A 144,179-nucleotide genomic window follows, 5' to 3' on the forward strand; every position below is an offset into this window, starting at 1 on the left:
CTCCGCATCAGCCTTATTACTGTACCATTGACCTTCTCCCGGGCACTACACCTCCTCGGGGGCGACTTTATTCCCTGTCGGGCGACTGTTGGAACATGACCTGTACGTCAAGGCGGAGAAATGTCTGTTCTTTCAAAAGTCCGTCTCCTTCCTAGGGCACCACCTGTCCGCGTCAGGGGTGGAGATGGAGATTGACCACATTTCGGCCTTGCGTAATTGGCCGACTCCAACCACGGTTAAGGAGGTGCAGCGATTCTTAGGGTTTGCCAACTACTACCGGAGGTTTATCCGGGGCTTTGGTCAGGTAGCGGCTCCCATTACCTCCTTGCTGAAGGGGGGACCGGTGCGACTGCAGTGGTCAGCTGAGGCGGACAGGGCTTTTGGTCAGCTGAAGGACCGGTTTACCTCGGCTCCAGTGCTGGCTCATCCGGATCCCTCCTTGGCATTCACAGTGGAGGTGGACGCGTCCGAGGCTGGGATAGGAGCTGTACTGTCTCAGCGCTCGGGTACGCCATCAAAACTCCGCTCCTGTGCTTTCTTTTCGAAGAAGCTCAGCCCGGCAGAGCGCAACTATGATGTGGGGGACCGGGAGCTGTTAGCTGTGGTTAAGGCTCTGAAAGCGTGGAGGCATTGGCTTGAGGGGGCTAAACACCCTTCCTCATTTTGACTGACCACCACAGTCTGGAGTACATCCAGGCGGCGAGGAGACTGAACCCTCGCCAGGCAAGGTGGGCCATGTTTTTCACCCGTTTTGTGTTCACCCTTTCTTACAGACAAATCTATAACCGTATGTCATGCTCTATAAAGGGTTCATAAATATGGCATAACTGTGTGACATAACCACCAATGTAAAATGTGACATTACCCACTATGTTAAATACAGTATGACATAAACCTGTGCTTTATAAAGGGTGGCATAAGCACCTCTTAATAAAGGCTTTATAAATCATGTTAAATTGAGGCTTCACAAAGCATTTATAACCTTGTATTGCATCTTGGTAGAGCATTGCAATGCCAGGAGAGTGGGTTCGATTCCCGGGACCACCTATACGCAAAAATGTATGCACACATGACTGTAAGTTGCTTTGCATAGAAGCGTCTGCTAAATTGTACATATTATATTACTCTAAAACATTTCTAGGATGGCCCAACCTCTTTCCATCTTGGGTGCATAGCCAATATTGGACTTGACCTCAACTTTCCCCAAAATGCTGTGCTGCAGGATGACACTCTAAATTTCAGTCATGCACAGCAAAAAACGTTGGTAGGACCTTTACAAATATTTTTCAATGTTTTGCCTAATTAAGTTGTTTTCCCAAATCCCTCTTTTTGATTTTCCAGATGTTGGAATCACAACATTAAAGACGATGATTTATCACAGAATTTCAACAAATTGTGCCAAACACAATACAACTTAAGAATTGAGGAAAGCATTTTGTTGACAGCATGGTGGTTTACACTATGTCTACTGTGTGGAATGATGGCTTTACTTGGCTCATCGACTCCTTGTGGTGGGCCAAGCGCCTGCAGGCTGACTTCGATTGTCAGTTGAACAGTATTTCCTCCGACACATTGGTGCAGCTGGCTTCCGGGTTAAGCGGGTGGGTGTTAAGAAGCGTGGTTTGGCGGGTCATGTTTCGGAGGACGCATGACTCGACCTTCGCCTCTCCCAAGCCCGTTGGGGAGTTGCAGCGATGAGACAAGATTGCAATTGGATATCACGAAATTGGGGAGAAAAAGGGGGTAAAAAACAACAACAAAAAAACAGTTATTTTGGTAAGATGAATAGTACACACAAAATGTCCTGAACAGCTATGATAACACACCATTAGATTATTCAATGTATCGTAAGGCCTTACGGCTATAACACACAAAATGACAATGTTTCATAAGGCCTGTAACGGTTGTCAAAAAAGGCAACACAGCATCCCCATACTGGGCACTCTACATGCAATTCGAAATCGTGAACTCGTGAGAAAAAAACGTATGGGTAGATGGGTAACAACAAATCAGATATTGAATATCTCTTTAACCATGGTCAAGTTAATAATTATGCTGTGGAATATGTATTAAACCACCCAGACAGTCATCCTTCTGAACTGAGCTGCAGGACAGGAATGAAATTGCTCAGGAATGTTACCATGAAGCCATTGGTGATTTTAAAACAGCTACAGAGTTCAATGGCTGTGATAGGAGAAAACTGAGGATGGATCAACAACATTGTAGTAACTCTACAATAATGAGCTAAATGACAGAGTGAAAATAATACAAATATTCAGAATAAAAATATTGTAAAACAAGCATCTTGTATGCAACAAGGCACTAAAGTAATACTGCAAAAGAAATACAGCAAAGGAATACACTTTTTGGCCTAAATGCTAAGCCTTATGTTTGGGGCAAATACAATACAACACTGAGTAACTGCCTCCTTATTTTCAAGCATGGTGGGGGCTGCATCATGGTATGGGTATGCTTGACATCGGGAAATAATGGGGAGTTTTTCAGGATAAAAAGAAACGGGATGGAGCTAAGCACAAAGTCCTGGAGGAAAACCTACTTCATTCTGCTTTACACCAGAGACTGGAAGAGGAATTCACCTTTCAGCAGAACAGTAACCTACAACACAAGGCCACATCTACACTGGAGTTGCTTACCAAGAAGACAGAGAATTATCCTGAGTGGCCAAGTTACAGTTTTGACTTATATCTTCTATCAAATTTATGGCAAGACTTAAACTGCTGTCTAGCCATGACCCTCAACATATTGACAGAGCTTGAAGAATTTTGAAAAGAATAATGGGAAATCATTGCACAATCCAGGTGTGCAAAGCTCTTATAGACTTACCCAAGAACACTCACAGCTGTAACCGATGCCAAAGGTGTTCCTAAGGTGTATTGAGTCAGGGAGCTGAATACTTATGCAACAACTATATTTTAGTTATTACATTTTTTATAAATAAATACAAAACATTCAAATTTTTCTACCACTTTGACAGAGTATTTTGTGTAGATTGTTGACAAAAAATGACATTTAAATCTATTTTAATCCGACTTTGTAACACAATAAAATGTGAAGAAATCCAAGAGGTCTGAATACTTTTGCAAGGCACTGTAGGTCAGCAACATTTAACATTAGCCATACTCCTACTGTAACATTAACTCCGACACCGGCTCTCCACTGGCCGCCTAAAGCAGTACTCACACTGGCTAACCCAGAAGTAGTAGTATCGACCATGTACATATAATAACTCAAACGCTGAAGCTAAGAGAAAAAAACTATGAAAAAAACACAGTACTATGAGCAAAGACACTGCTTTCATGCTCACCACGACCAAGGAAAGGCAGTCTCTTTGGACCACATCAACATTGGCTTTAATTAGCGTCTCTTTGGTCCTCTGACTTGAGCTCAACGAAGGTAAACAAAACTGGGTCCTTCCTTGTTCCTTCAGCGCTGTGGAACGATGACGTCAGGGCTGCGCTACAGCTAGGATATAAACACAAGAAACTATGATGAGCGTTTTAGCTAACAACAATTAGCGGCACATTATCACCGAATTGAGAGACATGGAAGCGACCATCCCTTTTTATGGAGATAGCGAGCGATGGTCTCTTTTTCTCCAGTGTCTCTGAGTCTGGAGGTCTGGGAAGTCCAGGTGGTCTGGAAGATCTAGTAGTCCAGCCATCAGCGTCGGCTCCAGCGGGTCTAGCCACCCAGCTCATGGCAGAAGCTCAGTGGGGCTAGGAGGGGAACAACGGGAGCAGAGGGACTCGGAATCAACCATTCCTTTTAAAAACGGTGAAGAGCGTGGAACTCCTCTGGGTCCGATGACGTCCTGGTTAGCCCCGGTGAGGTCTGCATGGTACCCCGACAAGATCAGTCTTCTACCTCGGTCGCAGAACCCCGTAAGAGTGAATTTGGATGCTTTTTATGCCAGCCATAGTCCAACCTCCGCCACCGGCGGGAACCACAGCAGCCTTGTCAGCTGGCTGCCTTGTCCATGGAGGCGGATAGGCGGGTGTGGCTCCTAATTGCCTGGGGAAGAAGCACAACAAAAACACCGCTACCCATGCTTAGGGCTGAGGTGGTCACGAAATTTCATCAGCCGGTGATTGTCAAGCAAATAACTGTCGGTCTCACGGTAATTGACCTTTAATTAACATAAACACATTCAGCATCTCCTGGCTTCCACACATAGCCTACAAGCCAATTTAAAAAGTCTAATAAATCCATGTAATATAGCCTACACCTTCACAATAAATCCATTATTTATTTTAGACAGGTCTAAAGAAACATGATATGAAGAAAATGTAATCTATTTCAGAAGAAAATAATAGCATACTCTTGAGCTGTACTTATGTTAGGTCCTGATGAGTCTATGCCAAATGGCTGTGGGCTACAATAGTTCACTTAGCAGACAAGATTTGCTTATAATTCTGTGGCATTATTTTATATTATGAAGAATACAATTGAACAAAGCTGAATAAAATATAAATATTTTCTCCAAACGATTTGAGGGAGTGCGCACATGCGGCTATTCTGTGTTGAGCGGTTAACAAATAAATAGGTACTCCTATATGCTTAATTTAGAGTTGTTCATGTAACTTTAGTTGTTCTACAAACGTTGGGCTATATGTTTTGATTTTTAATACATTGTAAGGCTGCATGATGACACTCTGATGATGATTTGAAAAAAGTCGCTTTAAAGGCATGAGCTCTGCTTTGTTTTTTGGCAGGCTGTACACACTCCAATAGTCTCTCATTCACAATTTGACAAGCACTTGATAATGCTTTGAATTTCAAGGCGGCATCCCCTTTGTGGCCGTAATGCACCCTAAAAACATCCATGCCTTTTGCAGCCCGGAGTGCTGCGTTGTGCCCTTCTCCATGAGTGTGATGCACAATCCGAAGTGTCTCTCACTCACACAGCTCTCCGTCATGTGATCGGGTCTTCTCACAGGCTACAAGTGAAGACAGACACATCGGGGACGCAACTGCGCGCTTCCTTATCCAATTCCGAGGCACATATGGAAGATATTGGAAGAACTGTCCACATTTACTTTTCATCAGCCAACCAGATGAGGTAGGCATAACGAACAGCAAAAGCACTAGCCTATGTCAATCTACTATCCCCCATACTACAAAAATCTACCTATTCTATTCTGTGCGAGAAATAAATATTCCAAACATAGTCTGGGACAGTTGTGGGATGCGATAGATCCCAAATTAATACAACCACTAGCATCCCCAAAAATGTTTTATGCAATGTGGCTACCGCAACAGATCAGAACATTTAGCTTAAAATGTTCATAAACTATTAGGCTATTTCTTCACATTATAAGCGCAGCAATGCGCACATGGTAGTAGGCTATAAGCGCAAATGTTCCATTAGAGGAAAACACCATTTTCCAAATTGACCGCAAATGAAATTATGCATATAATGCTTTTATTATAAAGGTACATTTTATGGTGAAAATGATCTTACCCAAACTTGAAACTCACTCGCTGCTTATATATGCCAGTTAAGCTCTACACCCCTTGTAAAGCAAATTAATTAGCTTAATTTTAAATAGTTATTTAGCCACTGTAGTTGTGATACAAACCTTATTAAAACATATAGGCCTATGGGCTAGGCTACATGAGGTGTGCGACTATGATTCGAACAAGTCGCAAAAAAAAGGCATTGTTTCTTATGTTGGGCTAATATTGTCACCCATCAGACTCTTCTTGATTTAATCTTGTCTTTACATATACTAAATAATATATGTGACATTTGTTTTGATTTAGAATGGACCATTATCATGCACCTGTATCTTAGAGACCACGAGGTGTGGTGAAGGCCGTCTTCTCTTGGTCTCTCGGATCCACCCCGACCTGCCAATACCCACTGGCCAAGTCCAGCGTCGAGTACCACAGGGATTCTTTCAGGCCGGTCAAGGACCTCTATCCTGGGGAAGGCAACCTTGTGAGTCAAAGCATTATTTTTGCGATAGTCTACCCAAAATCACCAAGATCCTTCTTTTTTTCTTACCAGGACTAATGGGGCTGCCCAAGGGCTGGCGCTTTCCTTCACCATCTCACTGTCCAGCATACCTTGGAGTAGGGTACGGAGCTCCGCGTAGAGGCTGGAAGGAATGGGTCTGTACTGTTCTCATACCGTGGGGAGGCATCGCCAGTGGGGATCTGGTGCAACACTGCGCTGGTGCAGCTGAAGTCTATGTCATGGGCTGCGAAGACGGAGGTCCATTCTTGGAGTAGAGATGTCAGCTGCCCTTGTTCCCCAGGTGACAGCCCTTCTCCCTGAAGAGACAGTGCTGGGTGTTCACCAGCGGGGCTCGCACTGACTGGCCGGACATCCACCTCCTCCACAGAGGGCTCTAGGTTCTTCAGGACCAACTCTGTGTGTCTCTGTATGTCCTAAGGGTCCAACTAAAACACAGGCCAGAGGACGCCTTTGTGTTAGTTCAATAGGGTATGGGTTAGGGTTACATACTCTCTCGGGGTACTCTACCTCCCTGTATCTGGTTTAAGGTCTTGGCCACCAGCCACTCATTGTCTGCATCCTCAATACTTTCCACTAGGACAAAGCAGTCTGGGGTACCAGCCCCCTGTCCACAGGAGAATCTCGGTCTCCTGGGGGATCCAAACTAGAGCCTGCTTCTGGAGTGTGATGACCCTTCTGAGCTTGATGGGGGCCTTTGCTATGCCCACTCTCTGGCAGACCACGAATGCCTTCTCCCAGGCTGCACCAGCCGTCGATGGAAAGGTTGACTTGAAGGCCGCCACCCCTGGATGACCATTCTGGAAGAGACTTTCCCAACAATCGGTAATCACGCTAATTCCAAGTATTGCATAGCTAGAATTCATACAATCGTCCTTCACAACCACTACACCCTTTTCTGTTACCTTCACTCCTCCAATCTTGAAATCCATGATGGTATAGCCAACATAAGGAATGTGTAGTCCCTTGGCGGCCTTCAGCATCAGCCAGGTAATGTCATCAGCTGCTTGGATTCGTCTCCCTGAAATGTTTCTGGAATAAAGAATAGCTGAACAAGGTGACTTGGGAACTGGTATCTATTATACACGGAATCTTCTTCACAGAGAATGGCCTGTTTTACCGCAGTCTCTGTATACAGGTTGGCCTTGGGGGTCCCATTCGAAAGCCTGTGCTCCGTGGGGCATGCTGGTGGCTGGCCTCCAAGAACTGGGCTGAAGCGGTGCTTCCCTTGGCTGGGGCAGGCTGGGTGCTGGCTTCCAGGACCTGGGGTTTGGAGGTGGTTCCTGTATCAGTTGGGGCTGTGGGGTAGGTGGCTGGGGGTTTGCGAGTGAGACGGTTGATAGTTGTCCTCGGATTTCGTCCACTAGTGACTTCCCTAGTGCTGACATCTGGTCTTTTAATGCTTGTTTGAGTTCTACACGCAGGGACTCGTACAGCTGGTACCAATCCTGTGTGGGTGGGGCCGTTGTGGGGGCTGGCCTAGGAGCTGGTGTTGAGGCTGGTGGCTGTGAAGGGGTGGCGGTGTAGGCATGGCAACAACACAATCACGCATGAAACATTCTGAGTATGCGGAAATAGTACACTGCTTTAAAAAATAAAGGGAACACTTAAACACATCCTAGATCTGAATGAATGAAATAATCTTATTAAATACTTTTTTCTTTACATAGTTGAATGTGCTGACAACAAAATCACAAGAATTATCAATGGAAATCAAATTTATCAACCCATGGAGGTCTGGATTTGGAGTCACCCTCAAAATTAAAGTGGAAAACCACACTACAGGCTGATCCAACTTTGATGTAATGTCCTTAAAACAAGTCAAAATGAGGCTTAGTAGTGTGTGTGGCCTCCATGTGCCTGTATGACCTCCCTACAACGCCTGGGCATGCTCCTGATGAGGTGGCGGATGGTCTCCTGAGGGATCTCCTCCCAGACCTGGACTAAAGCATCCGCCAACTCCTGGACAGTCTGTGGTGCAACGTGGCGTTGGTGGATGGAGCGAAACATGATGTCCCAGATGTGCTCAATTGGATTCAGGTCTGGGGAACGGGCGGGCCAGTCCATAGCATCAATGCCTTCCTCTTGCAGGAACTGCTGACACACTCCAGCCACATGAGGTCTAGCATTGTCTTGCATTAGGAGGAACCCAGGTCCAACCGCACCAGCATATGGTCTCACAAGGGGTCTGAGGATCTCATCTCGGTACCTAATGGCAGTCAGGCTACCTCTGGCGAGCACATGGAGGGCTGTGCGGCCCCCCAAAGAAATGCCACCCCACACCATGACTGACCCACCGCCAAACCGTTCATGCTGGAGGATGTTGCAGGCAGCAGAACGTTCTCCACGGCGTCTCCACGGCGTCTCCAGACTCTGTCACGTCTGTCACATGTGCTCAGTGTGAACCTGCTTTCATCTGTGAAGAGCACAGGGCGCCAGTGGCGAAATTGCCAATCTTGGTGTTCTCTGGCAAATGCCAAACGTCCTGCACGGTGTTGGGCTGTAAGCACAACCCCCACCTGTGGATGTCGGGCCCTCATACCACCCTCATGGAGTCTGTTTCTGACCGTTTGAGCAGACACATGCACATTTGTGGCCTGCTGGAGGTCATTTTGCAGGGCTCTGGCAGTGCTCCTCCTGCTCCTCCTTGCACAAAGGCGGAGGTAGCGGTCCTGCTGCTGGGTTGTTGCCCTCCTACGGCCTCCTCCACGTCTCCTGATGTACTGGCCTGTCTCCTGGTAGCGCCTCCATGCTCTGGACACTACGCTGACAGACACAGCAAACCTTCTTGCCACAGCTCGCATTGATGTGCCATCCTGGATGAGCTGCACTACCTGAGCCACTTGTGTGGGTTGTAGACTCCGTCTCATGCTACCACTAGAGTGAAAGCACCGCCAGCATTCAAAAGTGACCAAATCAGCCAGGAAGCATAGGAACTGAGAAGTGGTCTGTGGTCACCACCTGCAGAACCACTTCTTTATTGGGGGTGTCTTGCTAATTGCCTATAATTTCCACCTGTTGTCTATTCCATTTGCACAACAGCATGTGAAATGTATTGTCAATCAGTGTTGCTTCCTAAGTGGACAGTTTGATTTCACAGAAGTGTGATTGAGCAGTGGGTATGTTTAATAGTATTTAACATTTTGAAAATCAAGTATGGTTTAAATACCAGGATGTTATACTAATTTTGGCTCTTCATCTAGTAGATTTCGATGCACACTTTTCCACAATGCATTGGAAGAGGTGGACTGCGAGTCTTCAAGTAGCCAACAACAAAACTACGCTACTTAATTGGGAAGATGCCCAAAGCTTCTGCGGTGGTGTTCAAATGTAGGCTAAGTAGTTTTTGTTCTCCTTAAAATGATCACAAGTATTGCATTGTATGCTACATCTTTGAAAACTGAAGTATTTTTTTATTTTATTTTTACCCAGTGGATTTTTGTTTTCTCACTGAAAAGTGTTTCTTGTTCTCTTGGCCTTCGTCAGAGCTTTTAAACTAAACAGTCTTTTGATTTCTGAATGTGTCGGCACCGGGGACTGGGGATGTTGCTGTGTTATTGATGTCATGTTGAGCAGGCCTTTTATTTTAGTTTTGTAGGCTAGGCTACCTATTTAATTATTTAATTTATGGATCAAGCCTTAGCAGTCATTCTGATCTTGTTCCCAATGATTAGTGCTTTAGTTTATTATGTTGCTGTCCAGCGGTTCTGAATTTGCAATGCACCCGTCTGTCCACGTTTTTCTGTACAATAGCATTTTGATTTGAACATTTGAAAAAAGTTTGTGTGTACTAGGCTATTTGATTTACACACTATTTGATTTAATTGATATATGTTACAGCACTTTGGCTATACGCATGTCAAAAATGTTATAAATATATTTGCATTTTAATGAGGGAAATAAGTATTTGACCCCCTCTCAATCAGAAAGATTTCTGTCTCCCAGGTGTCTTTTATACAGGTAACGAGCTGAGATTAGGAGCACACTCTTAAAGGGAGTGCTCCTAATCTCAGTTTGTTACCTGTATAAAAGACACCTGTCCACAGAAGCAATCAATCAATCAGATTCCAAACTCTCCACCATGGCCAAGACCAAAGAGCTCTCCAAGGATGTCAGGGACAAGATTGTAGACCTACACAAGGCTGGAATGGGCTACAAGACCATCGCCAAGCAGCTTGGTGAGAAGGTGACAACAGTTGGTGCGATTATTCGCAAATGGAAGAAAGACAAAATAACTGTCAATCTCCCTCGGCCTGGGGCTCCATGCAAGATCTCACCTCGTGGAGTTGCAATGATCATGACAACGGTAAGGAATCAGCCCAGAACTACACGGGAGGATATTGTCAATGATCAAGGCAGCTGGGACCATAGTCACCAAGAAAACAATTGGTAACACACTACGCCGTGAAGGACTGAAATCCTGCAGCGCCCACAAGGTCCCCCTGCTCAAGAAAGCACATATACAGGCCCTTCTGAAGTTTGCCAATGAACATCTGAATGATTCAGAGGAGAACTGGGTGAAAGCGTTGTGGACAGATGAGACCAAAATTGAGCTCTTTGGCATCAACTTAACTCGCCGTGTTTAGAGGAGGAGGAATGCTGCCTATGACCCCAAGAACACCATCCCCACTGTCAAACATGGAGGCATTGAAAATGGGTCGTGGATGGGTATTCCAGCATGACAATGACCCAAAACACACGGCCAAGGCAACAAAGGAGTGGCTCAAGAAGAAGCACATTAAGGTCCTGGAGTGGCCTAGCCAGTCTCCAGACCTTAATCCCATAGATAATCTGTGGAGGGAGCTGAAGGTTCGAGTTGCCAAACGTCAGCCTCAAAACCTTAATGACTTGGAGAAGATCTGCAAAGAGGAGTGGGACAAAATCCCTCCTGAGATGTGTGCAAACCTGATGGCCAACTACAAGAAACGTCTGACCTCTGATTGCCAACAAGGGTTTTGCCACCAAGTACTAAGTCATGTTTTGCAGAGGGGTCAAATACTTATTTCCCTCATTAAAATGCAAACCAATTTATAACATTTTTGACATGCGTTTTTCTGGATTTTTTTGTTGTTATTCTGTCTCTCACTGTTCAAATAAACCTACCATTAAAATTATAGACTGATCATTTCTTTGTCAGTGGGCAAACGTACAAAATCAGCAGGGGATCAAATACTTTTTTCCCTCACTGTATGTATGTATGTATGTATGTATGTATGTATGTATGTATGTATGTATGTGTGTGTATATATATATATATATATATACACAGTTGAAGTCGGAAGTTTACATACACTTAGGTTGGAGTCATTAAAACTCATTTTTCAACCACTCCACACATTTCTTGTTAACAAACTATAGTTTTAGCAAGTCTGTTAGGACATCTACTCTGTGCATGACACAAGTAATTTTTCCAACAATTGTTTACATACAGATTTTTTCACTTATAATTCACTGTATCACAATTCCAGTGGGTCAGAAGTTTACATACACTAAGTTGACTGTGCCTTTAAACAGCTTGGAAAATTCCAGAACATGATGTCATGGCTTTAGAAGCTTCTGATAGGCTAATTGACATAATTTGAGTCAATTGGAGGTGTGCCTGTGGATGTATTTCAAGGCCTACCTTCAAACTCAGTGCCTCTTTGCTTGACATCATGGGAAAATCAAAAGAAATCAGCCAAGACCTCAGAAAAAAAATGGTAGACCTCCACAAGTCTGGTTCATCGAAATGCCTGAAGGTACCACGTTCATCTGTACAAACAATAGTACACAAGTATAAACACCATTGGACCACGCAGCCATCATACCGCTCAGGAAGGAGACGCGTTCTGTCTACTAGAGATGAACGTACTTTGGTGCGAAAAGTGCAAATCAAGATATATTTCACAGTGTAAATTCATTGGTTAGGCCTATAGGCTATTCACAGCGGTATTATTACTAATAATTCCTCTTTAGCTCTTGGAGTCCCAGGAAAAGCTAGACTAGGCATACAATTACTTGTTGTACACTTATTTCAAGCCTTTTATTTACTACTACAGCCTGCTCTTGCTTGCTGAATGTAAAATACAGAAACCAAAAAAACTGGGGCGTATTCATTGCGCCGATTCTGTTGCAAAACCTTTCTTAAATGGAAGCAAACAGAATGAAACTGGAGGGGACCTACCTGAATTTGTCCAGTAGAAACTCTTGTGTTGCTCTGTTTGCTCCGTTTGGGTTATAAACTGTAAACGGTTTTCGGTAATAAATACGTTCCTGGCTGGGAATTTGAAAGGACAGAGAGAAAGCATGCGATGGTGTGATCAAAATACACCATACGAGTAGCCTGCTAATGTACCTTTCTGGTTCTTGTAAACTGTCGAGAATAGACCCATAACTGATCCAAATGGTTGCATAATCAGGCCTAGGCTGTATGGTACTCCCTGTATATAGCTCCATTCTAGTGTATTGTATTTTATTCCTCGTCTTACTATTTTATTAATGGGACTTGCGAAGCAAATGTTTAAGCTAGAAATGTCATTCAAACTTGAAAACGTGCAGATGGGTCAGGAATAGTGTGCTTGTATACAACTTTTTGATATCTTTTATACTTTTGAAGTTATTCATTTATTTGTCGTTTTTGTCCTCCATCCACTTACATGGGATTTCCTCAACATTCTAAAATCTCCCTATTGTGACATTATCACTTCCAACATTCCATTCACTGTAAATGCAACAATACAACTTTTGACACAAATCGGCTACTTTGTCCACTTTGTTAACAACTTAGACAAAAAGTTAGAGCATATGAAATCTTCCTCTACTTCTCTGCTTTTCAAATCTGGCAACGGAACCAAAATATATTATACGGTTCTAACAATACAGCTGTTTTAGTAACTGCATTAACAAATTGTTTCCAAACTTTTTGGAAACAACTTCTGTTTTAACCACTCCTCCAACAAGTCAGACAGAAATGAAATCTTTGTTTACTTCTCTGCTTTTCAAATCTGAAAGAATATTAGGAAAAGCTTTTACAAATCAATAGATACTCGGAATACATATCCCAAAGGAAATAAATGATCTCACTTCAATACATTTTTATAGAAAGTTAGCAAAAATAGATAAGATCTTGCTACCATGGAAAGGTAAATACCTGTCAATAATCTCCCAAATATCACTATTTCTAAAACAAGCCATAGAAAGTTGGTTGCAATTTCAATTTAATCCTCCAGAAACGACAGAACAAATAATGCAACAAATATTGTGGTTAAACTCAAATATACTAATTGACAAAAATAAAAAAAATAAAAAAGTATAATCTTCGTAAATGATATCATCGGTAGGACTGGTGGAGTTATGTCGCACATGCAGCTAACAAAAACATATGGAAATGTCTGCTCTACCCAAAATTACAACCAAATAATTGCAGCCTTACTGCAAAAATGGAAGAGGAAAGTGGAAGAGGGAGAAAGTAAGGAACTTGTCTGTCGGCCTTGCATAAAAGAACATAATTGGTTAAGGAAAACTGTGAGAAATAAAAAATGTATATCAGTTTCATTTAAGGACCAAAGGATTGACAGCCGTCCCATATAGATTGCAAAATAGTTGGGAAGAGATTTTTGACGTACCGATCCCATGGCATAGTGTTTATGAACTGATACGCAAAACGACACCGGATTCAAAACGTAGAATCTTTCAATTTAAATTATTATATAAAATTCTTGCTACCAATAGAATGTTATTTATATGGGGGATACAATCTTCCCAGCTCTGCAGATTTTGCTGCGAAGAGACAGAATCATTAGATCATTTGTTTTGGTACTGTCCATTTTTAGCTTGTTTTTGGACACAGGTCCAGGAATGGCTAAAGGATTGCAATATTTACCTGGAGCTAACCTTGCAGATAACATTACTGGGTGATCTGAAAAGTCATAGTCAATCGATCATTAACATAATAATACTTTTAGCAAAAATGTTTATTTTCAATTTACAACCTGTAGAAACAATGAGAATAGAAAGGTTCAGAACTTTTGTAAGACATCACAGTACAGTTGAAATATAAATGGCAAATAGAAATCCTATATGGATGGTGTTAAGAGATAGATGGGAGGTGTTGAATGGAATTGAAGGATGGGACTAATAACAACTAACAACAAATAATAACAAGATAACTAATAATGTAAGCATACTGTGTCCATAATAAGTATATAGGTTGTAGGTTGGGAGCTTTTGTGAAAGAGCACAGTTAGAAAGATATGGCATATAGAAGCAAATCGGATGGACATCATGAAAATGATCGGAGAGGTTGAGAGTAGAAGAAGTTCAGGAGAAAAAACAAACAAAATATAATTATTGTAAAAGTGACTGTGTCCATAAAATGTAGATAGTAAGTATAAGCTGGAAGTAGAGGCCTAAGCATTGTTGTTCACTAGTTTACTCCAAGTAGGGAAAGGGTGGCGGGGTTGGAAAGTAATAAAGGGGAATATACTGTATATATATTTTTAAAGGATATGTATGTATGTATGTATGTATGTATGTATATAAACAAACAAACATGGGGGATTGGAAGTGATGCAGACAATTACATTGATGGAAATAACAATCTATCTGTAATATTAAGCTGATCTACCCCCCCCCTGTCACAAGCTGGGCTTGAACTCAGGTCTCAGATGTGGAGAGTTGGGTGTTCTACCCCTAAGCCACAGAGGAGGTATAGTAGGACCCAAACGAAACACTCAAGGCAATACTCCAGGCAAAGTAGATTTAATATAAAAAAAAAGGTATTTCTTAGCACTTCAAAAATAATCCAACAAAAGTTCTTCTCAGAAAGAGGTATACTAACAGAGGTACAGTAAACAAAACAGGAGGACAAAACAAAATAACTCCACGAGGGGAGAAAAACAAAATAAAGATAACTTAGAAAAGCTTACTCGGAAAGACTCTGTGGGACACAGCAGGAGACACATAGCCAGGACTCAAAGACCAAGTGAGGAACAAGGGGAAAAAACACAGCTAAAATACTCTAGGGGAAACAAGGCACAGGTGACCTGGATAAAGCTAATAAGGACACACGAGGAAGAACTAAGGCAGAGGGGAACACCGATGACCTCTAGAGGCCCGGAGACAAACAGGAGGCAGGAAGCTGACAGGACCCCCTCCTCTAGGAACGACTCCTGACGTTCCTTCCAGAACACCCTGGCCTCAGGGTGCGAAACTCTCGGATCAAACCTGGGTCCAGGATGTCCTTGGCTGGAACCCAGGAGCGCTCCTCTGGCCCGTAGCCCTCCCAGTCCACCAGATACTGCAGAGAGTTCTGGACCCTCCGGGAGTCCAGTATCCGGCGCACTGTGTAGGCTGGCTGGCCGTCAATGATCCTGGGAGGTGGCGGGGGTCTGCGTGGGGGGGCAAAGGGAGAAGACAAGACAGGTTTTAGTAGTGAAACATGGAAAGTGGGGTTAATTCTAAGGGAGCGAGGGAGAACCAAACGATAAGAAACAGGGTTAACTTTCCTTGCTATGCGGAAAGGGCCGATGTATTTCTGGGAAAGCTTCTTGGATTCGACCCGGAGGGGCAGGTTCTTGGTGGCCAACCAAACTCTCTGACCAGCTCGGAAACTAGGGGCCGTCCGGCGGCGGCGATTAGCCTGACTTTGGTATCTCTGGGAGGTCCGAAGGAGGGTACGCCTGGCCTTCTTCCAGGTCCGCCTACAGCGTTGGACAAAGCGCTGGGCCGAGGGAACACCAACTTGCGCCTCTTCCTCTGGAAATAATGGAGGGGTGTATCCGAACTGGCATTCGAAGGGGGACAATCCGGTGGCTGAGGACTGGAGGGTGTTGTGGGCATATTCCGCCCAAATGATATAGGTGGCCCAAGACGTGGGATTACTGGCCGCCATACACCGCAGGGTGGTCTCCAGATCCTGATTAATCCGTTCCGTTTGGCCATTAGACTCTGGATGGAACCCAGACGATAGGCTGGCTGTGGCCCCAATAAGCCTGCAGAAGGCCCCCCAAAACCGGGACGAGAATTGGGGACCTCGGTCGGAGACAACGTCCAGGGGAATTCCAAATATCCGGAAGACATGGTTCATGAGGAGCTCAGCAGTCTCCTTGGCCGAGGGCAGCTTGGGCAGGGGAATAAACCGGGCAGCCTTAGAGAACCGGTCTACAACCACTAGGACGACTGTGTTGCCCTGGGATGGAGGAAGTCCCGTAACAAAGTCCAGAGAAAGGTGTGACCATGGCCTGCGAGGAACAGGTAAGGGATGGAGCAGTCCCTGGGGTCGCTGACGTGTCGACTTTCCCTGGTTGCACACAGGGCAGGCCTCAACATAGACCTGCACGTCCTTCTTGATGGACGGCCACCAAAACCGCCGCTGGAGGAATTCCAGTGTGCGAGCCCTACCCGGATGGCATGTCAAGGGCGACTCATGACCCCACTGCAAGACGCGGGCCCGAACAGAGAGAGGAACGTACAGGCGTCCGGCAGGACCACCGCCTGGATCGGGCTCATGGACAAGGGCCTCTCGTACCCCTCTTTCTAGTTCCCACTGAAGAGGTGCGACGATCCTAGACCTCGGAATAATCGATGCCAAGGGCTTCTCTTGTATCTCGGGAGAATAGGCTCGAGACAGGGCATCCGGCTTGACGTTCTTGGTGCCAGGTCTGTAAGACAGGAGAAACTGGAATCGATTAAAGAAAAGGGACCATCGTGCTTGCCGAGGGTTCATCCGCTTTGCCTGTTGGAGATACTCCAGGTTCTTGTGGTCTGTGAGAACCTGGAAAGGATGCTGAGCCCCCTCAAGCCAATGGCGCCACTCTTCCAAGGCCAGTTTTACCGCAAGCAACTCTCGATCCCCCACGTGGTAGTTGCGCTCGGCCTCAGACAGGCGGCGAGACATGAAGGCACAAGGGTGTAATCTCCCATCCTCACCCCTCTGTGACAGGACGGCTCCCACTCCCACCTCTGAGGCGTCCACCTCCACCACGAAAGGTCTTTCTGGGTCAGGGATCACCAGAATCGGAGCAGAAGTGAAGCGGCGCTTGAGATCCTCGAAGGCCCCTGCTGCTTCCGGACCCCAGTGAATCTTGGTCCCTCCTCCCTTGGTAAGCGTCGTCAAGGGGGCTACCACAGAGCTGAAATTCTTAATGAACTTCCGATAGAAGTTAGAAAAGCCAATGAACCGTTGAACCTCCTTGACCGTGGCAGGTGTGGGCCAGCTGTGGACCGCTTTGACCTTCTTGGGATCCATCTCTAGGTGGCCGGGAGTGACAATAAACCCGAGAAACTGGGTCTGGGAAACATGAAATTCACACTTCTCAGGTTTAACGTAGAGGTGATTGTCAAGGAGCCTCTGGAGAACCCTGCTAACATGCCCCTCATGCTCCTTCAGTGACCTCGAGAAGATGAGGATATCGTCCAGGTACACGAAGACGAACAGATTAAGCATATCCCGGAGAACATCATTAATCAGGGCTTGGAATACTGCGGGGGCATTGGTGAGCCCGAACGGCATCACCCGATATTCATAGTGCCCCGTGGGCGTGTTGAATGCCGTCTTCCATTCGTCACCTGGCCGGATCCGCACGAGATGGTAAGCATTGCGGAGATCCAGTTTAGTAAAAATGGAAGCCCCTTGAAGCAGCTCAAAAGCAGTGGCCATGAGAGGAAGGGGGTATCGATTCCGAACCGTGATCTTGTTGAGTCCCCGGTAATCAATACAAGGCCTAAGACCCCCGTCTTTCTTTTCAACAAAAAAGAAACCCGCCCCAGCCGGGGAAGTAGAGGCACAGATGAGGCCGGCTGCCAAGGACTCCTTAATGTAGGTGTCCATAGCTGAGTGCTCGAGGGAGGATAAGGAAAAGATCCGACCTCTAGGAGGGCAGCAACCAGGGAGTAGATCAATGGCACAGTCATACGTGCGGTGAGGCGGTAAGGAAGTAGCCCGGGACTTGCTGAACACTGCCTTGAACCGATGGTAAACACTGGGGACTCGGGAGACGTCAACAGACTCTTGAAACTGGGTACTAGGGGCTGAGGGACTCTGAAGCATGCAGGTGAGTTGGCAAGTGGGACCCCAGCTTAGAATGGTGCCAGTAGGCCAGTCGATCTGGGGATTATGTCTGCATAGCCAAGGGTGACCCAGGATAATAGGATACTCGGGGGAGTCAATGAGATAGAAGGTCTCCTCCTGCTGGTGTTGAAAGATGGTAAGTCGCAGGGACTGAGTCGCCTCTGTAACCTTTCCTGGTTCCAGAGGTCTGCCATCTAAGGCTGTAACTGCCTGGGGTTGAGGAAGTAGTTGGGTAGGGATCTTAAGTTCCTTAGCCAAGGTTAAATCCAGGAAATCACCTGCGGCACCGGAATCGATCATAGCCTGGACCCGATGCTGGTGGCCCTTCCAGGACAGAGTGGCTGGAATAGCTAAGACAGAGTTAGTAGGAGGAGCTCTAATTTTCCCCATCACAGCCCTCCTGTAGCTAGGCGGGGACAGGCGTTTCCCGAAAGCTCGGGGCAAGTGGAGCGGAAGTGGCCGACAACCCCGCAGTAGAGGCACCGACGCTCCCTCATGCGACGTTCCCTTTCGTTGGGAGAAAGCCTGGAACGGCCTAACTGCATGTTCTCCGGGGAATCCTGGAGCAGTTCAGGAGCCGGGGAAGCTCTGAATGACGGAGCCCAAACAGGAGAAACAGAGCTGCTCAGAGGAACTTGGGACTGAGACACCTGGCGGCGAGCCGTTCTCCGCTCTCTTAGACGATTGTCCAGGCGGATGGCCACGGCTATGAGGGACTCGAGATCCCCAGCTGGTTCTCGGGTAGCTAACTCATCCTGAAGGGGCTCAGATAACCCTCCCTGAAAACAGACCCTCAGCGCTTCATCATTCCATCCGCTCCTTGCTGCTATGGTCCGGAATTCAATGGCAAAATCTGCCGTGCTTTGGGGACCCTGACGGAGAGACAGTAGGCGCTTGGAAGCTTCCCGCCCACTGACAGGATGATCGAACACCCGCTTGAACTCTTCTACAAATGCAGTGTAGGAGTCACAACAGGCCTCCTGGGACTGCCACACCGCAGAGGCCCAGGAGAGCGCCTTGTCTGAAAGAAGGGTAATGATGTAGGCAATCTTGGAACGGTCTGTGGGAAAACTTGAGGGTTGGAGCTCGAAGGTGAGGGAGCATTGGGTGAGGAAACCCTGGCAAGAGCTTGGATCCCCAGAAAAGGGCTTGGGAGGTGGTAGTCGGGGCTCCGCCAATGGAGAAGGCCTGTCGTCACTGGGGGGTGACCTGGAGTAAGGGGAAGGACCAGGGAGGCGTTCAAAGAGCTGGCGGAGGGAACTCATCATCTCGGCCAGGAGTTGAGAGTGACTAGCCATCAGCTCCTCCTGTCGGCTGAGAACGGCTTCATGGCGCTGGAAAGATGCCTCATGTCGAGCGATCACCGCCAACAGGTCCTTGGAACTGAGTGTTTCTGAGTCCATGATGGACTTGGTCTTTCTGTCACAAGCTGGGCTTGAACTCAGGTCTCAGATGTGGAGAGTTGGGTGTTCTACCCCTAAGCCACAGAGGAGGTATAGTAGGACCCAAACGAAACACTCAAGGCAATACTCCAGGCAAAGTAGATTTAATATAAAAAAAAGGTATTTCTTAGCACTTCAAAAATAATCCAACAAAAGTTCTTCTCAGAAAGAGGTATACTAACAGAGGTACAGTAAACAAAACAGGAGGACAAAACAAAATAACTCCACGAGGGGAGAAAAACAAAATAAAGATAACTTAGAAAAGCTTACTCGGAAAGACTCTGTGGGACACAGCAGGAGACACATAGCCAGGACTCAAAGACCAAGTGAGGAACAAGGGGAAAAAACACAGCTAAAATACTCTAGGGGAAACAAGGCACAGGTGACCTGGATAAAGCTAATAAGGACACACGAGGAAGAACTAAGGCAGAGGGGAACACAGATGACCTCTAGAGGCCCGGAGACAAACAGGAGGCAGGAAGCTGACACCCCCACTCCAAAAAAAGAAGAAAAAAAAGAAAATCAATAGATAGAGCTGTTTAAGTAACCCATCAACTGCTCTCTTTATAAATGGAGTAAGTCATGTCAGAAGCTAGCACATTATTTTTTTACCAACAAAAGCTGCAAATTCTAATAAATCTACATCACATTTTAAAGTTCATTTTTTTCCTTGCTTTGTCTAACAACCAGTGCTTTTTTTGAGCCGGCACCTCTTCGTTTTGGACTGTTTTGTTCCGGAACCTATTTGACCGGATCCGATACCTCTGGTGGCATGAAAAATAATTTTCACTTTTTGCAATGTAAAACTTTTAATGAAAGCGATCAAAGTTCATTTGAGTTGCTTCTTCGTTAATTCTCCTGCCCCCACAAAAAAACAATGTGAAAAGTAGATTTTTAGCCTCTGCCTAGTATTCTAAGAGCTGATTCGGATTGGGCTGGCCCAGGTTTATGGTTTGCACAACATTGTAACCTATGTTTGAGACCGTGGCTGTGTGAGAAGTGCACCAGTATATCTCACATAACTAGAATGAGATTCACTTTCTATGATCTCTCTCCCTCTCTTCTCTGATAAACATGAGCCCGCAACTCTCATCTGTCCAGCGTTGCACTTCATCATTTATTTCCTTAAAGAATCTTGCGAAAGTTTCTGAAGGAACTGCAGCACCCCTGATAAATTGAAATACATTTGCCAAAGTTATAGAATTACTGCTGTCTGTTCAGAAATAAAGGAAATCATTCCGAATAGCCTACTATATCATGAGAAGGCCTATAATTTACCACAGAGCATCAATAGCTTATTTGTGGATTGTAGCCCAATAACAAGAAATAGCCTACAGTCGGGAAAGCGCTATAAATCTGTCAGTGAAAAAACAGCATGCAGACAAAACAGGCCTTTCGCAATATTTAAAATACAAATCAAGGGAAAACACAGGTTGGAAAGCAAATGGCTCCTGCTGAAAAGAGAAGACTATGCTGTACACTACCAAGCGGGGTGGGCGGGAGACCTTTCAGCAGCAGGCGCATGGGCTAGGGTGCTGAACAGGGCGGGACTAGAGCTGAACTTTATTCAAATCCTCTGCGATATCGCTACACGAGTGACCAATCGAAGCTCACCATAGCTTCCAAACCCCTACTGGATTGGCTGAAAATGGCTGTTGATACGTAGCACTACCTAGCTTGCTCGATTTTTTTAGCACCCATATGAGGGCGAGGCTAGCGTGGGTAGACCAGTGCCGCTTGTATAGTGTAAACGCTCTGTGAATCATCTTTATGTTTGATGTAAACAACCATCTTATTTGTTGGCATAATTATAAAAGCATTTTTAGGCTACCTTATTGAGGTCCTTCCATTTCATAAATTGGCCCCTGGGTCTCTGCAATAGTAAATCATTTGAACACACAAATAGAAAACGATCATGTGAAAACTGTATATCATACTGTAGGTTGCATGGAAAAAGTCATTATTCATGAATAAACCTTACCATTCAGACTATAAAGTGTAGGTTATATGCAATAGCATTTGAATATAATATAACAAATAATAATATAATAGCTTTATAATAGATTAGAATAACTGTACAATAGAAAATAATAGAGTAGATTCACTTTATTTTTGGGAAACGGCTTTTCCCAGAGATTCTGTCAAGCTGCAAGAGAACATTACCTATGCAAGGTCAACCAGGGAGGAATGTTGCCCTCCTCTTCCTTTAGTGACAAGGCAGGCTAAATAAAGGATGTTGTCAAAATAATGTGCAGAGCAGTTCACCATCATGAACGAGGCGTGGTGAGTAGGCGTCCGCATGCTTTCCAACCGAAACAGTTTGTGCATACAGTGCCTTCGGAAAGTATTCAGACCCCTTGACCTTTTTCACATTTTGTTACATTACAGCCTTATTCTAAAATTGATTAAATAAAACAATTCCTCAGCAATCTTTACACAATACCCTATAATAAAGCGAAAACAGGTTTAGATTGTTTTGCTAATTAAAAAATGAATAGTAATAATTCCTTATTTACGTAAGTATTCAGACCCTTTGCTATGACACTTGAAATTGAGCTCAGTTACATCCTGTTTCCATTGATCATCCTTGAGATGTTTCTACAACTTGATTGGAGTCCACATGTGGTAAATCCAATTGATTGGACATGATTCGGAAAGGCACACACCTGTCTATATAAGGTCCCACAGTTGACAATGCATGTCAGAGCCAAAACCAAGCCATGAGGTCGAAGGAATTGTCCATAGAGCTCCGAGACAGGATTGTCTCTGGGAAAGGGTACCAAAACCTTTCTGCAGCATTGAAGGTCACCAAGAACACAGTGGCCTCCATCATTCTTAAATGGAAGAAGTTTGGAACCACCAAGACTCTTCCTAGAGCTGGCCGCCCGGCCAAACTGAGCAATCGGGGGAGAAGGGCCTTGGTCAGTGAGGTGACCAAGAACCCGATGGTCACTCTGACAGAGCTCCAGAGTTCCTCTGTGGAGATTGGAGAACCTTCCAGAAGGAAAACCATCTCTGCAGCACTCCACCAATCAGGCCTTTATGGTAGAGTGGCCAAAGGGAAGCCACTCCTCAGTAAAAACCACATGACAGCCCGCTTGGAGTTTGCCAAAAGGCACCTAAAGACTCTCAGACCATGAGAAATAAGATTCTCTGGTCTGATGAAACCAAGATTGAACTCTTTGGCCTGAATGCCAAGTGTCACGTCTGGAGGAAACCTGGCACCATCCCTACGGTGAAGCATAGTGGTGGCAGCATCATGCTGTGGGGATGTTTTTCAGCGGCAGGGACTAGGAGACTAGTCAGGATCGAGGCAAAGAGTACAGAGAGATCCTTGATGAAACCTGCTCCAGAGCGCTCAGGACCTCAGACTGGGGTGAAGGTTCACCTTCTAACAGGACAACGACCCTAAGCCCATAGCCAAGACAACGCAGGAGGTGCTTCGGCACAATGCAGGAGTGGCTTTGAATGTCCTTGAGTGGCCCAGCCAGAGCTCAGAAGCTGCCAAGGGTGCTTCAACAAAGTACTGAGTAAAGGGTCTGAATACTTAAAAATATACTGTAATATTTCCGTTTTTTATTTGTAATAAATTAGCACAATTTTTAAAAAAAACTGTTTTTGCTTTGTCATTATGGGTCATTGTGTGTAGATTGATGAGAAACAAAAAACAATTTAATCAATGTTAGAATAAGGCTGTAACGTAACAAAATGTGGAAAAAGTGAAGGGGTCTGAATACTTTCCGAAGGCACTGTATATTATGACATTTATTGAGTTAGATTAATTCTGACTACGGAGTCTCAAGAGGGACCAACAATACTACTGCCACTTTTTTCAAGTTTTTCAAGCGAAGGTCTTTTAAAGGGAGTATGCGAGGCATAAACGTTCAATTCGTCTAGCCTAGTTCTGCTAGGAGCAAACCGAACCTAGTATGCAGACGCCTACAACACAACCAAATATCAACATTTGAAGGAGATGTATCTTCTGCTTGGATAGTTCCATCTGTGCCACTGACTTACTCTGCCATTAATTCCAGTTTGTCTACAAATGTATAATTGATATGTTGGATTCACGTCTCCATCTCAACCAAAAATCGAAGTAAAAGAATAGGACTAAATCAAACTTTAAATGCACTTTCAATAAAGTTCAATTTTATTCCTATTCTTAACTTAGATTTTTGGTTAAGATTGAGACGTGAGTCCAACATATAAATTATTAATTTGTAGACCAATAAAACCAGTGGCACAGATGGAACTATCCAAGCAGAAGATAAATATCCTTCAAATGTTGATATTTGGTTGCGTTGACAACCAAACACGATTCAATATCACTAAATACAATATCATTACATTTGAAATCAACCAAAGCTTGAAACCCTAGGGCTATTGGATTGTCTATTTTCAGTAGAATTCTGGGTTGAATTGAAACAATAGCGGTTGATGACTTTGCAAATGCTATATAGGCCTAAATAGCATCATTGATAATATACAGTACAAGTGATAAAGTATGGTCATATTTAATTTGTTCTGTTAAACATACCTTTTCGAATGACTTCAATAGCAACAGTGAATCTGTTTAGTTTAGTGGAGGTCTCTCAACAATTATTATCATCACGAAAGTGACAAATATCATAGCTAAGCAGTGGCACTAGCATTCTCCAGTAGGAGGTGCTGTACAACCTATTGTTTTTATTTTGGATAGTGGATATAATGTTGAAGATCTGACGTTGTTTTAAAAGGTACAAATGTACCATATTGTATACAAGGTTTGTCTGTTGAAATTTGGTTACCATGATGACATTATCCTGTGGTTGAAGTTTCACCCTCAAAACAACCGTTTTTAAAATCCAATGCATTTTCCAAGTAGATTCCACGTCACAATACGTTGACAAATTATGTTGAAACAAGCTTGTGTCCAGTGGGTTGATGTTTGACATTGTTTTGAATAGGGTCAAATGGGAAGCTTGCAAGACCCCAGTGCTTTGACAGCCAGACTCCAGAAAACCCTAATCTCATAACACAGTCTGGATGAGGATGAGTAGAGGGCAGTCAAGAAATCGATGGGTGATAGTATTTTCACAATCTATTTATCACCTCATATTGGCTCAAAGTTAATTGATTGGAAAAGTTTGCAGTTAAAAGGAAGACAAACTATGAAAGGGATGTATACCACACAACATGTCTTAAACCACTTTTACTTTAATTTCCTCCTTAGCTTTTACTGTGTTTGCAAAACTGCACCTGCACCAGAATGTTTCTTCTGCTTCTATGGGTTTTCCACTATCTTGAGGTGTCTTATTGCAGACAGACGTCATGGTATGGAGAAAGTCATCTGAGGAGTTTCATGGCTATCTGTAAGTATGAGCCATCTTTCAGTAATGAGCCTTTACATTGGCATAAAAACACATTATGCCTATATTCTGTGTTTTAGCCATACCCTATTATTGATGAAAAAGAAAAAGCAAGGTTCATTGCCTGATATGATTTGTGATGGTTTTATATTGCAGGCACAAAGCCCAAGGTATGGTTGACGACAACCCCAACAGAATAGTGGATTACATACGCCCTTGGCCTTATCAATTAGACTGGGATAGTTTGATGACCTCAATGGACATAATAGAAACCCTTGATCAGGTAAACACAACTGCATTTGGTTCCTCATTGATAACTTGATCAAATGGCAAAAGTAGACTTCTCTCATAATGATAAATGTGGACTTCACTGTACGCGTTTTTGTTTGTTTAAGAACCCATTTTACCACACTAAAGTGGACCTGCTGCTCTACAATATTATTATATTCCATCTGTTTTATTAGGTTTTATGAGAGGGCTTTGTTGGCATGTTATCCAATGGGAATCAATGGCTTAGTTGATCTCTCTCTGTCTGCAGGGCTGTTGTGTGATGAAGTACATGACTGCTGGTCAGCTGTAGAACATCATCGCTCCCAGAGTTAATTGATTTATCCTACACTACATACTACCAGGATGGCATCTTGTCCTGTCGTGAGTAGCAATATGCAGTGATGGAACCGCAAGGGAAGGTAGCATAATGATTACAAACATGGGTGTCATGCAACCCCAAAATCTGAGGGGGCACAAAGTACTTGAGGGTGGCTGGGGGATGGGCAAGGCCCCTGTCTGGAAATTGGAGAATTTAGCAACAGCTTTTTCCTGCAATCTAGAGCCATAATCTATGTCAAAAATATGTTTATTTTTCTGCATATCTAAGCTTAACTCTTGAGCTGTCTGTATCCTCCTGACCAGTAGTTATTTTTTTAAAGATACTAAATATACTTCTCTGCATCTCTGCTAAAATCTGGGTAAAAGATTGAAAGGACTGTGAGTCTTACTCAGTTCATTTAGGGCGTTTGCACATATGAAATGCGATACCCTGGTTCAGTTTCCTGGAGAGTTCTACAGAATACGTTTTGCTTTCACAAGACCTGAAAATAACAGTTTCAGGGAACGATTTAGTAAGACACACATTCTACATGACGTTAGCGAGCTAGCTTGTTTACAATGGGCAAAAAAATGTCCACACAACTCGAGCTGCCGTGTCACAATACCTGCTACTCTGGTCCTGGATCTTTTTTACATTTAGCAGACGCTCTTATCCAGATCGACATCTTTGACCCGCTACTCAAACAAGTCCAGGATTCCTTTCAGCTAGGGCTCATTTGCATGATTTATATTGCATATCAGGGTACCGAACACTCCAGGATCCGGATCATAAGGGGATATGTGAAAGCGCCCTTAGTAATTGCTTGCTTTTCTAAAGTCTACCTACCTTGCCAGCAGGCAAGCCAGCTAAGATAGTTAGACAAGCTAGCTACTCTAACTTTATTGATAGCATAAAATGGCTTCTTGGTAGCTAGTTATGAGGTTGGGAACCTATCTGGGCTAGCTAAAACCAACTTCATAACATTGCTAGGTGGCTAGTTGTATTACTTTATCTATCTATCTATACATAAGTAATACACTATATATACAAAAGTATGTGGACACCCCTTAAAAATTAGTGGATTTGGCTATTTCAGCCACACCCGTTGCTGACAGGTGTACAAAATCGAGCACACAGCCATGCAATCTCCATAGACAAACATTGGCAGTAGAACGGCCTTACTGAAGAGCTCAGTGACTTTCAACGTGGAACTGGCAAGTCAGTTAGTCAAATTTCTGCCCTTCTAGAGCTGCCCCGGTCAACTGTTATTGTGAATTGGAAACGTCTTGGAGCAATAACGGCTCAGCCGTGACATGGTGGGCCACACAAGCTCATAGAACGGGACCGCAGAGTGCTGAATGGCGCCGGAGAAGATGGCTGCCATTTTACAGCCCTCTAACCAATTGTACTATTATGTGTGTTTTTCCGCGTTATTTGTAATTTATTCTGTACATAATGTTTCTGCCATCGTCTCTTATAACCAAAAAGAGCTTCTCGATATCAGGACAGCGATTACTCATCTCATATTGGACAAAGATTTTTTCTTCAACAAGTCGGACGCGAAGGATATCCTACAGACACCCGACAAGGCCCAAATCCCCGTCATTCGCATGAGAAAGAGACAGATATCGTGGACGTAGGTTGTGGTGACTTGTAAGGATCCGACGGCGAGCGAGTAAACTGCCTCTTCCATCAATCCTATTACCCAATGTTCAATCATTTGAGAATAAATTAGATGACCTAAGATTACGGTTATCCTACCAACCGGACATTAAAAACTCTAATATCTTATGTTTCACCGAGTCGTGGCTGAACGACGACATGGACAACATACAGCTAGCGGGCTATACGCTACATCGGCAGGATAGAACGGCTGACTCCGGTAAGACAGGGGGTGGCGGTCTGTGTATATTTGTAAACAACAGCTGGTGCACAAAATCAAATACTAAGAAAGTCTCAAGGTTTTGCTCGCCTGAGGTAGAGTATCTTATGATAAGCTGTAGACCACACAATTTACCAAGAGAGTTTTCATCTATATTTTTCATAGCTGTCTATTTACCACCACAAACCAATGCTGGTATTAAGATTGCACTGAATGAGCTGTATAAGGCCATAAGTGAACAGGAAAACGCTCATCCAGAGGCAGCGCTCCTAGTGGCCATGGACTTTAATGCAGGGAAACTTAAATCCATTTTACCTAATTTCTACCAGCATGTTAAATGTGCAACCAGAGGAAAAAAAAACTCTAGACCACCTTTACTCCACACACAGAGACGCATACAAAGCTCTCCCTCGCCCTCCATTTGGCAAATCTGACCATAACTCTATCCTCCTGATTCCTGCTTATAAGCAAAAACTAAAGCAGGAAGCACCAGTGACTCGGCTAAAAAAAAAAGTGGTCAGATGACGCAGATGCTAAGCTACAGGACTGTTTTGTATTGTATGGGAGACCTTTAAATGTGCCTTTAGAGGCCATGCAATTCAGTACTCATCTCGAAAACAAAAGCAATTTAGGTCAAAAGAGTTTATACTAACAAAGGAAATAGAAAGTCTAACAGAACAGATAGATGGCAATAAAAACTGTAACATAGAGGCTCAGAATAAATTAGAGGAAAAACAAAAAGAAATGGAGAAACTTATTCAAGAAAGATCAAGTGTAATATATTATAAAAATAAAGCGAACTGGATGGAATATGGGGAAAAATGCACAACATTATTTTTTAATCTTCAACATAGGAATGCTACCAAAAAGAATTTAATGAAATTGGTTACAATTGACGGAGTCACCCATGATTCACCAAATGATATTTTGAAGGAGGAAACCAGGTACTTTAAGCATATGTTTTATTTTCAGTCGCCTCCATCTCCTCTAACTGAAGCTAATTGTAGAGATTTTTTTTCTATTGATAATGTAAAATTAACAGCCATACAGAAAGAATCATGTGAAGGTGAAATTACAGAGGAGGAACTTCTGAATGCAATTAAAGACTCTAAGTCTGGGAGAACTCCAGGGTTGGATGGCATACCAGTCGAGGTATACCAAACCTTTTTTGATATACTAAGAGGACCGTTATTAGCATGTTTTAATCACTCCTATGTAAATGGTAGATTATCTGACACTCAAGAAGAAGGTCTGATCTCATTATTACTGAAACAGGATACAAGTGGAAAATATAAAGATCCAGTCCATTAAAAAAATTGGAGGCCCCTTACACTTCAGTGTTGTGATGCAAAGATTCTAGCAAAATGTATAGCGCATAGAATTAAAAAGGTATTGTCGGATATTATTCATTCTAATCAGACAGGTTTTTTACATGGAAGATACATTGGAGATAATATAAGGCAAGTATTGGAAACCATAGAACACTATGGAAAATATGGGAAACCAGGCCTGCTATTCATAGCAGACTTCGAAAAGGCATTTGATAAAGTACGACTGGGGTTTATATATAAATGCCTGGAGCATTTCAATTTTGGAGAATCTCTTATAAAATGGGTCAAAATCATATAGTATAGTAACCCTAGGTGTAAAATAGTCAATAATGGCTACTTCTCAGAAAGTTTTAAACTGTCAAGAGGCGTGAAACAAGGTTGTCCACTATCGGCATATCTATTTAATGTGGCCATCGAGATTTTAGCTATTAAAATCAGATCCAATAATAATATCAGAGGATTAGAAATCCAGGGCTTAAAAACAAAGCTAAGGAAAACTGTGATAAAAAAAAAATATATCAGTTTCATTTAAGGACCAAAGGATTGACAGCCGTCCCATATAGATTGCAAAATAGTTGGGAAGACGTATAATTTTTGACGTACCGATCCCATGGCATAGTGTTTATGAACTGACACACAAAACGACACCGGATTAAAAAATTTGAATCTTTCAATTTAAATTATTATATAACATTCTTGCTACCAATTTATATGGGGGATACAATCTTCCCAGCTCTGCAGATTTTGCTGTGATGAGACAGAATCATTAGATCATTTGTTTTGGTTCTGTCCATTTGTAGCTTGTTTTTGGACACAGGTCCATGAATGGCTAAAGGATTGCAATATTTACTTGGAGCTAACCTTGCAGATAGCATTATTTGGGTGATCTGAAAAGTCATAGTCAATCGATCAATAATATAATAATAATACTTTTAGCAAAAATGTTTATTTTTAATTCACAATCTGTAGAAGCAATGAGAATAGAAAGGTTCAGAACTTTTGTAAAACATCACAGTACAGTTGAAATATATATGGCAAATAGAAATCCTATATGGATGGTGTTAAGAGATAGATGGGAGGTGTTGAATGGAGTTGAAGGATGGGACTAATAACAAATAACAACAAATATTAACAAGATAACTAATAATGTAAGCATACTGTGTCCATAATAGTATATAGGTTGTATGTTGGGACCTTTTGGGAAAGAGCACAGTTGAAAAGATATGGCATATAGAAGCAAACCGGATGGACATCATGAAAATGATCGGAGAGGTTGATAGTAAAAGTTCAGGAGCAAAAACAAATAAAATAGAATTGTTGTAAAATTGACTGTGTCCATAAAATGTAGATAGTAAGTATAAGCTGGAAGTAGAGGCCTAAGCATTGTTGTTCACTAATTTACCCCAAGTAGGGAAAGGATGGCGGGGTTGAAAAGTAATAAAGGGGAGTATATATATATAAAAAACATGGGGGATTGGAAGTGATGCAGACAATTACATTGATGGAAGTTACAATCTGCAATATTAAGCTGATCTACCCCCCCCAAAAAATACAAAAAATAAAGCTACAGGACTGTTTTGCTATCACAGACTGGAACATGTTCCGGGATTCTTCAGATAGCATTGAGGAGGACACCACATCAGTCACTGGCTTCATCAATAAGTGCATCGATGATGTCGTCTCCACAGTGACTGTACGTACATACCCCAACCAGAAGCCATGGATTACAGGCAACATCCGCACTGAGCTAAAGGGTAGAGCTGCCGCTTTCAAGGAGTGGGACTCTAACCCGGACGCTTATAAGAAATCCCGCTATGCCCTCCGACGAACCATCAAACAGGCAAAGAGTCAATACAGGACTGAGATTGAATCGTACTACACCGGCTCTGATGCTCGTCGGATGTGGCAGGGCTTGAAAACTATTACAGACTACAAAGGGAAGCACAGCTGCGAGCTGCCCAGTGACACAAGACTTCCAGACGATCTAAACCACTTCTATGCTCGCGTCGAGGCAAGCAACACTGAAGCATGCATGAGAGCACCAGCTGTTCCGGATGACTATGTGATCACGCTCTCCGTAGCCAATGTGAGTAAGACTTTTAAGCATTCACAAGGTTGAGGGCCAGACGGATTACCAGGACGTGTACTCCAAGCATGTGCTGACCAACTGGCAAGTGTCTTCACTGACATTTTCAACATGTCCCTGACTGAGTCTGTAATACCAACATGTTTCAAGCAGACCACCATAGTCCCTGTGCCCAAGGACACTAAGATAACCTGCCTAAATGACTACCGACCCGTAGCACTGACGTCTGTAGCCATGAAGTGCTTTGAAAGGCTGGTCATGGCTCACATCAACACCATTATCCCAGAAACCCTAGACCCACTCCAATTTGCATACCGCCCCAACAGATCCACAGATGATGCAATCTCTATTGCACTCCACACTGCCCTTTCCCAACTGGACAAGAGGAACACCTACGTGAGAATGCTATTTATTGACTACAGCTCAGCATTCAACACCATAGTGCCCTCAAAGCTCATTACTAAGCTAAGGATCCTGGGACTAAACACCTCCCTCTGCAACTGGATCCTGGACTTCCTGACAGGCCGCCCCCAAGTGGTAAGGGTAGGTAACAACACATCTGCCACACTGATCCTCAACACGAGGGCCCCTCAGGGGTGCGTGCTCAGTCCCCTCCTGTACTCCCTGTTCACCCATGACTGCATGGCCAGGCACGACTCCAACACCATCATTAAGTTTGCAGACGACACAACAGTGGTAGGCCTGATCACCAACAACGATGAGACAGCCTATAGGGAGGAGGTCAAAGACCTGGCCATGTGGTGCCAGGAAAACAACCTCTCCCTCAACATGACCAAGAGAAAGGAGATGATTGTGGACTACAGGAAAAAAAGAAGAGGACTGAGCACGCCCACATTCTCATCGACGGGGCTGTAGTGGAACAGGTTGAGAGCTTCAAGTTCCTTGGTATCCACATCACCGACAAACTATCATGGTCCAAACACACCAAGAATGTTGTGAAAAGGGCACGACAACGCCTTTTCCCCATCAGGAGACTGAAAAGATTTGGCATGGGTCCCCAGATCCTCAAAAAGTTCTACAGCTACACCATTGAGAGCATCCTGACCGGTTGCATCACCGCCTGGTATGGCAACTGCTCGGCATCCGACCGTAAGGCGCTACAGAGGGTAGTGCGTACGGCCCAGTACATCACTGGGGCCAAGCTTCCTGCCATCCAGGAACTATATACTAGGTGTTGTCAGAAGAAGGCCCCAATAATTGTCAAAGACTCCTGTCACCCAAGTCATAGACTGTTCTCTCTGCTACCGCACGGCAAGCGGTACCGGAGAGCCAAATCTAAGTCCAAAAGGCTCCTTAACAGCTTCTAACCCCAAGCCATAAGATTGCTGAACAATTAATGAAATGGCCACCCGGACTATTTACATTGACTCCCGCCCCCCCCCCCCCTTTGTTTTTACACTGGTGCGATTATTCGCAAATGGAAGAAACACAATAACTGTCAATCTCCCTCGGCCTGGGGCTCCATGCAAGATCTCACCTCGTGGAGTTGCAATGATCATGAGAACGGTGAGGAATCAGCCCAGAACTACACGGGAGGATCTTGTCAATGATCTCAAGGCAGCTGGGACCATAGTCACCAAGAAAACAATTGGTAACACACCACACCGTGAAGGACTGAAATCCTGCAGCGCCCGCAAGGTCCCCCTGCTCAAGAAAGCACATATACAGGCCCGTCTGAAGTTTGCCAATGAACATCTGAATGATTCAGAGGAGAACTGGGTGAAAGTGTGGTCAGATGAGCCCAAAATCGAGCTCTTTGGCATCAACTCAACGTGTTTGGAGGAGGAGGAATGCTGCCTATGACCCCAAAAACACCATCCCCACCGTCAAACATGGAGGTGGAAACATTATGCTTTGGGGGTGTTTTTCTGCTAAGGGGACAGGACAACTTCACCGCATCAAAGGGAAGATGGACGGGGCCATGTACCTTCCCTCAGCCAGGGCATTGAAAATGGGTCGTGGATGGGTATTCCAGCATGACAATGACCCAAAACACACGGCCAAGGCAACAAAGGAGTGGCTCAAGAAGGAGCACATTAAGGTCCTGGAGTGGCCTAGCCAGTCTCCAGACCTTAATCCCATAGATAATCTGTGGAGGGAGCTGAAGGTTCGAGTTGCCAAACGTCAGGCTCGAAACCTTAATGACTTGGAGAAGATCTGCAAAGAGGAGTGGAACAAAATCCCTCCTGAGATGTGTGCAAACCTGGTGGCCAACTACAAGAAACGTCTGACCTCTGTGATTGTCAACAAGGGTTTTGCCACCAAGTACTAAGTCATGTTTTGCAGAGGGGTCAAATACTTATTTCCCTCATTAAAATGCAAATCAATTTATAACATTTTTGACATGCGTTTTTCTGGATTTTTTTGTTGTTATTCTGTCTCTCACTGTTCAAATAAACCTACCATTAAAATTATAGACTGATCATGTCTTTGTCAGTGGGCAAACGTACAAAATCAGCAGGGGATCAAATACTTTTTTCCCCTCACTGTATTGGGAGCATATTTTACATATCAGCTAACCACATAAGTCAAAGGTCACGTTCCCCTGCTCAGACGTGTGTTTACACTAGGAAGCGACATTGCACGGTGAAACATCGGATGCCATTCACTTTCAATGGAAGGAAAGAGAGAAGTTGAGTGGGCAAGGGGACCGTTGAATGATGTGAGCATGGGCGAGGGAGCTGAACAGTTGGGGAAAGCTGAACTTTATTCAAATCCTCTGCGATATCGTGACGTGAGTGACCAATCGGAGCTCACCATAGCTTCCAACCCCTACTGGATTGTCTGACAATGGCTGTTGATACGTAGCACTACCTAGCTTGCTTGGTAGCTTTTTTTAGCACCCATATGAGGGCGAGGCTAGTGTGACTAGGCAAGTGCCACTTGTAGTGTAAACGCTCTGTGAATCTCCTTTCTGTGTGATGTATACAACCGTCTTATTTGTTGGCATAATTCTCATTGAATTATAACATTATTTTTAGGCTACCTTATTGAGGTCCTTCCATTTCATAAATTGGCCCCTGGGTCTTTGATTACTGCAACAGTGAGTCAAAGTTTATTGGTCGTGTACACAGTTTAGCAGATGTTGTAGCGGATGGAGCAAAATGCTTGTTTTACTAGCTCCTAACAATGCAGTAAAATGTCAAACAAGTACACAAATAATAAAACAATTTAAAAATGTAAACATCCAAATAGAAAACAAATTTTGATCAATAAACCTTGCCATTCAAACTATAAAGTGTAGGCTATATGCGATAGCATTTCACTATAATATAATTGAATAACCTTATAATAGATTAGAATAGAATAACGGTACAATACAAAATAATAGAACAGATTAACTTCATTTTCCCCAGAGATTCTTTCAAACTGCAATAGAGCACCACCTATGAAAGGTCAACCAGGGAGGAATATTGCCCTCCTCTTCCTCTAGGCAGGCTACATATAAAGGATGTTGTCAAAATAATGTGCAGAACAGTTCACTATCACGAACGAGGTGGAGTGAGTAAGTCACGAATGCTTACATGATCCCTCCTGACTAGAATGCAATTTCTACTGGACTTTGCACTGACCTAAAAGAGGTTCTTCATTCTCGGGATAACAATAAAATCGTGCAGAAACATGGTAAGCTATTAATCCAACATTAATCAAAAAAATGAAAAGTTACATTGTTTTATGTGTCATTCCAACTTATTATCATTTTGAGTTTATCTTCAGATGCATGGGCTACTTACACTTTATTTGCCTTTGTTGACAGAATAATGTTCTATTAAATAAATGTGGAGGATGCATAGAGCCTAGTCTATATTTTGTGATAATATAGTTCTACACCATTTACAAGCGCTAAAATGTGTTTTAGGCTAAATTATATTTTGTTTGAGCATTCACCCTGGGGGTGCATCTCAATAGTCTAAAGTAGGTTCCTCTCCTCACCCCTGTCCCTTCGCTTGTAGCCTAGTGATTTCAAAGAACTCGACGGACAGGTAAGATGAAATTCCACATGCTATCTCTGGCTTTATCCTACATTTTAGTTTTCAGACATTGCGCAGATTATGGGGAGGAGACGGAGAGAGGAAGCCACTTTAGTTTATTGACACACACCCCAGCATATATCCTTGCCTACCTGGAGGTCGTTGATGACACATTACCACACCTGCAGGATAAAAATGTAATCATAAGATTTACTTACTGTTAATTAAACACAGACAACATATTGACGATAATATTAATTTGAGTTTTCAAAGCGAACACAGTGCAATCAAATGTGGAATTGATATGACAAATACATAGATACAATTTATTTGAAAGGGGATATTTTTTATCCTAATATTTTGTTAAATAAAAACATAAATAAATACCACCCCATGCATTATTTTACTGTAGCAAAATACATTCATAAAAAAATGACAGCTGACAGACAAACACACACACACACACTTTCACACTCATATGCTAATACTACTCTGTTCTTTATTTCTACCTATCCTGACGCCTAGCTACTTTACCCTGCATTTATCTACATATCTACCTCAAATCATTTGTACCCCTGCACATTGATCTGGTACTGGTACATAGCTTCATTCTTGTGCATTTTATTTCTTGTGTTACTGTTTTTGTTATATATATATTTTTAACTGCATCATTGGGAAGGGCTCGTAAACAAGCATTTCACGGTAAAGTCTATACCTGTTGTATTCGGCGCATGTGATAAATACAAATTTGATTTGCTTGGTTCACAGTTCTTCCTTTTTTAGAGTGCAATATTCCAACCTTGACCTCTGTAATCTTTTTTGTCAGAAACAAAAAAAGTAGGGTGAAGTTGCCCTTATAGATGCTGATCTGGGGTTAGTTTTTTGCATTTCACTCACTAATGGTAAAGGTTAGGATTGAGGGAGGGGAAGCTGATCCTAGATCTTTACCTATGAGAAACTTCACCCAGGAGCAAAACTCACATTCTACCACTTCTTCTGTCTGACAAAGGTTCTCTTAAAATCACAAGGCACGTTTAAACTATGTTAGAAATTCTATTCCAAGTGGTTACAGGTTGAGTGAGATGTTCAACATTTCTGAGGATGATATCAATGTCTTGATTCAATTATGAGATCGTCCTGAAAAGGGGCGACAGCTACAAGCAGGAGGCATCATTATGTTTACAACATGTTGTGGTGGTGCGGTAAATGCACTATCCGGTTCATATGTTTTTTAACCCAGTTCATATCAGTTTTCAACACAAAATACACAGGATTGTTATGATGTTGAAAACATCGCAAGCTCTTGTTTCATACAGTTCTGTTAAATCGCAGTGTTTTAAATATCATAACAATCCTGTGTATTTTGTGTTAAACTCATATGAACTTTGTTGAAAAACATTAACTGGATACTGCATGTATCGCGCCACAAAAGTGTTTTATAAATAATGTTGTATTTATTTCATGCTCCATCTCTCTCAGCCTGAGAAAAACAGTCAGCTGCACCAGGTTCAGGAGGAGGCAGAGGAGGTGAAGGTCATCATGATGGAGAACATGGAGAAGACTGAGGAACGCAAGGAGAAAGTGCAGGACCTTGACGAAAGGGCTGGGGAACTGAAGTTGAAGGTGAGACTGGGACTGCTATTTTGTTTATATATATATATATATATATATATATATATATATATATATATATATATATATATATATATACAGTTGAAGTCGGAAGTTTACATACACTTAGGCTGGAGTCATTCAAACTCGTTTTTCAACCACTCCACAAATGTCTTGATAACAAACTATAGTTTTGGCAAGTTGGTTAGGACATCTACTTTGTGCATGACACAAGTAATTTTTCCAACAATTGTTTACATACAGATTATTTCACATATAGTTCACTGTATCACAATTCCAGTGGTTCAGAAGTTTACATATACTAAGTTGACTGTGCCTTTAAACAGCTTGGAAAATTCCAGAAAATGATGTCATGGCTTTAGAAGCTTCTGATAGGCTAATTGACATCATTTGAGTCAATTGGAGGTGTACCTGTGGATGTATTTCAAGGCCTACCTTCAAACTCAGTGCCTCTTTGCTTGACATGAAAAGAAATCAGCCAAGATCTCAGATTTTTTTTTTTAGACCTCCACAAGTCTGGTTCATCCTTGGGAGTAATTTCCAAATGCCTGAAGGTACCACGTTCATCTGTACAAACAATAGTACACAAGTATAAACACCATGGGACCACCCAGCCATCATACCGCTCAGGTAGGAGACGCGTTCTGTCTCCTAGAGATCAACGTACTTTGGTGTGAAAAGTGCAAATCAATACCAGAACAACAGCAAAGGACCTTGTGAAGATGCTGGAGGAAACGGGTACAAAAGTATCTATATCCACAGTAAAACGAGTCCTATATCGACATAACCTGAAAGGCCACTCAGCAAGGAAGAAGCCACTGCTCCAAAACCGCCATAAAAAAAGCCAGACTACGGTTTGCAACTGCACATGGGGACAAAGATTGTACTTTTTGGAGAAATGTCCTCTGGTCTGATGAAACAAAAATAGAACTGTTTGGCCATAATGACCATCGTTATGTTTGGAGGAAAAAGGGGGTTTCTTGCAAGCCGAAGAGCATCATCCCAACCGTGAAGCACGGGGGTGGCAGCATCCTGCTGTTGGGGTGCTTTGCTGCAGGAGGGACTGGTGCACTTCACAAAATAGATGGCATCATGAGGAAGGAAAATGATGTGGATATATTGAAGCAACATCTCAAGACATCAGTCAGGAAGTTAAAGCTTGGTCGCAAATGGGTCTTCCAAATGGACAATGATCCCAAGCATACTTCCAAAGTTGTGGCAAAATGGCTTAAGAACAACAAAGTCAAGGTATTGGAGTGGCCATCACAAAGCCCTGACCTCAATCCTATAGAAAATGTGTGGGCAGAACTGAAAAAGCGTGTGCGAGCAAGGAGGCCTACAAACCTGACTCAGTTACACCAGCTCTGTCAGGAGGAAAGATCCAAAATTCACCCAACTTAATGTGGGAAGCTTGTGGAAGGCTACCCGAAATGTTTGACCCAAGTTAAACAATTTAAAGGCAATGCTACCAAATACTAATTGAGTGTATGTAAACTTCTGACCCACTGGGAATGTGATGAAAGAAATAAAAGCTGAAATAAATCATTCTCTCTACTATTATTCTGACATTTCACATTCTTAAAATAAAGTGGTGATCCTAACTGATCTAAAACAGGGAATTTTTACTAGGATTAAATGTCAGGAATTGTGAAAAACTGAGTTTAAATGTATTTGGCTAAGGTGTATGTTAACTTCCGACTTCAACTGTACACTTCCAATTCAGATAAAACATTTTTTACAGTGAACATCACTTTTTCACATAAAAGCTGTTCAGACCTCACTCTGGCCAAGCCTGCCACTGACCTGAGGTCCTTTTTGATGTTCAAGATACAGTGGTGTTATTACATTGTCATAATGGTATATTTTAACTTTGGGATGTGGTTGGTTTGTTTGTTTGTTTAGAGCAAGTCCTTCCACAAGACCTCAGTGAAGGCGCAGAAGCAGATGAAATGTGACAACGTCAAGGCTAACTGGAAGCTCATTGCTGTTGTTGCAGCCATGGCCCTGATTATCATTATTGTTGCCCTCATTATGTTGGTCGACAAAGAATCGAGCCCTGAAATCACACATGAAAGTGGCATTACCCCAATACACGAAAAAGGCATTACACCAACAACCATTGAGCCTGGGATGTAGGCTAGCCTAGGACCAACATGGCTGAAGAGGAAACAAATAGTTGATGATTTACTTGTCCTCATACACCCATAGGAGACTCCTACTTATGCATTAGGGAAGAGATAATGTATTAGGTGCAACACTCAAAGAATCCCATTATTCCGAATTTTTTTGGGATTAACAATTACCTGTAAACTATCTGATAATATTGAAATCAGAAATGGTAAGACATTAGGGGTGATGAAATGGATTGGATCTATTTCCTTTAAACAATTTATAATGTATTACTGTACATCTTGGGATACATAATTAATGTTAACCTGAATAACCTCACATCTTCAATGAGACAATTCATTTACCAAACAGTTATGTCCAGACATAAATGTGTTTGAAGATATTGGCTATTATTTTTACTGGAGGTACACACCTACCATTTACTCTCTGTCATTCTTGAAGATTCCTTGTAGGCTAGTTGATAGATGTCACATGTTGACAAAACAAGGCATTGCATTGACAAGATCAGGCTTATAACTGTGCCAAAAGAATCGGCATCTTTTAACATGCAACACAATTCTCATAAAAGAGACTAAAGTCCCTCATATAATGCTAAACAATTGTTACATTTGATTTATAGTCACATTAGATAGACAACAGCAGTAATAGTTATTTGCTGTAAATTATGGTGCTGTCACTTCTCTTGATTGCAAAATAACTGACGTTTGCAGCGTAAAGACTATATGAGATTATATTGTGTACAATGACACCAGCTCGACCCTTTTATGTAACTTTTAAACAGTCAGCAGGAATTCCCCAATAGACAGCTGTGTCTTGTTCATTGAACAGATTAATGGAGTCTAATAAAATATTTATTGATATCATCTTGCATTTTATCCAGTAAATTAAAGCTCATAGAAAATGTACTTGAAGCCTGATTGCTCATGATTTCAATATGATTTTGGCTGGCAATTACCAATGTTTTGTTTTTCTTTGAGTGATTTGAATTTAGATCAACCTTGCTGGATTCCAAATGGGAAAATGTTCTCCTTTCCGTCAACACAACTCTGCCAGAGATGGTTTAAACTGTTTGAATCCCTTTCCATCTATCCAATCATTTGAAAAAGTCATCCAGGAGAAAAGTAATAATAGGGAAGGTAGGTATCAGGTTTTTTAAATGGAATTCAGGCTGTTGCACTGGGCACATCGGTGAAGGGCTTTGTGCTTGATCCAAAAACCTGGATCTCCAGGACCGGCAGGACGGATGTCAAAAGACTGAACTCAATACAAACCGGTGTTTCCGCCTGTGCCGCTTACACATTGGCTTGCAAAACGAGCGCACCCATTCATTCAGGCTCCTATACAACTCTCCACCATAGCCCACTCGTTGGTCCAATATACCATAAAGCATCTGACCAATAGGACCACGAAACATACCAAACACGGGAAACGACTAGACTTCTGATTGGGTGATAGAGGAGCTCTCACTTGAGGAACTGAATTATTGCGCATCGTTTACAGATGCGTCCACTGTAAAGACATGAAAACTGAACTAGGATACTATCAGAGATTCTAAACCCAAGGCGCAACATTGCGAGACTTCCAGGAACACTTACAAAACAGACCATGCAGGCCAGGTCGGGGTTTGGGGTTTGAGATGTCAATGAGAGAAGTGAAAATGATTATTTAGTTGTTCATTTTATCGAAATCTAAAGGCACAACCTAGATTCGAACCAATGTCTTAAATAGTTGAACATGTTATTACTCCAACTTTGAAAAAAAACAGTTGGTCGCTGGGCGAGAACTAAGACCATGAAAAAACGGCTAGCTGGAGCTCGTCTGTGCGGTTGGCTGGATATGCCGTCACCGCTATATACTTCATGCTGATTGGTTTTGGTTCTGCCCACTATAGTGCTGTCCAGTCAGAACATGATGTTGAGGCCCATACTGAACACAGGCACACAGCTAATTCCATTATAGTTCTTTATATTGTTGTGTGGTTCTAAAAAGGAAGGAACAATACAATCATTTGGATCCACAAATAAGAGACTAACAAATAAATACACATACAATACAATAAGCCAAGGTGCAAACTGTGGCATGATATAAACATGAATGACTGCAAAGGTATAGCAACATACATCATTAGGAATCTATAGCCAGAGAGAGAGAAGAAGAAGGCCTAAGGCAATGGAGCTTTATGGCTCTCTTTATTTGTATTTGTATTTATTATGGATCCCAATTAGCTCTACTCTTCCTGGGGTCCAGCAAAATTAAGGCAGTTATACAATTTTAAAAACATTACAATAAATTCACAACAGATTTTACAACACATTAAGTGTGTGCCCTCAGGCCCCTACTCTACCACCACATATCTACAACACAAAATCCATGTGTACGTGTGTGTATAGTGCATACGTTATCGTGTGTTTGTATGCATGTGTCTGTGCCTATGTTTGTGTTGCTTCACAGTCCCCGCTGTTCCATAAGGTGTATTTGTATATGTTTTTTTAAATCAAATGTGACTGCTTGCATGAGTTACTTGATGTGGAATAGAGTTCCATGTAGTCATTGCTCTATGTAGTACTGTGCGCCTCCCATAGTCTGTTCTGGACTCGGGGACTGTGAAGAGACCTCTGGTGGCATGTCTTGTGGGGTATGCATGGGTGTCTGAGCTGTGTGCCATTAATTCAAACAGACATCTTGGTGCATTCAACATGTCAATACCTCTCACAAATACAAGTAGTGATGAAGTCAATCTCTCCTCCACTTTGAGCAAGGAGAGATTGACATGTATAGTATTAATGTTAGCTCTCTGTGTACATCTAAGGGCCAGCCATGCTGCCCTGTTCCGAGCCAATTGCAATTTTCCTAAGTCCCTCTTTGTGGCACCTGACCACACAACTGAACAGTAGTCCAGGTACGACAAAACTAGGGCCTGTAGGACTTGCCTTTTTGACAGTGCTGTTAAGAAGGTAGAGCAGCGCTTTATTATGGAGAGACTTCTCCCCATCTTAGCTAATGTTGTATCAATATGTTTTGACCATGACAGTTTACAATCCAGGGTTACTCCAAGCAGTTTAGTCTCCTCAACTTGCTCAATTTCTCCATTATTCATTACAATATTTAGTTTAGGTTTAGGGTTTAGTGAGTGATTTGTCCCAAATACAAATTTTTGTTTTTGAAATATTTAGGACTAACTTATTCCTTGCCACCCATTCTGAAACGAACTGCAGCTCTTTGTTAAGTGTTGCAGTCATTTCAGTCGCTGCAGTAGCTGACGTGTATAGTGTTGAGTCATCCACATACATAGACACACTGGCTTTATTCATAGGATTATGTTGGATAGGTTTCCATTAAAGAACACCCTCTGTGTTCTGTTAGACAGGTAACTCTTTATCCACAATACAGCAGGGGGTGTAAAGCCATAACACATACGTTTTTCCAGCAGCAGACTATGATCAATAATGTCAAAAGCCGCACTGAAGTCTAACAAAACAGCCCCCACAATATTTTAATGATCAATTTCTCTCAGCCAATCATCAGTCATTTGTGTAAGTGCTGTGCTTGTTGAATGTCCTTCGCTATAAGCGTGCTGTTGTCAATTTGTTTACTGTAAAATAGCATTGTATCTGGTCAAACAATTTTTTCCAAAAGTTTACTAAGGGTTGGTAACAGGCTGATAGGTTGGCTATTTGAGCCAGTAAAGGGGGCTTTACTATTCTTAGGTAGGGGAATTACTTTTGCTTCCTTTCAGGCCTGAGGGCACACACTTTCTAGTAGGCTTAAATTGAAGATGTGGCAATATCGTCCGCTATTATCCTCAGTCATTTTCCATCCAAGTTGTCAGTGTCACGGATTCAGCCGAGGCTGCTCCTCCTCCCTGCTCGGGCAGGCTTCGGCGTTCGTCGTCCCCGGAGTACTAGCTGCCACCGATCTATGTCTCGGTGTTTGACTTGTTGTGTCTGATTGTGTACACCTGTTCCCCATTATGTTGTATTGTATTCCCTATTTAACCCTCTGTCGTGCATTGTGTGTTGTGTGTTATTGTTTGTGTCATTCGACAGTGTACAGGTCGTTCGTTTTCTCCGTTGTTTTGGAGACTGTGTATTTTACACAGACCAACAAATATTCTTTACATCAACAACATAGGAATCACTACAAAACGTATTGTATACACTATATTAGGCCCAGCCTTTGGAACTTTGGTTTTCCTAGATATGGCTACTATATTGTGATCACTACATCCGATGGATTTGGATACTGCTTTCAAGCAGATTTCTACAGCATTAGTAAAGATGTGATCAATACATGTTGATGATTTAATTCCTGTGCTGTTTGTAACTACCCTGGTAGGTTGACTGATAACCTGAACCAGGTTACAGGCACTAGTTACAGTTTGAAGCTTTCTCTTGAGTGGGCAGTCTGATGAAAGCCAGTCAATATTTAAATCACCCAGAAAATATACCTCTGTTGATATCACATTCATTATCAAGCATTTCACACGTTATTCAGATACTAACTGTTAGCACTTGGTGGTCTATAGCAGCTTCCCACCAGAATGGGCTTTAGGTGAGGCAGATGAACCTGTAGCCATATTACTTCAACAGTATTTAACATGAGATCCTCTCTAAGCTTTACAGGAATGTGGTTCTGAATATAAACGGCCACACCTCCACCTTTGGCATTTCTGTCTTTTCTGTAGATCTTATAACCATGTATTGCTACCACTGTATCATCAAAGGTATTATCTAAGTGAGTTTCAGAGATTGTCAGAATATGAATGTCATCTGTTAGTAGCAGATTATTGATTTCATGAACCTTGTTTCTTAGGCTACATATGTTAAAGTGGTCTATTTTTAGCACTTTTCTGGGATGCTTGATTGTTTTTATTGCTTTACTGGGAAGCTTAGCAGAGGTAGACATGCTCAGGTTATTTATGTTAGTGCAGGATGAGCTGCAAACAGTGGGCTTCCTGCTAGGGCACACCGCCTCAGTGCTAACAGTATAACTCTGGTTCATAGCCACATGATTACTGCATACAATAGCTGTAGGGTCAGCAGAGACATTCAGGGCAGGAAGAGGGACATAAATTAGGTTACTTACTTTGTGTCTTCCAGCGCCCCTGGGATAATGTACATTTGCTGAAGCATTATGACAACTCAGCGACACAATGGTAGGGATTAAATGAGCTGGGCTTGGGTCATTGATAAGTAATTGTCTCAATGCAGCCTTATAATGCTGTGAAAGGATCCAGGAATCCAAATGATTTGGGTGGATCACATCCTCCTTATAATATGAGCTTTGTTTCCAGAAGGTATCAAAATTGTCAATACATGTTACACCCACAGAGCTGCAATAGTCTCGTAGCCAGTTATGGAGGGCTAAAACTCTGCTGAACCGTTCAATGCCACGGATTAGGGAGGGCAGAGGGCCAGATATTATGGGGCGTTTGTTGGTGTCAAGCAGTGACACAATCAGTTCTTTAAAATCCATCTTCAGCTGTTCTAAGCTGCCCTTCATAATGTCATTGAATCCCACATGAACTATGATAGACTCAATTTGCTGATGCTGGTTTAAAATGTTTGGGAGCAGCTTATTGATGTCCTGTACGAGCAGTAGGATAGTGTACGCCCGCTGCTCCCGGCGATAGGTCCAGCCCTCCCACAGTAGGCAGTGCCCCGTCAGATCCAGAGAGAGGGAAAGGAGTCGAACTCGACAACGAAGCCGCTGACTGTATGGCCTGACTGAGCTTTTATCTGAAGGCTACTGTGCACAGAAAGGACTAAAACTCCTAGAATCTGTATAATGGCATCAGCTACTACAACAGTAACATTTGGAGCTATACATATTGAGCTATAAACATATTGCAGCGGTAACATGCATATAATATAAACATTGCTAATACACATACTGAGTAGGCATGCACAGGACATACAAACAAACAGAGCTTGCATGTAGCTAAGAACTAGCAAACAACACTGCAAACTTCGTACTTATAAAGTTATATTACATTGTAAAGTAAAACAACACTCACTTAGATTACTCACTTGTCAATGGACGCACAACACTTCAGTTAGGAAACAGCATGTCAAAAGTCTGTCCACAACACTTGCTTCTTCTCAAGGGTGATTGACAGGGCTGCAGGCCAATCAGGTTGAAAGGGCTGGCCTTTTTTACAGCCGCCCCTGGATTTCTGGTGGAAATCCACACATATTAAAAGGCCTCAGTGGGGGGCTTAGTCCTGAAAGGGCCTAGTCCTATCTGGGAGGACAGGCAGGGCAGAGGGACAGAGCAGTGAAGGAACCAGACCAGAACGGGTCCAGTCGTAGTGTGAATCTGGCCAAACTAAAGGGCAGCTGATTACTACTTTCACTTTAGAGCAGAGTTTCCCATGGGTGCATGTTTCTGTTTTTGCCCTAGCAGCTGATACAAATAACCAACTCATCATCAAGCTTTGATTTTTGAATAAGCTGTGTAATGCTAGGACAAAACACTAAATGTGCACCCAGGGGTGGGTGGGGGGGTCCAGTCCGAGTTTGGGAAACCCTGCTTTTAGAGGACCATGGGGGCCAGGGACAGTCCTGGCCGCCCCATGGATCGCCATGACTCAGCTGGTTCAGGGCAGCTGTGGTCCATCCTTGGACACAGAGTATTCTGCCGAAGGCTGGCCATGGCTGGAGGAGGTGGCTCGCCTATTGCGGCGGAGGAATGTGGCACACCAGCCACAACTGTCGTTAGCAGCTCGCTGAGCTGCTGCTGGGGTTTGTGACTCTCTCACCACTGCCGACGATGATGGCTCCCATGGTGGAGCAGGTGGGGACCCCTGGGCAAGGCCCATCAGGGATCCGGAGGCAGGGGCCGGATTGGCCCCAGAAACGAGGTCAGGTGGTTTCCCAGGTGTGAGGGCCGGAGGGTCTTCCAGTGCAGGAGGAGGCACTCCCCCAGAACTGGAAACAGCAGGCCCCCCCGAGTCAGGTAACGGTGGATCCCCCAGGTCAGGGGGCTGATTGCCTAGCAGGGCTGGAAACTCAGAGCCTGACAGGGCAGGGGACATACAACCTAAAACTATGACTGAAGACTGCAAGCAAGATATGGCGGGAGGCTGCGAACCTAGCTGAGCAGGGCTGTGAACTGGCTAGGGGCAGGGACTGCAAACCTAGAGGAGCAGATAACTAAGAGCCTAGCAGGAACGGGAGATCCAGGGCCTAGAACTAGGGCAGGACGTTTGGCATGTAGCACTGAGTAGCTAGGGGCTGTGGACCAACTGAGGGCAGAGGCTGCAGACCTAGTGGGAGCAGTGGACTGAGTGCCGACTAGAGTTGGATACAGCTAAATTTGACCGGTAGAAGGCTGAGAGCCTAGTGCTGATAACTGAGGGCCTGACAGGGAAAATGACTCTGGACCTGACAGGGAAACTGACTCTGGACATGACAGGGAACCTGACTCTGGACATGACAGGGAACCTGACTCTGGACATGACAGGGAACCTGACTCTGGACATGACAGGGAACCTGACTCTGGACATGACAGGGAACCTGACTCTGGACATGACAGGGAACCTGACTCTGGACATGACAGGGAAACTGACTCTGGACATGACAGAGAAACTGACTCTGGACATGACAGGCTGACACTGGACCTGACAGGGAGGACAACTCTGAACCTGGCAGGGAAACTGACTGAGAGATAGGAGAGCGGTAGCACTCTGGGCCTACTAGAGGAACTGGTAACTCTGAGCCTAGCCATGCAGGAGCCTGATGACCCCTCTAGATGACGGACTGAGGGCAGATTAGTGCTGTAGACAGCAGATCTAGTACAGCTGTAGACTGAGGACCTAGTGCTAGGGACTGACGGCAGCAGAGGGTAAAGGATTGATAACTAGCACAGGTAAATTGGGGCCTAGTAAGCAGGAGGCTGAAAGACTGGTGGGCTAGGCAACTGCATGCTGACTATGTCTGGAGACAGCGAGCCTTGTGCAGCATACTCTGGGCCTCATAGGGCAGGAGGCCCTAAACCTGGCGGGCTAGGCAACTGCCTACCAACTAAGGCAGAGGGCTGCGATCTGAGCAGGGCAGGAGACTGCAGACCTGCAAACAGGGTAGCTAACTTAAGGCCTAATAGGGCAGGAGTCCCTAAACCTGGCGGGCTAGGTAACTGCCTACCAACTAAGGCAGTGGGCTGCGATCTGAGCAGGGCATTAGACTGTAGACTTGCAAACGGGGCAGCTAACGTAGGGCCTAGCATGGCAGTGGGCTCCAAGCCTGGCGGGATAGGGAGCTGCATACCCGATAAGCCAGGGCCGTGATCTGAGTAGGACAGAAGTCTGCAGACCAGCCGGCGAAGCAAATGTGGGGGGGGGACCAGGAAGGCAGGAAACTCTAGACCTACCTTAGGGGCAGGACACACTGGACCTATTTGAGGGGCAGGAAACTCTGACCCTACCGTGGTGGCAGGGAACTGGACATCTAGGTCAGGGGAGACATCAGGGGTGACTTCTGGTGGGTCACCCACTGTGATGTATGGCAGGTCCTGTGAGGCAAGGTCTGGAAGGTCTGGAGGTAGCAGAATCCTCGGGGCTGGAACTAGCACGGTGCTGGCAGGTGGGGCTGAAGAGGCCCCAACGTCCTGGCTGCACTTGATATTTACAGTAGCTGCAGGCTGTGGCTCCATCCTAGGAGCAGGTGAGGAATCCACCGTTGGCCTGGGTTCCAGACCAGTAGCGGGAGAGGCAGGTGGAGACTTCGTAGTTGAAGGTTCCAGAGCAGCAGACAGTCGAACCTCAGGCATCGACTAGCAGGGGATACCCAATGGGAAGAGAGGACGAGCCTCATGGCAGCGGCTGGCTGTGGCTCAACGATTGGAGCGGGAGGCTCCTTAACTATGGCTAGTCGAGGCTCTGGCTGAGGGGGGTGCAGACCGCGGACTACCCAGCCCACAGCAGAATATCTTATATTCTGAGAACATGGCAACCATGTTCTGTGTATGTTTGGTGTGACATTGATGGAATATTATCCTAACCCTCAGAAAACTGGATACATATATGTATGGTCTTGCAAGGTCCCATGAAACACGTCTATAACATGAATATCTTATATTCTGAGAACATGGCAATCATGTTCTTTGTACAGTATGTTTGGTGAGACCTTAATTGAAATGTATTCTAACCATCAGAAAACTGGACACATGAATGTTCTTGCAATGTTCAATGAAACGTGTCAAGAACATTAACATTGTATATTCTGAGAACATGGTAACCACGTTCTGGGTAAGTTCTGTTTGACATTAAGGGGATGTTCTCCTACATCTAATGCAAAAACATGCTAAATAGGTTCTTAGGAGGTTTTTGCCAACATACAGAGAATGTTCCCATGACTAACGGAAAACTGGACACATAAACATCATGGGAACATTACAGATAACATTACAAAAACGTTCTCGCTCCCTAGAACTGTGAACTGGATAAAACAATGAAAGGCATGTATACCACACACCTCTTCAACCACTTTCATTTCCTCCCAAGCTCATTTTGTGTGTGTGCAAAACTGCACTTGCACCAGAATGTTTCTTCTACTTCTATAGGTTTTGATATAAAATCACAAATACCATGCCTTTAATCTGTGTTTTAACCATATTGTAGTGGTCACATTCCCTACTATTGATTAAAAAAAAGAAAAAGAAAGGTTTACTGTATGATCTGATGCGTAATGGTTTTATCTTGCAGTTATAAAGCCCAGGGTATGGTTGACGATTACCCAAATAGAAAAGTGGATTCCTTACGCACTGGGATAGTTTGATGACAGCAATGGACATAATAGAAACCCTCGATCAGATAAACCCATCCCTTAAGTCCTCATTGATAACTTGATCAAATGGCAAAAGTAGCTTACTTCTCTCATAATGATAAATGTGGACTTCACTGCACACAGATTTATGTTTGCTTAATTCTCCTTTCATCACACTTAAGTAGACCCACTGGTCTAAAATATTACTCCATTGGTCAGAATAATTATATTCCATCTGTCTTATTAGGTTATATAAGAGGGCTTTGTTGGCATGTTATCTAATGGAATGAATGGCTAAGGAGATCTCTCTCTGTCTGCAGGGCTGTTGTGTGTTGAGGCACACAACTGCAGGCCAGCTGTGGAACATCATCGCTCCCAGAGAGTTAATTGATTTCTCCTACACCACAGACTTACCGGGATGGTGTATTGTCCTGTGGTGAGTAGCAACATGCAATGAAGTAACCATAAGGGAAGGCAGCATAATAAATACAAAGATGCTTCCTTACGTTGTTGTTCTTTTCCTTAGATTTTCACCTGTGTGTAAGTCTGGTGTCCACTGCTTTCTTCTAACTACAATATTATTATCTAACTAAAATAATCCCAAACAGGCTCCCAGGTTACAGGTTTAAAGACTAGGATCCAGGACATGTTTTCTATGTAATACTAGCTCTGTGTAGGTGTTCGTGTTTGCCTTTCGGTCCGATGTCCGATGATCATGGTTAACCGAAACGTTGACATTTTTCTAACCTTTAGGAACTACTATTTTTTACATGGAAAGAGTATATTTTCACAAGCCTTATAGGTTCATATGCAGGGTCAACATATTTTAGGGAGAACCGGACCAGAATGTTGTCTGACCACAGATTTATTCTGTCTCCACCAGATATCAGTGTGGACCATGAGAAGGAGCACCAGAGTTATGTCCGAGGCTTCAACCTCCCGTGTGGCTGGTTCTGAGTGCCCACACCAGACAGCACCACCACCTCAGCCCAGAGCCTCCTGACGGGGTACACCCAGACAGACCTCCGTGGGATGATCCCCAGTCTGCTGTGAACATGGCAATGGCCGGCACCCTCATCAACTTCTACACTGACCTGCGCAACGCTCTGAAGAAGGCCTAACCAGTACTAACCCGATTGCAAGATTGGGTTATGCTTTAGCCAACTATCGTATTTGTTGTTATACTGAATTTATGTGATGCCAAGGAAAGTCAGAGGGGTTGGCTAAAGCACATACAAATCTGGCGATTAGGTTAAACCAGTTGTCACGCGACGTGTATGCGGTCAGCGAAGTCAAACGCAGGACACAGAGCGGCTGGCAACGTACTTTACTGAACACAGTAAAATCAACGTTCAAAACAACAAACCTCCAAACAGGGAGGAAAACACAAAGACCCGTACATACAAAGCAACTGCCGGAATGACAACGAACAATCACACACAAAATAACCAATGAGAGACAGGGGGTAATATAGGGAATACAATCCAACATAATGGGAAACAGGTGTAAACAATAAAGACCAAACAAGACAAACACCGAAACATCGATCGGCAGCAGCTAGTACTCCGGGGACGACGAACGCCGAAGCCTGCCCGAGCAAGGAGGAGGAGCAGCCTCGGCTAAATCCGTGACAGTACCCCCCCCTTGACGCGCGGCTCCAGCCGTGCGCCGACCCCGGCCTCGGGGACGGCCAGGAGGACGCGGAGCAGGGCGAGTCGGATGACTCCGGTGGAAATCCCTCAACAGGGAGTGATCTAGGATGTCCCTCCTAGGTACCCAGCACCGTTCCTCCGGACCGTACCCCTCCCACTCCACGAGATACTGCAGACCCCCCATCCGACGCCTCGAATCCACGATGGAACGGACTGAGTACGCCGGAGCCCCCTCGATGTCTAGTGGGGGCGGAGGAGCCTCTCATATCTTATTCTCCTGGAGTGGACCAGCTACCACCGGCCTGAGGAGAGACACATGGAACGAGGGGTTAATGCGGTAATTAATGGGCAGTTGTAACCTATAACATACCTCGTTCAATCTCCTCAGGACTTTAAATGGCCCCACAAACCGCCGACCCAGCTTCCGGCAGGGCAGGCGAAGGGACAGGTTTCGGGTCGAGAGCCAGACCCGATCTCCCGGTGCATAAACCGGAGCCTCACTGCGGTGGCGATCGGCGCTCGCCTTTTGCCGTCTGATAGCCCGCTGCAGATGGACATGCGCAGCGTTCCATGTTTCCTCCGAGCGCCGAAACCACTCATCCACCGCAGGGGCTTCGATCTGGCTCTGATGCCAGGGTGCCAGGACCGGCTGATAACCCAGCACACACTGTAAAGGCGTAAGATTAGTGGAGGAGTGGTGGAGTGAGTTTTGGGCTATCTCTGCCCAGGGGATATACCCCGACCACTCCTCTTGCCGGTCCTGGCAATAGGACCTCAGAAACCTACCCACATCCTGGTTTACTCTCTCCACCTGCCCATTACTCTCAGGGTGAAAACCAGACGTAAGGCTAATCGAGACCCCCAGATGTTCCATAAACGCCCTCCAGACTCTAGAGGTGAACTGGGGACCCCGATCAGACACTATATCCTCAGGCACCCCGTAGTGCCGGAAGACGTGAGTAAACAGGGCGTCGGACGTTTGTAGGGCTGTAGGAAGACCTGGCATAGGAATGAGACGGCAGGCCTTAGAAAACCGATCCACAACGACCAAGATCGTGGTATTCCCCTGGGAGAGGAAGGTCCGTGACAAAATCCACCGATAGGTGAGACCACGGCCGTTGTGGAACGGGTAGGGGTTGTAACCTCCCTCTGGGCAGGTGTCTAGGCGCCTTACACTGGGCGCACACCGAGCAGGAAGAAACGTAAACCCTCACGTCCCTAGGTGGGCCACCAGTACTTCCCACTAAGGCAGTGCACTGTCCGACCAATACCAGGATGACGTGTGAGCCCAATATATCAGTCGATCACGGACCTCGAGCGGCACGTACTTCCGTCCCTCTGGACACTTTGGGGGAGTAGGGTCGGCACGTAACGCCCGCTCGATGTCCGCATCGACCTCCCACACCACCGGTGCCACCAGACAAGACTCCGGAAGTATGGGAGTGGGCTCAATGGACCTCTCCTCTGTGTCATATCGTCGGGACAGGGCGTCTGCCTAACGTTCTGTGACCCTGGTCTATAAGTGAGCTTAAATACAAATCGGGTAAGAAACATGGCCCACCTAGCCTGACGAGGGTTCAGTCTCCTCGCTGCCCGGATGTACTCCAGGTTACGATGGTCAGTCAGAATGAGAAAAGGGTGTTTAGCCCCCTCAAGCCAATGCCTCCACACCTTCAGGGCTTGAACCACCGCTAGCAGCTCCCTGTCCCCCACGTCATAATTGCGTTCAGCCGGACTGAGCTTCTTAGAATAGAAAGCACAGGGCCGGAGTTTTGGAGGCGTGCCCGAGCGCTGAGACAGTATAGCACCGATCCCCACCTCGTACGCATCCACCTCAACTTGGAACGCCAAAGAGGGATCCGGATGTGCCAGCACCGGAGCCAAGATGAACAGGTCCTTCAGATGTCTAAACGCCCTGTCCGCCTCAGCCGACCACTGCAAATGCACCGGGCCCCCCTTTATCAGGGAGGTGATGGGAGCTGCTACCTGTCCAAAGCCCCGGATAAACCTCCGGTAGTAATTGGTAAAACCCAAAAACCGCTGCACCTCCTTCACCGTGGTGGGAGTCTGCCAATTACGCACGGCTGAAACGCGGTCAATCTCCATCTCCACCCCTGACGCGGACAACCGATGTCCCAGGAAGGAGATGGACTCCAGGAAGAACAGACATTTCTCAGCCTTCACATACAGGTCATGCTCCAACAGTCTACCAAGCACCCGACGCACCAGGGACACATGCTCGGCTCGTGTAGCGGAGTATATTAGAATGTCATCAATATACACCACTACACCCTGTCCATGCAAATCCCGGAAAATCTCGTCCACAAACGATTGGAAGACTGAAGGAGCATTCGTTAAACCGTATGGCATGACGAGGTACTCATAGTGACCCGAGGTGGTACTGAATGCTGTCTTCCACTCATCTCCCTCCCTGATGCGCACCAGGTTGTACGCGCTCCTGAGATCCAATTTTGTGAAGAATCGCGCCCCGTGTAATGACTCCGTCATACTAGCAATCAGAGGGAGAGGATAGCTGTATTTGATTGTAATCTGATTGAGACCACGGTAATCAATACACGGGCATAAACCCCCATCCTTCTTCTTCACAAAAAAGAAACACGAGGACGCAGGGTAAGTGGACGATCGTATGTATCCCTGTCTCAGAGATTCGGTGACGTATGTCTCCATAGCTGCCGTCTCCTCCTGAGACAGAGGATACACATGACTACGAGGAAGCGCAGCGCCTACCTGGAGGTCTATCGCACAATCCCCTGTCGATGAGGTGGTAATTGAGTCACCTTCTTTTTACAGAAGGCGAGTGCCAAATCGGCATACTCAGGAGGAATGTGCATGGTGGGAATTTGGTTCGGACTTTCCACCGTCGTTGCCCCTACGGAAACACCTACACACCGCCCGACACACTGATCAGACCATCCCTTGAGAGCCCTCTGTTGCCATGAAATGTTGGGGTCATGAGATGTTAACCAGGGAAGCCCCAACACCACGGGAAACGCAGGAGAGTCAATCAAATACAACCGTATAATCTCCTCATGGCCCTCCTGCATCTTCATCTTAAGTGGCGCTGTGACCTCCCTAATCAATCCTGACCCCAAAGGGCGGCTATCTAGGGCATGGATGGGGAAGGGCACATCAACTGGTACAATAGGAATCCCTAACTTATACGTGAACCGGCGATCGATAAAATTCCCAGCTGCGCCTGAATCTACTAGCGCCTTATGCTGGGAGTGAGGAGAAACCTCGGGAAACACAACTTTAATACACATATGTACAACAGAGAGCTCTGGGTGAGTTGGGTGCTTACTCACCTGGAATGACTCATCAGTGCGCTGCCTACTGCCTCGATTCCTAGGAGACCCTCCCCAGCACCGACCCGCAGTGTGTCCTCTGCGGCCACAGTTGGTGCAGGGGATGGCCTCTCTCCTGGTCTCTCTCCTAGTCTCCCTAGCACCAGCATCCCCGAGCTCCATAGGGCTCGGCTCGGAAGTGCTGGGGGATGGAATGGACGGCCCCGACTCCGGACGTCCGCGGGTAGCCAACAGGGTATTTAGGCAAATCGACATGTCCACCAGCTGATCGAAGCTTAGGTTGGTGTCCCTGCAGGCCAACTCCCGACGCACGTCCTCCCTCAGGCTGCACCTGTAGTGGTCGATGAGGGCCCTCTCATTCCATCCCGCATTGGCAGCCAGAGTCCGGAAGTCCAGTGCGAACTCCTGCGCGCTCCTCTTCCCCTGTCTGAGGTGGAACAGACGCTCACCTGAAGCGGCGGATGAACTACGCATAGTTGACTGTAGCGGCGTCTATTCCCCCCCACTCGCCGTTGGCCCACTCCAGCGCCTTGCCGGACAGACAGGAGATGAGGGCGGACACGCTCTCGTATCCTGAGGGCACCGGGTGGATGGTTGCCAGGTAAAGTTCCACTTGGAGCAGGAAACCCTGACACCCGGCCGCGGTGCCATCATAAGCCCTCGGGAGCGAGAGCCGACTCCCACTGGACCCCGGAGGTGAAGCGATGGGTATAGCTGATAGTGGTGGTATCGTCGGAGGAGGTGTGGGCAAACCTCCTCTTTCCCATCGCTCCAAGGTGTTCATCACCCCTTCCATGGCGGTGCCGAGAGCCTGGATAATGGCCGCTTGTTGTGTTACGCGCTCCTCCATTGATCCAGCTGGCACCGCCGCTCCTGCTGACTCCATGTCTAGGTGTGTGATTCTGTCACGCGACGTGTATGCGGTCAGCGAAGTCAAGCGCAGGACACAGAGCGGCTGGCAACATACTTTACTGAACACAGTAAAATCAACGTTCAAAACAACAAACCTCCAAACAGGGAGGAAAACACAAAGACCCGTACATACAAAGCAACTGCCGGAATGACAACGAACAATCACACACAAAATAACCAATGAGAGACCAATCGGCAGCAGCTAGTACTCCGGGGACGACGAACGCCGAAGCCTGCCCGAGCAAGGAGGAGGAGCAGCCTCGGCTGAATCCGTGACACCAGTACAATCTAACAGCACTCCTTTTCAATATACTAATCGATTGATTATTTAGTCTAGACTCCACCCCTTCAGGGGGAATCCATTTAGATTTCCTAAAGCAGCTCCAATGCAATCCCACTCAGGATAGGTTCCAGTTGAAGTTGAAACAGGGTAGGAGTTAATGGACATGTGGTATGAAAAATGTATGCACTCTGGATAAGAGCGTCTGCTAAAATGACTAAAAAAATATATTTTCTTGTCTGCTGCTCACTGAACTTTGGAGTTAAGTTATTCTTTAATAATGACACATCTAACAAATTCAAATGTTGGAGGTAGATAGATAATTTTACACAATACGAATAAACAAACAAATGAAAGGTAGTCAGCCAAATGCAATCAGTTTAATGTTACTTTTACTGTAGTTAGCAGTTACATGTAAAACATTTGGCGGTTAGTGACGTTTAAGATGAGGGAGGACTATTATTTTTTGAATGAGCATGGCCTTATTTCTATTACAGCATATTGGATGACTGTCATTCATATTCCATTCACCCAGCTCAATGTAACATCGATCGGTTTAGGCTACTACATGATACTCAAATTTTCCCTATACCCATCATGAGGTTGTAGCTTAACTTAAAGTTTACAACGTAGGTGCACAGGTTGAGAGAAGAATTATAGTAATCTAGGTCACAGAGAGTGACAAATTCAATACCACCTTGCACACTCTTGCATGCATCTACAGTTGAAGTCGGAAGTTTACATACACCTTAGCCAAATACATTTAAACTCAGTTTTTCACAATTCCTGACATTTAATCCTAGTAAAAATTCCCTGTCTTAGGTCAGTTAGGATCACCACTTTATTTTAAGAATGTGAAATGTCAGAATAATAGTAGAGAGAATGATTTCTTTCAGCTTTTATATCTTTCATCACATTCCCAGTGGGTCAGAAGTTTACATATACTCAATTAGTATTTGGTAGCATTGCCTTTAAATTGTTTAACTTGGGTCAAACATTTTGGGTAGCCTTCCACAATCTTCTCACAATAAGTTGGGTAAATGTTGGCCCATTCCTCCTGACAGAGCTGGTGTAACTGAGTCAGGTTTGTAGTCCTCCTTGCTCGCACATGCTTTTTCAGTTCTGCCCCCAACATTTCTATAGGATTGAGGTCAGGGCTTTGTGATGGCCACTCCAATACCTTGACTTTGTTGTCCTTAAGCCATTTTGCCACAACTTTGGAAGTATGCTTGGGGTCATTGTCCATTTGGAAGACCCATTTGCGACCAAGCTTTAACTTCCTGACTGATGTCTTGAGATGTTGCTTTAATATATCCACATAATTTTCCTTCCTCATGATGCCATCTATTTTGTGAAGTGCACCAGTCCCTCCAGCAGCAAAGCACCCCCACAGCATGATGCTGCCACTCCCATGCCTCACGGTTGGGATGGTGTTCCTTGGCTTGCAAGCCCCCCAATTTTCCTCCAAACATAACGATGGTCATTATGGCCAAACAGTTCTATTTTTGTTTCATCAGACCAGAGGACATTTCTCCAAAAAGTACGATCTTTGTCCACATGTGCAGTTGCAAACCGTAGTCTGGCTTTTTTATGGCGGTTTTGAAGCAGTGGCTTCTTCCTTGCTGAGCGGCCTTTCAGGTTATGTCGATATTGTCACGCACGTTGACTGATGACTCGTGGAACCAAGGCGCAGCGTGATAAGCGTACATCTTTATTGATACACAACACACGAACAAAACAACAAAACGAAACGATACGTGAAGTCCTGAGGTTACACACACCAAACCTTTACGGATCAAGATCCCACCAACTAACTGGTGCCAACAGGCTGCCTAAGTATGGCCCCCAATCAGAGACAACGAGCTACAGCTGCCTCTGATTGGGAACCACCCTGGCCAACATAGATCTAAACGATCTAGAACAAAAAACATAGAAAACTAAACATAGAAAAATCCACACCCTGGCGCAATATTTAAGAGTCCCCAGAGCCAGGGCGTGACAGTACCCCCCCCCCCCCCCAAAGGCGCGGACTGCGACCGCGCCACACAAATACAAGAGGGTAGGGGCCGGGTGGGCATTCCGCCTCGGAGGCGGATCCGGCTCCGGGCGTGACCACCACCTTTTCTCCACCTCCCCGTTGCGCCCCTGGTCTGGTCCCGCTGACTGGAGCTGGACCCGACGACGGTGGACCAAACCTTACCGGCTCCTCCGGACTGGAGCCGCTGGCCGGAGCTGGACTGGACACAGGTGGAGCGGATTGCTCTGGCTCCGGAGTGGATCCGCTGACTGGAGTTGGACCGGACCCTGGTGGAATGGATTGCTCTGACTCCGGAGTGGAGCAGCTGACCAGGCCTGGGCCGTGCCGGACTGGACACATGCACCACTGGCTTGGCGCGGGGAGCAGGAACGGGCCGGACCGGGCTGACGACGCGCACCACTGGCTTGGTGCGGGGAGCAGGAACAGGCCGGACCGGGCTGGCGACGCGCACCACTGGCTTGGTGCGGGGAGCAGGAACAGGCCGGGCTGGACTGGGAACACACACCACTGGCTTGGTGCGGGGAGCAGGAACAGGCCGGGCTGGACTGGGAACACGCACCACTGGCTTGGTGCAGGGAGAAGGAACAGGCCGGGCTGGACTGGGAACACGCACCACTGGCTTGGTGCGGGGAGAAGGAACAGGCCGGGCTGGACTGGGAACACGCACCACTGGCTTGGTGCGGGGAGCCGGAACGGGCCGGCCCGGACTGTGGAGGCGGACTGGAGGTCTGGAGCGGAGAGTTGACACAACCCTTCCTGGCTGAATGCCTATTTCCACACAATATGTGTGAGGCATCAGCACAGGACGTACAGGGCTGTGCACTCGTACTGGCGCTACAGCACGTGGCACTGGCGCAGGATATACGGGACCGAGGAGGCGTACTGGAGGCCACGAGCGTTGAGCCGGCACACCCCGTCCTGGCTGCATGCCCATCTTAGCACGACACGTGCGTGGTGCTAGCACCGGACGTACAGGACTGTGCCGGAACACTCGCGGCACAGTACGTGGCTCCGCATAACACGGAGCCTGCCCAGTCTCACGCTTCCTAGCCTGAGTACGGGGAGTTGGCTCTGCTCTAACTCTAGGCTCCGCCAACCACCCTTTTAGCCCCCCCAAAAAAAATTATTGGGGCTGTCTATCGGGCTTCCTCCTCGGCCGGTTCCCTCTGCGTTGCCGCTGCTCCTCTCTGTAGCGCGCCTCCACATTCTCCTCCCAAGGACGGTGATCCATTCCGGCCTGAATCTCTTCCCAAGTCCAGGATCCCTTCCCGTCCAGGATCTCCTCCCAAGTCCAGGCTGTCTGTTCCTGGACACGCTGCTTGGTCCTCTTTAGGTGGGATCTTCTGTCATGAACGTTGACTGATGACTCGTGGAACCAAGGCGCAGCGTGATAAGCGTACATCTTTATTGATACACAACACACGAACAAAACAACAAAACGAAACGATACGTGAAGTCCTGAGGTTACACACACCAAACCTTTACGGATCAAGATCCCACCAACTAACTGGTGCCAACAGGCTGCCTAAGTATGGTCCCCAATCAGAGACAACGAGCTACAGCTGCCTCTGATTGGGAACCACCCTGGCCAACATAGATCTAAACGATCTAGAACAAAAAACATAGAAAACTAAACATAGAAAAATCCACACCCTGGCTCAACATTTAAGAGTCCCCAGAGCCAGGGCGTGACAGATATAGGACTCGTTTTGCTGTGGCTATAGATACTTTTGTACCTGTTTCCTCCGGCATCTTCACAAGGTCCTTTGCTGTTGTTCTGGGATTGATTTGCACCAAAGTACGTTGATCTCTAGGAGACAGAACACCTCTACTTCCTGAGTGGTATGACGGCTGCGTGGTCCCATGGTGTTTATACTTGCGTACTATTGTTTGTACAGATGAACGTGGAACCATCAGGCGTTTGGAAATTGCTCCCAAGGATGAACCAGACTTGTAAAGGTCTACCATTTTTTTCTGAGGTCTTGGCTGATTTATTTTGATTTTCCCATGATGTCAAGCAAAGAGGCACTGAGTTTGAAGGTAGGCCTTGAAATACATCCACAGGTACACCTCCAATTGACTCATATGATGTCAATTAGCCAATCAGAAGCTTCTAAAGCCATGACAACATTTTCTGGAATTTTCCAAGCTGTTTAAAGGCACAGTCAACTTAGTGTATGTAAACTTCTGACCCACTGGAATTGTGATACAGTGAATTATAAGTTAAATAATTTGTCTGTAAACAATTGTTGGAAGAATTACTTGTGTCATGCACAAAGTAGATGTCCTAACCGACTTGCCAAAACTATAGTTTGTAACAAGAAATTTGTGGAGTGGTTGAAAAACGAGTTTTGATGACTCCAACCTAAGTGTATGTAAACATCCGACTTCAACTGTAGCTGATCTAGGGTGTAATCATTAAACAAGAGTTTCTATTGGACAAATTCAGGTATGTTTATCCCTGTTTCATTCCGTTTGCTTCCGTTTAAGAAAAGTTTTTCAACAGAATTGGCAGAATGAATATAACCTGATCACACGCAAACACAGTTCACTTTCATAACAGCAACATACAAACAGCATTATCATTTTTGCTCGCTGTATAATTCCTTCTCGCATCTACATGCTCTCCTCCTCTCACGTTTTCGCTTCGCTTGTGGACTTCAGTGCACAACACAATAGCTGTCTGTGACCAGGTGAAAAAACCTTTCCAAGCCAAACTTTCATATCATAACTGCTACACACAGCCTACATCGTTGTCACCATATTAGGTAACGTCATAGTCAACATAGCTACTAGAACTAACACATTAGTAAACCCGCTACAATCATGCAGTACAGTGTAAAGTCAGCAAGCAGTTTAGCAGTTACACTGACGGGCCCCGGTGGCAATAAATTAATACAACTAAAAGCTTACCCTGACTTGGAAGAGTTCCAGCATTGGATAGCCATAGCCAGCTAACATAGCATCCCTCTCTGTTTGAGCCGGGTGTTTGAGTAGGCTAAACTAGCTTGCTGCATTCGCTAGCTAAGTGATCGTGGATGACATGAAAAGGAAGGCCGTAAACATGCCCTGATTCACATCAACAGGGCTGTAGTGGAGCGGGTCGAGAGCTTCAAGTTGCTCGGTGTCCACATCACCAACAAACTATCATGGTCCAAACACACCAAGACAGTCGTAAAGAGGGCACGACAATGCCTATTCCCCCTCGGGATACTGAAAAGATTTGGCATAGGCCCCCAGATCCTCAAAAAGTTATACAGCTACACCATCGAGAGCATCCTGATTGGTTGCATCCCCGCCTGGTATGGCAACTGCTTGGCATTCGACCGTAAGGCGCTACAGAGGGTAGTGAATACTGCCCAGTATATCACTGGGGCCAAGCTTCCTGCCATCCAGGACCTCTATACTAAGCAATGTCAGAAAAGGCCCAAACAATTGTCAAAGACTCCAGGCACCCAAGTCATAGTCTGTTCTCTGCCCACTGCACAGCAAGTGGTACTGGAGTGCCAAGTCTAGGTCCAAAAGGATCCTTAACAGCTTCTACCTCCAAGCCCTAAGACTGCTGAACAATTAATCAAATGGCTACCCAGACTATTTGCGTTGACCCTGCCCCCCCTTTTTTTATACTGCTGCTACTCGCTGTTTATTATCTATGCATAGTCACTTTACCCCTACCTACATGTACAAATTACCTCAATTACCTCGACTAACCTGTACCCCAGCACATTGACTCGGTGCCGGTACCCCCTGTATATAGGCTCCCTATTGCTATTTTTATTGTGTGACAATTTTTTTACTTTAGTTTATTTAGTAAATATTTACTTAACTCTTATTTTCTTAAAACTGCATTGTTGGTTAAGGGCTTGTAAGTACGCATTTCACAGTAAGGTAAGGTCAATCTGTTGTATTCGGCGTGACAAATACAATTTGATTTGATTTGAAGGGCTACAGTAGCCTCAACAGGACTCTGTAGGGTAGCACCATGGTGTAGGCGGAGGACAGCTAGCTTCCGTCCTCCTCTGGGTACATTGACTTCAATACAAAACCTAGGATGGTCATGTTTCTCACCCCCTTCCATAGACTTACACAGTAATTATGAAAACTTCTGTAGGACATCCTCCAACCTATCAGAGCTCTTGCAGCATGAACTGACATGTTGTCCACCCAATCAAAGGATCAGATAATTAATCTAGTACTGAAAGCATAAGCTACAGCTAGCTAGCACTGCAGTGCATAAAATGTGGCGAGTAGTTGACTCAAAGAGACAGAAAGACAATAGTTCAACAGTTTTGAACAAATGTATTTCTTTAAAAATGAAGGAGAAGCAAGATAGAGAGAGCTTGCTATATTTCGTTTTTTTTTTTTTTAAATGTGTCTTGCTCATGTTGAGGGAGAGGTTGATGTCCTGGCACCACACTGCCAGGTCTCTGACTTCCTCCCTATAGGCTGTCTCATCATTGTCGGTGATCAGGCCTACCACCGCTGTGTCGTCAGCAAACTTAATGATGGTGTTGGAGTCATGCTTGAACACGCAGTCGTGGGTGAACAGGGAGTACAGGAGGGGACTAAGCACACACCTCTAAGGGGCCCCTGTGTTGAGGATCAGCGTGGCAGATGCGTTGTTGCCTACCCTTACCACCTGGGGGCGGCTCGTCAGGAAGTCCAGGATCCAGTTGCAGAGGGAGATGTTTAGTCCTTAGCTTAGTGATGAGCTTTGTGGTCACTATGGTGTTGAACGCTGAGCTGTAGTCATAGAACAGCATTCTCACATAGGTGTACCTATTGTCCAGGTGAGAAAGGGCAGTGTGGAGTGCAATTGAGATTGCGTCATCTGTGGATCTGTTGGGGCTACTCCCATTAACAAGACTCAATAGAATAGTGACATGGTAAGTATTTGAAATGTTCTCACTATTTAGAATGTGTCATGCGTCAGTTTTTATTTTAGAATATTTATAATATACAGTGCATTCGGAAAGTATTCAGACCCCCTGACTTTTTCCACATTTTGTTACGTTACAGCCTTATTCTAAAATGGATTAAATTGTTTCCCCCCCCCCCCCTCATCAATCTACACACAATACCCCATAATGACAAAGTAAAAACAGGTTTTTAGACATTTTTGCAAATGTAGTGCTGCAGAGATGGTTGTCCTTCTGGAAGGTTCTCCCATCTCCACAAAGTAACTCTGGAGCTCTGTCAGAGTGACCATCAGGTTCTTGGTCACCTCCCTGACCAAGGCCCTTCTCCCCCCAATTGCTCAGTTTGGCTAGGCGGCCAGCTCTAGGAACAGTCTTGGTGGTTCCAAACCTCTTCCATTTAAGAATGATGGAGGCCACTGTGTTCTTGGGGACCTTCAATGCTGCAGAAATTTTTTGGTACCCTTCCCCAGATCTGTGCCTCGACACAATCCTGTCTCGGAGCTCTACAGGCAATTCCTTTGACCTCAAGGCTTGGTTTTTGCTCTGACATGCACTGTCAACTGTGGGACCTTATATAGACAGGTATGTGCCTTTCCAACTCATGTCCAATCAATTGAATTTACCACAGGTGGACTCCAATCAAGTTGTAGAAACATCTGAGCTCAATTTTGAGTCTCATAGCAAAGGGTCTGAATACTTATATAAATAAGGTATTTCTGTTTTTTATTTTTAATAAAATGTGTAAATATTTATAAAAACCTGTTTTCATTTTGTCATTATGGGGTATTGTGTGTAGATTGATAAGAAAAACATGAATTGAATCCATTTTAGAATAAGGCTGTAACGTAACAAAATGTGGAAAAAGTGAAGGGTTCTGAATACTTTCCGAATGCACTGTAGGTGTTTCTCAATGTCTTTAAGTTAGCAGATATAGGCTCCACTGTGCTATGTGTCCCCAGGATCAATATCGAGAAACTGGTTTATCAGATACTGCTGCCTCTCAGTGGCCAAACATCCCATCAAAGTCTCTCAGCTACTCGATCTGCTCTGTCTGCATGGAGTGTCTCCTCAGCAGCATCCTTGTGGTCCTCAGGTCTCTGGGGATGCCGGAGGGAGCAGAGGGGAGGAGGGGCCTCAGGCCTGCTACTGCCCCGCAGATGGCCCTACTGCCTGGGCTGCTGCCCAGGACACAGGAGCTGGGGCAGGGGTTGGCCCCTCCAATGATGTGAGGGATGGGGGTGTGGTGGTGGGAGTTCAGGGGCGGCAGGCACCCTGGGCGGGTCTGGGAGATGTGGCCCTGGAGGAGGGCCCCTGAGCCCCGACGCTCCAGCCCAGAGAGGGCTCTATTGGTCAGGCTTGGGGCCACCAGTGATTCTCTGGAGCTCAGCAGGGTGGAGGAGCGGGAAGTGGCCTGTCTCCTGCTCTCCAGCGGGGTTCGGCCCTCCTCGGGGAAGCCCCCGGTAGGCACAGCCAGCTGGGGGTCAGAGTTGTAGTGGTCGGCACCCAGGTGGCGTCTGTGGATGATGCTGCGCAGGCTGGACACAGGAAGGGGGAGGGGGCAGCCAGGGACTCTGGTACCAGTGGAGAAAGATGGGAAAGGGGAACCCTGGCCTGTGCCGATGCTGTATGATTGGAGGTTTGGGTTGGAGGCAGAGTGGGGCGAAGAGAGGCCGGCAAAGGACAATTTACGCACCAACAGCCCCTTTTCCTCCTCTCTCTGACCCCTTTCTCCTAACTCTTCCTCATTCAACCTCCCCTCAGACTTGCTAAAGCTAATAACATTAGCAGTGTTGTTATCCAGGTCAGTACTGCAATTGTACCAGATGGGGGCGCTGTTGTCGTAGTTGTTCCAGCCCAACCTGCTGGTCATGAGGGAGAGTTCTTCCTCTGGGTTGATATCTGTGAGGTCATCTGAGGACGAGGGAGCAGCGTCAGGATGCAGTGCCAGTAGAGAGGCAGGAATCCTCAGCCAGGGCTCTGAGTTCAGCCTCTGGAGGGGCTGCAGCAGCCTTTCCACTCTGCTTTGCTCCAGAACGGGAGCATGTGACTGGGTATCAGGCTGGGAGCTCACGGTCTGACACCCAGAACACTGGTCCTCCTTAAAGTTAAAGACTTGCTGAGGAGGACGAGAGGAGGAGGAGGTGCAGTGAGGGGAGGTGAGTAGCTGGATCTCAGAGGGTGAGGCGCAGGGAGGAGCCACCGTCGAGTGCAGCCCACCCGCCTGGTCGAGGGGGGTGAGAGGGGGCACGTTGAGGTACTGTTTGGTCCTGGACGTCCCACAAGGGAGTGTGTTGGTGGTAATGATTATCACCTCCTTCCCTCGGGCCTTGCAGGTGTCCAGCAGCACCTTCAGAGCCTCCTTGTCGCCGGCCGTGACCGCGTGGACCAGCGCTGAGCTCCCAGAATGGTCCTCCAGGCCCGGGTCCGCTCCACTGGCCAGGAGCAGGGACACCACCCCGGCCCCAGCCCTCTCCAGGCAGGCATGCATCAGGGCTGAGTGGCCCGCCTTGTCCTGGATGTTGGGGTCGGCTCCGCTCTCCAGCAGGTACTGGACCATGCGGGTGCGGCTGGCGCTCTGCCGGTCGGCGTACCGCGTCTTACAGGCCACCATCAGGGCTGTCTGGCCACGCCTGTCGCTCTCGTTAATGTAGGCCCCGCCCTCCAAGAGGAGACGTGTGAGGCGCAGGCGGCGGAGGAACACGGCCTGGAGGAGGGGGTTCCCGGGCTCGGGAGGGTCCCCTGTCACACCCTCGTCCCCCTCCATGATCTCAGGCACTCAGACAGGCAGGGGTCTGTGGAGATGAGAGAGAAGGAATGGTCGGTTTGGTTTCATTAGAGTTTACATCACCAACCCTTGGTTTTTTCATTTTAGTCATTTAGCAGACGCTCTTATCCAGAGCGACTTATAGTTAGTGAGTGCATACATTTTTCATACTGGCCCCCCGTGGGAATCGAACCCACAACCCTGGCGTTGCAGGCGCCATGCTCTACCAACTGAGCTACAGGAGGGCCAGTTTTGGGTGCAACAGCCATGATTCAACTGATTTAGGTATTTTGGTTGATTGGTCATTAAGTGAGGTGGGAGAAAAGGGCAGATAATGTCATTACATGAAGGCAGCAGATCCAGTCAGCATTAACTGCAATGGAAAACATACCAAACAATAAGTAGACAGGGTTATGAGTGCAACATGTAATCAGTGGTCTCTCACTGGGCAGAAACTGGCTGAATCAACGTTGTTTCCACGTCATTTCAACAAAATAATTAAATGTGATGACGTTGAATCAACGTTGAAAACTGATTGGATTTGTGAAAAGTCTTTTAAACTTTTAACTTAAATACAATTACATTTTTTGTTGATTTCACATTAAATTCACATTAGTTGACCACTCAACAATTTGGGCTCCTGAGTGGCGCAGTGGTCTAAGGCACTGCATCGCAGTGCTAACTGTGCCACTAGAGATCCTGGTTCGAATCCAGGATCTGTCGCAGCCGGCCGCGACCGGGAGACTCATGGGCGGCGCACAATTGGCCCAGCGTTGTCCAGGGTAGTGGAGGGAATGGCCGGCAGGGATGTAGCTCAGTTGATAGAGCATGGCGTTTGCAACGCCAGGGTTGTGGGTTCAATTCCCACGGGGGGCCAGTATAAAAAATATGTATTCACTAACTGTAAGTCGCTCTGGATAAGAGCGTCTGCTAAATGACTAAAATGTAAAATGTAAATGTAACAAAAACTAATCAAAACTAGACGTTGAAATTACATCTGTGCCCATTGGGCTGTTTATATGGTTATGTATCCAAATCATTTAAGTCTTTAACTACAATCCAAAACCTCCTAATGTATTAGCTGCTCATGTCAGAACAGTTAAAAACCCCAGATGGATAAGATGCAGAGGCCTTGGGCTAATTGTCTGCCAACCTGGGCAGATAGAATCCTTTGAAGCGACAGCTCCTTTTCATGGAGAGCCTATTCAGCTCTGCGCCTGTCCTCTCCAGCCTCAGCCAGACGCAGCTGGTTTCTATAGGCCATTGTGCTACTCATCCTTGCCTTTTCTGAGGGTCTGAGGGATGGCAGACATGTTTCTAGAGGGAGGAAACATGGTGCATTGTGGGATAACCTTCATTGGAACTGAAAATAAATAAGTACATTATTCCGTGTTTTTATAAAAAATACAATTTAAGTTTGGCTAGAATGAGAGGATGATGAGGGGATGGCTAATTTAAATTATTTTTTTATGATATTGACATTAAAAAATATGTGTGTGTCTCTTGTCATTTCTTCTCTCTCTCTCTGGCCATGAGTCTGTGCAGGCCATAGAGAAGTGGTAATCACTATTTCCAGTGCAGAATGGATGACAAACATTATGAAGGAGACTCAGGCACACAGGAGAGGAGAGGAGGGGAAGGCACCTTTGTCTCATTTCTGGGCACACAGAGATGTGATTCACTCACATCTCTCTGTCCTTGTATATACACTGAGGGTACAAAACATTAGGAACACCTGCTCTTTCCGTTTCAGTGTAGATTAAGGGGAGGAGACAGGTTAAAGAAGGATTTTTAAGCCTTGAGACAATTGAGACATGGATTGTTTATGTGTGCCATTCAGAGGGTCAAAGACAAAATATTTAAGTGCCTTTGAACGGGGTATGGTAGCAGGTGCCAGGCACACCAGTTTGAGTGTGTCAAGAACTGCAATGCTGCTGGGTTTTTTCACGCTCAACAGTTTCCTGTGTGTATCAAGAATCGACCACCACCAAAAGGACATCCAGCCAACTTGACAACCGTGGGAAGCATTGGATTCAAAATGTGCCAGCATGCCTGTGGAAAGCTTTCGACACCCTGTAGTCCACGAACCAATGAATTGAGGCTGTTCTGAGGGCAAAAAATGTTGCAACTCAATATTAAGAAGGTGTTTCTAATGTTTTCTACAGTCAGTGTATGTAACGCTATCCAGCAGAATTGATGTCTCAGGGCCTAAAGCAACATTCAACCAAAACAAACATGTCTAACTTCCCCTGTTTTGTTATGTAATGCTTCCTCCTGAAAAAAGGGAATCCATTTATTTTATTTATTCTAATAAAACATTTAACAAGCAAACCACAAAAAAGTCACACAGCCTTTACATCTTTGTAAAATGATCATTGTCACAGCTTTCCAAGAGCAAGTTGAAATCGTCGCAGAAATATATGCAGTTAAGTATTGACATAATTATGTTATATTTCTCCACTGAGAAGGGTGATGGCTGCTGATGACTTTCATCTGTTCTTCTTAATATTAGCAAATAGTGTTTGTGGGTGTTCAAATCAGACAACGTTGTTTTACCGCATTGTTCTGTGCACTATGTATTTTTATTTATTTTTTATTTTTAGGGGGTAGATCAGCTTTAATATTGCAGATAGATTGTAACTTCCATCAATGTAATTGTCTGCATCACTTCCAATCCCCCATGTTTTTCTCTCTCGCATATATATATATATATATATATATATATATATATATATATATATATATATATATATATATATACACACACACATATTTACATACATACATACATATAAATACATATACATACATATCCATTAAAAAAAAATATTTCCCTTTATTACTTTCCAACCCCACCACCCCTTCCCTAATTGGAGTAAACTAGTGAACAACAATGCTTAGGCCTCTACTTCCAGTTTATACATACTATATACATTTTATGGACACAGTCAATTTTACAATAATTCTATTTTGTTTGTTTTTACTCATGAACTTCCTCTACCCTCAACCTCTCTGTACTGTGATGTTTTACAAAAGTTCTGAACCCTTCTATTGTCATTGTTTCTACAGATTGTAAATTGAAAATAATCTTTTTTTTTTTTTTTTTTTTTTTTTTTTTTTTGAGAACTCTGTTTATTAAGTTTTACACACACACAGACAAGACAAAGCAATATAAATAATATACTCAACTAGACAAAAATACAAATAATACATATATAAAAAAAATAAAAATAAAAAAAAATAAATAAATAAATAACTTTAAAGATACCATACTTTAGACAAGTTAAACACACCAGGCAGAAGGCTACAAAAGGTTAAAGGGCAATCTATAGTATAGGGACAGAGCAAACACCTCACCATTGTTCCTGTAAACAGTTAAGGGATGGGGTGGAGAAATGCAACCACTCACAGACAGTCAAGGCCACAGACCAATCATCCACTGGACCAAAAATAAAAAGTTACAATGCTTTAAAATAAAAAATGAATATTGATAATTTTATGTAGGCGTGAACAGAATTAAAAAATAAAAATAACTGGGAAAAACAAGCTCACACCTTAGTCTCTGCCCGGGCGAGATGAACAAGGCATCCGCAGGTCACAATCAATAAGCACATCAACCTTAATGCCCCCCACCCCCACCCCAGAAAAAAAACACAGAGAAATGCTCATCCAACCCCTAAGTCACAGGGGGGTCAAATACAGACTTATTTTGGTTTTAATAGGAATGCTATCAGAGGATGGACTGTTTAAAGTAAGACCGGAATGGAGCCCAAGCCTCATTAAACAGTTTGGGGTTCCCACGTGAATTGAATTTAATTTTTTCTAGTTTCAGAGAGCACAACACGTCTCTCACCCAATATTTATAAGATGGGGGAGCTGCCATCTTCCAGTTCTGTAGTATTAGCCGTCTAGCTAAAAGAGTTGTATAAGCAACAGTGTCCGACTGGATTCTTGACAGGGAGGTGCTTATGGGCAGTACTCCAAAAAGGGCTGTAAGGGGAGAGGGATCTATAACAGTGTTATATATATCAGAGAAACATTTAAATATTAATTCCCAGAAACCTGACAGTTTATGACAGCCCCAGAACATATGCAACAGTGTGGCCGGTTCAATTTTACATCTGACACAGGTAGGATCAAAATCAGAGAATATTCTTCCAAGTCTGGCCCCAGACCAGTGGATACGGTGAACCACCTTGAATTGAATGAGGCTGTGTCTAGTGCTAAAAGAGGACGAATGCACCCTGCGCAGCACAGATTCCCAGGTGTCTTCCCCAAGTTCCTCCCCCAAATCCTTTTCCCATCGAGTCTTTAAAGGCACCAAAGAAGGGTTCTGTAAGTCATGAATGATTGTATATACATCTGAAATTGCGCCCCTAGGAAGCTTGTTCAGCTCCAGGATGCTCTCTATAGCTGTATTCACAGGCCTATGGGGAAATTCAGGTGTGTTAGCTCTGACAAAGTTCCTAGTCTGGAGATAGCGGAAAAAGTGGGATTGGGGGAGGTTGAACCTTTCCTGTAGCTGAGCAAAAGAGGCAAATGTATCATCAAAGAATAATTGGGCTAGTGAGGAGAGGCCTAGTGAGTGCCAGATGTCAAAAGCCCCATCATTCAAAGATGGAGGAAATAAAATGTTCTGATTGATTGGGCCTGATAGAGAAAAGCCTCGGAGGCCAAAGGCTAAGCGGAACTGATTCCAAATTTTAAGAGACTGCTTTACAATTGGGTTGACACACCTTTTGCCTAGGGACACTGGGAGAGACGAGCACAACACAGAAGAAAGTGCAGCAGGTTTACACGATTCAGACTCCATCTGGACCCAGATTGGTCTAGGGCCAGTAGGATCAGTCTGCAGCCAGTACAGAAGGGCTCTGAAATTTGCAGCCCAATAGTATGTCTGAAAATTTGGTAGAGCTAAACCCCCCAATGACTTAGGCTTCTGTAAATGTTTTCTACCAATCCGTGGTACCTTGCCATCCCAAATAAAATGCATGAATGTTTGATCCAGTGAAATAAAAAAAGATTTTGGAATAAAAATGGGTAGACATTGAAATAAATATAGAAATTTGGGCAACACACTCATTTTAATGACATTAATCCTTCCGATAAGAGAAAGAGGTAGCGCATTCCAAAAAGCAAAAGATTGTTTCAAACTGTCTGCTAGAGCAACCAAGTTTTCCTGAAACAGATTTGAATATTTCCTTGTCACTTTAACTCCCAAGTAGGTGAATTGATCCTGGACAATCCTAAACTGAGAGCTTGTAAAAGAGCACTTTAAAGCAGCCTTGTTTACAGGAAAAAGCTCACTCTTGCCTAGATTCAGCTTGTACCCTGAGATTGATCCAAACCTTTTAAGAACAGATAAGGCGCGTGGCAATGAGGTATCAGGGTTAGAGATAAACAAAAGGAGGTCATCCGCATATATCGAGACTTTCTGCTCTGAGCCCGTCCGGATTATTCCTTGAATGGCATCATTAGAGCGTAATGCAATGGCGAGAGGTTCGATTGCCAAAGCAAACAACAAGGGGGAGAGTGGACAGCCCTGTCTGGATCCGCGGTGCAAGGGAAAATAGTCAGAGGACAAGTTGTTAGTCCGTACCGAAGCCATGGGGGAAAAATAAAGAATCTTTATCCACGCAATGAATTTGGGGCCAAAGCCAAATCTATAAAGGGTGGCTGTTAGGTAATCCCACTCAACGCGGTCAAACGCTTTTTCTGCATCAAGTGAGACCACCACCTCTGGGTCCTCCGACGCAGGGGAGTACAGTATATTCATAAGGCGCCTAATATTGAAAAACAAATGCCTATTTCTCACAAAGCCAGTCTGGTCAGAGTGTATTACTTGATGCAGCGAGCCTTCCATACGGATGGCTAAAAGCTTGGCTAGGATTTTGTAAACACAGTTTAAAAGCGAGATTGGGCGAAAGGATCCACATTCCAGAGGGTCTTTGTTTTTCTTTAATAGTAATGAAATTGAAGCTTGATAAAGACTAGGCGGTAGCTTTGAGGTATTAAGGCACTCTGCAAATAGTCGAGACAAGAATGGGCAAAGCAGACCAGAAAACGTCCTGTAAAATTCGGTTGGAAAACCATCCGGACCCGGTGATTTACCTCTTTTCATTGCGGACACTGCTGTTGCAATCTCCTCAGGTGTAAATTCTTCTTCTAGATAGTCATGGGTGTCTGTATCAATTGAAGGCATATTCAGGCCATTAAAGAAGGAATCAATCAGCAAAGGGTCTTGAGGGGATTCAGAGGTGTATAGCGCAGAATAAAATTGTTTGAATTGATCATTGATCTCTTTATGTATAACTGTGGTGGCACCAGACGGGGTCCTTATTTGTGGGATTAAACGTGAGGCCTCAGATTTACGGATCTGATGTGCAAGGAGTTTACTGGCCTTGTCGCCTTGTTCATACACTCTGTATCGAGCTCGCAAGAGTAGCTGTTCAGCTTGCCTGGTAGAAAGCTCATCAAATTCAGATTGGAGTAGTTGGCGCTCTTTATGCAGATCAGAGGAAGGAACCGTGGCATACTTCTCATCCAATGTGGCTATGGATTCGCTCAGGTCCCGAAGTCGCTGAGAGCGAACTCTGTTTTGGTTGGCTGTATAAGAAATAATTTGGCCACGTAGGTATGCTTTGAGAGACTCCCATATGGTAGAGCAGGACATACCTGGTGTTGAATTAGTTTCTAGGAATAAGGTGATTTCAGAAGAAATGAAATTGACAAACTCCTTATCTGAGAGTAAAATGGGGTTAAGACGCCATTGATAACACATAGGAGGTCGCTGGGGAAACTCTAGTTCAAGCACTAATGGTGAATGGTCCGAAATAACAATACTCTTGTAAGTACACTGCCGAAGGTTAGGCAAAAGTTTTTTGTCCAAAAAGAAGTAATCAATCCGGGAGTATGTTTGATGAACATGAGAATAAAAGGAATACTGTCTATCTGTAGGATGTAGGAAACGCCAGGCCTCAAACATGGCATATTTCTGAAGAAAGGCTTGAATAAGTAGGGCACATTTGGATGGGCCTGTAGTTGTTCGTGAGGACTTGTCAAGAACTGGGGACATTTTGCAGTTGAAATCCCCCCCTAAAATCAATAAATGAGAATCTAAATTGGGTATAGCAGACAAAAAGGAAGAAATGAAACTTGTGTCATCCCAATTGGGAGCATAAACACTAGCCAAAACAAGAGGGGTAGAAAACAGTTTACCGGTTACTATGACGTATCGTCCCTTAGGATCAGCGATAACCTCAGAAGCTACAAAGGGAGTGACTTTATCAACCAAAATGGCAGCCCCTCTTGATTTACTATGAAAGTTAGAGTGGAACACTTGACCAACCCAGTCCCTACGCATCCTAAAGTGCTCACCAGTCCTCAAGTGAGTCTCTTGTAGAAATGCAACATTTGCATTCAAACCCTTTAAGTGTGTCAACACCCTCTTACGTTTCACTGGGTTATTAACCCCTTTGGTGTTCCACGAAATGTATTTGATCGCATTGTTTCGGCCCCTCTGGGCATTCCCGTTATACAACCCCGTCATTAGAGCATAGAATGGAAAAGCAATGAGCGCCCAGAAACCCCAGAATAACTTGTCTCAGAGTAATAATGTACGGTGGTAGATGTTGAGAAAAAGTACCGAAAAAAAAACAAAAAAGACAGAATGACAACATTAGAACTGAACAATTCAACCCCTCCCCCCACCCCCTCCCCCCATCCCAGACAGTACCTCCCCAAACGAGGTACAAGCCTAAATAGAGCATGTTCTCTTCGCACAGTATGTCTGTGAGAGTGCGGTCTTAAACCTAAACCCACAGTCCCGCTCTTTAAAGTCGTGTTTTGTTAGTGGATCAAACAGCAAAAAGAGATAATCATTTTTTAAATAAAAGAAATTAAGGTGAATCCCTTGTGCAGACGAAATTACAAAAGCACCACTTGTAGATGTATATAATTATAATTATATTCCCAGTCTTATAACAGGCATTTGAGAGAGAAAATAAAGAAAATAAATAGAATGTGTAACGGCTCTCAGCCGAAAACCTAATTTGAAGTAAGGAAATCGTAGTAAGACAATCAAAAATGATAATAATTATTATTATTATAATAGTTGTCTAGTTGAATGCTGAGACAACTTACAACCAAGACCAAAAAACTACGTGTGCGCAACGTTTAACGCTTGCTGGGCATAAATGACGCTCTGAGCCTTAAAATTTAAGTGAAGACCCCAAAAAAACGTGTCGCCTCGGGAAGCATTTACTGTTTACTGGGTCAATGCAAACGGATGCAGTAAGCAAATAACCAAGAATATTTTGAGTCACTGAGACACTATGTAAACAAACTGAATAGGTGAGCAAGACAGCCTAGAAAACACAGGAGTATAGTAAAACCGCAATACAATGAGATTAAAATGACTGAATGCTTGTAAGGCAAGCACACTAGATGATCAAAACATTAGATCACATCAAATAAGCCTGAATGGGTACGCCAACCCCCCAACTATACAAAATTAGCATGTTGTAGCTAAACATAGTTGTACCACAGGTGGGTTACTTACTATCCACAGTTCGCTAGCAATGCTGAACTATGAGCAAGTTCAAGACTTCTTGATGTGACGTTGAATGTGAGAGAGAGCCTCATCCGGAGATTCAAATGTGTAGTCTTTACCATCATGAGATAGCCATAAACGGGCCGGGAATCGCAGTCCATACTTCACACCTGGATGGTCCCGAAGTAGTCGTTTGGCCTGTCCGAAAGCTGCGCGCTGCCTGGAAACAGTGGGGGAGTAGTCCTGGTAGATGGAGAAGCTCTGTCCTTGAAAGCTCAGAGTGGTATTGCGGGCTCGTCGGAGAATCTCCATCTTCTCATGGAAAAAGTGCACTCGAAGAATTATGTCACGGGGCCTCTCCCCATCCCGGGGCTTTGGGCGCAGCGACCGGTGGGCACGATCAATCAGGGGCTTTTCATCCAAGGCTAGAACATCCTTCAGCAGCCCAGAAACGAAATCCGTGGCGCGAGGCATTTCCGCTGACTCTGGGACTGATACAAGTCTCAGGTTATTGCGGCGAGAGAATCCCTCCAAACTTACACAGCTCTCCTTCACCTTTTTCAAGTCCGCAGCTAGGCGTTTCACGTCAGCCTCCAGGGATGTAGTTAAGTCGGAGACATTTGTAGCGAAGGTCTCCAGTGCTGCAATCGTTGTAGTGTGCGACTCCATTGTTGTTTTGAGTGATGCGATTGCCGGCACCGTCTCGTTCCGCAGGATGGTTAGATCTGCTTTTAAAGTATCAGAAACCTCCTTTATTCGGGCCTCAATCGTAGCAACCACCTCCGTTTTCATTTCAACTATCTCAGAGCGTAGTAGTTTGATGGCCTCGAGAATGTTCACTTCAGCGCCGCCAGGCCAAGCTGCCCCCCCGGGTAGAGTATCAGTCCCCGGGTCGTCAGGCTCAGGGGAGGGCGGTGATGAGAGTGTGTCTTGTAGGCCGGGTTTTCTCAAAGTCATGTTTTTGGCCTTATGTTTCGTCGACATGCTGATATTTGGAAGTAAAGTAGTCTTGGTTTTTACGGGAAGGGATCACCAAAATAATATATGAAAATAAATACGGTTTTGCTGCAAAATTCACATAAACGTTAAAAATACCACGGGAGCAAACGGAAAACACGTCAGTCGCACATGGCGTCCCTCCAATTCCCGAAAATAATCATTTTTGCTAAAAGTATTATTATATTATTGATCGATTGACTATGACTTTTCAGATCACCCAGTAGTGCTATCTGCAGTGTTAGCTCCAGGTAAATATTGCAATCCTTTAGCCATTCCTGGACCTGTGTCCAAAAACCAAAAACCAAAACAAATGGAATCGGTACGTCAAATATCTCTTCCCAACTATTTTGCAATCTATATGGGACGGCTGTCAATCATTTGGTCCTTAAATGAAACTGGTATACTTTTTTATTCATCACAATTTTCTTTAACCAGTTATGTTCTTTAATGCAGGGCCAACAGACAAGTTCCTCACTTTCTCCCCCCTCCACTTTCCTCTTCCATTTTTGCGGTAATGCTGCAATTATTTGGTTGTAATTTTGGGTAGAGCAGACATTTCCATATGTTTTTGTTAGCTGCATGTGCGACATAACTCCACCAGTCCTACCTATGATATAATTTACGAAGATTATACCATTTTCTTATCAATTAGTATATTTGAGTTCAACCACAATATTTGTTGCATTATTTGTTCTGTCGTTTCTGGAGGATTAAATTGAAATTGCAACCAAATTTCTATGGCTTGTTTTAGAAATAGTGATATTTGGGAGATTATTTCCTTTTCAAATAACTGAAAGTGAGAGGTTGTAATCTGAATAAAGGGAAAAAGGCCATTCTTGAACATTGGGTGAGACAATCTTACTAATTTGCTAGAGAACCAGTTCGGATTTAAGTATAACTTTTGTATGACTGAAGCTTTTAGTGATAGGTCTAATGCTTTAATATTTAATAATTTCTGTCCTCCGAATTCATATTTAGTATATAAATAGGCCCGTTTAATTTTGTCTGGCTAGCCGTTCCAAATAAAATGGAATATTTTTTTCTCATATATTTAAAAAAACTGTTCGCTAGGCGTAGGCAAGACCATAAGCAAATAGGTAAACTGGGATAATACTAAAGAGTTAATCAGGGTGATCTTTCCACAAATTGACATGTATTTACCTTTCCATGGTAGCAAGATCTATTTTTGCTAACTTTCTATAAAAATGTATTGGAGTGCACTATGTTCTTACTAGAGTTGAACAGCAATATGTTTCAATAGAACATGCTGTTCAGTACACTGTATGTATTTCTATAACACATGCTGCAATTAGCAGTGCTCCAGTTTCCATGGAGGAGTTAAGCAGCTACGTGAGTGTTCCAGTGACTCCTTGGCCTGCAGGGCTGGGGTCAATTCCAATTGAAGGCAGTCAATTCAGGAAGTGATTTTAATTTAGAATTCTAAAATGTATAAACTTTTGAAATAAATAGCTTCTACTCCTCAGTTTATTGAGAAGTCATTGAAAATAGATGCTGTTTTTTCAAATTTTGAATGGTTATTTAAGTTTACTTCCGAAATTGACTGCCTTCAATTCAAATTGACCCCAGCCCTGTTGGCCTGTGTGTGTGTGTGCTTGCAAGCCTGTGAGTGTCTACCGCCCATCCATGTGTATGTGTGTGTGTGTGTGTGTGACTACCTGCCCTGTCAGCAGGATAATGTCATGCTCCACCCCTCCGTAGGGGATTCAGTGGGAAGATCCACTCCAGAGTGAAGAGGCCATCTCTAATGTTAGAAGAGCGCACCAAACAGTTTGTGTGTATATGTGCGTGTGTGTGCATCTGTATATGTGAGGAGCCAGCCAGTGTGTGTTGTATGTACGTATGTATGCAAATGTGTGTGTGTGTGTGTGTGTGTGTAGTAAAGAGGGCCCTAGAGCCCACTCATGCTGCTCTCCCTAACCAAACTCAAAAGGCATAGCATTCAGAGCCACAGAGAGAATCCCTCACTAGCCTGGATGCCAGTATTTTCTGCTATAGCCTACTGCTTTGTAGTTGCCATGATTGGCGCAACACAACAATAAATTGGCAACAACATGCAGATCACCACCCAGGCTAGGGATTCACTACATTCTCCACCAGGTGAATTTAGGCTGATGTGTCACTACCATACAGCAGTAATTGTTTTACACTGTATGCAGTTACCGTTTACAGCTGTAAATATATAAACGTAATTGTACTGTGGTTATCCAAGGACAAAACTAGATTTACATCACAAGGGCAACTCAATGGGAAGCTTTGCTGGATTCTTTCATCTCAAGTCATCATCGAGATTGTAATTAATGTGTGTGACTCAAAAACAATTGCCTGAATCATTCGGAACAGGAAATGCAACCACTAACAGTGTGCTCATGACATGTTATTGTTACTTACCAATCTATCGCCAGCAGCAATCTGCTCCTTGACACTTCATGCACACTGTAGAAATCTTGCAAGAAATATCCCGTTTTTGAGAGGATGACAGTGCTGTGTGTATGACTGTGTACCTGGGAAAGCAAGAGAAGATAGTTAAGGAGGATGTGTGTGCCTCTTTCTTTCTCTGTCTCTCTCTGTGCGAGTGTGTGTAAGTGGTTGAGTGAGTGTGTGTGCGTGTGTGTGAGAGAGAGTAACACAGCTGTGACGTTAGTCAGGTCTGGGAAGCAATCAATCGCTTGTCTGCGAGCAGCTCAGGAGGGAGAAAGTGAGAGGGGGAGAGAGAGGGTGAAAGAGAGAGAAATTGATGTGATGAGGAAAGGGAGGAGATGAGAAATAGAGGGAGAAAGAAAAAAAGAGGGAATAATTGTGGCATCTACCAGCTGTAGATATAAACAATGATAAATCCAGACTCAAATAAAATGCATTCTGTCCATGTTCTATTGCACTACCACCATTACAGTGTTATCCTGGCTGGTCTGCATTAAACAGCTGCACTCATCAGGAGAGAGACCTTCAGAGGGGCACTTCACTTCTGTCCTGTAAGTCCATCTCATTAAACATGTCTGTTATGGATTGATATCAGTGGAGGCTGCTGAGGGGAGGACGGCTCATAATAATGGACAGAAAGGCGCAAATGGAATGGCATCAAACACATGGAAACCATGTGTTTGATGTACTGTATTTGATACCATTTCACCAATTCCGCTCCAGCCATTACCACGAGCCCGTCCTCCCCAATTAAGGTGCCACCAACCTCCTGTGATTGATATGCTGTCACCTGAGAGAGCTTCATCATGTTTTTTGTTTGAAAGCAGAACGGCCAAACTACTCTTTCTATTTACAGCCCTAGAATTAAGCAGGGCCAGTGGAGAGGTGAAATGACTGTAGAGGGGTGAAGTATACAGGCTAAAAGAGATGTGTTTGTGCATTTCATCAATGATGTTTCCATGACAACAGTCTGCGAGGAGATTGAGTTCTACCGGACACACTCAAGCCCGTAATGTGTGTGTGTGCTCATGCATGTGTAGGCTACCTTTGGTAATAGAGCCTCAATGTTTCCTGGACACATGTGGGTATGGTCAGTCATCGTGAAGAATTAGGGGTTTTCAAGGACATCTCATGACAATAACAAGCAAGGCTTCACTGGTATAGTGCTATATGGATGGATGGATGGATGGACAGACAGACAGACAGACAGGCAGGCAGGCAGGCAGTGTTCTGTGCTTTTTTTTGTGTCATCTCATCTACAGCTTCTTGTGCATGACTAAATCAGTCCTTTGTTGGCTCCATGGCTATGATGCAGAGGAAACTGTTCCGCCACCGCTGAAAGACCCTGACAGACACGTCACCTTCCATTCACTAACTCTGAAAAGACAGCCAACCACATAAAGCCACATGTAAATGACAAATGAATGAATAATCTGTATTATTAACAGTAGCGAGTCTGAGTGAAAATCACCCACCTGGCTGACTCAGCGGATAAAGTGGAATTAGCATATTTTGGGGCTTTGGTATTAGAAAAATTATAAAACCACACAAATTCTGCCAAATTTAATTAGAGGAAAAATATATGCTACACTAATAAATAAATAAAATGGGGTTGGGGTAGATGTCATGACATACACACACACACTGGAGTTTGAGGTAGATGAGGGGAGGACGGCTCATAATAATGGCTGAAATGAAGTGAATGGAATGGTATCAACCACATGGAAACCATGTGTTTGGTGAGTTCGATGACCATACCATGTATTCCATTCCAGCCATTACTATGAGCCTGTCCTCCCCAATTAAGATGCCACCAACTTCCTGTGGTGTATATATAAATCATTGACACACACACACACACACTCACCTCTTCACTGGGCTCTGTAGGAGATGCATGAATAGGACTCGTCATCGGAGGACTCGTCATCGGAGGACTGGTTATAGTACCCTCCGGTAAGTAAGAAGCCTCACACTTCTTCTGGACATGACTGAGAGAGAAAGAGAAAGATAAATTGATTTGAATAACCTAAACCGACCTTAGCTCAGCGTTGTCAGGGGAATCTTCATCTTCCTTAGAGCACAAAACTGGACAATAGTGTCACCCTGAGGCAATATTGGGTCCTACAGCTAATTTTGCCCAATTTATATTCTGATTCATTGATTGATTATTCATTGTGGAAACTTTTCTTGCATCTTGTGAGTTTAAATAAGCATATAATTACAAGATGATGCGTTGAAAAATAAACAAATACTGATTAAAACTGGGCATTTTGGATCACAGTCTTTGATGTTATGGGGCTATTTTACTTCTACTGGTCCTGGGGCCCTTGTTAAGGTCAACAGCATTTTATAAACTGGGTGGTTCGAGCCCTGAATGCTGATTGGCTGACAGCCGTGGTATATCAGACCGTATACCACAGGTATGACAAAACATTTATTTGTACTGCTCTAATTACATTGGTAACCAGTTTATAATAGCAATAAGGCACCTCTGGGGTTTGTGGTACATGGCCAATATACCACGGCTAAAGGCTGTATCCAGGCACTCCGCGTTGCGTCGTGCGTAAGAACAGCCCTTAGCCATGGTAAATTGGCCATATACCACACCCCTCGGGCCCTATTGCTTAAATAAACTTTACCCAGTACCAGGATATTTTAGCCAAAAACCTGGTTGCCTCTGCCAGGAGGCTGAAACTTAGCCGCAAGTGGATCATCCAGCAAGACAATAACCCCAAGCACACATTAAATACACAAAGAAAGGGCTAATTGGCCACAAAATCTAATTTTGCAATGCCCATCTCAGTCTCCTGACTTGAAACCCATTGAAATTATGTGGTTTGAATTGAATAGGGCAGTCCATAAGCGCGGACGAAGAATTTCAAGGATCTGGAAGGATTCTGTATGGAGGAATGGTCTAAGATCCCTCCCAATGCATTCTCCAACACATAAAACATTTTAGAAAAAGGCTCAGTGCCATTAACCTCGCAAGGTGAGGTATTGAAAGGTATTGAAAACAGGAGTGTCAATACATTTTGACAATACTGTTTTGAGAAAAAAAAAGTATTACTTGTTAGAAAAAAATTAAACATCTTCCCACGGCTACAGTTGAAGTCGGACGTTTACATACACTTAGGTTGGCCATTAAAACTAGTTTTTCAACCACTCCACAGTGGTTGAAAAGTCGGGTAGGACATCTACTTTGTGCATGACAAGTAATTTTTCCAACAATTGTTTACTGACAGATTATTTCACTTATAATTCACTGTATCACAATTCCAGTGGGTCAGAAGTTTACATACACTAAGTTGACTGTGCCTTTAAACAGTTTGGAAAATTCCAGAAAATGATGTCATGGCTCTAGAAGCTTCTGATAGGCTAATTGACGTCATTTGAGTCAATTGGAGGTGTACCTGTGGATGTATTTCAAGGCCTACCTTCAAACTCAGTGCCTATTTGCTTGACATCATGGGAAAATCAAAAGAAAGCAGCCAAGACCTCAGAAACAAAATTGTAGACCTCCATCAGTTTGGTTCATCCTTAGGAGCAATTTCCAAGGTACCACATTAATCTGTACAAACAATAGTGCGCAAGTATAAACACCATGGGACCACGCAGCCATCATACCGCTCAGGAAGGAGGCGTGTTTTGTCTCCTAGAGATGAACGTACTTTGGTGCGAAAAGTGCAAATCAATCCCAGAACAACAGCAAAGGACCTTGTGAAGATGCTGGAGGAAACAGGTACAAAATTATCTATATCCACAGCAAAACGAGTCCTATATTGACATAACCTAAAAGGCCGCTCAACAAGGAAGAAGTCACTGCTCCAAAACCGCCATAAGAAAGCCAGACCACGGTTTGCAACTGCACAAGGGGACAAAGATCTTACTTTTTGGAGAAATGTCCTCTGGTCTGATGAAACAAAAATAGAACTGTTTGGCCATAATGACCATCGTTATGTTTGGAGGAAAAGGGGGAAGGCTTGCAAGCCAAAGAACACCATCCCAACCGTGAAGCACGGGGGTGGAAGCATCATGCTGTGGGGGTGCTTTACTACAGGAGGGACTGGTGCACTTCACAAAATAGATGGAATCATGAGGAAGGAAAATGATGTGGATATATTGAAGCAACATCTCAAGACATCAGTCAGGAAGTTAAAGCTTGGTCGCAAATGGGTCTTCCAAATGGACAATGACCCCAAGCATACTTCCAAAGTTGTGGCAAAATGGCTTAAGGACAACAAAGTCAAGGTATTGGAGTGGCCATCACAAAGCCCTGACATCATCCTATAGAAATGTTGTGGGCAGAACTGAAAAAGCATGTGCGAGCAAGGAGGCCTACAAACCTGACTCAGTTACACCAGCTCTGTCAGGAGGAATGGGCCAAAATCCACCCAACGTATTGTGGGAAGCTTGTGGAAGGCTACCCGAAACGTTTGACCCAAGTTAAACAATTGAAAGGCAATGCTACCAAATACTAATTGAGTGTATGTAAACTTCTGACCCACTAGGAATGTGATCAAAGAAATAAAAGCTGAAATAAATAATTCTCTCTACTATTATTCTGACATTTCACATTCTTAAAATAAAGTGGTGATCCTAAATGACCTAAGACAGGGAAATTTTTACTAGGATTAAATGTCAGGAATTGTGAAACACTGAGTTTAAATGTATTTGGCTAAGGTGTATGTAAACTTCCAACTGTATGTATTTTGGACGAACGTGTGCAGGTAGCCTACAGGAGACTTTTGAAGTAGTCTAATCTGATTAAAAGACTGTGACCGGTTGTGACTGTCATATATAAAAGCTAATACTTTTAAAAAGTTAACTGAAAAATATTTAGGCTATATTGAAACATTAGTTTCTAGGTGCGCAAGAAATAGCCGCTCATTTTGGAGAGGAGGCAGAGCATGTGTTAAGCTTTCCTGAATAAGTGGGCCTGCTGGGAGCATACAGTGGGGAGAACAAGTATTTGATACACTGCCGATTTTGCAGGTTTTCCTACTTACAAAGCATGTAGAGGTCTGTAATTTTTTATCATAGGTACACTTCAACTGTGAGAGACGGAATCTAAAACAAAAATCCAGAAAATCACATTGTATGAATTTTAAGTAATTAATTTGCATTTTATTGCATGATATAAGTATTTGATCACCTACCAACCAGTAAGAATTCCGGCTCTCACAGACCTGTTAGTTTTTCTTTAAGAAGCCCTCCTGTTCTCCACTCATTACCTGTATTAACTGCACCTGTTTGAACTCGTTACCTGTATAAAAGACACCTGTCTACACACTCAATCAAACAGACTCCAACCTCTCCATAATGGCCAAGACCAGAGAGCTGTGTAAGGACATCAGGGATAAAATTGTAGACCTGCACAAGGCTGGGATGGGCTACAGGACAATAGGCAAACAGCTTGGTGAGAAGGCAACAACTGTTGGCGCAATTATTAGAAAATGGAAGAAGTTCAAGATGACGGTCAATCACCCTCGGTCTGGGGCTCCATGCAAGATCTCACCTCGTGGGGCATCAATGATCATGAGGAAGGTGAGGGATCAGCCCAGAACTACACGGCAGGACCTGGTCAATGACCTGAAGAGAGCTGGGACCACAGTCTCAAAGGAAACCATTAGTAACACACTACGCCGTCATGGATTAAAATCCTGCAGCGCACGCAAGGTCCCCCTGCTCAAGCCAGCGCATGTCCAGGCCCGTCTGAAGTTTGCCATTTACCATCTGGATGATCCAGAGGAGGAATGGGAGAAGGTCATGTGGTCTGATGAGACAAAAATATAGCTTTTTGGTCTAAACTCCACTCGCCGTGTTTGGAGGAAGAAGAAGGATGAGTACAACCCCAAGAACACCATCCCAACCGTGAAGCATGGAGGTGGAAACATCATTATTTGGGGATGCTTTTCTGCAAAGGGGACAGGACGACTGCACCGTATTGAGGGGAGGATGGACGGGGCCATGTATCGCGAGATCTTGGCCAACAACCTCCTTCCCTCAGTAAGAGCATTGAAGATGGGTCGTGGCTGGGTCTTCCAGCATGACAACGACCCGAAACACACAGCCAGGGCAACTAAGGAGTGGCTCCGTAAGAAGCATCTCAAGGTCCTGGAGTGGCCTAGCCAGTCTCCAGACCTGAACCCAATAGAAAATCTTTGGAGGGAGCTGAAAGTCCGTATTGCCCAGCGACAGCCCCGAAACCTGAAGGATCTGGAGAAGGTCTGTATGGAGGAGTGGGCCAAAATCCCTGCTGCAGTGTGTGCAAACCTGGTCAAGACCTACAGGAAACGTATGATCTCTGTAATTGCAAACAAAGGTTTCTGTACCAAATATTAAGTTCTGCTTTTCTGATGTATCAAATACTTATGTCATGCAATAAAATGCAAATTAATTACTTAAAAATCATACAATGTGATTTTCTGGATTTTTGTTTTAGATTCCGTCTCTCACAGTTGAAGTGTACCTATGATATGTTCTCTGATTACAGACCTCTACATTTACATTTACATTTGACATGATTTGTAAGTAGGAAAACCTGCAAAATCGGCAGTGTATCAAATACTTGTTCTCCCCACTGTATGTGGCCACATTATTATAGAATGACTCGGAAGAATGATGATCCACAACAGACAGCGCATCTCAGTATCAGAAGTGAAAATACAGCCAGATTTGCCTGCTACTGTGCCTTTCTCTGTTTATTATCTATGCATAGTCACTTTAACTCTACCCACGTACATATTACCTCAATTACCTCGACTAACCGGTGCACCCGCACATTGACTCTGTACCGGTACCCTCTGTATATAGCCTCCCTACTGTTATTTTATTTTACTGCTGCTTTAATTATTTTCTATTTTAAAAAATTTACTTAACACTTTTGTTGTTGTTGTTAAACTGCATTGTTGGTTAAGGGCTTGTAAGTAAGCATTTCACTGTAAGGTCTACACCTGTTGTATTCGGCGCATGTGGCAAATACGATTTGATTTGATTTGATTTACACCGTATAAACTGTCGAGAGTAGGCCTAGACCCACAACTGAAATGGAATGAAACACTCAAATTGTAGTCCCTAAACAAGATCAATAGGGGAGCTTTTTGAGATGCGTGTCTAATGTCTTCACTGTTCGTTCATGCGCAATGACGCACAGGACTCTCCACTGCCTATCTTTTCCTATTTGTTCTTGTGGATTCATATTGATGCAGCTTTTAATGATTTTGTGTGGTATGATTGCTAGTTAGCCTATTGCAGATCTGGACAAATGATCCAGCACCACTATTGTCACTATGAATGGTGGATAGAGGGAAGGATAGACAGACTGGTAGACAACATTGACCTGTGGCATAGTTAGGCAAGAAGGCCCGAGGGGTTGTGGTATATGACCAACATACCACGGCTAAGGGCTGTTCTTATGTAGGACGCAATACAATATACCCAGCCCTTAGCCTGGGTATATTGGCCATATACCACAAACTCCTGAAGTGCATTTTGCTATTATAAACTGGTTTCCAACGTCATTAGAACAGTAAAAAGTAATGTTTTGTCATACCCTTGGTATATGGTCTGATATACCACGGCTTTCAGCCAATCATCATTCATGGCTCAAACCACCCAGTTTATAATAATAATTAGCGCGTGGAAAAGCATAGTGCATCAGGGAAGTACCAAAACACCTTGGTATAGGGGAAGAGCATGCAAGCAGATGAGGAAATTTGGCTAGAATGGAAGAAATGATACAGTAGCCAAGTCAAGTTTTTGTCCTGAAATTAAGTTATTGATATGTTCCCGTCAATGCAGTGCCATGTTTGGTTGCCCCCACTTGGTCCACCAAATCAACCACCTCCTCCTCTTTCCTGCACCTCCAGAGTTTCCTGAGTATCGAACGATCTTCCCAATTATAATCTGGGTGGTTTGAGCCCTGAATACTGATTGGATGACAACCGTGGTATGACAAAACATTTATTTTTACTGCTCTAATTACGTTGGTAAACAGTTTATAATAGCAATAAGGCACCTCAGGGGTTTGTGGTATATGGCCAATATACCACGGCTAAGGGCTGTATCCAGACAAGTTGTAAAGTCTGTCAAACTGGTCAGAAAACATTAGAGGGGGATCCAATCAATGCAAGTTTGGATGTTCTCAGTCCAGCGCAGCACAAAGCCGAGGGCCTAGCTAGCTAGCTTGCAAGTTAGCCAACTTTGCTAGCTAGCTATCGCACCACTTTTGTTGTTGATGCATTGCTAGCCAACATTAGCTAGCGAGCTAACTAGTCATTATATTTTCCCGACCTCTGTTGATAAACTTAGCGTTTAATTTTGATGCAACCTCACACGCAGTTTTGATTTTGTTTCATGCAGCTAGCTATTTCTATAACGCTAGCTAGTAAAGACATGACATTTCGAAAAACTAAAGTTGACGTCGTTTTCCCAATGAATTTTCCTCCTTTGTCACTTCTTTGTCTAGCTACCTAACTAGAGAACATTTAGCAAATGCAAAATAAAGGTTGTCATCATTCGGATGCCAGGGATAAACAATTTAATGCATAGCACTGTTTGGTATTTTGCTTGTATAAAACTGCCAGCTCAGTAATGTTCAATCTAGCGCTCGTTCACCCCATAGAGATAGTTAGAGGAAGCAACATTGTATCTATCCCATTATGGCGTCTGTGAGCATGGGCAGCGCCATTGAGGCCATCTCCATTTTGAAGTAGTCCATTATTTTCTTAGTTTCTGAGTTGGTAAACAAACTGAAAGGGTGCATACTGCCACCTATAGTGTGTTGTTTGAGCAGGTATGAAGGCAATGTTGCTGATTAACTGCCACCTTGCAGTTATGGAATGTTAGCTCACAAGTATAATTCATGGCTGATCCCTCCTGATGACTTGGTGGAATTATGTGATCCTTCCTTAAACCACCCAGTTGACTACTTCAATTTGGTGAAAGTCCTAAATGGCGCTGCCATGCTAAAACAGGCTTTTGGGCACTAGCCTGGTGCTGGAGTGACACCATCAATTGTGTAGGCAACGCTACACACATTTACAAAAACCTAAATGTCCCTTGTCTGTCAAGAATGTTGAATACAATTATTTTTGAACTTTTTGTTGGTCCTTCAGCTGGTCTAAATTTGAGACAATATCCACAAGAAAGTATTATTGAACAGACTTCAAAATGTGGGTCTGTGTGTGGCAATCAAGGTGTTTGCTCACCGAATGCACGTGCACAAGACGGAAGTACATAGTATGCGCTCGATGCATGCATACTAACAGCTGTTTACATGGTTTTGCGCATATACCAGGTGATAGAAATGCCCAATTCGGTACCGGCGCGCTAAAAAGTTGGGTAAACAATAATTTCCTGTGGATATTTTTCTCAAATTTCGAGCAGCTGGAGGACCAACTGCAGAGACAACCGGTAGAGTAAGTTCAAATGTAATTTTATTCAACATTCTGGCTTGTAAGGAACATTTCCACGATTTTGCAGTGCTTCGTTTAAATATATACCAAGAATTACCAAGAGTTGGTGCAAATAGTCCGGGTAGCCATGATTAGCTGTTCAGGATTCTTATGGCTTGGGGGTAGAAGCTGTTGAGAAGTTTTTTGGACCTAGACTTGGCACTCCGGTACCGCTTGCCATGCGATGATGCAACCAGTCAGGATGCTCTCGATGGTGCAGCTGTATAATTTTTGGAGGATCTGAGGACCCATGCTAAATCTTTTCAGTCTCCTGAGGGGGAATAGGCTTTGTCGTGCCCTCTTCACGACTGTCTTGGTGTGTTTGGACCATGATAGTTCGTTGGTGATGTGGACACCAAGGAACTTGAAGCTCTCAACCTGTTCCACTACAGCCCCGTCGATGAGAATGGGGGCGTGCTCAGTCCTCTTTTTTTCCTGTAGTCCACAATCATCTCCTTTGTCTTGGTCACGTTGAGGGAGAGGTTGTTATCCTGGAACCACACGGCCAGGTCTCTGACCTCCTCCCTATAGGCTGTCTCATCGTTGTCGTTGATCAGGCCAACCACTGTTGTGTCGTCTGCAAACTTAATGATGGTGTTGGAGTCGTGCCTGGCCATGCAGTCATGGGTGAACAGGGAGTACAGGAGGGGACTGAGCACGCACCGTCAGGAAGTCCAGGATCCAGTTGCAGAGGGAGGTGTTTAGTCCCAGGATCCTTAGCTTAGTGAGCTTTGAGGGCACTATGGTGTTGAATGCTGAGCTGTAGTCAATGAATAGCATTCTCACGTAGGTGTTCCTCTTGTCCAGGTGGGAAAAGGCAGTGTGGAGTGCAATAGAGATTGCATCATCTGTGGATCTGTTGGGGCGGTATGCAAATTGATGTGGGTCTAGGGTTTCTAGGATAATGGTGTTGATGTGAGCCATGACCAGCCTTTCAAAGCACTTCATGGCTACAGACGTCAGTGCTACGGGTCGGTAGTCATTTAGGCAGGTTATCTTAGTGTCCTTGGGCACAGGGACTATGGTGGTCTGCTTGAAACATCTTGGTATTACAGACTCAGTCAGGGACATGTTGAAAATGTCAGTGAAGACACTTGCCAGTTGGTCACGTCCTGGTAATCCGTCTGGCCCTGTGGCCTTGTGAATGTTGACCTGCTTAAAAGTCTTACTCACATCGGCTACGGAGTGCGTGATCACATAGTCATCCGGAACAGCTGGTGCTCTCATGCATGCTTCAGTGTTGCTTGCCTCGAAGCGAGCATAGAAGTGGTTTAGCTTGTCTGGAAGTCTTGTGTCACTGGGCAGCTCGCGGCTGTGCTTCCCTTTGTAGTCTGTAATAGTTTTCATGGCCCTGCCACATCCGACGAGCGTCAGAGCCGGTGTAGTACGATTCAATCTTAGTCCTGTATTGACTCTTTGCCTGTTTTGTCACGTTCGTCGATAGATGAAGCGGACCAAGGCGCAGCGTGATAGGCGTACATACTTTATTTCGTACACAACACGAACCAAAACAATAAACAAACGATTCGTGAAGTCCTAGGTTAATAACACAAACCTTAACGGAACAAGATCCCACAATAAACATGTGCCAACAGGCTGCCTAAGTATGGTCCCCAATCAGAGACAACAAGCTACAGCTGTCTCTGATTGGGAACCACCCTGGCCAACATAGAAACTAAACGATCTAGAACACAACATAAAAAACTATAACATAGAAAAATCCACACCCTGGCTCAACATATAAGAGTCCCCAGAGCCAGGACGTGACATGTTTGATGGTTCGTCGGAGGGCATAGCGGGATTTCTTATAAGCGTCCGGGTTAGAGTCCCGCTCCTTGAAAGCGGCAGCTCTACCCTTTAGCTCAGTGCGGATGTTTCCTGTAATCGATGGCTTCTGGTTGGGGTATGTACGTACGGTCACTGTGGGGACGACATCATCGATGCACTTATTGATGAAGCCAGTGACTGATGTGGTGTACTGCTCAATGCTATCTGAAGAATCTCGGAACATATTCCAGTCTGTGCTAGAAAAACAGTCCTGTAGCTTAGCATCTGCGTCATCTGACTACTTTTTTATTAACCGAGTCACTGGTGCTTCCTGCTTTAGTTTTTGCTTATAAGCACGAATCAGGAGGATAGAGTTATGGTCAGATTTGCCAAATGGAGGGCGAGGGAGAGCTTTGTATGCGTCTCTTTGTGTGGAGTAAAGGTGGTCTAGAGTTTTCTTTCCTCTGGTTGCACATTTAACATGCTGGTAGAAGTTAGGTGGAACGGATTTAAGTTTCCCTGCATTAAAGTCCCCAGCCACTAGGAGCGCTGCCTCTGGATGAACGTTTTCCTGTTGACTTATGGCCTTATACAGCTCATTCAGTGCAATCTTAATGCCAGCATTGGTTTGTGGTGGTAAATAGACAACTATGAAAAATATAGATGACAACTCTCTTGGTAAATAGTGTGGTCTACAGCTTATCATAAGATACTCTACCTCAAGCGAGCAAAACCTTGAGACTTCCTTAGTATTTGATTTTGTGCACCAGCTGATGTTTACAAATATACACAGACCGCCACCCCTTGTATTACCGGAGTCAGCCGTTCTATCCTGCCGATGTAGCGTATAGCCCGCTAGCTGTATGTTGTCCATGTCGTCAATCAGCCACGACTCGGTGAAACATAAGATATTACAGTTTTTAATGTCCCGTTGGTAGGATAACCGTAATCTTAGGTCATCCAATTTATTCTCAAATGATTGAAGATTGGCTAATAGGATTGATGGGAGAGGCAGTTTACTCGCTCGCCGTCGGATCCTTACAAGGCACCCCGACCTACGTCCACGATATCTCCGTCTCTTCCTCATGCGAATGACAGGGATTTGGGCCTTGTCGGGTGTCTGTAGGATATCCTTCGCGGCTGCCTCGTTGAAGAAAAAATCTTTGTCCAATACGAGGTGAGTAATCGCTGTCCTGATATCCAGAAGCTCTTTTTGGTTATAAGAGACGATGGCAGAAACATTATGTACAAAATAAATTACAAATAACGCGGAAAAACACACATAATAGTACAATTGGTTAGAGGGCTGTAAAACGGCAGTCATCTTCTCCGGCGACATTCTATTATTATCTCTCTTTGCATTCACTCCCATATTTCCATGTTACAACGCTGGTTTACTGAAGACTGGTGCGACCAGCTGTTCTAATTAGCTATCTCGTCTTCGAACACCTGTGTGTAACCGAAAAAGGACGCCCCCATCCACATCTACGAGGCCGCAGTGGAGAGGGTCAAAAGCTTCAAGTTCCTCGGTGTGCACATCACTGAGGACCTTAAATGGCCCCTTCACACCGACAGTGTGGTGAAGAAGGCGCAACAGCGCCTCTTCAACATCAGGAGGCTGAAGAAATGTGGCTTGGCCCCTAAGACCCTCAAAAACTTCTACAAATGCACCATTGAGAGCATACTGTCGGGCTGTATCACCACCTGGTACCACAACTGCACCGCCCGCAGAGATCTCCAGAGAGTGGTGCGGTCAGCCCAACGCAGCATCGGGGGCACACTGCCTGCCCTCCAGGACATCTACAGCATCCAGTGCCACAGGAAGGCCAAGGAGATCATCAAGGACCTCAGCCAACCGAGCCACGGCCTGTTCACCCCACTACCATCTAGAAAGCGGAGACAGTACAGGTGCATCAAAGCTGGGACCGAGATACTGATAAAAAGCTTCTATCTCCAGGCCATCAGACTGTTAAAATAGTCATCACAAGCCGGCCTCCATCCAGTACCCTGCCCTGAACCTTAGAAACTGTCACTAGCCCAGTAGCGGTGCGTGGGTAAAATCATTGGGGAAGCCAAGCCCAAAAAAATAAAAAGCCATATTACAACCTGTGTGTTGTGATAATTGCTTTGTTTGCTCTATAACCTGTTAGTTCATATGACTTGCGACCGTGATATATCGGCCTAAGGCCGAGACAGTAAGAAGACAGAATAAATTAAACCGGAGAGCAACCTCTGTCCGATGAAGTCCACAAAGCATATTGCATATAACAAACGGTTACATGACCTACAGCATGGTCAAGCAAGTTAATGTTTCCGACATTTTCGGACTGCTAAACAACTATTGATTTAGAACCAGAGTTACCGCAAGTCGCAAAGAAAACAACAGGAGCTGCCTCCACTATTCCAGCAACATTTCAACATCATCAAATCAGCCATGCTTAGTCTAATACAGTGACAACTAAAATAATACCAAAAACAATTTAGCCCAATCAACGTAAGCTAAATATGATGTGGCTGTCCATGGTTCTGATTTTGTGTGCATGCGTAGAAAAAACATGTGAACTCACCTACTTGTAGAGAAACGCCAATGCCATCCTCCTCTCTTTCATGTTGATAAAGCGGTCTATGACTGTCATACAGTACACGCTTTCCTTTGTTGTTGTCCTAGGCTACCTGGCTAAAATGCTTGCTCGCTAGCCTAACTTTCTTTCATGAGCAACGTTAGCTAGTTAATATTAGCCTTCTACATCTAGCTACCATCCTCTCAGCCTTCTACATGAACTTCCCTCCTCTCAGTCCAGGGGCACAATGTATGAATTTATGGTTGGATCAGAATCACCATTATAATCATTGGCCAGTACAGAGAATTAAGTAATTAATTAATTAAGTCCAAATCCCTATCTATCCATGGCTAATTTAGGAAAGGGTCAATTTTAGCTAGCTAGCCACTAGAGGACAACACAACGAGATGCAACAATTCAAGTTGTTTCTGTCAATGACGTATTTCTCTTGATGCGATGTGATAGGAGTGAAGTCAATCCAAACTGGCTTCCATTGACACTTTTATTTGGTGCGCCAAGACCATTCACAGTTGAGCTGACTCAGTTTAGCTCACTGCTGATTGGCTATTATTTTATATATAAAATAAAAAAAAGGTATCATTATTTTACAGGCGGCAACAATGTCATACTCTTTATGACCAGACAGCATCAGATAGATGGCCTACACATACAGAGACGGAGGTGCGCTGTTTCGTTAGCCAGCCCGGATGCTTTCTCCGGTGAGATACATTCAGCCTCTTGCGAATTGAAGGAAATGTATTAAATCACAGATACAAAATAAATGATTTGATATGTTCTTTTTCTTGGTCAATTTTTTGGGGAAGCTTCCCTTGGCATCCATGAATACACGCCACTGCACTAGCCGGCTACCACCTGGTCCTCTACTTTACCAAATAACACTAGGCCTAAGCAGAGTAGGCATAGCCTATAGGCCTAATGTTATTATTTAGTATACAAAATAAATGTTCATTCATTCATTCGGTTTCACTGTGCGGACCGAACCAAGGTCCCCATACTGAACGGTTCGGTATGAATATGTGTACCTTTACACCCCTGAATAGAAAAGGTGTGTACAGCAGTAGTTATATGTGTCATTCTATACAAATTGTGGCTTTTTGACTAGCCAAGTAAAAAAAAATAGAATTCAGATATACAGTACCAGTCAAAAGTTTGGACACACCTACTCATTCCAGGGTTTCTTTATTTTTACTATTTTCTACATTGTAGAATCAAATCAAAATATATTTTATATTTGAGATTCTTCAAATAGCCACCCTTTGCCTTGATGACAGCTGTGCACACTCTTGGCATTCTCTCAACCAGCTTCATGAGGTAGTCACCTGGAATGCATTTCAATTAACAGGTGTGCCGTGGAATTGAATGTGTTCTTTATCCAATCAGTTGTGTTGTGACAAGGTAGGGGTGGTATACAGAAGATAGCCCTATTTGGTAAAAGACCAAGTCCATATTATGGCAAGAACAGCTCCAATAATAAGAAGAGACTTACTTGGGCCAAGAAACACGAGCAATGGACATTAGACATGTGGAAATCTGTCCTTTCGTCTGGAGTCCAAATTTGAGATTTTAGGTTCCAACCGCTGTGTCTTTGTGAGACGCAGTGTAGGGGAACGGATGATCTCCGCATGTGTAGTTCCCACCATGAAGCATGGAGGAGGACATGGTGTGGTGGTGCTTTGCTGATGACACTGTCTGTGATTTATTTAGAATTCAAGGCACACTTAACCAGCATGGCTACCACAGCATTCTGCAGCGATACGCCATCCCATCTGGTTTGGACTTAGTAGGACTATCATGTTTTTCAACAGGACAATGACCCAACTTGGTCAGATAATACTCCTTAACAATGTTAATCAACATAAATTACATCATAATGTATTTTTAATACATTAAATAAATAAATGCTTCTTGCCTGTTTGTCACTGGTGTTACCTATTTTAATGATTATTAAGGCTTTTCAAAATATCAGTTGACTATTTACTTTGCATACAGTGGGGAGAACAAGTATTTGATACACTGTCGATTTTGCAGGTTTTCCTACTTACAAAGCATGTAGAGGTCTGTAATTTTTATCATAGGTACACTTCAACTGTGAGAGACGGAATCTAAAACAAAAATCCAGAAAATCACATTGTATGATTTTTAAGTAATTAATTTGCATTTTATTGCATGACATAAGTATTTGATCACCTACCAACCAGTAAGAATTCCGGCTCTCACAGACCTGTTAGTTTTTCTTTAAGAAGCGCCCTCCTGTTCTCCACTCATTACCTGTATTAACTGCACCTGTTTGAACTCGTTACCTGTATAAAAGACACCTGTCCACACACTCAATCAAACAGACTCCAACCTCTCCACAATGGCCAAGACCAGAGAGCTGTGTAAGGCCATCAGGGATAAATTGTAGACCTGCACAAGGCTGGGATGGGCTACAGGACAATAGGCAAGCAGCTTGGTGAGAAGGCAACAACTGTTGGTGCAATTATTAGAAAATGGAAGAAGTTCAAGATGACGGTCAATCACCCTCGGTCTGGGGCTCCATGCAAGAATTCACCTCGTGGGGCATCAATGATCATGAGGAAGGTGAGGGATCAGCCCAGAACTACACGGCAGGACCTGGTCAATGACCTGAAGAGAGCTGGGACCACAGTCTCAAAGAAAACCATTAGTAACACACTATGCCATCATGGATTAAAATCCTGCAGCGCACGCAAGGTCCCCCTGCTCAAGCCAGCGCATGTCCAGGCCCGTCTGAAGTTTGCCATTTACCATCTGGATGACCCAGAGGAGGAATGGGAGAAGGTCATGTGGTCTGATGAGACAAAAATAGAGCTTTTTGGTCTAAACTCCACTCGCCATGTTTGGAGGAAGAAGAAGGATGAGTACAACCCCAAGAAAACCATCCCAACCGTGAAGCATGGAGGTGGAAACATCATTCTTTGGGGATGCTTTTCTGCAAAGGGGACAGGACGACTGCACCGTATTGAGGGGAGGATGGATGGGGCCATGTATCGCGAGATCTTGGCCAACAACCTACTTCCCTCAGTAAGAGCATTGAAGATGGGTCGTGGCTGGGTCTTCCAGCATGACAACGACCCGAAACACACAGCCAGGGCAACTAAGGAGTGGCTCCGTAAGAAGCATCTCAAGGTCCTGGAGTGGCCTAGCCAGTCTCCAGACCTGAACCCAATAGAAAATCTTTGGAGGGAGCTGAAAGTCTGTATTGCCCAGCGACAGCCCCGAAACCTGAAGGATCTGGAGAAGGTCTGTATGGAGGAGTGGGCCAAAATCCCTGCTGCGCTGGTCAAGACCTACAGGAAACATATGATCTCTGTAATTGCAAACAAAGGTTTCTGTACCAAATATTAAGTTCTGCTTTTCTGATGTATCAAATACTTATGTCATGCAATAAAATGCAAATTATTACTTAAAAATCATACAATGTGATTTTCTGGATTTTGGTTTTAGATTCCGTCTCTCACAGTTGAAGTGTACCTATGATAAAAATGTCAGACCTCTACATGGTTTGTAAGTAGGAAAACCTGCTAAATCGGCAGTGTATCAAACACTTGTTCTCCCCACTGTAACAGGACCCATCCACAAAATATTCCTCGATGTACTCTTCCCCCACATTAAGCAACGGGGTTGACTCTAGGTCTGCTACACAATCATGTGCCTGTCCCTCAAATTCCAAAGGAATTTACTGTACTGCATCGTTTAATGGAAACATCTGGATAGGTCAGTAGAGTCATGTATTCTAAAGTTCTGGCATTGGTAAGAACAAAATGTCCTTTCTCTATCAGTTCCACTATTTTATGGTGTGTGTGTATTGTTACTGGATATCCCATGGTGATGGTGGATGCCTTGTCATATGCATATTGTAACGCAGCTAAGCCTTAATAGCAGGGTGGGTATCCCTGTGCTACAGAGTCCAATTTAGTACTTTAATACGCAATGGGCTGTTTTCGTCTTCCACTGCATGTTTCTTGCATAAGTACCGCCGTTGCATACCTATCACATCTGTTTGCCACATACAACAAGAATGGTTTTGTATAATCTGGGGCTGCTAGAGCCGGAGCGGATTGCATCTCTTTTTTCATTGTTTCAAATGCAATTAGGGCATCACTGTTCCATTCAAAACTTGCTCTAAGGTCTAGCTGTCCTGCTTATTTCATGATTTCTCGCAGAGAAGCTGTTTTAACCGCATACTCCTCTATCCAGTCTGAGCTGAATCCAGTCATCCCTAAGAACGTCATCATCTGAGCAACTGTTTGAGGAAGCGGCGCTTTGCTAATTCCTTCTAGTTGTCCTGGCGCTATTGCCTTTGTTCCATGCGCAATTGTTCGTCCTAGGTATTCAACTTGGGATTGGCAGTACTGAAGTTTTGTTTTTGACACCTTGTGTCCTCCTTCTGCCAATCGCTTTAAAACCTTCATAGAATCAGCATGGCATTGTTCCAAGGAGGGGGCACAGATCAACAGATCATCCACATACTGAATCAATGTTCCTTCAAGAATCAGATCTTCTAGGTCTGCTCTTAGCACCTGATTGAACACGAGGAGAGTGCTTAAATCCCTGTGGAGTGCGGGTATATGTGTACTGTTTACCTTTGTACGTAAATGCAAACAAATGTCTGCATTCTTCCACCAGGGGCACACTAAAAAATGCTCCACATTGATCAATTACTGTAAAATACTTGGCTTCTGGGGGAACGTTGGTCAGTAGCATATGAGGGTTTGGAACTTCAGCAGGCCAGTCTTGTACTATGTCATTTATGGCCCTTAAATCATGGACTAGCCTCCACTTCTTCCCATCTGCTTTAAGAACCGGCAACAAAGGTGTGTTACAACAACTTTGTGTTTCTATCAGCACTCCTGCTTTTATCAGTCCCTGGATTGTCATGCTGATACCCTCCTCTGCTTCAGGTTTCATATGGTATTGAGCCTTCCAAGGGGGCTTGGCATCTGGTTTTGTCTTGACGCATACAGGACTTGCTGATTTTACCAATCCAACATCCGTATCATGTTGTGACCATACCTCATGTGGTATGTTTCTCTCCATTTCCTGTTTTTGCTGGTTCTCTGGTTCTGTTGCTTCCTCTAGCTGTATTAGCTGTTGGGCTGTAACTTCCACCTCCTTTCGGTCTCCAGTCATTACTGTGGTAGTTAATATCTTAATGAGAGCTTTATCTTTTGAGTGATAAATCAGCTGGTTTTCTGTTTTGTTCCATTGACTTGTTTTTGCTCGCTTCATCATGGGGCCCAAATCCTTGGCCTCCATTCCCTTGTTTACTAGTAAAGTAATGTATGGGGCAGCACCATAAACATTATACCATTTTGCCACAAAGTCTGAGCCGTCCCTGTCTGTTACCTCAATTGCTGCTCCCTGTTTTCCTATGACTATGTACTGAGACATAATTGGTACTGATTTCCCATTTGTGTTTAACAAACATAGCTGTTCTAAAAATTCATCACGATAGGGGTCGTATTGCATTGTGCAATGATATTCTGATTTTCCCCTATCTGCTTCTGGTATCTGAGCCTGAATAAACCTACCCCACTTCATAACTGTCTTATCTACTTCTGTCTCAATGCCCCCTAACCAATATACATTTGCTGTATCCTGTGTCATTACCATTTGTAAGTTTAACCCTGCTTTATCTATAATTACCCCTTCAGAGGAACACCTAATTTGTATACCCATTTTGCATAGGGCATCTCATCCTAATAAGTTGACAGGGGTGTGTTCTGATACGAGTATAGGGAGGGTTGCAGATTTGTCATCCGCCATCAGGCGAACTGGAGCTGTCATTGGAATTAACTGCGTTTGTCCCGAGAATCCTACAGTTTTGGCGTATTTGCCAGACATGGGGAGGTGAGAGGCATAATTTGGACTTACACAAGTGTAAGTGGCTCCAGTATCTATCATCATGGGTGTGCCTCTGTTTTCTATTTGAACCTGCAGCATAGGTTCTTGATCAGCTCGCGTAGTTAACACTGCAAACTGACCCTCCCCTGTAGGATTCTCTGGGCATCCCTAGTACCCCTGATTAGGCCCCGCCCATGGGTTCACAGGACCTTGGAATTGTTTCTGAATTTGTTGCCAGCCGCCAGTTTGTTTCCAATTACTTTGGTTTCTGTTCCCCTGTTGTTGCCAGGGGTTTGTGGGGCAGTTTCATCTGGTATGCCTGGGGCGGCAGGTAGCTTAGTGGGTAAGAGCGTTGTGCCAGTAACCGAAAGGTCGCTGGTTCTAATCCCCGAGCCGACTAGGTGAAAAATCTGTCGATGTGCCCTTGAGCAAGGCACTTAACCCTAATTGCTCCTGTAAGTCGCTCTGGATAAGAGCGTCTGCTAAATGACAAAAAAAAAAAAAAGTATGCCCTGGCTGTTGGCATCCCCAGCAGATTCCAGGTGGCCCTTGTGGGCCCCGATTTCCTCCTTTTTGATTGTTTTGCAGAGGTTTTTGTTGTCTATTGTTCCATTGCTGGGGTTGTTGTGCATACACATTCACTACTGGTGGTGTGGGTTGCACTTGAGCCTGTGGCACGGGAAGCAGATGTGGCCCTCCGGAGGAGACTGCAGCCACCATTCCTGTCTCAGTCATAGGTGCTGTTACTGGGGAATGGATTTTCTTCTTCCCTCTGTTTGTCAGTTCTTCCAGTTGGAGTTGAGTCAGCTTTCTCTGAATGTCTCTCCCCTGTTCTGTGTGTCTCTGTTCATCCTTTCTGTGTTTTTCTACTGCATGTATCACATGGTCACAGAATTCTTTGTGTGACTTTGAGGTTAGTCCTACCACATCCTCCAGCCTGCTTTTCACTGGCTGGGGCATGGCCTCTATCACTGAGTTTCGGAACAGAGTTGTCATTAGTGGGTCCCCTTCTGGGTCTCGTTCTGTTTCCAGTCTCCATCGTTTCATCTGTTCGCGTAGATAGGCAGCTGGATTCTCCGTTTCCCTTTTAGTGATTTGGGGTCAATTCTCGCCGGATATTCCAGTCTCAGTGCTCACCAGACTTCAGGGCGGTGTAAGTCCATCCCGTCTCCTTGCGGGTCTGTCACTTCTCTCCTCAGGTCACTGTTCCCCAGTATATCCTCAATTTTTGCCTTTCCTACAACCCTTGCCAACAGTGCCTTTAGATCCCCCACAGCCAGCAGTTTCCCCATGGTTTGTTCCTCAAAGGTCCTTATCCATTTTCCTGCCCCATCATGTAAAACAGGCAGACGGGCAAACAATCCTTCCAGGTCCTGCGATCCCCATGGAACATAATGTGCCTAGGTACCTTTTATTAAAATTGGATATTGCCCCTCATATTTTTCAGGTTTTTTCAGTGTTCTCCTAGTCCGCACTCTTTCCTCCCTTACTTCTTGGTCACAGGCTCCCTCCCATATTTAAGCCGCTGCTCCTTCTTCCTCCTCCTCTAGTTCCCTGTCAGTCTGTTGTCTAACCCAGCTCTGTTCTCTCTTCATTTATTCCCTTTTCCTCAATTTTCTGGTCCTTTTCTCTCCTTCGGGAAGATGTAAAAGGAGTCATTTATTCTTCCATTTCTATTTCTCCTTTTATTGATACTACTCCTGACACCTGTGGATATTGTCCACTGGTGTATGGCAGAGGTCCCATGGACCAGTCCACTTTCTTTCTGTTTGTTTTCTCATCATCCTTTCTCAACATGTTTCTGGTTTCTTGTATGTTCTTTAGCAGTCCTTCTCCCTCTATTTTAAACATGTTGAGTACTTATTTTTCTCTTTCTCTTTTGGCCATCCTCTTCTTTCTTGTGTCTTTTGTTTTATAGTTTTTTATTAGTGTTTCCATTTCCTCACACACTGTGACGTCAAACGTTCCTCCTTCTGGCCATTTGGTACCCATCTTCCTGGTGCGTTGTTCCCATTTTTTTAGATGTTTCTATTATTTCTCCCATGTGTAGGTGATACCTGGCACTCAGGATTTCTACCGGCGTTTTATTCATGTTTATGGTCTGTATTTTTGAACTCCCTAATGCCAGTCCCATGTTCAACCCCCTTTTTTATTTGTATTATAATTTTAAATATTATATTTATTTATTTTTGATCTTTTCGTCCTATTTTTTTTCCCTAAATCCATTTTATATTGGTACTTGCTTTTCTCTTATTATTTATCTGTTCGTGCCTTTGATTATTTTAACCAGAACTTATTTATCATAAATGTGTGTTTGGTTATTTCTTATATCTCCTGATGTCCACTTTTCTCTCGTGTGGAACACCTCATGAATCTGCCCCTTACGTATTTCTCCTATTTCCCAACCAATGAATATCTAGTTATCATAAATATATGTTCGGTTTTTCTCTCATCTTTCCTGATGTCCACTTTTCTTTTGTGTTGAACACCTCATGAATCTTTCCTTTGCTAGTGTTTTTCTTAACTTCAAACCACTTAACTGTATGTGTGTTTCGACCCCTAGTACTTTAATGGGCTTTCACACACCGTTCACTCTTCCTCTCATAGTGTGAGACCGGGTGTGTCCTCTCTACCATGGTTACACTTAAGCAACGGCCCAGAAGAGGTGCGCCAACCTTTCCCCACCAGAGCAGAATTCTTTTCACACTCACTTGCACTCTCACTCCTCCATACACTTGCCTAAGCTACCTGCAAATTCAACCCCCTTCCTGATTCACATCCTCGACACAAGAAAAACAGTTTTATACAGGATCTTTGCCCACCTATGCAGCCCTCTAAGCGATTCACTTCCTTGACATGCCTTCGCAGGACTTCTACCTAACCTACGCTTTCCTAAGTGACCTGTAAATTCAGCCCTTTTCCTGATTCACTTCCTCGACAGAGGAAAAGCGGTATTATACAGGGTTTTTGCCCACCTATGCAGCCCTCTAAGCAATTCACTTCCTCGACACGCCCAGAGCGGTATTCGCAGGACTTATTATTTATTTTCTGATCGGCCAAACCGATGGACAGCCACTCGTGCTGAAGCGACCCAGACAGAATGATCAGCAGGAAGAATTAAATGAATCGATCGAATTTGAACAAATGCAACCCGAACGAGACAGATAAAACACCCAACCCGACCACAACTGAATGAACCAAAACAACCCAAGCAAACCACCCACCTGCCCGGACCGAGCAGATCTACTTAAACTATTTTATATGTATTGCAACCCTCGAGGCTTTTTATCCCTTTGTCATTTAGCATGCATTTCAAATTCAAAAGCTCCCAGTTTCTGGTTTTCTTGTTCTTAAATTTGGAGAGACCTACTTGTGTCATAAATGCTGTAGGTGGGTGTAGTGGTGGAATCAAGCGCAGGACACCGAAGTATCTAAGACTTTAGTGGAATATCCAACAAGGAAAACAGAACAAACTTGCCCGAAGGCGAAACTACGCATGTAGGCGACAAACAAAAGGCGCACTACACAGGTGCGTAAAACGCTCCAACACAGTGGAGTAAAGCTCAACCGAGCGAAATAAGGAAATCGACAAGCAAACATACGACAGGAACAATCACACACAAACACAGACACACCCAACGAGACTTAAATAGAACACTAATGAGGACTAACTAGACACAGGTGTACAACATCAAGACCAAACCAAACGAACATGAAACGTAGATCGGTGGCAGCTAGTACTCCGGGGACGACGACCGCCGATGCCTGCCCGAACCAGGAGGAGGAGCAGCCTCGGCCGAAACCGTGACAGTACCCCCCCCCTTGACGCGCGGCTCCGGCGCGCGGGATGGTCCCGGTGGAACTCCGACAGGAGAGATGGGTCTAGGATGTCCCTCCGCGGCACCCAGCACCGCTCCTCCGGGCCGTACCCCTCCCACTCCACGAGATACTGGAGACCCCCCATCCGGCGTCTGGAGTCCAAGATGGACCGAACGGTGTACGCCGGAGCCCCCTCGATGTCAAATGGGGGCGGAGGAGTCTCTCCTATCTCATTGTCCTGGAGTGGACCAGCTACCACCGGCCTGAGAAGAGACACATGGAACGAGGGGTTAATATTCTTATATTCAACGGGTAGATGTAACCTATAACACACCTCGTTCAATCTTCTCAGGACTTTAAAGGGCCCCACAAACCGCTGACCCAGCTTCCGGCAGGGCAGGCGGAGGGGCAGGTTTCTGGTAGAGAGCCAGACTCGATCTCCGGGTGCGTACACCGGCCCCTCACTGCGGTGGAGATCGGCGCTCGCCTTGTGACGAAGGACGGCCCGCTGCAGGTGGACGTGGGCAGCGTTCCACGTCTCTTCCGAGCGCCTCATCCAATCATCCACCGCAGGGGCCTCGATCTGGCTCTGCTGCCATGGTGCCAGAACCGGCTGGTAACCCAATACACATTGGAAAGGGGTTAGGTTAGTAGAGGAGTGGCGGAGAGAGTTCTGGGCCATCTCGGCCCAGGGAATGTAACGCGCCCACTCCTCAGGCCGGTCCTGGCAATACGACCTCAGAAACCTACCCACATCCTGGTTAACACGTTCTACCTGCCCGTTACTCTCCGGGTGGTACCCCGAGGTAAGGCTAACCGAGACCCCCAAACGCTCCATAAACGCTCTCCACTGAGGGCCTCGATCAGACACTATATCCTCGGGGACCCCGTAATGCCGGAAGACGTGGGTAAATAGGGCCTCAGCGGTCTGTAGGGCAGTAGGAAGACCCGACATAGGGAGAAGACGACAGGCCTTAGAGAACCGGTCCACAACGACCAGGATGGTGGTATTCCCCTGAGAGAGGGGAAGGTCTGTTACAAAATCCACCGAGAGGTGGGACCATGGTCGTTGTGGAACGGGTAGGGGCTGTAACTTACCCCTGGGCAGATGTCGGGGCGCCTTACACTGGGCGCACACCGAGCAGGAGGAGACGTAAACCCTCACATCCCTAGCCAAAGTAGGCCACCAGTATTTAGTGCTAAGGCAATGCACTGTCCGGCCAATACCCGGATGTCCAGAGGAGGGTGACGTGTGAGCCCAGTAGATGAGTCGATCCCGAATCTCGAGCGGAACGTACCTCCGACCCTCAGGACATTGTGGAGGGCTGGGGTCGGTACGCAACGCTCGCTCGATCTCGGCATCGACCTCCCACACCACCGGTGCCACAAGGCAAGACTCCGGTAGTATGGGAGTAGGCTCAACGGACCTCTCCTCCGTGTCATACCGCCGGGACAGTGCATCTGCCTTACCATTCTGGGACCCAGGGATGTACGTGATTTTAAATATGAACCTGGTGAGAAACATACTCCATCGAGCCTGGCGAGGGTTCAGTCTCCTCGCTGCCCGGATGTACTCCAGGTTCCGATGGTCAGTCAAAATGAGGAAAGGGTGTTGAGCCCCCTCAAGCCAATGCCTCCACACCTTAAGGGCTTGAACTACAGCTAACAGCTCCCTGTCCCCAACGTCATAGTTACGCTCCGCCGGGCTGAGCTTTTTGGAGTAAAAAGCACAGGGGCGGAGTTTAGGTGGCGAGCCGGACCGTTGAGAGAGAACGGCCCCTATACCAGCCTCAGACGCGTCCACCTCAACCTGAAATGGAATTGTGGGATCCGGATGCGCCAGCACCGGAGCCGACGTAAACAGGTCCTTCAGTCTCCCAAAGGCCCCGTCCGCATCAGCTGACCACTGCAGGCTCACCGGACCCCCTTCAGAAGGGACGTGATGGGAGCTGCCACCTGTCCAAAACCCCGGATAAACCTCCGGTAGTAATTCGCAAAGCCCAAGAACTGCTGCACCTCTTTTACAGTGGTTGGTGTTTGCCAATTATGCACAGCGGACACACGATCCACCTCCATTCTCACCCCTGACGCGGACAACTGATAACCCAAAAAGGAGACCGACTCCTGGAAAAACAGACATTTCTCTGCCTTGACATATAGGTCGTGCTCCAACAGCCTCCTCAATACACGTCGCACCAGGGTTATATGCTCGGCTCGGGTAGACGAGTACACCAGAATATCATCAATGTACACGACCACCCCTTGTCCCTGCATATCCCGGAAAATGTCATCTACGAAGGATTGGAAGACTGATGGAGCATTCATCAACCCATATGGCATGACAAGATACTCGAAATGACCTGACGTGGTACTAAACGCCGTTTTCCATTCATCGCCCTCCCTAATGCGCACCAAGTTATACGCGCTCCTGAGATCCAATTTTGTGAAAAACCGCGCCCCATGCAATGACTCCGTCATGGTCGCAATCAGAGGGAGTGGATAACTGTATTTCACAGTAATCTGATTGAGACCACGGTAATCAATGCACGGGCGCAACCCTCCATCTTTCTTTTTCACTAAAAAGAAACTCGAAGAGGCGGGGGAAATGGAAGGCCGAATGTATCCCTGTCTCAAAGATTCGGCTATGTAAGTCTCCATAGCTTTCCTTTCCTCTTGAGACAAAGGATACACATGGCTCCGTGGGAGCGCTGTTCCTGCCTGGAGATCAATCGCACAATCCCCCTGTCTATGGGGAGGCAACTGCGTCGCCCTAGTTTTGCTAAACACAAGAGCTAAATCCCCATATTCAGGCGGAATGTGCAGTGCGGGCACTTGGTTTGGACTTTCCACCGAAGTCGCCCCCACGGAAACACCCAGACATCGCCCCTCACACTGAGCAGACCACCCATCTGGAGCCCTCTGTTGCCACGAAATAGCAGGGTTATGGGTGCTTAACCAGGGAATCCCCAGCACCACTGGGTACGCAGGAGAGTCGATCAGATACAGCTGTATAGTCTCTTCATGACCCCCCTGTGCACACATCCTAAGTGGCGCTGTGACCTCCCCGATCAACCCCGACCCCAACGGGCGGCTATCTAAGGCATGTACGGGAAAAGGTTTGTCAACAGGTAGGAGAGGGATCCCTAACTCTAAACAAAACTTTCGATCAACAAAATTCCCAGCTGCGCCTGAATCTACTAGCGCCTTATGCTGGGAATGAGGTGCAACCTCTGGAAAACCAACAGGTATACAAAAGTGCGCAACAGAAAGCTCTGGGTAAGCGGGGCGTCTACTCACCTGGGAGGCCCCCCCAGTGCGTGGCCTGTTGTCCTCTCCCTCGGAGAACCCTCCCCAGCACCTGGCCGCAGTGTGCCCTCCACGACCGCACTTGGTGCAGGAGACAGGCCCCCTCGGGCTCTTCCTCCTCCGCTCTCTAGCGACAGCGCCCCCGAGCTCCATGGGGCACGGCTCGGAGGCGCCGGAGGGTGAAATGGACGGACCCCCCTCGGAACGTCCGCGGGTAGCTAGCAGGTTATCCAGCCTGATGGACATGTCGACCAACTGGTCGAACGAGAGGCTGGTGTCCCTACAGGCCAGCTCCCTACGGACGTCCTCGCGTAGACTACATCTGTAGTGATCGATGAGAGCCCGCTCATTCCACCCTGCATCCGCCGCTAGAGTACGGAATTCTAAGGCGAACTCCTGGGCACTCCTCCTCCCCTGCCGGAGGAAGACCAGACGCTCCCCCGCCGCTTTCCCCTCCGGGGGATGGTCAAACACCGCCCTGAAGCGGCGGGAGAACTCGTCGTAGGTGATGGTGTTCGCGTCGATCCTCCTCCACTCTGCGTTGGCCCATTCCAACGCCTTCCCGGAAAGGCAGGAGATCAGGGCGGACACGCTCTCATGTCCCGAGGGCGCCGGGTGCACGGTGGCCAGGTAAAGCTCCACCTGGAGAAGGAATCCCTGACACCCGGCCGCGGTCCCATCGTAGGCCCTCGGGAGCGAGAGTCGAACTCCTCTGGGTTCCGGAGCAGGAATGGGCTGACTTCCCGATGGGGCTGGCAGAGAGGATGGCGGTGTAGGAGTCCCCCAGCCTCGGATGGTGGTGATCACCTCCTGCAGTGCGGACCCCATCTGCAGGATCTGGTCACTCTGTTCACGGACCCTGTCCTCCAGCGTCGCCTGGGCTGCTGCGGCTCCTGCTGATTCCATTCTTATGGTGTGTGATTCTGTCATAAATGCTGTAGGTGGGTGTAGTGGTGGAATCAAGCGCAGGACACCGAAGTATAGTCCAAAAGACTTTAGTGGAATATCCAACAAGGAAAACAGAACAAACTTGCCCGAAGGCGAAACTACGCACGTAGGCGACAAACAAAAGGCGCACTACACAGGTGCGTAAAACGCTCCAACACAGTGGAGTAAAGCTCAACCGAGCGAAATAAGGAAATCGACAAGCAAACATACGACAGGAACAATCACACACAAACACAGACACACCCAACGAGACTTAAATAGAACACTAATGAGGACTAACTAGACACAGGTGTACATCATCAAGACCAAACCAAACGAACATGAAACATAGATCGGTGGCAGCTAGTACTCCGGGGACGACGACCGCCGATGCCTGCCCGAACCAGGAGGAGGAGCAGCCTCGGCCGAAACCGTGACAACTTGGTGTACTGCAACTGAGGCCGGGCCCCGGAGCGAACTACACAAACGTTATACTATTAAGTAAGAACTTTAGCTTACCTTTATTTAGTGGCCACTTTATTTGTGTAGCTTGTCCAAACCATTCACAGCTGCAGGTGTTCACCGTCTCTGGTCCCTGTTTTTCACTCCTGGGCTAGCTTGCCATTTATGTGGAATAAATATTTAACTCAAACGTATCTCTAAAAAACTGGAGCTTGTGAATTCAGAATATACTTTATTTAAAGCGAAACAAAGCCAAGCTGGTCCATGGAGCAACTGCTTGCCCTGACCCAGAGCTCTCCTTTTATACAGACATAAATGTATAGTCATGCTTATACAACCTACACAGTTACTCCATTATATGTACATGATTAACATCCTTCGGTGTCACATGTTTGTTTACTCACGAAGGCTACGTGCATTTCTTTAAATGGGGCCTCTGTCTCTTATCTCATTAAATTGGTGGCATGACACGGACTCAAAAAAGAATATACATACCTACGTTAAAGGACAATCACACTCTGTATTGATTATATTCACTATCCAGGCATGCATCTGGAGTACAAAGTATCAATCATGTTCATTCTGTTTTACCCTTATCATTTCATAACACATTATAAAACATATCTATTAATACTTAAACATGGTTTACACATGTCATGTATGAAAAGGTGGGTGGACGGACAACAACCCACAAATTCTGACAAACTCCAAGCATTGATTATGCAAGAATGGGCTGCCATCAGTCAGGATGTGGCCCAGAAGTTAATTGACAGCATGCCAGGGCGGATTGCAGAGGTCTTGAAAAAGAAGGGTCAACACTGCAAATATTGACTCTTTGCTTAAACTTAATGTAATTGTCAATAAAAGCCTTTGACACTTATGGAATGCTTGTAATTATACTTCAGTATACCATAGTAACATCTGACAAAAATATCTCATAACTGTCAAGGTTGAGTGTAGATGTGGTGTGGAATCAAGCGCAGGACACACAGAGGCTTCGTACTAACGTCTTTAGTGAAGACAAAAAGAACAAGCCAAACACGGCTAAATACAACCTGGCAGGCAAGCGAACTTTACGCACACCGGTATTAGTACAAACAAAAGGCACACACTGTGCGGAACTCTCTTCAAAAACAATGCAGAGAGATAAACGAACTAGCATCCCAAAATGACAACGAACAATTACACACAACACATGACAAAACCCAAGAGAACTTATAGGACGCATAATTAACACTAACAAGGAACAGGTGTAACAAAACAGACAAAACCAAACAAACATCAAAACATAGAACGGTGGCAGCTAGTACTCCGGAGACGACGACCGCCGAAGCCTGCCCGAACAAGGAGAAGGAGCAGCCTCGGCCGAAACCGTGACAGTACGCCGACCCCGGCCTCGAGGACGACCAGGAAGACGCGGAGCAGGGCGCGTGGGATGACCACGATGGAACTCGGTCAGAAGAGACTGGTCTAGGATGTCCCTCCTCGGCACCCAGCACCGCTCCTCCGGGCCGTACCCCTCCCACTCCACGAGATATTGGAGACCCCCCATCCGGCGTCTCGAATCCAGGATGGACAGAACAGTGTACGCCGGAGCCCCCTCGATGTCCAGCGGGGGCGGAGGAGTCTCTTCTATCTCATAGTCCTGGAGTGGACCAGCTACCACCGGCCTGAGGAGAGACACATGGAACGAGGGGTTAATATTCTTGTAATCAATTGGCAGTTGTAACCTGTAACACACCTCGTTCAATCTCCTCAGGACTTTAAAAGGCCCCACAAACCGCCGACCCAGCTTCCGGCAGGGCAGGCGGAGGGGCAGGTTTCTGGTCGAGAGCCAGACTCGATCTCCCGGTGTGTACACCGGCCCCTCACTGCGATCGGCGCTCGTCTTATGTCGACGGATGGCCCGCTGCAGATGGACGTGTGCAGCGTTCCACGTCTCCTCCGAGCGCCGCACCCAATCATCCACCGCAGGGGCCTCGATCTGGCTCTGATGCCAAGGTGCCAGAGCCGGCTGGTACCCTAACACACACTGGAAAGGAGTTAGTTTAGTGGAGGAGTGGCGGAGAGAGTTCTGTGCCATCTCGGCCCAGGGAACATACCTCGCCCACTCCTCCGGCCGGCCCTGGCAATACGACCTCAGAAACCTACCCACATCCTGGTTCACACGTTCGACCTGCCCATTGCTCTCCGGGTGGTAACCCGAGGTAAGGCTCACCGAAACCCCCAAACGCTCCATGAACGCTCTCCAGACTCTGGAGGTAAACTGGGAGCCTCGATCAGACACTATGTCCTCGGGTACCCCGTAATGCCGGAAGACGTGGGTGAATAGTGCCTCAGCGGTCTGTAGGGCAGTAGGAAGACCCGGCATGGGAAGGAGACGACAGGCCTTCGAGAACCGATCCACAACGACCAGGATGGTGGTATTCCCCTGTGAGGGGGGAAGGTCTGTAACAAAATCCACCGAGAGGTGAGACCAGGGTCGTTGTGGAACGGGCAGGGGTTGTAACTTACCCCTGGGCAAGTGTCTGGGCGCCTTACACTGGGCACACACCGAGCAGGAGGAGACATAAACCCTCACATCCCTGGCTCACGTTGGCCACCAGTACTTTGTGCTAAGGCAGTGCACTGTCCGGCCAATACCTGGATGCCCAGAGGAGGGTGACGTGTGAGCCCAATAAAAGAGTCGATCCCGAACCTCGAGCGGAACGTACGTCCGACTCACCGGACACTGTGGAGGTCTAGGGTCGGTGCGTAACGCCCGCTCGATCTCCGTATCGACCTCCCACACCACCGGTGCCACCAGACAAGACTTCGGTAGTATGGGAGTGGGCTCAACGGACCTCTCCTCTGTGTCATACCGCCGAGACAGGGCGTCTGCCTTTCCGTTCTGGGACCCAGGGATGTAAGTGATCTTAAACACGAACCGGGCTAGAAACATAGTCCACCGAGCCTGGCGAGGATTTAGTCTCCTAGCTGCCCGAATGTATTCCAGGTTACGGTGGTCAGTCAAAATGAGAAAAGGGTGTTGAGCCCCCTCAAGCCAATGCCTCCACACCTTTAGGGCCTGTACCACGGCTAACAGCTCCCTGTCCCCTACGTCATAATTTCGCTCCGCCGGACTGAGCTTTTTCGAGTAAAAAGCACAGGGGCGGAGTTTAGGTGGTGTGCCGGACCGTTGCGAGAGAACGGCCCCGATACCGGCTTCTGACGCGTCCACCTCCACTTGGAATGGTAAAGCGGGATCCGGATGCACCAGCACCGGAGCCGAAGTAAACAGGTCCTTCAGTCTCCCAAAAGCCCTGTTCGCCTCAGCTGACCACCGAAAGCGCACCGGACCCCCCTTCAGAAGGTACGTTATGGGAGCTGCCACCTGTCCAAAACCCCGGATAAACCTCCGGTAGTAATTCGCAAAGCCCAAGAACTGCTGCACCTCTTTAACCGTGGTTGGGGTTTGCCAATTACGCACGGCTGACACACGGTCAACCTCCATCTTCACCCCTGACGCGGACAACTGAAACCCCAAAAAGGAGACCGACTCCTGGAAGAACAGACATTTCTCTGCCTTGACATACAGGTCATGCTCCAACAGCCTCCTCAACACTCGGCGCACCAGGGCTACATGCTCGGCTCGGGTAGAACTGTACACCAGAATATCGTCTATGTACACGAGCACTCCCTGCCCCTGCATGTCCCGGAAAATCTTATCCACAAAGGATTGGAAGACTGATGGAGCATTCATTAACCCGTATGGCATGACGAGATACTCGTAATGACCCGAGGTAGTACTAAATGCTGTCTTCCATTCATCGCCCTCTCTAATGCGCACCAAGTTGTATGCGCTCCTGAGGTCCAATTTTGTGAAGAACCGTGCCCCATGTAATGACTCCGTCATAGTCGCAATCAGAGGGAGTGGATAACTATATTTCACAGTAATCTGATTGAGACCGCGGTAATCAATACACGGGCGCAAACCTCCATCTTTTTTCTTAACAAAAAAGAAGCTTGAGGACGCAGGGGAAGTGGAGGGCCGTATGTATCCCTGTCTCAGAGACTCGGCAATGTATGTCTCCATCGCCCTCTTCTCCTCTTGTGACAAAGGATACACATGGCTCCGCGGGAGCGCAGCTCCTGCCTGGAGGTCTATCGCACAATCCCCCTGTCTATGAGGTGGCAATCGCGCCGCCCTCGCCTTGCTAAACACGAGTGCTAAATCCTCATACTCGGGGGGAACGTGCATTGCGGGCATTTGGTTTGGACTCTCCACCGAGGTCGCCCCTACGGAAACACCCAGACATAGCCCCTCACACTGGGCAGACCACCCCTTAAGAGCCCTCTCTCGCCACGAAATGGTAGGATCATGAGTAATCAACCAGGGAAGCCCCAGCACCACCGGATACGCAGGAGAGTCGATCAGATAGAGCTGAATCGTCTCCTCATGACCCCCCTGCGTCTCCATCCTAAGTGGCACTGTGACCTCCCTAATCAACCCGGATCCTAACGGACGGCTATGTAGGGCATGTACAGGGAAGGGATTATTAACCGGAAGGAGAGGGATCCCTAACTCTATACAAAATTTACGATCTACAAAATTCCCAGCTGCGCCTGAATCTACTAGCGCCTTATGCTGGGAACGAGGTGCAACCTGTGAAAAACAAACAGGTATGGTTATTTGCCCGACAGAAAGCTCTGGGTAAGTGGGGCGCCTACTCACCTGGGAGGACTCCCCAATGTGTGGCCTGCCGTCTCGTCCTCCAGGAGACCCTCCCCAGCACCTAGCCGCGGTGTGCCCTCCACGGCCACAGTTGGTGCAGGGGACGGCCTCCCTCGGGCTCCTTCTCCTCCGTTCTCTAGCGCCAGCACCCCTGAGCTCCATGGGACTCGGCTCGGAGGTGCTGGAGGGTGGAATGGGCGACCCCCACCCAGGACGTCCGCGGGTGGCGAGCAGGGTGTCTAGCCGAATGGCCATGTCAACCAATTGGTCAAACGTAAGAGTGGTGTCCCTGCACGCCAACTCTCTACGGACGTCCTCCCGGAGGCTGCAGCGGAAGTGATCTATGAGGGCCCGCTCATTCCACCCTGCATCTGCCGCTAGAGTCCGGAACTCCAGTGCAAACTCTTGAGCGCTCCTCATCCCCTGCTGGAGGTAGAATAGACGCTCCCCCGCCGCCTTCCCCTCAGGTGGATGGTCGAACACTGCCCGGAAGCGGCGGGAGAACTCTGCATAGGTGATCGTTGCGGCGTCTATCCTCCTCCATTTGGCGTTGGCCCACTCCAACGCCTTGCCGGTGAGAAAGGAGATGAGGGCGGAAACGCTCTCGTGTCCCGAGGGCGCCGGGTGTACGGTGGCGAGGTAGAGTTCGGGGTTCCGGAAGTTGGACAGGTGGACTGACCGATGGTGATGGTGCGGTAGGTGGGGGCGTGGGTACCCCGCTGGTCTCCCATCGATGGAGGGTGTTCATCACTCTATCCAGAGCGTGCCCGATCTGGTTGATCCTGTCCTCCTGTCCACGAAGGCGCTCCTCAATAACCTCGGTAGGTGCGGCTGCTCCTGCTGATTCCATGGTGAATGGTGTGTAATTCTGTCAAGGTTGAGTGTAGATGTGGTGTGAAATCAAGCGCAGGACACACAGAGGCTTCGTACTAACGTCTTTAGTGAAGACAAAAAGAACAAGCCAAACACGGCTAAATACAACCTGGCAGGCAAGCGAACTTTACGCACACCGGTATTAGTACAAACAAAAGGCACACACTGTGCGGAACTTTCTTCAAAAACAATCCAGAGAGATAAACGAACTAGCATCCCAAAATGACAACGAACAATTACACACAACACATGACAAAACCCAAGAGAACTTATAGGACGCATAATTAACACTAACAAGGAACAGGTGTAACAAAACAGACAAAACCAAACAAACATCGAAACATAGAACGGTGGCAGCTAGTACTCCGGAGACGACGACCGCCGAAGCCTGCCCGAACAAGGAGAAGGAGCAGCCTCGGCCGAAACCGTGACAATAACACTGAAGCAGCGAACTTTGTGAAGACCAATACTCGCTCTTTTGTTTGGGTTACATCCCTTTGTTATGTACACTGCTCAAAAAAAATTAAGGGAACACTTGAACAACACAATGTAACTCCAAGTCAATCACACTTCTGTGAAATAAAACTGTCCACTTAGGAAGCAACACTGATTGACAATAAATTTCACATGCTGTTGTGCAAATGGAATAGACAACAGGTGGAAATTATAGGCAATTAGCAAGACACCCCCAATAAAGGACTGTTTTTGCAGGAAGTGACCACAGACCACTTCTCAGTTCCTATGCTTCCTGACTGATGTTTTGGTCACTTTTGAATGCTGGCGGCGCTTTCACTCTAGTGGTAGCATGAGGCGGAGTCTACAACCCACACAAGTGGCTCAGGTAGTGCAGCTCATCCAGGATGGCACATCAATGCGAGCTGTGGCAAGAAGGTTTGCTGTGTCTGTCAGCATAGTGTCCAGAGCATGGAGGCGCTATCAGGAGACAGGCCAGTTCATCAGGAGACATGGAGGAGGCCGTAGGAGGGCAACAACCCAGCAGCAGGACTGCTACCTCCGCCTTTGTGCAAGGAGGAGCAGGAGAAGCACTGCCAGAGCCCTGCAAAATGACCTCCATCAGGCCACAAATGTGCATGTGTCTGCTCAAACGGTCAGAAACAGACTCCATGAGGGTGGTATGGGGGCCCGACGTCCACAGGTGGGGGTTGTGCTTACAGCCCAACACTGTGCAGGACATTTGGCATTTGCCAGAGAACACCAAGATTGGCAAATTCGGCACTGGCGCCCTGTGCTCTTCACAGATGAAAGCAGGTTCACACTGAGCACATGTGACAGACCTGACAGAGTCTGGAGACGCCGTGGAGAACGTTCTGCTGCCTGCAACATCCTCCAGCATGACCGGTTTGGCGGTGGGTCAGTCATGGTGTGGGGTGGCATTTCTTTGGGGGGCCGCACAGCCCTCCATGTGCTCGCCAGAGGTAGCCTGACTGCCATTAGGTACCGAGATGAGATCCTCAGACCCCTTGTGAGACCATATGCTGGTGCGGTTGGACCTGGGTTCCTCCTAATGCAAGACAATGCTAGACCTCATGTGGCTGGAGTGTGTCAGCAGTTCCTGCAAGAGGAAGGCATTGATGCTATAGACTGGCCCGCCCGTTCCTCAGACCTGAATCCAATTGAGCACATCTGGGACATCATGTCTCGCTCCATCCACCAATGTCACGTTGCACCACAGACTGTCCAGGAGTTGGCGGATGCTTTAGTCCAGTTCTGGGAGGAGATCCCTCAGGAGACCATCCGCCACCTCATCAGGAGCATGCCCAGGCGTTGTAGGGAGGTCATACAGGCACGTGGAGGCCACACACACTACTGAGCCTCATTTTGACTTGTTTTAAGGACATTACATCAAAGTTGGATCAGCCTGTAGTGTGGTTTTCCACTTTAATTTTGAGGGTAACTCCAAATCCAGACCTCCATGGGTTGATACATTTGATTTCCATTGATAATTTTTATGTGATTTTGTTGTCAGCACATTCAACTATGTCAAGAAAAAAGTATTTAATAAGATTATTTCATTCATTCAGATCTAGGATGTATTATTTTAGTGTTCCCTTTATTTTTTTGAGCAGTGTATATACAGTGAGGGAAAAAAGTATTTGATCCCCTGCTGATTTTGTACGTTTGCCCACTGACAAAGAAACGATCAGTCTATAATTTTAATGGTAGGTTTATTTGAACAGTAAGAGACAGAATAACAACAAAAATATCCAGAAAAATGCATGTCAAAAATTTTATAAATTGATTTGCATTTTAATGAGGGAAATAAGTATTTGAGCCCCTCTCAATCAGAAAGATTTCTGGCTCCCAGGTGTCTTTTATACAGGTAACGAGCTGAGATTAGGAGCACACTCTTAAAGGGAGTGCTCCTAATCTCAGCTTGTTACCACAGAAGCAATCAATCAATCAGATTCCAAACTCTCCACCATGGCCAAGACCAACGAGCTCTCCAAGGATGTCAGGGACAAAATTGTAGACCTACACAAGGCTGGAATGGGCTACAAGACCATCGCCAAGTAGCTTGGTGAGAAGGTGACAACAGTTGGTGCGATTATTCGCAAATGGAAAAAACACAAAAGACCTGTCAATTTCCCTCGGCCTGGGGCTCCATGCAAGATCTCACCTCGTGGAGTTGCAATGATCATGAGAACGGTGAGGAATCAGCCCAGAACTACACGGGAGGATCTTGTCAATGATCTCAAGGCAGCTGGGACCATAGTCACCAAGAAAACAATTGGTAACACACTACGCCGTGAAGGACTGAAATCCTGCAGCGCCCGCAAGGTCCCCCTGCTCAAGAAAGCACATATACAGGGCCGTCTGAAGTTTGCCAAAGAACATCTGAATGATTTAGAGGAGAACTGGGTGAAAGTGTTGTGGTCAGATGAGACCAAAATGGAGCTCTTTGGCATCAACTCAACTCGCCGTGTTTGGAGGAGGAGGAATGCTGCCTATGACCCCAAGAACACCATCCCCACCGTCAAACATGGAGGTGGCAACATTATGCTTTGGGGGTGTTTTTCTGCTAAGGGGACAGAACAACTTCACCGCATCAAAGGGACGATGGACGGGGCCATGTACCGTCAAATCTTGGGTGAGAACCTCCTTCCCTCAGCCAGGGCATTGAAAATGGGTCGTGGATGGGTATTCCAGCATGACAATGACCCAAAACACACGGCCAAGGCAACAAAGGAGTGGCTCAAGAAGAAGCACATTAAGGTACTGGAGTGGCCTAGCCAGTCTCCAGACCTTAATCCCATAGAAAATCTGTGGAGGGAGCTGAAGGTTCGAGTTGCCAAACGTCAGCCTCGAAACCTTAATGACTTAGAGAAGATCTGCAAAGAGGAGTGGGACAAAATCCCTCCTGAGATGTGTGCAAACCTGGTGGCCAACTACAAGAAACGTCTGACCTCTGTGATTGCCAACAAGGGTTTTGCCACCAAGTACTAAGTCATGTTTTGCAGAGGGGCCAAATACTTATTTCCCTCATTAAAATGCAAATCAATTTATAACATTTTTGACATGCGTTTTTCTGGATTTTTTTGTTGTTATTCTGTCTCTCACTGTTCAAATAAACCTACCATTAAAATTATAGACTGATCATTTCTTTATCAGTGGGCAAACGTACAAAATCAGCAGGGGATCAAATACTTTTTTCCCTCACTGTATACACATGTTTGTTTTGGGCTTCGTCCCCGTTGTTTTTCATGACGTACCTTGTGTTGGGTGGAGTAAATAAACCCCTAATATATATTCCTGCGCCTGTCTTCTAATCATTATACAACGTGACAATCAGAATGAGTTTTTCTCCACAAAAGGGCTTTATTACAGACAGAAATACTCCTCAGTTTCATCAGCTGTCCGGGTGGATGGTCTCAGACGATCCTGCAGGTGAAGAAGCCGGATGTGGAAGACCTGGGCTGGTGTGGTTATACGTGGTCTGCGGTTGTGAGGCCGGTTGGACGTACTGCCAAATTCTCTAAAACGACGTTGGAGGTGGCTTATGGTAGAATAATGAACATTAAATTCTCTGGCAACAGCTCTGGTGGATATTCCTGCAGTCAGCATGCCAATTGCATGCTCCCTCAACATGAGACATCTGTGGCATTGTGTTGTGACAAAACTGCACATTTGAGTGGCCTTTTATTGTCCCCAGCACAAGGTGCACCTGTGTTATGATCAGTCTGTATAATCAGCTTCTTGATATGCCACAAATGTCAGGTGGATAATTATCTTGGCAAAGGAGAAATCCTCACTAATAGGGATGTAAATATATTTGTGCACAACATTTGAGAGAAATACATTTTTTTGTGCTTATGGAACATTTCTGTGATCTTTTATTTCAGCTCATGAAACATGGGACCAACACTTTACATGTTGCGATTATTTTTGTTCAGAATATAATCAAAGACCAAAAAGGTTAATGATTTTTTAAAATTCTTAATAATTCACCTTAAACAAAACATTTAAAAAAAATTATAACACCAGTGACGATAACACCAGTGACATCTTCAGACTATTCTATTAAAACCAGCAGGAATAGTAACACCAGTGGCAGTAACACCATTGACAAATCTGAAGAAAATATAGAATATCCCAAACCACTCTTCTTAAATTGTAAATAAATGACTTCATCATTTGATCAATTTGTGTAATCTAATTTCCTTTTCCCCTTACTATAAACTGTGTAACACCATTGACACATTTTCAAGCTTCATATGAAATTACCAAATTGCTAACATATGAAGAGTGCAGACTCACCATGTGCTTTTCAAAATAGTCCCACCTCCAATGAACCTTTGATCCAGGACAAAGTTGGCAAGGATGTTGCATTTTTTAAAATTGTGGTTTTTATAATGGGGTAACACTAGTGGCATGAAATTGAGGGACAGCTGTTCACTGTAAATTATTTATAATATTTAGTTGATCTTTTAGTTTAATTAATCCACGAAATAACTATAATGCTTTCCTTTGCACTATAACATTTTTAAAGTGGAGGGAGATATATAATTTCACAAAGAAAAGTGTTCTATGATAATTTAAAAAAATACATAGTTTGCAATATAACTGTCTTGCATTCAATTAAAACAAAAAATATATTTTGTCTCATCTGACATTAAGTGTTATTTCCTGGTGGTTAAGGCACCATTTTCATGAAGGACCCATATAGTTAAATCTGATTGGGAAGAAAAACATTTCAGGCTATTCCGTTAAAACAGCCAGAGCCTATGCGCACATTAATCAAAATTCTAATCTTAATTTAAGATTTGCACAATCGTTGTTGGGGGGGTCTTAATACGAAGGCTCACTCGGATGGTTTATGGAGACAGCTCAGGAGAGAGAGCGAAGCGGGCGACACAGAGCGTAACGAGGGATGGTGGATGGTGGTTGGAAGAGCGTGCTTATTTCAAATGGGAAAGCGTCGCGGTAGCAATTGAAAAAGAGGAACATCATGACGCGCTCTGTGGGATGCACTGTTGAGCGCTATCCGGAGGGGTTCGTGCTGATTGTACGGAGATTGTGACAGTCGGTTAAATGGCGTCCATTGAGGAGGCAAGAACAAGATGTATGTCAGGAGAAGTGCAGTATTATCATAAGGAGACGTATACTTGGAATACGGAGGAGGAATGGAGGGAAAAAGAGAGGCAGAGGAGGTCTAAGAGAGAGAGGGAGGAAGAGGGTGAGATTGAGTCGGTAAAAAATGGCGGGAAAAGGGAGATGGTTTGTTATAGAAGAATGGTAGAAAGTATAAGCAGAGTGAGCTGAAGACAGGAGGAGAAATGGAAGTGAGTGAGGGCGAAGTATCGGAGGTGGTAGGTGTGGTAACGTTCTTACATTTACATTACATTTACGTCATTTAGCAGACGCTCTTATCCAGAGGGACTTACAAATAGGTGCATTCACCTTATAGCCAGTGGGATAACCACTTGACAATCTTTTTTTTTTTTTTTTTTTTTTTTTTTTTTTTGGGGGGGGGGGGGGGGGTTGGGGTAAGGGGGGGGTAGAAGGATTACTTTATCCTATCCCAGGTATTCCTTAAAGAGGTGGGGTTTCAAATGTCTCCGGAAGGTGGTGAGTGACTCCGCTGTCCTGGCGTCGTGAGGGAGCTTGTTCCACCATTGGGGTGCCAGAGCAGCGAACAGTTTTGACTGGGCTGAGCGGGAACTATGCTTCTGCAGAGGTAGGGGAGCCAGCAGGCCAGAGGTGGATGAACGCAATGCCCTCGTTTGGGTGTAGGGACTGATCAGAGCCTGAAGGTATGGAGGTGCCGTTCCCCTCACAGCTCCGTAGGCAAGCACCATGGTCTTGTAGCAGATGCAAGCTTCAACTGGAAGCCAGTGGAGTGTGGGGAGGAGCGGGGTGACGTGAGAGAACTTGGGAAGGTTGAACACCAGACGGGCTGCGGCATTCTGGATGAGTTGTAGGGGTTTAATGGCACAGGCAGGGAGCCCAGCCAACAGCGAGTTGCAGTAATCCAGACGGGAGATGACAAGTGCCTGGATTAGGACCTGTGCCGCTTCCTGTGTAAGGCAGGGTCGTACTCTCCGAATGTTGTAGAGCATGAACCTACAGGATCGGGTCACCGCCTTGATGTTAGCGGAGAACGACAGGGTGTTGTCCAGGGTCACGCCAAGGCTCTTCGCACTCTGTGAGGAGGACACAACGGAGTTGTCAACCGTGATGGCGAGATCATGGAACAGGCAGTCCTTCCCCGGGAGGAAGAGCAGCTCCGTCTTGCCAAGGTTCAGCTTGAGGTGGTGATCCGTCATCCATACTGATATGTCTGCCAGATATGCAGAGATGCGATTCGCCACCTGGTTATCAGAAGGGGGAAAGGAGAAGATTAGTTGTTGTTAGGCCTACTGCTGCTAGGTAGCTCTCTCTCTGCTCTCCCCCTCCCCTCTGTCTGTCCTTGATTGCAGGAGTGAAGTCTGGTGTGCGGGAGTCAGGGTTCCAGCTGCAGCTCATTCACCATAATCACCTCAGCCTTTAAGACCCGGTCAAACCTGCCACTCATCGTCAGATCATAGTCAAGACGACCATGTTAGTCTCGCTGCCGACTCAACCTGCTTGTTTTCGCTCTTTGTGTTTTTGGCCTGTTCTATTTACTTTTCTCCTGTGCCACAGATTATTGGAACCTGACTCCTGCCTCCGCTTCACTCCTGCCACCACCATCCTGCTTTCCACTACCGGACCTCCCTTTTGGACTCACCACGGACACTAGGACATTACGGTACCACACCTGCTCTGAACCTGGATCTGTTACCCTCCCTGTAACCTGGACTTGCTCTTCCCCTATTATTGGAAACCTGGACAAATTGAACATTGTAAATAAACCTGTTAAACCTTCTCTGGCTCGGTGTAGTTGTCTGCATTTGGGTTCAAATCCAGTTTAATCATGACAGTTGTGTGTCGTCAGCGTAGCAATGTTAGGAGAGGCCATGTGAGGATATGACAGAGCCAAGTGACTTGGTGTATAGCGAGAATAGGAGAGGGCCTAGAACTGAGCCCTGGGGGACACCAGTGGTGAGAGCACATGGTGCGGAGACAGCTTCTCGCCACGCCACTTGGTAGGAGCGACCGGTCAGGTAGGACGCAATCCAAGAGTGAGCCGCGCCGGAGATGCCCAGCTCGGAGAGGGTGGAGAGGAGGATCTGATGGTTCACAGTATCAAAGGCAGCAGACAGGTCTAGAAGGACAAGAGCAGAGGAGAGAGAGTTAGCTTTAGCAGTGCGGAGAGCCTCCTTCTTGGAGGCCGAGGATTGCACCGAGGGTCAGGATGATAAAGATGGTCTAAGGCACTGCATCTCAGTGCTTGAGGCGTCACTACAGACCCCCTGGTTCGATTCCAGGCTGTATCACAACCGGCCGTGATTGGGAGTCCCATAGGGCGGCGCACAATTGGCCCTGTGTCGTCCGGGATTGGCCGTTGTAGGCCGTCATTGTAAATAAGAATTTGTTCTTAACTGACTTGCCTAGTTAAATAAAGGTTAAAAAATGTTTTACAAAAAATGAGTCTGTGACAGTAGGAGTGAAGTTTTTGGAAAAAGTGGAACCTGTCTTTTGGCTGATCCATTTGTGGTTTCATGGTGGGTGAAAACAGAGTTGGGTGCTGTGGAATCGGTGAGGGCAACCAGAAGTGGTCTTGTGATAATTGTTTGTGAGAGATGTGAATTGTTTCACGCTCTAGAAAAGGGCGCCATTGAAAGGAGTGATTACTGGGGTAGCAGTAAATATAAAAGTTGACCAACTGAAGGGGAAGATTCCCGGTGTTTGTGATGCTCGTTGTTTTGTGCGACACATACAGGGTGGCATGAGTGGTGAAACAGAAGAGTCATTGTCTTTTCTTTTGAGTTTTGATGTTGAGTCTTCGCCCGACAAAGTGATGTTAGGATATATAAGTTATATATTAGAGTTACAGGGTGTTAAGTGGTGGTTTCCTATCCTTTCAGGTAGTTTGCCTGAGGTAGGACTAAATATATTTAAATAGTGGAGTAGGGTGGTGTTATTTTTTATTATTATTATTTTAAAATATTTTTTGTGAGTGTAGTGTTAGATGGTACGGTATTTTGTTTATTTTGTTTATTTTTTCAAGCAAAGTATAAGGTAGTTGTACTCCAGTCTAGTTGGTGGCGGTAATGCAACATTTATTGGATGCCAACCGCCGTTAAACCTCATCAAAGAAGAAGGTTGTTGGGGCAGGAGTTTAACAATCAGAGCTTAGCAACCGTAACCAACCGCTCAGACCTCGGAGACTTTTCACAAAACATCATGATGGCGTATATGGGCTACAGGAAGAGATGCTTTTCCTTTCTCTGTTACAAGTGAACCGAAAATGTTAAATCGGTGTGCCTGGGGCACATGTAATACTGACAGTCGATACCTGGAGAGGTTAGAGGGTGGTGTGTCTTTTTTTATATATACCCTTTCCAAAACCAAAATCTGACGGAGAGAGGAGTGTAGTTTGTGGATAAAGCTTTGTGGACGACTTCATTCATAGTTGAACACATGCAAGATAATGAAGGACACATGTTTGCTCCAAGGTAAGTAACTATGAAGGACACATGTTTGCTCCAAGGTAAGTAACTATGAAGGACACATGTTTGCTCCAAGGTAAGTAACTATGAAGGACACATGTTTGCTCCAAGGTAAGTAACTATGAAGGACACATGTTTGCTCCAAGGTAAGTAACTATGAAGGACACATGTTTGCTCCAAGGTAAGTAACTATGAAGGACACATGTTTGCTCCAAGGTAAGTAACTATGAAGGACACATGTTTGCTCCAAGGTAAGTAACTATGAAGGACACATGTTTGCTCCAAGGTAAGTAACTATGAAGGACACATGTTTGCTCCAAGGTAAGTAACTATGAAGGACACATGTTTGCTCCAAGGTAAGTAACTCAGTTAAGTTCACCTTTTGCATAATGTGTGATATCGCAATACATTACTAAGAGAAGAAAGAAACTGGCTAGATAAAAGTTATTATTTATACAACGAAGCTAAACTTTGTTAGCTAGCTACCTGATTATCAACGTTAGCTAGCTACTGTAGCATTGTTAGGCTATATATATATATATCACAAATCTTTAGCTGACTATTTGCTAAAAGACGTAATTCTTTCAGTACTTCGTTGATGGGAAGCCAAGTCTTCAGTACCCAAATCAAGCTGCTGCTAGTACTGCTGGATGAGATGCAGTCATAGGATGCAGGCCACCTCCAAAAAAAAGGTACTGTAATATGTTTAACTAAACCTAGCCTACATTACCAAATGTTGACAGACACTCAGGGGGCACATTTCATACGTTTATCCTTTATATGGAAGTTTATCCTTTATGGAAACAAATTATACACAATTTACATAACTCATACATAACCACACAACTAGGTGCAATCACAAGTACAACGTAGGCAACAGATGTCTGATTTACATATCATTTGATTCAGGAGACCTCTGAAATAATATAACCTTAGCACTGACTGAATACACGAATGAATAACACACTACATCATCACATGCATCTACAGATTAAGATCTGATGTGTAAAATGCGGCTTCCACGAACACCACAGGAGAGACGGCAACCAAATCACCAGAGGATATCGGAGATGATACCTCAACAAAGGAGGCCACCGGGGTCATTGAAATAGGTACTATTTTAATTATATGCACAGGGTTGGCAGGAAATGCACAAAAAATAAGCAGTCCAGCTGGCTTTTCATGCTCTCCCACTTTTCTGCATTAAAGTGGACGCGCTCTATGTGATTCATTTTACACACAACAAGTAAATCACACCACGGCAACCCCATGATTCCCATTTGTCCCATAATTTGGTAGTGGTACTCATGATTAGGTTTGAGAGCGTAGGTACCATCAGGTCTTTGATGGAGGTATTTATATCCCGTAAAGCTGTCTTGGTCTGGGCACTTTAATTCCATGAGCTTGGGTTCTCCTTGCTCTGTCAGAAGATTTGCCTAAATAAGGGGCGTGGGTGTTGACAACAAAGCCACATGAGAACACTTTGTGCCCAGTGACTTCGGTGTCAGTAGTTTCTGCTTGTCCAAAATAGACCTGAAAGATCTGGCTTTCAGATTTCATATGGACTTACAAAGTGTTAGCACTTTATTCAGTTCCTACGTGGACTTTATGTATGACAGGCTAGGTCATCACAGAAAACATGTTAGATAACAGGAGAGATTTTCCAACGACCTTTGCAAAACTAGATTGCACAGAGTTAAATATGGAGAAACCAAGCTCACTGCTACTTCAAAGCCTAACTTATTTCAACTACAAGTCTACCAACACACTGAAATCTGATCATATGTGATCCACGTGGCTCAGTTATTTGCATCCACCCTCTACACAGGATCCATTTTTGACAGAGAAATATTTAAACAGTTTAACATCAGACTTCCTGCAATGTCTGCTTCAATGTGGCTACCTTAAAAGAGGTGATGGGCTCATGGCAGATGAGGTATTTCTCATTGAGAAAGATGTGGAAGAAATTGGCCTTAGATTGAACATTCCTCCCTTTGCAAAGTCCAACCTACAAATGCCAGAACCAGATGTCAAGATGACAAAGAAAATGGCGAAGGATAGGGTGCACGTGGAAAGGGCAATAGCCAAAATTAAGACGTTTTAAAATAGTATCTGGAAGGCTGTAGTGATGCATGAATACACACACACATTCCTTTTATTACTAACTGGCATTTGTAATCCTGCTGTAAATGTACTGTAACATCCTGCTGTTACTCATTTGTAATCTTATGCATTAGTATTGTTATCGGTGAGTATGCTTCTTTTCTATAAATTGTATTAATTAATAAACAATATAGTGATAGTGATGATTAAAAAAATAATAATCCTGAATTGTTTTACCTGGTAGCTCAAGCCACTGGCTATTGGGTCCTCACCTACTGCTACAGTACTTCTAATGGGGGCCAGTTAACAATGTACGTAGCTCATAGGTGTGCCTGACATTTCTTTCATTCTTCTGTTACTTCTGACACTGTCCTGAGAACATAAATATACAAACATGGAGGTGAAAAACAATTGATGACTCTGTTTATGCATACCCTACTGTTTCTGCTGCTAACCATAGATGTGTGCCTATACAGTAAGTACCTGCCAGCGTCTAAAACATGTTTCTTTGATATGTAACAGTGAAAGATATAATGGACCTGCCTCTGTTATACTACCCTCTTGTGGTTGGATTGGTTATTACATGCATTAGATGTAACATGGCATTCACATGTAGTTTACCTGTCAAAGTTGTAACTGCAGAAGACTGGCAATCTTTTCCGACTCACTTTTGCCACCATAACAGCTGTAATAGGCTTGGCATTAATGTTCTTGCCTATTTGCTTATGCCACTGTTGTGGCAAGCTTGTATTGGACATTTCATCTTGGGCTCTCCAGAGGTCCAGGGTGTGGATCATCCTGACAACATGCGAGCAGTAACATGTGGAGCTAGCATACAATGGTATTTTTGTTAGGGCGAGGGCACTGGGTGCGCAATATCAAGTGTGCCTATAGGCTATTTAGTTAGTTGTCAATAAAATGATCCACGAAGTGCATGCTCAGAGAAGCACAGAGCAAAGTTATATTTCTAAGAGAGAGGCTGGGATGGTGTAAATAAAACTAGGCTGCATTACACACGGCAATGGATATTCTAACCCTGAGTGCTGGATATTCTAACCCTGAGAGCTCTGCTCTTGCTGATCAAATACTTTTTTGTGTGCTGCCTAACCAATAGCTGTGCTGTGTAGGCCTACGGTGGCAGTTCAGGAGGAGAGTCAAAGGGTTCTTCCGAATTGTTTTATTTATTAGGCCTAGTCCAAAAAAACTTGCGCGCGGACTAGCCTATGTTCTGTTCAGTTTGAGAAGGAGAGAGCGCTAAAATGAGGATGACCGGAGGCTAATGTTGATAGCTTGCTATTACTATAATGTATTTTATTAAAAACTTGCCCATGATGTATTTATCAGAGTTATTGACATCACAATAAACCAGATTTGAGTAACTTACATTGTGGTGCTGAAACTTGAAGCAGCAGCCGTGGCACAATCAATCGGAAATGGACAGTCTTCATTTTAATTAGACTTTACTAACAACTAGAACAAGACATTATGCCGTGGGCAACTTTCTTTCATTGTCCAGATGCCAAAGACACAATCCTAGTCACATTAGCAACCCATCCAATTGTTGCATCTTAGATTCCTACTCTACGTTTCTAACAGAGATTTTCATCGCTGTCAAATATGGAACCGCTCACATCAGGTGCGCTATTTAGAACAGTGTTTTCCCTCAAATTGCATTTAGGCAAATGTTTGAAGTGATGTTTTACATTGGGTGCTTCATTACAGTAGTTGTATGTTCAATAATATAGCCTTAGCCGTCTGGCTTGCTGCTACTGTTGTATGTTTCAATTAAGCTCTTAATAAAAAATGTCCGTTCCTTGTATGCACGTATAGTATTTTGTGTTGGTCACATCATTAAACTATTTGGAACAAATTGAACCATTTGTTAACTGGTTAATGAGGGTTGTTTAGTCTCTTGGTTGGCATCAAAATTGACTGAAATGTGCATCCCTACAGTCAGTCAATACTCCTTCAGATAAGTGCAATACAGCTTTCCAGTCTCAATTGAATTGCACTATTGCTCCTGATAACTTCAAGCCCTTGTTTAGTGCACACACTATCATTACTATCCTGAGCCATTGCATTTATCAAGAGTTGTTCCTCGGACTCAGATTTGTCAATGTCAACAGATTTGCTAGAAGATGTTTTTAATACAAAAAATTTATTGACTTTTTCTCCTTGCTAGTGTTTGGCCTGGTCTCTCTAGGAAAATAGGTTCAAACAAGACACTCCCTGAAATGTAGTTGAAGTGAAATAATGTTAACTTTCACTTTCCAGATTGCTATTCCCGTACTCTCTGTTACTCTTATCAAAAAGACAAAAACTGCAATTTTGGTGCCAAATGCACTCGTTATCACAACCACAAACGAGCGGTTAAGACCAGTTTTATTTGTAGATATTCAATCGTCAAGTTTGTTGTTAATTAGTAACACTTATTATTCTTTCATTGTAATTTGTCATGTGAAATCTGTTTTTTTACAGCACGTATTTGCATCATTCCTATCCGAGATACAACATATAAACTCCTGAAATCCATATGTGTTCATCTGGATGTAAGTTCTTCCTCCTTGTCTTCAATTATTTCACAATCTTTTTGTCAATTTATGTTTTTTTGTTTTATACTACAACTACCTGCAGACAACAGCATTGTGAGGCTTAACATATTGTTAAACTATAGCATTAGCATTGTGCAGTAAGAGTTCAACTGTATTTAAACAGACACTATTTACTTTTTACATGTGGATACAGTAGTGACTGTGGTTGGTTTAAACAAGTCAATATTTAAAAAGATAAAGGATTGATTGGCTATAGGCAGTTTGTCATCGTACAACCATCAATGAGAGACCTGTACGTAATTTCACCTGTTCACTGCATATGTTTATTGGAGGGCTGAGAATAACACAGAGGTGGTTAAGTGAGCTAAATGCACGTGAAGCGTAATCTTGCCTGAGACCTAAAGACTCCTGTTCGCCCTCCAAAGAGAATGCCTAGGCTTTAGCTCAGTGGGCTAACATGGTCTCAGTGCGCACAGGCGACCCGGATTAGATACCCATTAACAAGACCACATCTGATAATGTTAGTAGTTAGGCATATTGAATTGAAAGGAGATGAGAAGCGAGGTTATAAATGTTTACATGGTTGGCGGCCCGTCGTGTTTACAGAGAACATTCTGTGTTTGTTTGTGCAGAGTTTTCCAGCATCCCAGGCACATTCCTGAGTTGGATGAAGAAGGAGAGATGGTGGTGCATGCAGACGTCCACCTCCAGACCCCCAACCAAAAGCACAGAGCCGCTCACCAGAATGGTATGAGGCCCTTACGCATGAGCTTGGCGCAGTGGAAACAGATATACTCTAATTATAATGATGCATTCTCTGGGCCTGGCATCTATCATTTTCAAGAGGAAATGGAATCTGAAGAGTGGAACAGAATGTAAATAAACATTAATAGAACATTAATTGAAGGATAAGATCTTAAAGATGCAGTTCTGCAAGTGTTGATAAAAATGTGTTTAGCTTTGTCTTTTTGGATGTTAGTCCATTCTGGAGGAAAAAAACATTTTACAGATGCAAACTCTTAGTAAGTCCGTCCATCTGTGTCGCTGACCTGTGCACTAATCCTGTCTCATCTGTAGAGCCGTCCAAGCCTGCCCAGGGGGTTGAATTCAAAGTGAAATTGCTACAGCCGGCATCATTGAACATCTTCTTTTTGTTCCTGTGAGTAACCTCTCATTATGGGTGATAAGGTGGTGTCGAAGTCATCTGACAAGTCATTTAGCTAATCATTTCACTTGTCGCTGAGCATGTCGACACAAGCCAAGTGAACTGGCTGTTTTGTCCTGGCCTGGGTGTTAACTTGGTTGTGGGATTGTGTGTTTGTGTCGTGTGGGAGATGATTCAACAATGGGAGTTGAATTGGAAATACTTGTTACTTAGTAAAAGCCAAAGGGTTCCTGGGGATTCCAGCCCTCATATGGGTGTGTGACGTGTTTGTTTTGTCTTTGCAAAGTAAGTGTCCTTGTCTTGTCCTCGTGTTACATGGCCTTCAAGATTGTGGCTCTTGAGAAGCGGTTGAATTCGTTGGGTTCCGCACCAAGTAAGAGCTGCCACTACAGCTTTGTCTGAGATAACAGAGCAGCAATGGGAATTAGTTAACATATTAACAATTGTGATGCAATAAGAATCCAGTCATATTAGCCCTGGTATATAGGTGGCGTTATAATGCATGATAAATGTGGAATTTGTCATCACAAACTGTTGGAAAACCCAAAGAATGACTTGGTCAGTCAAGAATCTGTCATTCTTTATCATGTTATGAATATGTGTAATACGTATGTTTTGATGTCATTTTTCCAAACAGTTCCCATAGAAAATTGTAAAAATCCAGTATTTTACAATACTTAATACCTAAATGTATCCTAATGACAGGATAGAGTAAAATTGACATTTACATTTGTCGGGATTCATTTGCATCTTGCCATGGGAATGAGCTGAAACTGAATTCACCTGGATTCAGACATGACGGCTAATTCTGAGCATATTTTGTTTCAGAAACGTTGTGCATCACAGATCGCAGGCTGACTTCAATGCAGAAATATGTGGGGAGTTGTCTTCAAACCTTTAAGCTAGAAAAGGTTTGTCGCCTTGCCAACAAAAGACTGTCAACATCGGCTCACTGTTTTCTACTCCTAAAAGTTATTTCATAAGCTTCGTTAAAGTTTACTCTTTGGGAGTAGCTAATAGATACTAGTCTAGCTTGTCCTAGTTTGCCCAGCTCCTGTGTCATGTTTGGGTGTGTGTGTGTACAGTGCCTTCAGAAATTATTCATACCCCTTGCCTTATTCCACATTTTGTTGTGTTACAGCCTAAATTCAAAATGTTTAAATATCTTTAAAAAATCTCACCCATCTACACATAATGACAAAGTGAAAACATGTTTTTAGACATTTTTTCAATTTGATTGAAAATGAAATACAGAAATCTACACTACCAGTCAAAAGTTTTAGAACACCTACTCATTCAATGGTTTTTCTTTATTTTTACTATTTTCTACATTGTAGAATAATAGTGAAGACATCAAAACTATGAAATAACACATATGGAATCATGTAGTAACCAAAAAAGTGTTAAACAAATCTAAATCAATTTTATATTTGAGATTCTTCAAATAGCCACCCTTTGCTTTGATGACAGCTTTGCACACTCTTGGCATTCTCTCAACCAGCTTCATGAGGTAGTCACCTGGAATGCATTTCAATTAACTAACTTTTTAAGATTCTTAAAGTGCAGTCGCAAAAACCATCAAGCGCTATGATGAAACAGGCTCTCATGAGGACCGCCACAGGAATGGAAGACCCAGAGTTAGACACATCTCAACATCAACTGTTCAGAGGAGACTGTGTGAATCAGGCCTTCATGGTGGAATTGCTGCAACGAAACCACTACTAAAGGACACCAATAAGAAGAAGAGACTTGCTTGGGCCAAGAAACACGAGCAATGGACATTAGACCGGTAGAAATGTGTCCTTTGGTCTGGAGTCCAAATTTGAGATTTTTGGTTACAACCGCCGTGTCTTTGTGAGACGCGGTGTGGGTGAACGGATGATCTCCGCATGTGTATTTCCCGACGTAATGCATGGAGGAGGAGGTCTTATGGTGTGGGGGTGCTTTGCTGGTGACGCTGTCTGTGATTTATTTAGAACTCAAGGCACACTTAACGAGCATGGCTACCACAGCATTGTGCAGTGATACGCCATCCCATCTGGTTTGGGCTTAGTGGGACTATAATTTGTTTTTCAACAGGACAATGACCCAACACATCTCCAGGCTGTGTAAGGGCTATTTGACCAAGAAAGAGAGTGATGGAGTGCTGCATCAGATGACCTGGCCTCCAAAAAAACCCGACCTCAACCATATTGAGATGGTTTGGGATGAGTCGGACCGCAGAGTGAAGGAAAAGCAGCCAACAAGTGCTCATCATATGTGGGAACTCCTTCAAGACTGTTGGAAAAGCATTCCAGGTGAAGCTGGTTGAGAGAATGCCAAGAGTGTGCAAAGCTGTCATCAAGGCAAATGGTGGCTATTTGAATAATCTCAAATATAAAATATATTTTGATTTAACACTTTTTTGGTTACTACATGATTCCATATGTGTTATTTCATAGTTTTGACATCTTCACTATTACTCTACAATGTAGAAAATAGTAAAAATAAAGAATAACCGTTGAATGAGTAGGTGTTCTAAAACTTTTGACCAATAGTGTTATTTACATGTATTCACACCCAAGTCAATACATGTTAGAATCATCTTTGGCAGCAAATACAGCTGTGAGTGTTTCTGTGTAAGTCTGCAAGAGCTTTTCACACCTGGATTGTACAACACTTTGATCATTGCTAGACAGCCATTCAAGTCTTGCCAAAGATTTAAGACAATTTAAGTCAAAACTGTAACTAGGCCACTCAGGAACATTCAATGTTGTCTTGGTAAGCAACTCCAGTGTATATTTAATAATTTGGCCTTGTGTTATATTTTTGGCCTTGTGTTTTAGGTTATTGTCTTGCTGAAAGGTGAATTTGTCTCCCAGTGTCTGTTGGAAAGCAGACTGATCCAGGTTTTCCTCTAGGATTTTTCCTGTGCTTAACTCTATTCAATTTATTTATATCCTTAAACTCCCTAGTCCTTTCCAATGATAAGCTTACCCATAACATGACGCAGCCACCACTATGCTTGAAAATACGAAGTGGTACTCAGTGATGTGTTGTTGTATTTGCCCCAAACATAACACTTTGTATTCAGAACATAAAGTTAATTTCTTTGCCACATTTTTTGCAGTTTTACTTTAGTGCCTTATTACAAACAAATATTTGTATTCTGTTATTTAGATTAGTATTGTGGAGTAACTACAATGTTGATCCATCCTCAGTTTTCTCCTATCACAGCCATTAAACGCTAACTCTTTTAAAGTCACCATTGGTGAAATCCCTGAGCGGTTTCCTTCCTCTCTGGCAACTGAGTTGGATGCTTGTATCTTTGTAGTGACTGGGTGTATTGATACAACATCCAAAGTGTACTTAATAACTTCACCATGCTCCATTTACCCATCTACCAATAGGTGCCCTTCTTTGCAAGGCATTGGAAAACCTCCCTGGTCTCTGTGGTTGAATCTGTTTGAAATTCATTGCTCGACTTAGGGACCTTACAGGTAATTGTATGTATGGGGTACAGAGATGAGGTAGTCATTAAAAAAACAATGTTAAACACTTATTGCACATAGTGAGTCCATGCAACTTATGACTTGTTAAGCACATTTTTACTCCTGAATTGAAGGCTTGCCATAACAAAGGGGATGAATACTTGACTCAAGACATTTCAGCTTTTCATTTTAAACTAATTTGTAAACATTTGTAAACAATTCCACTTTTACAGGTATTGTGTGTAGGTCAGTGACACAATCTCAATTGAATCCATTTTAAATTCAGGCTGTAACAACAAAATATGGAAAAAGTCAAGGGGTGTGAACACTTTCTGAAGGAACTGTAAATACTCTGTCATTGTCACCTCGCCACTCTCCATGAAACTGTTCAAACATTCCACGCAGTCAGCTCTGTCACTGAGCTAACATTTTAATTAAGTGGGACAATAGCTCTGCTTTCCCAATAACATTTTTTTAGTAACCATTCTCCATTTGGTTACATAATGGGTGAATAGTATAATGATCTTGTTGGGGATTGTCAAGAGCCCATTGTGGGAGTGTTCTTCACTCATCAGCCTCATGTATTATATTGTTTACAAATTCTATGCATTTAACCTGTCTATAATCCTACCAAACCAGATTCAGCGACATCTCAGGAAGCTACTTGAAGAGACCTGACTGAAGGACCCGTTGGTCGCCTCGCTGGACCGAAGCAGCGCCTCGCTGGACTGAAGCAGTGCCTTCTTAAAACGCTGGTCAAAACACTGCAGATTTGATCGGCAATCTGTTGCCAAATAACAGATGGCCACTTCGGAAAAGAGAGCGTTTCTTAATTGTGCAATAGCAGTATCTTCCTTCTCACTCTACTCAGGACAAACACCATTATTTTGTATCTGATAGCGTACCAGAGGAATCGAGACATTTCAGCAACTGTAGCTAGTTTGGTCTGTAAACTTCAAACTCGTGGCTAATAACTCAGAATTTCTTCTAAATCATGCCTTGAGGTCAATGGGAGATTTATGTAAATTGAAGTTTGGTGTGCAGATTTGAAGGCAAGACGCAACCCTTAGTGAAGAGAAGCCATACGCTTTAGCCTATGTGTAGTACTGTATCTGAAGGTTTTCAATATTAATGGGATTTTTTCAGGTTGAGTAATTTCAAGGTTTTTCTAAATAAATAACAAAAAGGTCAGGCTTGTAATGCCTACAGTTCATGTTTCCTTTTGTTGATACAGATATGAATTGCCAATACAATATTTATAGTTCTTGCTTCATTTTTTGTCTCAAACTGTCATTCAACATGCCTAAATGCCGCTAATAACTCGGTGAATAGCTTGCATTTTCAATAAGCACTTAATGATTTAACATAATGCCATGCCGTGTGTTGAGGCTGTCCTAACACCCCTAAACCAGCAGATGCTGCTCATTCTAATTTATCAATGTTTGTGTTTTTTCTAGTGGTTTATCTCATTAATCCTTTCCTAATTTCCTTTAAAAATCTTTGACAGAGTGGAAGCCCAGATACTGACCTCTGTCCTGTCAGTGACCCTGCTACTCCCCTTTCTACTGGAGTGCCACAGATGCATAGGGAGATGGGGTGCATCTCAATGTCCAACAATGGTCCCCTACTTTGAGTAGGATTTGCATTCAGGCAAAGCAGGGAAAGTGGGATACCTAAGCTGTGTTCGAATACCCATACTAACATACTGTATACTACATACTCAATTTACGTCACAAATAGTGCGGTTAGTATGAGTATTCGAACACCGCTCTAGTCATTTGTTCAACTGAATGCATTTAACCCAACCCCTCTGAATCAGAGAGGTGCGGGGGCTACCTTAATCGACATCCACGTCATCGGCGCCCGGGGAACGGTGTGTTAACTGCGAATGAACTTTGAGTGCGACAATTCAACCTTCCCACAGAGCAAACTATAGTCTTGCTTCATATTTACTGCTCTTGACTTAGTACTTTTTGACAGCGTCAAGTGAATGAAAGATTTGCATCCTCTTTCAGTGTTCACATCTCTGAATACACAGAGCACTGTTGACTTACCAGGGAAACACTTCACACAACCTTGATACAGGTCATATGTTTCAATTCTGAAGATAGTCCTGTTGATCTATTGTCTTGAATGTTTTTCTTATTTTACCAGTTGCGGTGGCAGTTGCTAGGCCTACAATTATAGCTACCTCAAATGCTGACTTGAACTATCTCATGCTTATATAGTAACTTTACTGGGATTTTGTATAAATAGCACAAGTGTTATAAATTAAAACATATAGTTATGCAAAACTAACCTATAGAATGTGTCCATATCTATTATATTTGAGTATTTATGTATTTTAATTTGTCTAATATGAAACTTTTAGAAAAGGAATACCGTTAGGAATGCACCTCCCTTTACGGGCTTACGTTTGGCCTGGCTATCAAATCAATCCTAATTTTATATATATCATCCTACACATCATTGGTCAACCCATGTTCAGACTGCACGTTACGTAACACCCACACTTCATAGTGCAATGGCGAAGTTGAACAATAACAACCCTAGCTAGCTTCTCGGTACCATATTTATTATGTTAACATTAAAACTGAATCATTCTGCTGTAGAGTCGCATGCAACATTTGTACATTTAACGCCCGCGGGGCTACGACGAGAAGGAGCTACTATCCCTGCAAGCGATGAGGGTTTCAATCGCTGGTAAATGTCATGTAATTGCCCATCGTCCATTTTCAATACGAAACCTTTTCGACAGCGAACTGGTTTGTGCACCTGCTTTTTTAAAGGGGCGTGGCGGCTGACGTGTAGGGTACCACTTCCAGCTAAAGATGCTGATAGCTATAGCAACGACAACTGGGGAAAGCGGAGGGCGACAACAATGGATTTACGATTTGTAAGCATCATTCGGATTGTCTGACTGTGCGCCGCGCATTTCGTTTGTGGTGACATGACCATCAACTGTTCTGACATGAATGTAGCTCAAGCGACAAGGCGCTACGACTGCTGACTCGAAATGTAAACAAAGGGAGACGGCCCTTATGCTAGCTCTCTCAATAGGCCTGGCTAGCTGCATTGAAGTTGTCGTTGATAGTGTCAACTGTCTTTATGCACGGTGCATGTATTAGTACAAGGATACCATGTGGTGGATCGTGTGTCCTCTGTACCGTAATGTTTCAAATGATGGGTGTTAGAAAAAAATATTTTATATTTTCTAGTACTACAATGACAAGCTTTTTAGAATGTCAAATGATTAGGTTAGATGCCACCTGTTTATTTTATATGAACATTGCGGTTGAGCTATAATGCCACCATCTAAACAAGCAACATTGGCTTGCTTTCATAGCCTATCAGATCTGCCAAATTGTGGCTCTCTCTGACCGAAGTAGTATTATATTAGTGGGTCGTTCCACGAAAAGAGTGCCTTTTGCATCCCTTTGATATCTTAAGTAGAAATTGTGCACAATTATTGAATTTTAAAAGCATGTTATATTAAATGAAGTGCCCTTTTAATATAGACCACATGGAGAATTCAATACATTCTCAGCATTTTGACATGTCCCTCCATGCACCCGCTGTACCTTCTAGGAAGATTTTAACCCCGACATATAAGTTTTCACCATTGTCATAAAGCCCTAGTTATTTAGTTGCTTTGACAGTCATTTCTGAAGACTTATTTATATAATGTTTTTAATTTACTCTGGTCTCATTTTAAAAGGTCAACCCAGTTACGTGAACTGCTCGTTATAAAATGGTGGAAATATTCATTTTTAAATATATATTTTAAAAACATTGAACATCTAATAGTCAAATCATAGTGTAAAAGCAGGTGAGATGGTTCTACTCTCATTGTCCATTTTCTGGTGTTTTGTGGCGTTACGTTCCCCAGCAAGAAAATGAAAAAATTGTCACTCAAACAGAAGGGGGAACTAACAGTCGCTGACAACAACCAAAACGAAAAAAGGTGGGGTTTTAGGAGGGGTTCTGAAAGACACTCATGTGGGTGTTCACTGAAAGTTGACTAAATCAAATCACATTTTATTTGTCACATACACGTGTTTAGCAGATGTTATTGCAGGTGTAGCAAATTGCTTGTGCTTCTAGCTCTGACAGTACAGTAATATCTAACAATTTAACAACATATACCCAATACACACAAATCTAAGTAAGGAATGGAATCACTAACTGTAAGTTGCTCTGGATAAGAGCATCTGCTTAATGACAAAAAATGTAAATAATATATACACATATGGACAAGCATTGACATAGCGGCATGGACTAAGATACAGTAGAATATTATAGAATACAGTATATACATATGAGATGAGTAGTGAAAGATATGTAAACATTAAAGTGACTAGTGTTCCATTTCTTAAAGTGGCCATTGATTTCAATAGGCAGCAACAGCCTCTAATGTGATGGCTATTTAACAGTCTGATGGCCTTGAGATAGAAGCTGTTTTTCATTCTCTCGGTGCCAGCTTTGATGCACCTGTACTGACCTTGCCTTCTGGAAGATAGCGGGGTGAACAGGCAGTGGCTCGGGTGGTTGATGGCCTTGATCTTTTTGGCCTTCCTGAGACGTTGGGTGCTGTAGGTGTCCTGGAGGGTGGGTAGTTTGCCCCCGGTAATGCGTTGGGCAGACCGCACCACCCTCTGGAGAGCCCTGCGGTTGCGGGCGGTGCAGTTGCCGTACCAGGTGGTGATACAGCCCGACAGGATGCTCTCAATTGTGCATCTGTAAAAGTTTGTGAGGGTTTTAGGTGCCAAGCCAAATTTGTTCTGCCTCCTGAGGTTGAAGAGGCTCTGTTGCGCCTTCTTCACCACTCTGTCTGCATGGGTGGACCATTTCAGTTTGTCAGTGATGTGTACGCCAAGGAACTTGAAGCTTTCCACCTTCTCCACGTCGGTCCCGTCAATGTGGATAGGGGGGTGCACCCTCTGCTTTTTCCTGAAGTCCACGATCATCTCCTTTGTTTTGCAACTAGCAACAACAACTGGGACCTAAAAGACACCCACCATGAGCACCCACTGAATTTGCCCAAGAAGAGGCAAACAAAATAAAAACCCACACCAAACTTAAAGACAGGAAGCAAACCAAAAAGTGGCACAAAACGACAACAGGGAAGATCAGATAAAATATTATTTTTAAAGAACTCAACTAGGGCGTACCAACTAAAGGTGTTAACCCTCCACATCTCTCAAGAGCACTGAGCCAGCCACTCTTAAATATCACCTGGGCCAGCACAGGTGAAACACCTTCCGACTAACGAGATGACAAGCCAGCACAGGTGTAACACACTGACTAACGAGGTGATGTCAATCGGTGTGGCTAAAGTGCTAACGTCCAACCTCAAAATATACATGGAAAATCCAATGCCTGTAGTAGTGGGAAGCAGAGCGGGTCGAGCATAACACCCTGTTACTTATAGATAGGCTAGATTTTTAAAAACAATTTAATATTTTTTGTGAAGCTTGCATTCTATTGCCCCTCCCTGTTGCACACAACACGCTTCCATTTCCCTGTGTCAAGGAGATTTATGGCAGATTTTAGATGAATTTGTCAACCCTGTTATTTTATTTGGCACTTAATAGGCACTTACTATAGTAATTTTTTATTTAACCTCTTGAGATGGGAAAACTTGTTTTTTATGGAATTTGAACATGTTCACTTTCACAGAATGTTACAATTAGGTGAAATAAAAAAAAAATTTGACCAAGTTACGCTTCTCAAAAGGTACCAAATTGGTGGAACAACCCTAGTGTCATATCAAGAAAAGTCAGTATGTAGCCTACCTTCTGCACATTCCTCTATCTTTATTAACCAGTATTATAGTTTGATTTCAAAAAGATACTCGGACTCAGAAGAAGATGGCAAATGGAGACCTGCGCACACTGATCATCCTAGCTTTATCATGTCATCAACACATAGAAAAACCTGCCTTGTCATGTCAATACCTCATAGTAGTCTTTTCACATTTATTTTGACTCTGTGACGTTGTTGTTGCCAGGTCTGAGGTGTACTGAGTGAATCATGGCCACGCAAGAACCATCCCCTCCATCGTCCATGGAGAGCAACAAACCCGGCTTCCCCAAGAAGATCCTGGCCAATAAGCTGGAGGATAAGCACCTGTGTAACTGCTGTCACAACCTGCTGCGGAGGCCCTTCCAAGCCCAGTGTGGACACCGCTTCTGTTCCTACTGCTTCAATATGACTGTCAGGTAGGAGTTCGAAGAGTGTATCTCAATTGTATACAATTGTCTTTATTGTCTCCTTTCCCTGTATTGTGTATGTGCTGGTCTGGTAAAACATAAGAAATCAACTTTAGACTATTGAAATGCCCCCCAAGATATGATGCTTGATGAATACACTGAGTGTACAAAACATTAACACCTGCTCTTTCCATGACATAGACTGACCAGGTGAATCCAGGTAAAAGCTATGATCCCTTATTGATGTCACTTGTTAAATCCACTTTAATCAGTGTAGATGAAGCGGAGGAGACGGGTTAAATAAGGATTTTTAGGCCTTGAGACATGGATTGTGTATGTGTGCCATCAGAGGGTCAATGGGCAAGACAAAATATTTAAGTGCCTTTGAACGGGGTATGGTAGTAGGTGCCAGGCGCACCGGTTTGTGTCAAGAACTGCAATGCTACTGGGATTTTCCCGCACAACAGTTTCCCGTGTGTATCAAGAATGGTCCACCACCAGAAGGACATCCAGCCAACTTGACACAATTGTGGGAAGCAATGGAGTCAACATGGGCCAGCATCCCTGTGGAACGCTTTCGACACCTTGTAGAATCCATGCCCCGACGAATTGAGGATGTTCTGAGGGCAAAAGAGGGGAGGGGGGCAACTCAATGTTAGGAAGGTGTTGTTAATGTTTTGTACACTCAGTGTATATGAAACATTTGACAATATGACACACTGTACTGTTATTTTGTAATGTTTGTCGACATCATATTCCCATTGCAGAGATGGACCTCAGAAATGCAATGCTTGTATCAAAGAGGACATTTTTGAAGAGCTGACGTCGATTCTAAAACAAGGCTGTGTAAGTGTCAACAATGTTGGTCTTTGTGAACATATAGGCACACTTCTTCTTGAATACATACAGTGCATTCAGAGAGTAGTCAGACCCCTTGAAATTTTCCACATTTTGTTACGTTACAACCTTATTCTAAAATGGATTTAAAAAATAATAATCCTCATCAATCTACACACAGTACCCCATAATGAAAAAGCGAAAACAGGTTTTTAGAATTTTTTGCAAATGTATTAAAAATAAAAAACATAAATACTTTATTTTCATAAGTATTCAGACCCTTTGCTATGAGACTTGAAATTGAGCTCAGGTGCATCCTGTTTCCATTGATCATCCTTGAGATGTTTCTACAACTTGATTGGAGTCCACCTGTGGTAAATTCAATTGATTGGACATGATTTGGAAAGGCACACACCTGTCTATTTAAGGTCCCACAGTTGACAGTGCATGTCAGAGCAAAAACCAAGCCACAAGGTCGAAGGAATTGTCCATAGAGCTCCGAGACAGGATTGTGTCGAGGCACAGATCTGGGGAAGGGTACCACAAAATGTCTGCAGCATTGAAGTCCCCAAGAACACAGTGGCCATCATTCTTAAATGGAAGAAGTTTGGAACCACCAAGACTCTTCCTAGAGCTGGTCGCCTGGCCAAACTGAGAAATCCGTGACCAAGAACCCGATGGTCACTCTGACCGAGCTCTAGAGTTCCTCTGTGGAGAACGGGGGACCATCCAGAAGGACAACCATCTCTGCAGCGCTCCACCAATCAGGCCTTTATGGTAGAGTGGCCAGACGGAAGCCACTCCTCAGTAAAAGGCACATGACAGCCCGCTTGGAGTTTGCCAAAAGGCACCTAAAGACTCTCAGAACATGAGAAACAAGATTCTCTGGTCTGATGAAACCAAGATTGAACTCTTTGGCCTAAATGCCAAGTGTCACGTCTGGGGGAAACCTGGCACCATCCCTACGGTGAAGCACGGTGGTGGCAGCATCATGCTGTGGGGATGTTTTTCAGCGGCAGGGACTGGGAGACTAGTCAGGATCGAGGGAAAGATGAACGTAGCAAAGTACAGAGAGATCCTTGATGAAAACCTGCTCCAGAGCACTCAGGACCTCAGACTGGGGTGAAGGTTCACCTTCCAACCGGACAACGACCCTAAGCACACAGCCAAGACAACGCAGGAGTGGCTTCGGAACAAGTCTCTGAATGTCCTTGAGTGGCCCAGCCAGAGCCCGGACTTGAACCTGATCGAACATCTCTGGAGAGACCTGAAAATAGCTGTGCAGCAACGCTCCCCATCTAACCTGACAGAGCTTGAGAGGATCTGCAGAGATTAATGGAGAAACTCCCCAAATGCAAGTGTGCCAAGCTTGTAGCGTCATACCCAAGAAGACTCAAGGCTGCCAAAGGTACTGCCAAAGGTGCTTTAACAAAGTACTGAGTAAAGGGTATGAATACTTATGTAAATGTTATATTTCCGTTTTTTATTTGTAATAAATATGCAAATTTCTAAAAAACTGTTTTTGCTTCGTCATTATGGGTTATTGTTTGTAGATTGATGAGGGGGGGGGGAAACTATTTAATCCATTTTAGAATAAGGCTGTAACATAACAAAATGTGGAAAAAGTAAAGGGGTCTGAATACTTTTTGAATGCACTGTATTTAAAAGATCTCAATCTCTGGTGAAGGAGCTTCTTCTTCACAGTCTTTTATTACAGAGTCAGTTTATCGTCTCAAAGAAAAAGTATGATCAAAATGTATCCTTTAAATACTGGTGATGTCATTCAACTTTTGAATTGGACGTTGTTTACACTGGTTTTATAAAAGCCCTGTCATTCAGAAGTAATGTCTAAATGGTGTTATCCGTGTGTACAGTAGATTCTCTTTGTGTTGTATAATTTAAAGGTAGTGCCAGTGCGTCCATGTTATTTGGAGCGTGTGCACTTATCTCTCTCACACACACGCACACACACACACACCTCGCAATCATAAATGATGCGTTCGGAAAACAGAACAGATTAACTGTAACAGCAAAAGCCTCCATTTTTGTTTGCTCTCACTTCTGCAGGCTTTTCCTGACAACGCAGCTCGAAGAGAGGTCGAAAACCTCTCTGCTGTCTGCATCAACGAAGGCTGCACTTGGAAAGGCAATATTAAAGAATACGAGGTTAGTTGGGTGTTTTTTAGACTGATTATCAACCTTTTCATCATTTAAACGATGCATTTAGACAGACAGGCATTATTGAAAAGAAGGAGCACCACCAATGTGCCAGAAATGCTTGTAAGCAATGCATCTCAGTACTGTAGTGTATGTCTGGGTTTTGCTTTGCTCAATCAGTTTGACTGAAGATCCTTGGTTATACGCTTATGAACGTATACTAAAGTCAAAATAATCCAAACTTAATTTTCGGTCTCTTACAGTTGAGCCACGAGGAGAAGTGTGAGTACATGATCATCCCCTGCCCCTCCTGTAAAGAGCGGATCCGCTTCAACGAACAGGAACGCCACAACGAGCGAGAGTGCCCCGAGAGAACCCTCAACTGCAAGTACTGCAAGGAACCATTCCATTTCAAAAACATCAAGGTGAGAAATTATGCAGGCTCTGAGAGAACATCCATCCATCTGTTGGTGGTGAAATCTCTCAAATGGCTGGTTTATGATCGCGTCAAGATTGCAAGGAGTAGTAGCATCAATTTGTGTAAAAAGCTATACAAAAACATGTCCTTTTTAGGCCCACGACGAGATCTGCCCAAAGTACCCCATGATCTGTGAAGGCTGTGCCAAGAAGAAAATCCCCAGGGAGAAGGTGAGTTCTTAAATGTTCAACACACACAATATAGCCGATTTGATATTATTATTGGGAACTTGTGACTGAATCCATTTGGAAAATGCATGACAGGAAAGGAAGCACAATATTGAGAGAAAATAAGCCACACTATTTTAAGAAGGGTGATGTTTGAAATGGCTGTAGAACTTGTCAAATCATTGTGTATTTTTTCGTCTTTGGCTATTTCCCTAGTATGTGGACCACATTAAGTTCTGCAGCAAATTCAGAACGCCATGCAGATTCCATGTTGTTGGGTGTGATATGTCAGTAAGTAGCATTATTATCTCTTCAGAGCTATGGTTTCAATCAATCCTAATGAAACAAACAAGGTTGTTACTGTGTAATTACCATTTTACCATGTTATTTCTTAGTTAATACCTGGTTAAAGTGCTTCTGTTAAAACAGCTGTCCTCTCCCTCGCTCTCTGTGCAGGTGGAGAAGGAGAGGATCCACGACCACGAGAGGGCCTGCGCATACGAACACCTCAACCTGCTGCTACACTACATTATGGGTATGAAGGTGAGGGTGAGCATGGATGTAGTGCAGCGGAAATGTCGTTTATACAGCTTTTTAATTGGTGAATAGCAGTGTACACACCTATTACGCTAAATTATGGTTGGTTGCATAAGCATTTACTTAGCAGTTACATTAGCGTTAGCGTTACTTGCCTCGTCAAATCAAATCAAAGTTTATTGGTCGCATACACAGTTTAGCAGATGTTATAGCGGGTGCAGCAAAATGCTGATGTTACTAGCTCCTAACAATGCAGTAAAATGTCAATAAAGTACACAAATAATTACACTAAAAAATAATAATAAATCAAGAAACATCGGAACAAATCTAATTAACAACCCAAACAGCACTGTAACAATAATCCAAATGCAATCTATACATATGTACACCGGATTAATTCACCCAAGATATACTAAAAATGGTATGTACAGCAGTATATATATTAGAGTGAGCAATGTTTAGAATCCAGTATATAAATAAATATGTGGTGCATATAAACAGTGTAACTAAAATGCAACGTACAGTAGTAAAAGTATTAGAATGAGCTTTGTCGAGAATACAGTATTTAAATACACAGTATCTTCTGTCTCCTAGTCTACAATCAGCTCCTTTGTTTTGTTGACGTTGAGGGAGTGGTTATTTTCTTGGTGTTTACTTATGTTCCCCCTCTCTATCCCTGAAGGTGAGCATGGAGGGCCTGCAGCCACATGGACTGGAGCAAGCCGGACACAAGCTCCTGGACCTCCACCATTCCCTTAGGGAGCTGGAAGCCCGCGTCTCCCAGCTCAGCACCACTTCTATCGGGCCTACCGTGCAGGGGGCCACCTCCTCCTCTTCCTCCTCCTTAGGCCTCCCCGGGCCTCCTGCCCCGGCTCTTCCCCTGCCTCCACCTCCCACCCCGGCAACAACACTGACCGTGTCCACCTCCTTCACCCCCCTGCCCAGCTCGGTGGGGGCGGCCCTGGAGCTGCAGCTCCACAGTGAGAAGACCAAGGTGGCGGAGCTGGGACGCAGGTGCACCGACCTGGAGGTGAAGGTGGGGACGTTTGAGAATGTGGTGTGTGTGTTGAACCGAGAGGTAGAACGCTTCACCACCACCATGGAGGCAGGTAACAGACAGCATCGCCTGGACCAGGATAAGATTGATGCCCTGAGCAACAAGGTAGGAAGGAAGACCCTGAAGCAGAAATGAAATTGTCATTTGATTTATAGAGCCCCTTTCCAATATTTAAAGACGTCCTCCAGCGATTGTTTTACTTTTACTGTTGAAAAGCGATAGCTCAAGTATAAATACAGTAAAGTACACACACTAAAGGGTAAAAACTTTTTTTTTTTTACATAACTGCAAACTTCAAAGAGTAGGGCATTCAAGGAGTTGGTCTGATATGAATCCGTGATGTAATCAGCCTCCCCCTTACTTGATGAACCAAAGAGGAGCAAGAGAGAGCAAAACAGGCCCACCCCCTCAGTTGTGCTATGTCATGACTTACCTGGACCACCTATTGAGATGTGCCTTTTGTTAAGTAAATCAGGTGTTACATATGGTTAAAAGGTGACTGGAGTGCCACTTTAAATTCAATGGCATTACTCACTTAAGCAATAATACATGAGCGGTCATGTGTTATGACATTTTTATCATGGCTGTAATATGGGCATAGCCACGAAGCGAAGCCTAGGGGCGTACACAGCGGTGTAAAATGTACTAAATTGTCATACTTTAGTAAAAGTAAAGATACCTTAATAGAAAATGACTCAAGTAAAAGTGAAAGTCACCCAGTAAAATACTACTTGAGTAAAAGTCTAAAAGTATTTGATTTTAAATGTACTTAAGTATCAAAAGTAAATGGAATTGCTAAAATGTACTTAGGTATCAAAAGTATAAAAGTATAAATCATTTCAAATTCCTTATATTAAGCAAACCAGACAGCACAATTTTCTTGTATTTTTTTATTGACGGATAGCCAGGGGCGCACTCCAACACTCAGACATAATTTACAAACGAAGCATTTGTGTTTAGTGAGTCCGCCAGATCAGAGGCAGTAGGGATGACCAGGGATGCTCTCTTGATAAGTGTGTGAATTGGACCATTTTCCTGTCAAAATGTAACAAGTACTTTTGGGTGTCAGGGAAAATGTATGGAGTAAAAAGTACATTATTGTCTTTAGGAATGTAGTGAAGTAAAAGTAAAAGTTGCCAAAAATATAAATAGTAAAGTACAGATACCCCCAAAAACTACTTAAGTAGTACTTCCAGAACCTTGTTTTCTGAAAACAATGCACGTCTGGTCTATGCATACGAAAATTGGATGCCAGATCGAAACATTGTATAGGGGCGCTGTCCATGGATCTGAAAACAGCGCTGAAACATTGTAGCAAAGACATTGATACAGCAGATCAGAATAGAAACCACAATGACATTGTTTTTCGGATGGTCGCAGCATCGACAGCTATTTATTTATGCAATTTTCCCCGGGGCAGAGCTCGTTCCCGTAGGTTCTCATACATGCAGCCACAACGATTCTCTCTGTCTATTTCCATTGGATTTTTGTGGTTCTTGGTTTCTTCATTTTTGTCTTCTTTTATTACGAATTAGTTTGGCTTCAGTTTGTGATTTCCTTCATTGCCTTTTCGGCCAAAGTGCAACTGCAAATCAAACCACACCTTATTCAGTAGGTGGCGTAGAAACTCCGGAGAATATTACCCATCTCCTGTTTTGAAACAGTTGCCATATCGATGTTTATCCCCTTTTCTGACAGCCATTCCAGAAAGCACTTCACTGCCCAGTTGGTTTGTCTTGATGTAGTTAACTTCTTAATTTCTCTCCTTTTCTATGCTCTTCCTCTTGTTTCATTTCTTTAATATCCTCCTCCTCCTCTTCTTGTTGGCACCATTCATTAAACATTAGTAGATAAAACAAATCAAAAGTAACTTTAAAATCATCAATGACGAGTTATAGGTGCTAAGATTAGTAGTTGTAGTAGTGGTAGTGGGTTGCTAGGTAACGACGTAAACTTTATATGAAAGTGGCCATGTGTATGTTGTCTCATATATCATGGGCAGGAGAGGCTCTAACAATGGGAATTCCAAACCACCCGTTGTATAATGGGGTATAAAGCTGGAGATTCAGAGTGTTTTGAATTCATAGAAGCTAGCACATTGGTGTGTGTGTGTGTGCGCGTGTCTCAGGTGCGGCAGCTGGAGAGGACGGTTGGGCTGAAGGACCTGACGGTAGCGGAGATGGAGGGCAGGCTTAGGGAGATGTCGGCCACCACATTCGACGGCGTCTTCGTCTGGAGGATCTCTGACTTCACCAAAAAGAGACAGGACGCCATCGCTGGCCGAGCCCCTGCCATGTTCTCACCAGGTAACTCCCGGAACCAGTGCTGTAGACCACCTGAAGCGAGACCAGAGCTATTCCAGTCCGAGTTAAGACTGAGACCAAAGGGGCTTTGAGACAGAGTCAAGACTGAAGCCAGAACAACCTGAGTCCAATTTGAGACTACATTGTTCCGTAGTACAGTGAGAGACAGAATAACAACAACAAAAATCCAGAAAAACGCATGTTAAAAATGTTATAAATTAATTTGCATTTTAATGAGGGAAATAAGTATTTGACCCCTCTGCAAAACATGACTTAGTACTTGGTGGCAAAACCCTTGTTGGCAATCACAGAGGTCAGACGTTTCTTGTAGTTGGCCACCAGGTTTGCACACATCTCAGGAGGGATTTTGTCCCACTCCTCTTTGCAGATCTTCTCCAAGTCATTAAGGTTTCGAGCCTGACGTTTGGCAACTTGAACCTTCAGCTCCCTCCACAGTTTTTCTATGGGATTAAGGTCTGGAGACTGGCTAGGCCACTCCAGGACCTTAATGTGCTTCTTCTTGAGCCACTCCTTTGTTGCCTTGGCCGTGTGTTTTGGGTCATTGTCATGCTGGAATACCCATCCACAACCCATTTTCAATGCCCTGGTTGAGGGTTGGAGGTTCTCACCCAAGATTTGACGGTACATGGCGCCGTCCATCGTCCCTTTGATGCGGTGAAGTTGTCCTGTCCCCTTAGCAGAAAAACACCCCCAAAGCATAATGTTTCCACCTCCATGTTTGACAGTGGGGATGGTGTTCTTGGGGTCATAGGCAGCATTCCTCCTCCTCCAAACACGGCGAGTTGAGTTGATGCCAAAGAGCTCGATTTTGGTCTCATCTGACCACAACACTTTCACCCAGTTCTCATCTGAATCATTCAGATGTTCATTGGCAAACTTCAGCCGGGCCTGTATATGTGCTTTCTTGAGCAGGGGGACCTTGCGGGCGCTGCAGGATTTCAGTCCTTCACGGCGTAGTGTGTTACCAATTGTTTTCGTGGTGACTATGGTCCCAGCTGCCTTGAGATCATTGACAAGATCCTCCCGTGTAGTTCTGGGCTGATTCCTCACCGTTCTCATGATCATTGCAACTCCACAAGGTGAGATCTTGCATGGAGCCCCAGGCCGAGGGAGATTGACATTCTTTTGTGTTTCTTCCATTTGCGAATAATCGCACCAACTGTTGTCACCTTCTCACCAAGCTGCTTGGCGATGGTCTTGTAACCCATTCCAGCCTTGTGTAGGTCTACAATCTTGTCCCTGACATCCTTGGAGAGCTCTTTGGTCTTGGCCATGGTGGAGAGTTTGGAATCTGATTGATTGATTGCTTCTGTGGACAGGTGTCTTTTATACAGGTAACAAACTGAGATTAGGAGCACTCCCTTTAAGAGTGTGCTCCTAATCTCAGCTCGTTACCTGTATAAAAGACACCTTGGAGCCAGAAATCTTTCTGGTTGAGAGGGGGTCAAATACTTATTTCCCTCATTAAAATGCAAATCAATTCATAACATTTTTGACAAATGCGTTTTTCTGGATTTTTTTGTTGTTATTCTGTCTCTCACGGTTCAAATAAACCGACCATTAAAATTATAGACTGATCATTTCTTTGTCAGTGGGCAAATGTACAAAATCAGCTGGGGATCAAATACTTTTTTCCCTCACTGTAGTACCCGCAAAACACCAGTCTCAACTTCAACAGTGAAGAGGCGACTCCGGGATGCTGACCTTCTAGGCAGAGTTGCAAAGAAAAAGCCATATCTCAGACTGCCCATCTTAATCTTTTCTTTTTATTGGCCAGTCTGAGATATGGCTTTTTCTTTGCAACTCTGCCTAGAAGGTCAGCATCCCGGAGTCGCCTCTTCACTGTTGATGTTGAGACTGGTGTTTTGCGGGTACTATTTAATGAAGCTGCCAGTTGAGGACCTGTGAGGCGTCTGTTTCTCAAACTAGACACTCTAATCTATTTGTCCTCTTGTTCAGTTGTGCACCGGGGCCTCCCACTCCTCTTTCTATTCTGGTTAGAGCCAGTTTGCGCTGTTCTGTGAAGGGAGTAGTACACAGCGTTGTACGAGATCTTCAGTTTCTTGGCAATTTCTCACATAGAGTAGCCTTCATTTCTCAGAACAAGAATAGACTGACGAGTTTCAGAAGAAAGTTATTTGTTTCTGGCCATTTTGAGCCTATAATCGAACCCA

The 144,179-nt window shown here is 44.6% G+C and overlaps 3 protein-coding genes, 1 long non-coding RNA gene and 1 pseudogene across 5 annotated transcripts in view; 4 read left to right on the forward strand and 1 right to left on the reverse strand.

Annotated features, from left to right (window-relative positions):
* The first annotated feature begins 24,441 nt into the window (after positions 1-24,441).
* LOC311099514 (stAR-related lipid transfer protein 4-like) lies at positions 24,442-49,364 on the forward strand (annotated as a pseudogene). Its single transcript has 5 exons — positions 24,442-24,550; positions 24,795-24,840; positions 24,994-25,120; positions 48,564-48,679; positions 49,127-49,364. The product of its transcript is annotated as an stAR-related lipid transfer protein 4-like (transcript).
* Positions 34,216-39,435, forward strand: LOC311099515 (uncharacterized protein). The gene is made up of 3 exons (XM_084140214.1): positions 34,216-34,370; positions 36,197-36,340; positions 38,252-39,435. Exons 1-3 carry the CDS (start codon positions 34,368-34,370, stop codon positions 38,483-38,485), a joined length of 381 nt encoding a protein of 126 aa, XP_083996340.1. The 5' UTR covers positions 34,216-34,367; the 3' UTR covers positions 38,486-39,435.
* A 13,009-nt stretch (positions 49,365-62,373) lies between the features above and the next one.
* LOC311099419 (ankyrin repeat domain-containing protein 34B-like) lies at positions 62,374-64,134 on the reverse strand (the record flags this gene model as incomplete). Its single annotated transcript, XM_084140112.1, has 1 exon — positions 62,374-64,134. The coding sequence occupies one exon, from the start codon at positions 64,132-64,134 to the stop codon at positions 62,404-62,406; it is 1,731 nt and encodes a 576-aa protein (XP_083996238.1). The 3' UTR covers positions 62,374-62,403.
* A 52,690-nt stretch (positions 64,135-116,824) lies between these two features.
* LOC311099785 lies at positions 116,825-117,258 on the forward strand. The gene is made up of 2 exons (XR_014609766.1): positions 116,825-116,952; positions 117,037-117,258. It is a non-coding gene; the product is annotated as an uncharacterized lncRNA (long non-coding RNA).
* A 17,011-nt stretch (positions 117,259-134,269) lies between these two features.
* Positions 134,270-144,179, forward strand: part of LOC311099535 (TNF receptor-associated factor 2-like) — a gene marked incomplete at both ends in the record, with an annotated part of 11,019 nt that continues 1,109 nt past the window's right edge. The window contains 9 exons of the mRNA XM_084140236.1: positions 134,270-134,457; positions 135,216-135,294; positions 137,353-137,451; positions 137,706-137,867; positions 138,016-138,090; positions 138,304-138,378; positions 138,544-138,630; positions 139,307-139,786; positions 141,810-141,987. Of these exons, the coding sequence (XP_083996362.1) occupies positions 134,270-134,457; positions 135,216-135,294; positions 137,353-137,451; positions 137,706-137,867; positions 138,016-138,090; positions 138,304-138,378; positions 138,544-138,630; positions 139,307-139,786; positions 141,810-141,987 (1,423 nt within the window). The remainder of the gene's footprint in view (positions 134,458-135,215; positions 135,295-137,352; positions 137,452-137,705; positions 137,868-138,015; positions 138,091-138,303; positions 138,379-138,543; positions 138,631-139,306; positions 139,787-141,809; positions 141,988-144,179) is intronic.

This window comes from Coregonus lavaretus (genome assembly GCF_964263955.1).
Source record: "Coregonus lavaretus genome assembly, chromosome: 24".
NCBI lineage: Eukaryota > Metazoa > Chordata > Actinopteri > Salmoniformes > Salmonidae > Coregonus > Coregonus lavaretus.

Bases quoted from the DNA above. Each gene is read 5' to 3' on its own strand.
- LOC311099515 (XM_084140214.1), top strand. The intron at 36,341-38,251 runs GTGAGACTGGGA...TTGTTTGTTTAG, and splicing joins CTGGGGAACTGAAGTTGAAG to AGCAAGTCCTTCCACAAGAC.